The sequence below is a fragment of the Melitaea cinxia genome, chromosome 11 (assembly GCF_905220565.1).
Source record: "Melitaea cinxia chromosome 11, ilMelCinx1.1, whole genome shotgun sequence".
Taxonomy (NCBI): domain Eukaryota; kingdom Metazoa; phylum Arthropoda; class Insecta; order Lepidoptera; family Nymphalidae; genus Melitaea; species Melitaea cinxia.
In genome coordinates this window covers 6,210,545-6,354,723 of record NC_059404.1, presented here as the reverse complement: position 1 = coordinate 6,354,723, position 144,179 = coordinate 6,210,545, and the positions used below count along the sequence as shown (strand labels likewise).

General features: G+C 32.4%; 1 protein-coding gene across 1 annotated transcript; it reads left to right on the top strand.

Moving 5' to 3' along the window:
* The first annotated feature begins 35,161 nt into the window (after positions 1 to 35,161).
* Positions 35,162 to 136,116, top strand: LOC123657860 (homeotic protein ultrabithorax). The gene is made up of 2 exons (XM_045593361.1): positions 35,162 to 35,621; positions 135,815 to 136,116. Exons 1-2 carry the CDS (start codon positions 35,162 to 35,164, stop codon positions 136,114 to 136,116), a joined length of 762 nt encoding a protein of 253 aa, XP_045449317.1.
* Positions 136,117 to 144,179: the final 8,063 nt, after the last annotated feature.

Below are 144,179 nucleotides of genomic sequence, written 5' to 3'. Positions count from 1 at the left end.
GATTCCTGGTACTGCGAGGGTTAAGGGATTAAAGTTATGGAGATTAGTTCGCCGCCCGCGGCCACTCACTTCGTTTATGTTAAAAGGTCTATAGAGATGTGTGCGGATAAGAGATTGCTTATTGCCAATTGTGATAGCGAGGCAGCTTTTAATTTCGTTTCGCGCACGATCGTACGTATGTAAATAAAGGTCCGATTGGCTCCGAGCAATAATATAATAATTGCTTGTCCGCGGTATCGGACACTGCATCTTTTACAACTGCTGGTGTTTAAATCACAGCAAGCTGGGAACCTTACTGTCTTAATGAAAACACACCCAAGTACGTACTCATACTCATCCCTAGTATCATCTCAAAATCTCTTTAAATTTAAAAAATTAGCAGTATTTACAAATATGTGTTAAAAGTAATTCGACGTTGTGAACGATCTGTAGTTATGCCTATCTTATTTATAGGTAAATATTTGTTTATTAATAAGGTAGCAGTTAAGATATGTGTATGTGTACAATATTCAGAATACAACACTTAACGGTATTCTCAGCACCGTTTTGGAGTTCCAAAGGTCTTATAAATTATCGTAAATTATAATACAAGGGATCAATTTCTCTACTACGATCACATTGCATTTACAATAAGCAATTATGGTCATTGATGTGTATGAGATAGAGGCAATTTTCCAATGCATCGATTTCTTATAGTGAAAAATTACGTTTTCTCGGAAACAAAAGCTGTTAAAACGACTTTCAGTAAAAATTTATCTATTATGCCTGCATATGCTAGACGCTTTAACGCAAAGTAAGCGAAAAATTATATTCGATACATATGGTTATTTCTGTTTGTACCCGATACTTGTAAAAGGCTTATTTATTACAATCCCTCTCTCACTAAGAAAATAGATTGGAAACAATTGTAGTGAGTACCTTTTATAATAATTATACATATAAGTAATGGTGTTCTAGATTTTTAACCACTTTGACATCCTTCAAAACTATATTTTAACACTGACTATAGAACCCATAATAAATGAATCCTTGTTTTCCTTGTAATGGTGTGACACAATAACGATACGATATGATATCTAGTTTTTATTCAGTTCACAAATAAATTGTAGGTGATGCATTGTGCAGTCCTTGTAGGTCTCCCCACCGTGCCTCGGAGAGCACGTTAAGTTGTCGGTCCCGGTTGTTATCATTTACACCTGATAACGATCGTTACTCATAGTAGAGAATATATCCGCCAACCCGGATTGGAGGATGGCGGATTCAGCTCTGATCCTTCTCCTACATGGGGAAAGAGACCTATGCCCAGTAGTGGGATATTACAGGCTGAAGCGATACTTATGTAATGAAAAACGAAAAAAGAATCAGAAAACTTTAAACTTAAAAAAATCGAAGCTAACTAGGTATTATAACAATTAAAAACTAAAATTCCAACCATTAAAGATATTTATAATAAACATACTTAAATAAAAGCATATAGTAAATATTTAATAACAAGTTGAACCGTGTAAAGCTATTCCAGTCGGAAACCGGCCACCAGGGTCTAACATCGTCCGCGAATGGCCCTTCAATTAAGTGTAATGAGCCGGCTCGTCCTACCGCACTCTTACCTACCCATTTGTGTATACTTATACTATGAATTGTGTGACAGTATTGTACATTTACATCTTATATATTAAATAACACATGTTGTCAAAGTCCTTTATCTTTTGTTACCAATTTTGAAAGGTAATCATAAAAATAATTTCCACGTGCGAATAGCAATCAAAGATTCAAATTACGATACGTGCTCCGATAAAGACAACCCTCTATTGAATACATTATTGTAATCTCAAATATTCTACGCGGAAGTGTAGTCCTAACGCGTTTTCAAAGGATTCAAATTATATTTCACCGGAGGCACCCATTACACTTGATTAGTGGTCCCATAAAGGGTCCATTAAAAGTGACGCGTATCATAAGTTCAGGCGCATTTGGCAACAGTATTGTGATCCTGATACGTCGAACAAACGCGTAATAATGATGGTTGAGATCACTCTAGGTACGGTCGTCTCACTTGTCTCTATTGAGTTCAAATTTTACATATTGATAGGTCTTCGAATTTAACGGTTAACGATCCAGTGATAACAGCAAAAACTAATAGTTTTGGTTATTTTATTTCATTCTGCAGGATTTTCTGTATCATCTTGAATCAGTTTTAATATACAAATCAATAAAATATTATTTGTAATTTAATTTTCGTTAAAATTTATTAATTTAAATTTCATTACGTATCTGCTCATATATTTGTAAACATTTATGTAAATATATATTCATACTAAAAATTCCAATAATATTCAATCAGATAATAAGCTTTCCAAAAGATACGATGCAGAAATATTGTAATATTATTTAAAATATATCTTCGAGTATCCAATGCCAAGAGCGTAGTAGGAAATGGTATAGAGCTACCGATAGAGGCCAGTCAAAATAGGCGATAATTATGAAATGTGGCGCCGATTGTCGCTCCATTAGGCGGCTTTGTGGCCCTGGATACTACGTGCGCTTCTAGATATGCAAATGTATTTAATATTTATGAAAATAATTCACCTCCAATTTATGATATTACTCGACTGTTTATAACCTTTAGCTACTGAGGAGTTTACTGAGCAATATTGCCAGTAATACTCAATTAATAACGCATACACCAAATAGTTTGCATTATAAATACAATAAATAACTGAACTTACCGATTAAATGTACAAATTAAATTTAACACTTCTTAGTTAGCACAACTGTAGACTTAACTTCTCTGAGAAATGTGTAGGACTAATTTAAAAAACACAATATTTGACTTTCTTTGCAAAAATTTATTGCTATTTTTTGCCCATTATTCACCTGTAAAAATCTATGACAATAACATTCATAACGATTATGATACTATTGTGCGAGCTTCGGCCAAACAATAGGAGAAAGACTTTCTTTCATCGACGCCTAACGTGTAATTATACTTTTAACTTTGTTTTTTAACTCAGGTAATAGGCCGGAACACTTTTTTACTTTGTTACGTTTGGAGCGAGGTGCTTTTTAGTGGTTTATTGTGCAATAAAATTGCACAGACAAGGCCAAACATTGCGGGATTCTTGCAAATTTATACGTATGGCATTTGTAAAGGTGATTTTAGTATTTTTTAAACAAAATAACAGTTTCATTTCGCCTTTCAATGTTGCCTTTTCTATTGCACAAGTTAACCCATTAAAAACTTACTTCGATACCCCCAAATTCTTTGTTCGGATCCGTAAGGGTTATTTTATGTTTTCTGACAAAAAACTTTTGAGATTTTTTAGAAGACGGGACTTCTTCTGTGAACGCGGCGAGGAACAAAAAGATTGAACCGTTTTGTTTTCGTGTTTTCTTCGTTTTGTTTTATTGAAGATAAATATACGTTTAGGTCTATTGTGTTACAAGAAGCACGTTGAAAGCAATTTAGTTGCTAAAAAATCTTTCGAGTGGACACTCGGTTTTGTATCTGTGTCGAGAAGTGTTTTAAGAATAAGTTATTAATAAAATAGGTAGTTCTGAACTAATATATTTAATTCATTTTTTTACGGCCATTTAAAAGCGTAAATGTTACAGTGTGGATTCCTTTTCTAAGGTAAGTCAAATAAAATCGATATTTTATTTTAATGAAAATATGTGCGAAGATGACTGATATGTAAATTAATAATATGTTATACCCGAAATAATTGGATAAATTAAATTATTTCCCAAAATAAAATAAATTTTAATCTATATAAGCAGATATGCATAATTTTACATAGTCGCTAAAACTAAACTCCAAGCGCAATAAGAATTATAGGACAGAAAATAAATTAAGAAAATATCACCTAAGCTAACGTCATATGAGACAAGATGGCTGCATTCCAAAGCAACGTCTCCACATTACGATGAACCTTATGCCGCTACACACACAGGTCACAGCGAATCGGTATGGGATATCTGGAGTAGTAAGTCGTGTCCGAAGATATCGGCCCCCGCGCCCTCCCACCCAAACTTAATACCACATAACTCACAATTGAATAAATTATAGCTATCTTATTCTTTAAGTTATTGCCGTCTTATTCTTACTCGAGCTCCTTTTTCTAGTCACGGTGATACCTATTTATAGAGGTAATGGTCCGCATTAAGCGATCCGCGATAAATGATTTACAGAGCGTTGTAAGATGTAACATTATTGATTCAAAGATTGAACTGCGCAACAAAATGTTGTTATAATTTATGATATCGTAATGTTTATGGATATTCTTTATGGAGAGAGAAAGTGCAGGATCATTGATATCTTAACGTGTCATTATTTCGCTAAAAATATATCCATTACAAGCAAAAGCAGGCTAATGAAAATATTAAGGAAAAATCAAATATCATTTTTAATTTTGCATTGTATTGTTAATGTATTTGAAAGAAAAAAAATACACTTATTTCAGTAGTAGTAACAAGTTGATATCATTCAATCAGAATCATCCGCTAAGTGCTAAAGAGGCCCAAGTTTTTTTTTTTCGTCGAGTGTGAGTGGGACACGAAGACGACTACAGACGATACGAAGGAGTTTTTATCTCAACGTGATGTATACTCTGTCACGACTGTGGGATGAACGTGACTGAAATACAAGACGTTATTTCGTATTTAAAAGGTTATTTTCTCGATACATTGCTTATTTTTAACCGACTAAAAAAATTAAGGAGATTGTTAATTTTTTATAAATGTTTAGTTGTAAATATTTTAATTGCTATTTTTTTTATATATGACCTCGGGAAGTTTTTAGAGAGACCGATTTTGATGGTCTTTATTGGATGGATATGCTATGATTCGACGACGAATATTAAGTATTCTGATATATGCAGTGGTTTGGGCTAGATTATAAGATTCCGAATTTAATTCCTAATATTTTTAACACACCTACCTAATAGGTATTGTACCTAATATTATAATAATTTTACATGGTATGTATTAATATTCCCACTATAATGATAAATAACAAAAATAATTTAAATTATTACATGATTCCTTCTTTGCATAAATTTCTATAGAATTCAAAACTATAATAAGTATACGAAATGAACGTCAAATTAGTTAAAAATACTTTGTTGTGATTTTTGTTGATTGTTATTAACTTTTTAAATATTATTAAGACACTTACTTGGCAACATTAAAACAAAGGGATAGAGGTTACTCAACCACGTGTTAGTGTGCGCCTTGAAGAATAATATTTAATATTGAATAATATTTAACCAACAAAGCTTTTATATTTATGAGATAAATTAGAACAAAGTCAAACAAAATTTTATGTAACTAGTACAACAATACACATTATTGTTGCTAGATTTATACATACCTGTACATTCAAAGAGTGAAGATTTGAAAGAAAGTAAAATTATTACAAAAATAATTACAGATGTTAAATTTAGTTAGTACTTCTCGGCAGTAAATGGATTAAGGGATGTCACACTAAGACTAAGCTACTTAATTCTATTTTTTTAGGTTTGGCTTTTCTGTGTCAGATTCTATATTAAGTAGTTACAAATATACCTTGCGGCACTTTATTTAATACATAGGTATATGAGTAGAGTATACCTTGCAGTGAAATGTTTTAGAGGAAATAAAGTCAAAGTGTAAAAGGGTTGTCTTATACCGACACAACACGCTACACCGAGTAAATATAAAGTTAGTACATCGCCCAGCGGGATCGTTAGAAATAGTTGTGAGTTCGCGAGTTATGGACACCGTAAAAAGATGTATCTGCGGCGACAAGGGACGATAAAACAACAGGCCCTGCGAACTTTCAACACGGAAACTAGATTTGTTCGCGTGTAGATAGTTATCTTTGTTAGCAAAGTAAATACTGTCGGTGTGTTTGTGTGTCTGTCTACATGGAAATCACGAAGTACCTATGCGTGTTGCAGATACAATTACAGGAGATTTTTTTTACACGCACTTACTAATTACTGAGTAGATACTATTTTTTATTGATACTGGAAATAAATAGCATTATATTACACAGATATTTGATTCTTACAGCGATATAATAATCATTATATGTAATTCAAATTTGATGTAAATTAATTAAGTTAACAATACACGATGACTAAAAAGCTAACAATAGCTATTTACATATTATTAAAAACATTTTTTTGTAAAAATATTAGTCGTAGTTTATGAGAAATCTTTAATATCAATATATTTTTTTTAGAAAATGTAACTATTACACATACTTGATCGTTTGATCTCTTCAAGATTAAACAACGCGAATGCAATGCAATCACATGCGACGGGCAGTTAATTTAATTGCATTTAAACTTACGTTTAAATATCTCATCGCTGTTTCAAAGTAAATTGACATCTCTGCCAATCGAATACGATCTTTATTTGCGTAATAGTAAACGAATCATAAACTCTTTAGTAACAGAATAAAATGTACAAATTTATATGACTCAGAACTATGTGTAGAATATTGTTTTCGGTCCCGATGTTGACGTTTAATGTCTTTGTTGCGATGAGATTCCAGAGTGAAATTATTGAAACAATGAAGACTTCTACAGCGTCCATTTTAGGCCTAGACATGGATAATGTCTATCCTGAGACATTTATCGACGTACATTCTATAGACTAGTGGTTGACTACAACACTACTTGCAACGAAGATTGAATAAATGTGTGTATAAATATTATAGTAAAAAAAATTCAAAAGTCGTAGTTGTAATAAATTGTTGTTGCCTATTTCTGAACTTACACTGAAGTAATGTATCAAATACAAAGTAGGTGATATATCTACCTATATTAGTAGGCAAATTTTTGTACATTTTTTATTCCACAACGATTCAGCCTGTAACATTCTCATCATAATAATTTCTGACTTAAAACTTTACGATGAAAAATATATCTTCTCATTGAAAAACAAGCCATTATTTAGTCTCAGTATGGCGTTTGAAATTACCTCTATAGTACAACGTCCCTATGGACGACCTTGTATAATAAGTATTATAACATTTTAAATCACCGTCAGATACCCCACCGGCAAACATTTGAATCGTTTTTAACATGTTTTTAACACAATATAATACCACGCTAACGTATTACGTTACAAAAATATTAATTTTCCAGTTATGTTAATACAACGATATCAAAAAGAAATCTCTAACGAATATCTTGTTTATAAATTCGGGACGAAAGACAAGTCGTAAAACCTGTTGTATATGAACTTTAAGCGATAAATGATTAACTGTTAAATAATAAGCCACCGTACACTCGTAAAACAAAGATTAACATACAGTTACGGGTGTAAATAGCCTATTACTTTGATTTTTACGACTAAATAATCGTAAAGGAACCCAGACTACGCTACCGAGTTTAGAAGAAACGTGGTCACATATCGCTACGAGTAAGTTTATCCCTCCTAAATTCGGTCGGTTTTTAATCGCGGACAATGCAAACGGCAGGCCCGTTTTGATGCACTTTTATTTTACGACGCACTCGTAATATAAAACGCGAAACGTCTCAACAACGGTTACGAGCCCATCAGAGGGAAAAGGATAGAACTACGTTCGTGGAGTTGGAATTTTTCGTGTTTCGATAAAATAATTTTAAAAATAAACAGGCAGGTAGGTATAGGTATTCGTTTTATATCAATTAATACAATGATGCGATATGTGAACATACATTTAAAAGTAAATTAAAAACTCAATTAATTATGCACATTTATAAGTTTTATTTTGAAAGATAATAGTACAGAAATAGACAGATATCTTAAACATATTTCACATAGGTACATTTGTGCATACAGATACGTTAATGAATTGATAAATTTGGTATGTAAGGTATATTTATACATTCATTACTTTAGGTGGTAATAAGACGTATGTACGTTTTAAATACTATTTATTAGAGTTACTAAATATAGATACCTACAGTTTATTTTTATATACATAAGAGTATTTTAATATTACATAGGTTATGTTTCAAAACACGCGTGAACAAAATTATACAGGTTCACACATTATATTACTGACTTTGTTTTGGCTAGTTAGCTATAGGCAGCTATAGTTATACGATTGCGACTACTTTATTTGGCCGAGCCCGGAGCGGACTGCGGCAATTCGCGGTTACCCTAACCCAAAATTCCGAGCAATTAAACAACTGAAATTTAACTGTATCTAGTATAAATTTAATAAGGATGGGCAATTTAGAGCGCAAACGGGCTGCGCGGTTCGGTTTGGCTTAAAACCAAAATGAGGTCTGTGAAACTGTCTAGATAGTTAAAGGTAGGTTTAATAATATTATAGATATACATGTTAAATAATAGGTATAGGTATATATAGTTATACCTATAATTGTAATATCGAATTATATTTTGAAATTTATTAAGTAATGTATGTAACTTTTTTTTTAAATAGGTAGGTACAAATAGCTGATAAGGTATTGTAGTCATCTCTTAGTGTTTCATTCATTCGTGTGATTTATAAAATTCAAAGTTGGGAAATTTTGGTTTTAAGAAAAAAATATTATTGAAGGAAAATTAACCGACAAAGTAATTGTTGGTTTCAGATTATAACAGCAGGATAAACTTTTCTTTAACTTACGCTAGTTTCAACTACTGAGCTTAGTTCTCTAATGAGTTGTTTATCGATCGATAACTATAATTAAGCTTTATAATTAAATTTAGTGAATTAATTAATTTAATCATTTTACATTCGTTTTTAATGATAGTTATAACTATAATTAAACGATTAAACGCCTTTGAAAACATTCTAAAAATGTATATTCGTTGTAAATATTTAAAATTCGGTTTAATATTTTTTTTTAAATACGAAAAAAGGAGCCAGTAAAAATACGTGAAATAACAATCGACGAAATTTTAATTGAACAGTGAACTGAGATTCGAGCAAACGCCGGGTAAACGTCGTGAATCGCCCGATAATAATGAAAGTGATGGCAGTGACGCCATCAGTGTATGAAGCGGCCGTTTCGGCTACATAAACAGCCCGTATACTGCTAAGACCGAATTATAATGGCACCTATTCGCACTCTATTACAATAGTGGTAAGGGCGAATGTTGACTGTTATTCGTCCTGCTAAAACAGGACGTCCCTATAGCTCTCCCTCTACCGGAGACGGGAGGGGCACGCGCGCTCGGCTTACATAGCGAAACAAAATGGCCGACGATTTTGTCGCATATACATTGTAGCCTCTCCGCTGTGCGATTGTCTTGTGATTGCTGTTCTTTTGCTTAGATTACTTTGACTTTTTTTAATATTTTTAAAATGTGTTGTGTTAATTTACGCAGTAGGTAGACTATAGATATATTTATATTTTTTACTAGGTACCCACTAGACTAATAGGTATTTAGGTAGGTAGATTGGTACGAAAAAATATTATGCTAACTACATATCTTTTCATGAAAACAATTTATAAACCTATATAAAAACTATACCTACCTAATTGTTCTAATTGTTTTCCAAACCTCCCTGATTTAAACATAGATAGGAATTGATAATCAATTATTGAAATCAAGTGAAAGTATTTTATGCTTTTTCAATTGTATGAAATGTATTGGAAAAAAATTGATCTTTTATAATTATCTCGACCTAATTCAGTATAATTTACAACGATTAGTAATATTTAAGCTGTTTTCTTCTATATAAAATTTTTCATTGATTGGAAAATTGGCGACCAATAAAAAAAATTATTGGAATTTTATTTTTGACAGAAAATTCTCTTTGCTATCGTAAAGATTAAAATAAAAGAATTAATAAGCATTTTTTTCGGTAGGTTTTTTACTTAAAAAATGTTTGGTGCGACAAGAAATGCAAGGAGCGCCCTGCAACAAGTAGGCGCGACGCCTCAAGGGTCTCATATCCAATTTATTCAATCTTGTCATATTTTTCTAAACTTAGCTCCAGGGCTATAGTACCAACATATAAATGAGGCGAACTTTGTAAATTCTATCTAATCGGTACATAGATATACATATAGCTACCTATTACGCCAACGCGAAGGGAGGCTCTAACATGTGATATGTAAGAAATTGTAGTAAATTATACTTAAGAAAAAATTGTAAAATATGATGCACCAGCACTAAATTGATTCCGGATGCTGATGGGCATAGGATTTACAAAAGTTATCCTAATAAAACTACAAGTCTTCGGAGGATGCAAATCACACCGTTCACTCAGAACTTACCTACACTTACTTAGGTAGAGGTTTACAAAACCAACTTGACAAATATAAGTACGCATTATTAGGGATAAGTCAGAAACTAGTTGTTAAGTCTCACTGAAATATAAATGGAACCATATAATAAGCGGTACTATACCACATAAAAAGTTAAAATTAAAATGTAAAATTACATAGCTGGGTGTAGTAGGTACTATGAAGTTGGAATTTTCTCTCGATGGTAGTAGCTTTTGTTATAGATATCTATAGATTGCTCATTCTCAGCATCTCTTCTTATTTTCAGCCCACAACAACCCAATATACCCATAATATATATATTATTCTAAAGCGCCAAACATATATGCCCACGAACTAGGTACGGTTAGCGGACAGTATTAGTTTTCTGTTATCATTAGAAGAAAACTGTTGCAAAATTGCATTGAATGCTTTTTAAAGCTAATATTATTAAATATACATTTAGTAAAACAAAGTGTTCCGCGTTGTTTGAAATATTTTAAAGCAGGTCCTTTTCACAAGAAAAATAAAGAGCAGAGAAAGCCACTCGAAAAAGTTCGTAGACAACGATTTGCAAGCAATTGGGATTCATGCAATCGGTCCATTCGTTTGAAATCTATGGAAATATTTCTTGAAGTGAGAAAAAAAATTCGCATGAACTGAACGAAAGGTTTTATGTCTCATCATCGGCCTGTCATGCTTGGTAGATTATCAACAAAGTAATTTTAGATCAAATAAACATAGTAAGAAAACGACGCTCTGTGTTTGATGGAATTATAAGGATATAATTTATTTTGAGTTAAATAAATAAATATCTACAACACACACACAGTTGTCTGTTCGTACGGTAAGCAACTTAATGCTTGTGTTGTAGGTAACAGCCGACTGGTATAGCTACATATTATTATTTTTTTCGATAAATATACTTACACATAACACATATGTAAATAAATATACACATATATAGGTATATTAACCCAGACTCGAGGTGGGGCTCGAACATATAATCCCCGATGCAGAAAACAAGGGAAACTACAAACTCTGCCATTACTGAAATATGGTGAAACTATTAATCTTGATTGCTACGAACAATACCTAAGTGATCATTTCAAATCAATAAGTACTAAGATATGTAAAATGATGAAATATGGAAAAGGCAACACGCAATCGTTACGCTCCGTGATGATGTGACACAGCAAAATGAGACAGAAAAAAAGAGTTCAGTTGAGAAATACTATCGCATACAGCTTACTTTCCAGACTTGACTCTGTCCGAATATCATCTATTCGCATCATGGAGATATATGTTTAGCTGAACAACGCTTGTATAAATAATAATATAAGAAAATGTTTCAGTTACTGGTTTGTCTCAAAACAAAGAACTCCTTTTTCATCAGAAAATATTCTCATCTTTAAATTGCCGGACAAGTGGACAACATTTTGAAATAAATTACTTTGGATATAATATTTTTTATCGTTTTCAAACATAAAAATATTTTCCCAAATATTTTATTTGTACCTATTATGTATTCGAGCTGCATGTAAGCCTCTCACAAACGGTGAGGTGGGGGCGCTCGGATATTTTCAGCCGCTTCCCGCGTCGACCGGCGCCGACTGCGCTGTTTCTTTTTGCCTTTTTCGACATTTCACCTTTATACTGATAACTATGTAGCTTTATGGGCTTAGATAGAAAGTTTCCAAATGTTTTTCCTTCTATTTTAGTCTTTTGACGAAAATTAAATAACTATTTTTAAAGCCTTTGCTTAAAATCAAAGTAATAAAATTTAAAATTACGAAAATACGTTGCAGCAAATAAATATAAATGGAGGTGGAAAAAACTACACACTGATGTACACGTCAGTTTCAAGTCTTTATAAAAAAAAATCTGAACCACACATAAACATGGAACGCCTTCTATGTATCTTGATAAATATCATCATCATCATTTCGGCCTATTACAGTCCACTGGACATAGGCCTCCACAAGTTTACGCCAAAAATAACGTGAACTCATGTGTTTTGCCCATAGTCACCACGCTGGGCAGGCGGGTTGGTGACCGCAGGGATCTTGATAGATAACTTAATAAAAAATATCAAAGCATACAAATGCTTTAATTCAGCACCTATCTCTGTACCTTGAAAACGAGATAGAAATATCTCATGCGATACAATCTGCGCTCTTATCGCGCTCGTAGACAATATATTATTAGAAAAGCCATAGAAACAAATTCAAGATAGCAGAAGGAACCGAGAATAATATTAATTTTAATTCAATACAACGCGTAACCGTCGGCATACTAAGCCAGTAAACAATGGTGGTGGTCTACGAAATTATCACATACACCATTGTATCGACTCGATGGTATTTTATTGCAAGCTATAGATAATGGTGTATGTGGATACTATTTAAATGATCTCGGTTGTAGATCTTACTAACACCCACGATTGATGTGAATTTCTTTCTACATGATAATTCGTTTCAAATGTATGTTTCTACGTAGCAAATGAGCTCTGATGTAGTTGGAAACCATTTCTTTTTTGTGAAAAATATTTCAATTGTAAAAAAGTTTGTTGTTTTCATTAAACATTTATAAAGTCGGTGGGAAATCTTAGTATTATTGCATTGCATCTCGGCAATTAACAACACCCAATGATAGTAAAAAAACTAATTAACGTAAACGATAGATCCGGTATATGAACACGTGATATAAGTGTAATCGATAACCATTATATAATCGACATACCACTACTCAATAAAACAATCACGCGATTGGGCCTCCGATGGCGTGAAAACAAACAAGGAGCGAGAGTTGAATGCTAACACACAGCGGCGCCGGAGCACGCGCCGCACGATATCCGTCGAAACATTTATTTATATTTACGCTTTATGTCCGGGATGCACCGCGACGATGGAGAAACGATCCAAGAAACTGATGCTGAATGATTAGTGGTTCTTTTTGTTTTTTACTCGACATCGAATGTTTTTTTAACACCATTACTGACAATTTATTAAATCCATATAATACTTATAATTTATTAGAGGACGTCAGAGTTTAAACAGTAGTTATTATACGCTTAAAAATTCTGGTTTTAGATTTAAAGCTGTTGTTAAGTGATAGTTAAGAAAATTTTATTAATTACAATTGTACCTGAAAAATTAAACGAACAAACAAATATATGAAATACTTGTTACAAGTAAACTGAAAATTGTAGTCTCTTAGATTAAATATAAATACTTAAATAGCAGATTTGACAAGATTATTTTAACCAACGGCTAAAGCGAAGTGGAAAACCCTTTCTTTGCCTTTGTAAATAATGTAAATGATAATAAGCCATTTAAGCAGTGCTACCGTTATTAAGGTCTGTAGTGTCATGTAGGCGTGTTTGTTTAGGAACTTGTAGAATAAGCGGTTGGAACTTTATGAGTTTACTTGATTACCTAAATAAGGGTGAAACGGTCTATTCGGAACACCTTAGCGATTGGAATAAGTGAAAATGGCTTTGTAAGGAAACGGGTATTGCTTGAAGCTAGTAAGTGGTTGAGAACGACTATGTATTCAGTGTTAGGAATTTAAACGAAGTAAATATAACCAGATACGTTAAATTTTGGCGTGTTTTAGAAGTATAAAGTATTTCAAGCGTCTGTTATGATATGTAAAAGTAATTTTGAAGTATAAATAATAGGCAATGATAAATATTTCTACTTGATTGTGAAATAGATATCGGATTGTGAAATAGATAATAGTACCATTATTAAGTTATAATATTTACTCATTTTTATGAGCTCAATTTTTTTTGTACAATAATTAAAATAATAATCGAACCATGTAACAGCTACAACAAATAATCTTGTTTGTACTCATATATACGACAAGATGATTATTATTGTAACGGTGAATGTCCTCTGTACAGAACACATGCGTTCGCAATGCATATAACTATACATATAGCGCTGGCATTTATAAATATATCACACTAATTAAAATAATCTGAAATATATATTAAGAAAATTTAGGCTAACTTCGGTCTTCGTTTTAACGCATATAGTTTTATTTTTAATTTGCTAATTACTTATTACTAAAAAATTTTACTCCATTTATTAATAATTTTTCTTCTTAAAGAATGTATGAAATTTGTGTTATTATGAATGCTTAAACTTCATTACATTGGCAAAATATACAAGTTTTATAAGTTAACGTTGTTAAATCAAGAAAATCAAGTGCAATGACCAACCCTCAACCAAACGAAAGGTCAATAGGATAATTGCGGTTCAAGATACAAATCACAAAACGCATAAATCAATAATCCTTTCTTATGTATCTCTGACATTATCGGGTCGAGAAAAGACTGCACTCGGCCATACGATAACAAAACCGTCACCCACTTGTGTACGGAGAAAATTTACAGCCTCTGACACAGATGTTTGTTATCTCAGACGCTACATTATGAACAAAAAAATGTATATGTTTTCTTCTTATTTTAAATGCTATAATAATATGTAATATTTGTATGTATTATTTCCAACAATTACAATTGTCATTACATTAATTTGACTATAAATTTATATAGACTCTTTAAATGATAAAAATATGACCATTGTATTTTGTTTTTATATAGCTTATCTCGAAGACCATATCACATTCACACACACACGCACACACACACACACACACACACACACACGCGCACTCACACATTATATGTTTTAATAATACACATGATAGTATCTAATAGTAAGGTTTGCTATGTATGCTATCTTTAGTTGCAATAAAGTGGTTTATTATTATTATTTATTATTATGATAGATACAATATTAGAAAATATATTATTTGGTAAATACCTACTTAATTAATACCCTGTAATAGGTACTTCGTAATTGTATAAGAGAAAAGTGGGGCCTCCTACTACAGTTTTAACATACCTAGGTACTTAAATGGGGATACTCAACAATATGAGTAAGAATATACTAATTTTAAAGCAATAAATTATACTTATCTATTTTATTTATTTATTAAATAAAAGTTTTATAACCTTGAATTTGGATTCTTTTTTTGAATTTGGAATTTAAATAAAGTGCTGAAAAAAGTAGGTGTGTACTTATGAACGCACGTAAGAAGTTATTCTTTATTGACTAGCTAACTTCAGGGTGTGTGTTTTTTTCAGCGTGGCCAAAAGAACTAGGTATAACTTCAAAAAACCACCACAAACCATTAAACTCGTCTAACACGTAGTCGTCAAATTTTTCATGAAACAAGTCAAATGGTAAGTAGTTGCTTATGTTTTTTGACAATTAAGCAAAAACCGCATTGAAAGAACACGAAAGCTTTGACCGTATAGAGCCTTTATTAATATAGCATGGATTTTTTGATGTGTCTAAATTTAATAAGAGAGTAAGAATTAACTTAAAAAAGTTTCATTACTGACAAACAAGTGGATAAACTTTATCAAGATTACTATCAGACAATTTACTGGCACCCTCCAACGTAATTTGATTCCAGTGACTGGTCACAATTATGATAATCATACATCCAAGTAGTTAAATAATTTATTCTGTATGGTTTTTTCCTGTATCTAAGTATAATTAAATCTATCGAAAAGTTAGTAAAAGACCGTAAATATTGGCTCCGTGTAACGAGAACTGAATTTAGATATGGGGAATTTTACCATCCCGAACATGTCAAAATTCGAATAAGCTATCGCTGCTGACGAAATACAAATGCGTGAAAATATTTATTTCGTTTGGACACTATCCAGAAAAACAAAAACCCTCGTAGCCCGGACAGATGAGAGAGTCTTTTTAGAAGTGGGTTAGGTTAACAAGGATCCCGGTCCAAGTTACGGTGGATGGAGCGGCTTGCTCTGGTCTCACCGTCAGCAGGGAAACGTTGCACGTGATTCTGAATTTAAATTGCCCGATCAATTTTTAATTTCGTTGCAGTAACTGGCCGTTGTGGCATTTTGTTTATGTTTATTCAGCCACGCACAATAGGTGGAATTTTAAGTGAAGTTTTCAATATGAGCATAACATAAATATTAATTTACATATTATAATGTCGTACCAATCGTTTACCTACGCTAATAATACATGGGTCATTAATGTGTCCAAGGTTAACAATTAAATTGTATCAACTATCGGAATTACTTGTAATCACCCTACAAGAAGCACTTAATTTGCGATTGCGACAGAATTTTCTAAATATTTAGCATTGTGTTAGTAGTTATAAAAAAGATTATTTTACCTAGTTCTAAGTTATTATTGTAATTAACTAACAAAGTAGTAAAAAGGTTAGTTGCTAATCATATCCTCACTCTATGGTCTTAACGCATCAGTGTATTCTTTGATTTTAACATTTTCTTTAAACGTATATTGTTCTTGTATTCATGTTTTTATAATTTCTATATATAATTCGAAATGTTCTAAAAAGTTACATTTACTCACTGAAATTTTTGTGACATAAATAAGTGTGAATAAATGTTTATAAATAAATGATTATTTGCATAGTTTTGTGGGGTTTTGAAGCTTTTTCACGTAGATGTATACCTAAGTATACCTAAAGAAATCATTTAACGAAAAATTTACAATACAATACAAATATAGGTACCTACTTTATTCTACCTAAAACTGAAACACTACATGCAACATAAAATATGCAATAAAAAAAAAAGAAATGTGTATAAAAGGCGGTCTTATCGCTAAAGTGCGATATATACTTATAATAAGTGTGGATTATCAGAAATACCCTTAGAGGGTATTCATTAGTCTTCAGCAATGGTATTTGCATCATTGTCGAAACATAAGGAACTCCGAACATTACATAACACAACCAAAACATTGTAAATGTAGGTTTTTACAATTAGTTAAATATTAGTAGATAATCAGAACTTAACCAACTATTAATTTAAGAATAGAAAATTGTTTCATCTACTCCAAAACAAACTGTTTATTTTTTTTTTCTGAATAGGTAATGACAAATTAAACTAGCCAGCACCTATAGAGCAACTTTTTTTTTTCTATAAATAATTTAATGTCAATATTGACAGATATGTCAAAAAACTGGTTACTACTTGAAATTTCTATGAATATCTAGCAAGTATTCATTTATCACCTAAGTATAATGTGTTTTATAGAGGTGATAAAAATTATAGTTAGTAGGTAGGTAGTTAGGTGGAAAAATTTCATTTAAAATGCGGTAAAGTAGACCTATTAGAAAAACGAACATGTATTTATTACTGAATACTATCAGAATGAGTCAGCGCAAATCCCACAAATGTTTGAAAAAATTAGACAGGTTACTACACCGGGTTGCTTTTGTTGCTATCACACATACTTTGTTTCTCTTTATTATATTTATTTATACTCTATATTTCACCTCAAATAGATTTAACCAATTAATTAGTAGTGCAGAGAATAAAGGGCAGACGTATAACAAATTGGTTATAATTTCTTCCATATAGATTTTGTAATTTAGCTATGCCAGTAACTATTTCACAAGAAATACATTAAAGAAAGACTTTATTAGTATTTAGAAAGTTATAAAGCAGTATCAAAATCTTTGATCACGACACAGGTACTACATGTCTGTAGGTATGTGTACTCTACACATACCTACAGACATGTAGTACCTAGACTCAATTTGTATCTTTCTGTGTCCACTTGTATAGGTACAGTACTAAAACAGTTGTATATTAATACAAATAAATAAAATTGGAGTGTTTGTTTGTAATATTAAAAGAATCGCTTTTTACTAAATGTATACCTATATGGATGTATAATCTATTATTGAATTCATTTTTTATGAATCGGCTGTACCGATTTTCACGGAAGTTTCACTGGCACATAGCTGATGTAATAAGGAGTCACTTAGGCAACTTTTGTTTTAGAAATTTATTTAGATATATTATAAACTCTGCGAGCTGAACAATTCATTTTTAAGTTAAAACGAACGACACGCGGACGAAGTCGCGGGCACAGCTAGTCATAATTAAAATAAGAATTTTACTAACTGAACTATTTATGGTGTATCCTTTCGAACCTTAAGAAGATATAATCCACTAAAAGCAACTAGCAACTGGTAACCCTAGCTATGTCATCGATTTGACATTGTAGGTATACCTACCTAGCTACTACTTAGCTATATAAATAAAATAATTTATTAACTACTAATCCAATTCTGTTTTTGAGACTTTTAGAAAAAAACCATCCTTATATTTGAAAATTAAATAATAAATGTTATGAAAAAACATAGAAGCCTCTATCCTCACATGTGCCAAGTATCCCATGATATGAACACAAAAATAATAAGTTCACATCTTTGATAACAGAGCTGTTTTCGATTTTGATATATATATATATGTTCATGTGGAACCCATACGTATATCAAACTTCTTGTATAGCCAGCCTTTTTCAAATGGGTCAAAACTGTTTTATGGTAAATTCTCAGATATATCGTAACTACTTAAATGTTGATCTGGCTCCATTTTTTCAAAAATGTCGTCAAGTTTATCCGTAACTTGGTAACTTTTCACATTTTTCCGGTGGTTTCACCCTTTTAAGCGGATAGAAAAACAAATGATAAGTGACGGGAAACTGTTTTTTACTTTTAAATGTCATTTTTAAAATGTAGCCTTTGCATGGTATCAACACCAGCCAGTTACAAACAATATTTACAACTAAAAAGATTTTATTGCAACTTTTTACTAGAAAATATGAAAAGACTTTATCCCCGACTTTACCTAAGTATACATATATAAAGTAGATACCTAGCTAGTAATAGATAATAGTAGAAATAATTAGGAGGAAAAAATATAAACGGAATACACAGCATAGTACCTACACGTAGTAGCTAAATTATATGACTGTTTATTTCTAAGTAATATAAATCAATATTTTGTGTTTAAAGTAAGTATATAAATAATTTATAAGTAGGTTATAATATAGGTACCTATGTAGTTATATTTGTATGTCATTATATATGCATTCTATTTAAAAAAAGAAAAGAAAATATATATGTAGATATTTTCAAAGTTATAGGTAACGTTTAGTTTTCATTAATTAGAGCATTATAATGTACCTATGAGTTTAAACGATTGATCTTCTTATACATAAAATTATATTTAAATAAATATCCAAATCAAACTGTTACCTAAAGTTATGAAAATGTGTAGGTATCTAGGTAGTGGTACATACTGACAGCGGTCTATAGATATTAAACACGAAAAAGTTTATCCGTCGCAAAAGGACATATGTAAACGTGAAGAAAAAATTTAATTTTCCATTTTATTTATTTTAGCAGCTAGATTTTAGTAACTAAAACAGCAGTGTAAAAAAAAAGATCATACCTAAAACAATCCAACGTACAAAATCAACCACTACCTGAAGTTTGACGTTATATTCGTAATGATTTTGTATGAAAAATCTACAAAAATCTACCAAATACTTAATTTCTTTGAATAGCCAAACATTTGTTTTTGCATTTCACTCTCTTTTAATACGAGTGAGAGAGACAAACATATGTACATCTAGCGGCAGTTAAGGGAACGAGAGACAGTAATGGCGGACGTATACAAACACAATAACGCTCAAAAGTAATCTTTTAATCGTTACTTTCGTACAACACTCACTCACAAGACACTTTCTAAAACTAGATACTAAATAAAATAACTTCTGTAACTCTTTTTTTAGTAATTAATAGCTTAAAATATATTTATAAAGACACAAACTATTATCGGTCGTTCGTCACACACGGCAAGCGTCGCCATATCCAAATCCGGTTATCCAGGGTCGTACTTTGTAATGATTTTAAAACTAATATATGACAATCTTATTATTAAATATTTATAATATAACACTTGAGATTTGTTATATATGTATATATATTATTTTATGGGCACTTACTTTGACACTATGTATAGCTTAATAGATGTAGATGTGGACGATAATGATTTATTCATTAACGTGAACATAAACTTTCACTCGTGACTTCTTTCGCAATCGCAAATTTTTACCCCCTTTCATCAGGGAACCGTAGGTACTCAATTTCAGTTCAATGTGTATCTTAGCTTTAAGTACACACAAAGATTACGCCAACTTTTATTCTATTCCATTTTGTAGATTAAAACTTTCGAAAAATGAAAAAAATTCTCACATAAAAAACAAACAGATTGGAAATGTAAAAATAATAATACAAGTTTGACTTTAGTTATTAATTCTTATAAAAAAAAATCCAAATTATTATTGGGCATGTACCAACTACCTCCAGAAAATAAAAAATAATTTTTTTTTCAATATTATTTCATATAAACAAAATATTATTATGAGTCAGTTTTATTGGTGTTAAGTATTCAAAAGCAACTATTTATCTATTAAATTTTTTCACTATCTCGTTAAATGAAACTAGTTGACATACAATAATGCTAACATTTTGTATTTTGATCAAATATTAATCAACTATTATTACTTAATTGAGTTTTCTTGTTATCCCTTCCTTTTATATATTGTGTTAATAAACTATTGTATTATAGGTAAGTGGGTAAGTGTGTATGTGTATAGTGGACATGTTATTAATATATTTATTTTTATGAAGTAATTTTTTTACAAAGCTAGAAATTAATTGCATGATATTTAAATAAAAACCGCCGTAAGCATTTCCCGAATTTCTCAAATTATTGTCGTTTAAAACACTTAAACACTAAGAGGGTTTTTGTTTAAAATTACAAAGAATACTATCTACAAGCTGTTGTTAGTTAACTTTTTAAATGTTGTCGATCCTAATTACATAGGACGCTAAGTTTATAACGTCATTTGTCTTTGTATCTTTAGCCATTTATCTAAGTACCTACTAAGTGAGAAAAGAGAGAAAAAAACTTTTGTGCACTTAACAACATTTGTGGACAAACAATTCAAAACTTACATGGCTGTAACCACAATTTACTAACCGAAAACAAGGTTAATAGGGTAAACTATTTACGTTAAGTTAAATAATAATTTATTTCCTTGAATATTAAAATAATATGTGTAAATTATTTACAAAAAATATTTATTTATAAAATATAAATAGTCATAAAAAAAATTAAATAGCAACAGGCATAATAATTATATATATCATTTATTTTAACATGTCAATTTCGTCCCTGTATATGCACGCTCCGCCCATTAGAAGTAACAAAAGTCGACAGCGGCGTTCCTTCAAAACATCTCGTTTGGAGGCCATTTTGACGAAAGAGTGCGAAAGAGATAGCATAACTAAATGGTATCGTAAATGTACGTGCGTGAATGAGACAATTATGCAAAGTTAGTACCGTTTTAATATTACCGAGGAAGAAAGAGCGTGGGGACAGTTCACAGTTTATTTTGTTCGCGTCAGTGCGCATCGTGACATTAGACATCGACTTTGACAATATAAATAAATGAAAACTAAGTATATTTTGTGTTGAACAATAACCAATAAACCATTTTTTTTTTAATTTAGAATACTTATCTAAATATTAAAAATGTGTGGTTTTAATTTTTTGTATAGTAAAATTTGAATGGTAAATACTATTGTAAAAAAAATATCTCGATTTAACTTAGTTATCAGGTAAATTCGGATATATTTGTTATTTTTTTTTTTTAGTATTGAAGGAAGAATCATACGGTTTTTTGTTTTTTGTTTTAGAGAGATACCTATAATAAATTATAATAACCACGCACATTCCACAAACACAAGCATTCATATTACTAAAACAAAAAAACTATGAAATATTTGCTTATTTACCTCTATTGGTGTATAGGCATATTGAATTTAATTTTATACATCTTTCTTCAAATTCCCCTATTTCATTTTTGCTACCTGTTCTTATGTAAAACAAAGTCGGAACGCATATACAAACATTATAGAAACTAAAGTATAAAAGTGGGAGCAAGATAAATATTTAAATCGCCAAAATGTAAATAAAGTCCTCAAGCACCTCATATCAGGCTATAGCAAAGTTTGACTAAATCTTCAAATCCACGTTTACGACACCTCCATTCATTTGAGCACTGTAAACGACTCGTAAAACTCCAAGCGAATCGCCATCAAGTGACGTCAGCTACTACCGTGAAGTTGTGGTCCCGCATTGTACCGCTAGATGGCGCTCAACCGAGCCACTAAGCATGCTCATAAAAATAAATTTTATTGTTATGACGAAAATAAAACGCTTGTCGTCAATTTAAACATCATTTTACTATGTAATAAGATTTATTTAACGATTAACAAGTGTCTTGATGAATTTATATCGCCGAATGATGAATAAAGTAATAAAATCCGATTTTACGATCATGTTATCGTCTCTATTGGCGGTTACGCTACGTTTTCTTTGCGATACTACGTAACGAGCGATAAAAGTAATAAATGTGAATCATAGTGAATACAAAACGTTTTATGGTCTCATTATTTTTGATAGCCAATCCAATGGACAATTATTACTGTTGTTTTGCATTCATTATAATGTTTGTTTAGAATTTTATCAAATAATAACTGTAATGTTATTTTTTTTTCTCATAATACTTACAATTGCAATTACATCATCTTAATTATATTAAATATCAAAATATTATCATTTACTTATGTAGAGCCGTATAAACCATTATGTTAGCAATTTAAATTGCTTTAGAATTTTAAGCATATACCGCTAGATGGCGGTTAATTGTAATTAATTAAAAACCAGAAGAAACTTGTTTGTGATTTAAGAAGATCGCATTATTTTATATCTAAATTTAATATATCTCATTAAAAATATCCGGTATTAATAGATAATACATGAATATAACTCTTGATAAACATGCATCCGTTAATATATAATTAATTAGCGTGGCAGGTTGACCACTACAATTAAGAATAAGAGAAAACCTTGAGCCCTATAGGGGCTAGTCGAAAGACATTTTACATAATATCATGTTTTATCAAAATGTGTATTTAATTCGTAACATTAAAGTTTCAAATAATATCCGATAGATGGAGTAAGTTAAATGCAGTTGCATTGAAAGAAGAAATGCATTTGTACCCTTTTTCTATGAAACTTTTTCAGAATTTTTTTCTACAGTTTTTCATTTCAGACCAGATTTACACTGTAAAAAAAAACCCTCAAAAATCCGCCTATAGGTACTATGATATATGATGATATAACTACAGTAGGAGTAATATAACTATTGAAAATAAATAGTACGTAGTTAGTTTTCCTTTTCGAAATCACACTTTTTTACTTTAACATTCATTCGTTCACTCATTTGGATGAATGATTTAAAATGATGATAAAATAATACAGGTAATGCATGTAGTGTAAGTGAAACTATCAACCCAAATGAGTTGCCTAATGTAACTACAGTTCTTTTTAAAAAGGGGATTTTTGCTTTCAGTTTTGACTAAAAATAGGGTAAAATGCTGCACGGAGATATTATACTTTAGATGATTTATTCGATTTTAGACTAACGTATTGATAGATTCAGTCTCTACCTTATTTCTGGGCATAAGCATCTTTCTCCACGTAGGAGAGAGGGTTGAGTTTAATCCACCATACTGTTCCAATGCGATATGGTGAATGTGTTACAGCTTATTAATTTTCCATTAGAAACAACCTATTAAGTAAATTATTCAAATAGGTATATCAATGTTTGTTCCTCTAAGGTTGCATAAAAGCGTACGCTCCGGCCTTATGGTAAGCGGTTACGAAGGCTATAGATACCTGCAACACCAAGAAGCATCACTCTACCTTTGTTATCAACACAGGGCATCCTACAGAGCTCTGGCTACCGCACTCACCATAGGAAAGCAATAATAGTTAATAAAACAGATTAATATTACACATTTAGCCGTGATCATGTGAAATCTTGAGACGCTTCTCCATTCGGGTATAGGTACTTATTAATTTGGGTAAGATGTTTTCTGAAGATGTGTCCTACCTCAACAAAATAAATATTTTTTTAAAAATCAAAGTTCGAAATCCTACCATAAGCACGTTTGAAACAAACAAAATTGTTTTACATTACCTTGTACATTCATGCAGATACAACAGACAGTCTAAGCACATGCTAAATAATTTTTATTGAGATACTAGCGGACCCGGCAGACGTTGTCCTGCCCGCACCAAATTTGGTAGCTTACATACCAAATTACCGATAGCAGCGCCACCTACTGGGTCCAATTCAGATAAAAACTACCGTATCTCCCAAGTTGGGAGATATTACAGACGCTTACAAAATTTGATATAAATTGGTTCAGTAGTTTCGGAGTTTATCGCTAACATTGATCATGACAATAGACGTGTTTATAATTATGTAGGGTAAAACCGGGATGGATGCCTCACTTTTTGAAATAGCCACCTAATTTTAAAAATATAATTTTTATACGAATAATTTTTATTAATGTAGCTAGCTCAATCCTTTATGTTGAATTATGACTATTTTTTTTCAACCTAGCAAATGCAAATTAAGCAGAAATTAGCTTTTCATGAACCCTTTTTTTGAGGATAGATGCCTACTTATATGGATAGTTGCCCCACCATGAAAATAGTGAGTAGGATAGATGCCTTTTAAACCGTGTAAACGAAAAACCCAAACCAAATGTTAGGTTAGTTCTACTCCTAAGCATCGATTGTCTCTAAGAAACATGGGCCATAGCAATGAAAAAATTTTTGTGTTTTTTTATATCTTTTAATTGTTATAATTAGAATATAATTTTTCTATCACACAGATTACTATACCTAATTAAATTTTTAGAGCTTTTGTTTAACTAAAATATAAACTCTTAAGTTTCAACATGATATATATATATATATATATATATATATAAATTTAATTAAATTTTACAAGCATTTATTCAACAAAAGTATAAATTCTTAATTGTTGGTCTAAAATATTCATATCAAGTGTCAACATGCAAATTGCATAATCATAATTTCTCATCGAAAGCTGACTGTAGGTTTTCTATAGTCCAAGAAATACTCGAGCTCGCATTTCTTCCTTTCTTTTATATTTTCGTGGCATAGTTCTGCTAGAATCAGTAAAACATCCAAACATAAATATACGTAAATACATAAAAAATATAACAGACACAAAAAAAATTATACATATAAACTTACTCTGTATATGGTGAATGAAGGGATAGATGCCCAGGGCACCTATACCTCAAAAAATCAGGGCAACTATCCTTTGTGATTGGGATAGATGCCCACGTATTTTTTAAATAAATTATAAACAAAATAGCATCTATTTACAACTATATGCAGACTCAATGACCCAGTATATAGACGTGATAAAAAATATAACGGAATTTATTATTATTTATAAAATTATACAACCTTAAATATTAACCTTTAAAACTTTGACGTGTTTGTAAATTTCGCCACGGAGAAAATTACACACACGATCCAAACGCGTCCTTGCCACACGAATATCTGTGGATATCTGAGGTACGGGGTGACTTTGACTCCTACTTATGCGATTAATTTTTATTTGTGAGTTCGGGATGTTAGGTTTTTAGAACATGAGGCATCTATCCCACTGCGGCATCTCTCCCGGTTTTACCATAGATTATTGCAAGTAAAATTATGCACTAAGGAAACACGAGAGCGAGAGATTTATTAAGACCAATGGACTCATTGAACAAATGCCAAGGTTTAATGCCAAATCCTAAAATGTTTGTTGGCTATTAATAACGACTAATCCGTCTCGAAACGTCTGATAATCTCTAACAATAATAGATTAACATTCGAAGCTGACGGACATACATTATGCTGACATTACATGATACTTTTTAAATTATAGTATACAAAATAAAATTAAAGATGTCTTAACAAACGATAGTTTCTGTCTTCCGAGATAATGTAGCGTAGCGTAGAGCTACTCGTATATAAAAAGATTATACCTATGTAAAGGAAATTCAGTATACCTCTAGTATTATTGAAGCTAAGTGAATTTTGAGTTTTGTTAATAATTTTCATTAGATACACCTATAGCAATTTTGAGTTGTTTAAGAAATATGGCTAAATAGCCATAAGTCCGCCCATTGTGTTTCACAGTCTGTAACAGTATTTAAATATGTTTAATGCTTAAAATGTTTTTAATAAAAAAAATAGTTTTCATAGATAGGTAGTTATTTTTGAAAAAAAAAATGTCAATTCAATAAATTCCATAAGAAACGCTAAACATTTTAATCAATTTTCGAATACAAATTCTTTCAAAGAAGTTTTTAATTTAATAATAAAGTATATTCTGCACGATTCTAAGCATTGAATCTCAAATTTACTCTCGGATACACAAACAGCACTTTTCCTTCGGTCTCGCGTCTCAAGAGTCGTAACGGATACGTTTTTGTTCTGCAACATCAAAATCTGAGTCGTCAGCCTTGAAACCGACGTGAGCAGAATTAAAACTCTCCAACAATTAGAACCTATTAGTAATTTACCTACATTTGTTTAAATAGTGTTGTACTTGTTTGTACGAAAATACAGGTAAATTAAATTTCTAACATTTACATGTAGTACCTAAATAGTACTCATACAATCACTGTAGACTCAAATTCAAGACTTATTAATCATTAGTTTAGATGGTTTTGATGTTTACTTATAATCTTCTTGGCTTCTTGGTTCTTGGGTGGACTAGTATCGTTGAATTTTTAAATGATAAGTTTAATTGAGTATTTTATAAATTAGGTTGTGAAAATTAATTTATAAGAGTAGAAAGCTGAAGCGTAGATAAATATAATTATATAAGATAAATCAATATTATTTGTTGTAGTCAACCAGTTGTATAAAACTAAGTAAAATTTTCCCTCTTTTAGATTCCCCTCTATTTTAAGCCTGGCCACACCAACCTGGTTATAAAAATGTCACTTCCTGTAAACGATTGTAAGGCCATTTGAAAAAAGAACCTGACATTTTATCTATTTATCTTAATCTTTTATCTACATATAAAAAAATGGTAGAAAAGTCAAAACTGTACATTTAATCTATTTTTAAAAGAATACTTGGGTGTGATCTACAATCGATACCGAAGCCAAAAAGATAGTTTTTATAAGTTTTGTCTGTTTTTCTGTTTGTCTGTATGTATGTCCGGGAAAAACTTAAAAAGTACCGCATGGATTTACTTCAAATTTGGCACGAATATTATTAAGAAGTCGGGTCAACATATAGGCTACATATTATCATGCTATCACCTACCGGGAATGGGCAGTGAACCTTTATTTCTTCATCGCATTTTGTAACAACGTGTAATCTAACGACGCATACTTTAATGTTGTTATTATGTTAATATCCATGCTATAAGCTGCTTCACACTATAAATAAAGACATTCTGTAGTATATTTAGTATCAGCATTGCACCCGTGCGAAGCCGGGGCGGGTCGCTAGTATAAGATAAATCAATATTATTTGTTGTAGTTAACCAGTTGTATAAAACTAAGTAAAATTTATTTAAATTTTTTCTTTTAGATTCCCTCTATTTTAAGCCTGGTCACACCAACCTGGTTATAAGAATGTCACTCCTTGTAAACTATTGTGAGGCCATTTGAAAAAAGAATTGACATTTTATTAACTATAACGTCAAGAGTGCCAATGATGAACGGCTGAATTAATAGATAACAACAACTGTCAAAGGCAACCATTATGTATCCAAAAAAGCTACGTTTGTTACACTATAGGAACCTAATAGATAATTATAGAATCGCCCCCTAAGTTGTCCCGCTATTTTTGTCCTGTTTCACGTCATCAGTACCGATAAAGTATAATGTTTACCTTGAATACAATTATCAATATGCACTAAAACCGACGCTAGACTCTTGCACCAGGAGCACTACAGGCATGTTCTCGACCTAACCCTCGCTTGATTCGCTTGACTACCGAGCACTTTCAGTAGCTCTGGTTGTCTTAACCTTACTCAGCATAAGAACACATAACTACTTAAGAATAGTATGTATTATTTATCTGTGATATATTTGACATAATGTTTACATGTGCTTTGTATATGTATTATATACAAAATCAGAAGAAAAATAAAGTTACTTCAGACTTGGCTCCAGCCTTTTGATATATCAGAACGAAACTTACAAATTCAAACTAGGCTGTATGGATTATGTCCTTTGCCTTTCCCTATTGGGGATAAATTTAAAACAAAAACATGTATTATATACAAAACTTTGCTTTTAGCCTTTCGTTTCTTGATTTATTCTAAAATTAAATTTATACCTTCATAAACTAGACTACAAATTATAAAAACAAAATGATACTCATAATTTCATATTAATAAAAGGACTGAAATTAACATGGAATATAATATGTTAACAGACTGTGATACGTTTTTGTGAGTTTTATGTGTTAATGAAGTTAATCCAAACACGATAAATGTGTGCTGTATATTTTGAAGCGTCGAGTAAGTTGCGCGTCCAAAGTGAAATGCAGCATCCGGTCTATTACACCAGATAATTATAAAAGTATTGATGTGTGAGATTATGAAACGAAGTATAATCAAATTGGTCATTTTTAAGATAAATAGGAGATTGTACAAATGCCTTAATTGCATATAAAAATTCTGATAACATTCAAACGGTTGTGAAAATTTTCTGTACAGTAGACTTTCGACAAAAAAGTATCCATATGCATATATTGTTTTCTAATGTTTACGCGAATTTCACTCATTATTATGAAACAAATTTTTCGGAATTTATCGCAGTTTATTAAGTTTTTCAGATGCCCAACGTTTAGGATACTTTACAGAAACCATGTCACGAAAGGACTGTCTTCCCACAAAAGCTGTTTCATTATAAAATAGTATCTAACTATGTTAAATGCAATGACAGAAATATTGATATGAAAAGTAATTATTTTCATAAAAAAAACGTACTTCCCACAATAATTTGGTTCTGGAAAATGAAGAGAAATTTAAATTTTATAGACGTACCTTAAACTCTAGAATTTGATTAATTTTCGGGTTACTATAAAATCAAGTTTGTGACACCATAATACCTATGTATATGGTATTATGGTGTCACAAACTTGATTTTATATAAAATTATGTATAATTTTTATTATCACCACAATTAAAATTAAAAATAATGCAAGAGGCGTAAAATATTTATCTTTTTTTAATATTAAGTATTATACAGAAAATTTAAACAGTTTTACAGAATATTTGTTAAATAATTGAGACTAGAGTAAGGATCCTAATTCTTTTCATAAAGTCGGTTTTTTTGATAATAAAGATAAGGTATATATTAGTACCTATAACCTACTGCATTTACTAAATTTTTTCATAATTTACAAAAATGTAATCAAATTGTCCTTATTAGATGTATCTATTAGTACCTATAGGTATCTTTTAATGTTGCACATTGAAAAACCGACTTATTTTCATTTTTTTACTAAGACGTAATAATAAAAAAAAATCCTTGTACCTATATTTCGGCGAAGAGTTTTTGTAAAGAATTATTTGTAAACAAGCTTTTTCAAATGATTCGCTGTAGCTACCAATTCGAAGCGTTAAAGGTTGAAACTTAATAAAATATAAAATACATGTGCGAAGGCATTCGTCTGAGACTTGTATAAACGAAACGTGTTCGTAATAAATCGATTCAGTTCATAGACATACGTCATAATAATCCATTACGGGCGCACTGATTGATATCAATCATATGGCCAGCTATAAACCCATGAAGCTCGATAAAAAGGAAAATTACAGTCATAAAACCGCAGTAATCGAGCCGGGGCAGACAACTAGACGCTGCGTCGCGCGCCGCTTCTCTCGCATCCCCGTCCGATGAAGACATAAACTATCGAAGACTCCTTTATCTCTATTATGCGGGTGATACTTTAAACAAGTCAATAATGGTTCAATAAGCGTCCAAGGAACGGCATAATAACAAACCACGTGCGTTCGCCGGCCGCATTCATAAAGTTTCGAATTTATATCGATGTTTAGCCCCGGAGGCGTATACGAAATAATCTGAGCGGTGTTTACTGAGAGTTCTACAAACGGCGCAATTCACGTGACGTTTACGACCGTTCAAGTGGTAGTAAAAATCGTGTTTACGAGCCGCAGAGGGCACGCGCTGCGCGGGCGCCGGCCCGCCACGCGAATATCAACGCATCTGTCGCTTGAATGCGAATGTGTTCACTTAGGAGGTTTCTTTGCAGATAATGCGATAGATATTACTTTTAAAGATTTAATATAACGCTCATCGTGAGAACATTCGTAAGCTTAGTTTGTTATTTTTAAATCTTTATTGTAATCAGCTGTCAAATAAAATATGTTTTATAATTTTTATTAAAAGTTCATAAATATACATACCATACCTGTGTATTACTAAGTTAGTTTTTGAAAAATGATATATTTATTAATTATATACATAATGCGATTGTATTCCTCTAAAGATTAATTATGAGAAGTACTGAAATATTTTGGGTATTTTATTTTTTCGAATTTATTACCAATCATATGTATTTAAAACATAATTTATAATATCTAGTAATTTTATAAGTCTATTTAACACACTAAATTTTTATGTAAGCCACTATCAGTTCTTATTCGTCTAGTTCTAACTCGATTACAGTGTCCAATAAGAGGGTTATAAGAAATCAAAGCTCTACTGCTCGAAGTCTTATTAAAAGAAAAAATGTATTAAATATATGTTCCTTTTATTTTATACTATATAAAAAATTATCACATACAAAAATATTTATGATTTGTTAAAAGTTCAAACTAAGCAGCTGCTAAAAATACAACTCTTATAAAGTACTATATAATAAATATTATATAATATAAAATAGGTACTATATATTATATAATACTAAAGAATATCTTGTACATCCTATTACAGAATTTTTATATATATATTTTGGTTCATTTTGTTGTGTTATTTATACATATATAACATACTGAAGTCAGTTAAGATAAATAATAGACAAAATATTTCCAGAACAGATGAGCGGACAGCGACTTACTTTAACCTACGCAAGTGTACATTTACGCTTACGCTTCAGCCTGTAATATCCCACTGCTGGGAAAAGGCCTCTTTCCCCGTGTAGGAGAAAGATCAGAGCTTAGTCAAGAGACAGACGACGTGTTGGCGTAACGGTCACAGCATTGGTTTGTGGCTGTTGCGCTGGCGGTTGCGGGTTCGATCGCCGCAGATGACAAAAATTTGTATAGGCCATACAGATGTTTGCCGTGGTCTGAGTATTTGTGCAGTCATTGCTTGGTCCCGGTTGTTATCAAGTATACATTTATTACAAATATAATATGGGTATTCCAATAATAGCTATTTTGTCAACTTTTTTACGCGCGATAAATTGAAAAAACCTCTTAGTTTAATAGTAAATTTAAAACAGACATTCCGCGCTATTTTTTAGTTGAATACGGAATAGTTTCAGATTTTTTAATAAATAGTAACCACTATCTAATCCTTTGAGTCATAGTTCATACTGTACCTTTCGTTGTAGAATCCCATCGCAGTAGACAGATTGTCCTAACTGAAAAAAAATTTCAAGTCGATTTCATAATTCTAATATCAGAATTGTGTATTTCTGATAGGTACAATTGTTAAACAAAAATACTACTATAATACTATCTACTTACTCAGGACTATTATGCGCCTATCACCTATTATGCGTATTGAAAATTTTCATACCATCTCGTATGGGATCATGTTTAACTATCATAATTAATAAATTTTCCCTGTTATCGTATCCCCCGTATTATTTCATATTGTAGAATCATGACATTGTACAGCCTACAACTTTTCACGATAGGCTATCCAACACAGAATTTGTCATTTCGAAACATTACTCCTTGAATTAGCGCTTTCAGTCAAATTCTTCAGTTTTACAATATTAGTATAGATTAAAACACATTTACATTACTGATCAAATGCTGAGTATGTATTTATTATTCTTAGATTTGATAATGAAAAAATCACAAAGATATCGTTATCAATGGGGAACTCCAGAAACATTAATAACGTGCTTATCAGTAGTAAGAGCATCGTGGTGGTCAAAAATGTTTAATTAAGTAGGTATTGACCTAGATGTGGGACAGTTTACGTAATTACGTCACTGTATTTACTATGATTTGACCTGTGTATACCTCTAATTTGTTTCGTAGCTGTTTATATGTGTTTCTAACTAAGTATGTAAAGAAAAAGAAAATTAAAATAAATAATTTAAATGTATGTCAAAGTGAATATTTACCATGATTATTGATGGTGATTATAAGTTTGTTCTTGGACAGTATAGATAGATACTTACTCATAACCATGGTACATGCAATAATATCGAAATAGTAGAGGTTACGTAACACGTCGTAAATTTTTTTTGATATTCATTAGGTATGTATACGTTTCTTTTTTGCTGTTTCTGTTAATCACAAGTTCCTCGTACTAATGAGTTAAGTAAGTATAAACAGGATTCTTAAGACAAATTAGTTTTAAAAATTATACCAGTAGGTACATCTTTGGATTAGCGCTTTCAAACAAAAAAAAGTAATCATTAATGCTATGTACATTAACATAATACTTTGCTTAGATCGACTTGAAAAGGCTGCGTCAAGCTCTCCGATTACGAACATAAATAGCCTAAATTAGTCTGAAAAAGTTATATAACTTAAGATTAGCTAGCATGAATGAATTTCATCTCAAAAATCCACAAAAACCAAAAAAATATATACACAGGTTCATACATAAAACGATTATTGTTCGTTTCTCTTGCTAAAACTCGGGAATAGCTAGACCGATTTAGTTAATTTTGATCTTGAAATATTTGTGAAAGTCCAGGGAAGGTTTAAACGGTGAAAAACATAAATGATAAGTAACGTAAAATACTAAAAATGACAAATAAATTTGCCAATACAAAATATTGCGTAGCTGTGAAACATTTGATGTCTTTTGTCAAAAATACTGTCGATTAGTTGTTAAATATTTATCAGTGCGTTCAGAAAATCTTTTGCGCAAGTTTTCCCAAATATATTTAGGTGATACGAAGTTCACCGGGTTTTCAAAAAAAAAAAAAAAACTAGTAAGTAGGTATACTTATAAATTTACACGTAAGAAGTTCAATAGCATTTTATAAACAGATAATTAAATTTTAAAGTAATACAAAAAGTTTGTCGTTTTGAAATATTTCAGTATTAGGTTCTACGACCTTAACTCTCTATAGTATCTAATAAAATGTTTCGGAAATAAGTAAAGATAAATTTAAACAAAATCTACTGAGTCTTAGGGATAAAGGTGAGGTACTCAAATAAGGTAGTATCATAAGTATTTATTTATATTTTTATACGTAGTTACTGAGTTGAAGACACTACATTTTGCCAAGGAAGCCTTTACTGATATTAATTTATGGGTAATTTCAAATATTTATTTCTGTATAGTTTTAAAAAATATACCTCTTGTTGAAAAAAAAAAACCAAAAGTTATTTCATATGTTTTATTAACAATTCTGTAATAATATTTTAAAATAAATTGATAAATTTTACATTATTAGTAAGACTTACAAAATTAAAATTTTTATTCTTAATTAAAAATAACAAAAAATATGTAGGTACTCATTTTTAACTTTTTCCCGTATCCCTTCCAATTTTAAACCGAAACCGCACTTGCTACCCGCCCTTTCATACGTAAATATTTGTTCAAAGAGGTGACTAAATAAAAACACGAGCGTGTCGCTGGGTACTCCACCAGAGCCATTCATTCGTTTGATGACTTCATTTGGACGCGCGAACCGACTGCTCTTGTGATAATGCGCTATTGTTTACCCTTCGATAGTGCGTCTTCCACTGCACGCGCCACACTGCACCAGACAGGGACAGACATACATACCTCGGCGCCCGCTACACAATACGCGTTTCACGAATACGCTCTCTCTCCCTCCCACCTACCTATCCTATACGCGTGCGACAGCGACAGAAACATTACTCATATAAAACAGGTAGTAGAAGAAATAATAATCATCTTTACGACTTCTCACTCTATTCAGCACCTTGTTACGATACTGCGCGCTCATTGTGGCCCGGCCGAGGAGTGGTTGTAAAATCTTTTCTTTACGGGCCCGTTTCACTAATTGTACGTTTATGAGTTTACGACTTTGCGGCTTAACTTTTCAGTAGCCGCGTCATTATTGGGCTTTTGTGGACCTTTTTTGCTCGTCGATTGTTGCGAGCGGTGTAAAGGAACTATAAAGAATTAATAAGAACCACTTAAAGAGGCTTTCCGATTTATAAGTTTAATTGAATACTACGTACTTATATTTTTTTATCATCCGAAGTAATTGTACAAACGTATCTTGTAAATAAGTACTCTTTATTAAAGGAAAGTAGAGTCGAGCTTAGCGCATCGTATTTAGGCTTTCAGGCGATGACCAACGGCACGTGTTTCAGGAGGAGTGATAAGCTAGGGAAAAGAGAGCGTTACTGATAATATTTATAGTCATTAGCGAAAAGGGGACGGAACAATCGTCGGTGCGATCGCAGGCGGCGCGCGGGGCGGCGCGCGTGTCGGCTCTCAGTAGAGTAGTAGACTGCGTGAGCCGAGCCGCGCCGGTCGCTTCCGGACCTAGTCGCGCGCCCAACACACGCGCCCGCAAACTTCGCTCGCGCACACGCCTGCTACACATGACCACTGGCAACTAGCACTCCTCAGCCGACTTACTGCCCGACACGTGAAGACGTGACACGGCTTAGCCGCGACACCGCCTCGTACACCGAAACGTTTAAAAACTCGTAAAACCCGCGGCACGTGCTCCGGAGTCGTAAAATAATCGTAAAAGTAAACACACGTCGACCGGCCTTTATCGCCGATGAAACACATTATGACGCTCGAGTGACGTTTAATAGGCAATAAAATTAATAAAGTTAATATTCACTCATCTATTCGGAGTGACGGCGGAGGTCGCGTTATCACTGCGCGTGGGGCCGCGATGACATAAGTGTTTCCTAACTCAGTGACGTTAGTGTCGGTGACTGATCAGAATGAACTCTTATTTCGAGCAGGGTGGTTTCTACGGAGCCCATGGGGTGCACCAGGGCGGCGGTGGCGGTGACCAGTACCGCGGTTTTCCCCTGGGGTTGACGTATGCCCAGCCTCACGCCTTGCACCAGCCGAGGCCACAAGATTCGCCGTACGACGCATCGGTCGCGGCAGCTTGCAAACTTTACGCGGGAGAGCAGCAGTATGCTAAGGCAGATTGTTCTAAAGCTGGTGGTGAGCAACAGAATGGCTATGGAGGAAAGGAGGCCTGGGGCTCAGGACTTGGAGCGCTGGTGAGGCCAGCAGCGTGCACACCAGAAGCGCGGTACAGTGAATCGTCGAGTCCTGGTCGAGCCCTCCCTTGGGGAAACCAGTGCGCGTTACCAGGAGCCGCGGCCTCAGCACAGCCTGTCCAGCACCAGCCCACCAACCACACATTTTATCCTTGGATGGCCATTGCAGGTAAATCATCATTCTTATTAAAATACCATTAAAGAAAAAATTACTACTTCATTATCAATATACATTTGTGGTAGCAATGATATACAAATAACAAAAATTCAATATATTAAAACTAATTCAGTTGAAATAAAAATTCATATTTTCTACAGCAAAAGTAATTTATTAACGGTAAATCAAAATAACCGTAGAGTATCTGGGCTAAAAGTTCTAAAAAATGTAAAATGTAACGTTTTCGACTGTACCGTGTTCTAATAAGACTTATAAGAAAAGCTGGCACAAAAAAAATAAACATCAAGCAAAATTTAGAAAATCGGCAGTATTTAATCCTTTAAAACAAAAAATAAAATTAGTAGAAAAATATTAAATGAAATATAGATATCTAAAACAAATAATAATTTTGATAGATTTTTTATTAAGTTCGTCTTACTATAATATATAAGTAAATATATAAGTATATAGTATAGTATAGATGTATGTAGATATTTTAATTATTTTCAGTTCATTAGCATAACATGCAGGTTTTTCCATAACGTAAATTTGAAGTCAATGCTCATGTTTAGTATCATTTTAAACCATACGGTCCTTACTCTGACATATAAAATATTTTATAAAGTATGTATATTATTATCTTTAATAAATTTATCACACAACATTTTGCGATATCATTTCAATTAAAAAAAAAAGAAAATGTACAGAAAAGATAAAATAGTCGGACTATCACTAAGTGAATGACAAAAAAAAAAAACATATAAGAATCGTAATCATTAAAATTTTACACGTCGCGGTCAGGAGTAATGAATCTAGTTTAGTTTTGTTACGAGAGCTCTCGGCTGCGCGAGCGCAGACCGCCCGCCCGGGTCAATGGCCCTGTCTAGTTTGGGCGCATTATTATTAACTTGGGCGCATTATTATGTCAAACTTGACACTGACATTAAATATTGCAATTCCATTAAATTTTTTTTTATAATGAAATAAGGAATGTAAATAATGTAATAAAGTAATTGCATATTTCGTATGATGTGAGAATCTGATTTAAATTTCATTCTTATTGGAATGTTGTGATAATCTAATTTATAAAAATTAATAGTATTCTTTTTGTAAAAGAAATTTACAGATTACCATAAAATTAATTTAAAACTTATTTAAACCTTATAGATATAAAAATAACATTTTGTTCATGTTTAAATGACATTTAAAATTTATTATAAACTAACAACCAGCCTGATTTTATTCGCATTTGTGTAGTAAGCGTGACGTAATGTTTTATAATTGATAGTCTACTTAAGTTACGTAACATTCCTTTATAAATAGGTTTCCTAATAAAACAGATCGGCTGCCCAATTTCAAAACACAGTAAGTAACAAAAATAAAATTATTGGAATATATCAATCGAATCATGTTCACACGACTCCATTTCAACGTAAAATGCAAAAAAAAACCGATTTCGCAAAATTTGTCCCTTACTATGTTTTGAAATTGGACAGCCGAGATATTTTAAAATTTGATCAATAAAATTTGGTGCGTTCAAATAAACTCTTTCGTCTTTATTATGTTAATATAACAGGGGATGTTTTTTTTTAAATGTTACTCACAATATATCGACTAGGATTAGACTGATTATATTAAAATCAAGTGACATGCGAAGGTAAACGCATTACTAACATGTAATTAACACGGCGCGCGTGTGGTCCCGATTCTCATAACTCATGCGACTTGATAAAATTAAGTAACACGGCCAAAAAAATAAAAATAACTAAAATGAGTAGTCGAACTGTCGGCTATATTTCACTCGGGTTCACGCAACGCGGCCCGTGAAAACAATACAAGGCCGTGTCCATGTGGACGGTATGAGGCTGGGCCTGTCTGTTCTGCTTGTTCCCGTCCTTATAACGAATTACATCGAATTTTATTTATATGCGACAAATTCGTTTCTATAATTGAAGCGTCAGGTCGCGTCTTCATATCAAACTAACTCTAACTACGCATTAAAATTACCATTAAAGCAATCGTACAAATGTCTAGTATTTTATCGTGAGTAATCTTTGTTTTTGTTCAAGTTATTTCGCAAAGCTGATAGATTTAATATCATTTTATAAAAAGCGTAATTCAAAAGTTTTATATTTATGTGTCGCTCATTAAAGTTAATTGTAACAAAATGAACTTGAAGATTATTTGAAAAATTTAATTTTTACCATTTTATTATAACTTAATTAATGTTTCTATATTAACTAAATGATTTATCATACTAACGTGGAAAAAGATAACATAAATGTTGCCGTGTAATTAATTCTTGGAGAAAAAAGCAAAGTGTATTTCCTTATAAATCACTCGTCAGAAATTGTTTGCATACAAACACTGATTTAGGGTCCTCTTGTGAAACCGCGGCTGTGTGATATTTTTTTATTTAATAAGTGTTTTTAACATCAACAATTAAAACGAAATAAAAATTTAAGCAATTATATAAAATAATTGAATAAAAGATTGTAATGTAAGCTTTGTGTACTATTAAATGGTGTTCTAATTTTAAAAAGTCTTATTAGTTTATCTTTTATTGGAAAGTTCCAATACAGTTAGATTCAAAAGCAAAATACCTAAAATATGCATTAACTTTACTTACATAGTGTAAATTGTAGATAGTAATGCAACATTACTAATGCATAATATTTACATTATCCAAATAAACAATCAATCAAACGCCTTACTTGTAAAGGTAACAAAGATCGCACATAGTTAACAATTTTACCGACCGCTGTGGTTGGTGTAAAGGTGTGTGTGTCAGCGGCACCTAAAACACCGACGGTCGCGGGTTCAATTATCGTTCAGAGTGGATATTTTTATTTCTACAAATATTTATTTCTGATCTGGTTGTTAGTCTTTGTAGGTCTCCCCACCGTGCCTCGGATAACACGTTAAGCTGTCGGTCCTGATAGCGATCGTTACTCATATTGGAGCAGCGTGGTGGATTAAGCTCTGATCATTCTCCTACATAGGAAAAAGGCCTATTCCCAGCAGTGAGATATTACAGAATGTAACAATTTTTTAAAATCCAGTGGACACTAGATGGCGCTTTTATAAAAAAAAATCACGCCAAATGTTCATTTTAATAAGTGTGCGGAACTCTAGCTTATATTTAAAATATTTTATTTATTAAGAAATTTTGTTAATAATAATTAATTAACCGGACGGAAACAAACTGTAGATTAATTTGAGTTTAAAATGCAACGTCCTTAGCAAAATTTATACGAAACAAAAAAGTAGTGAAAGTACAATAATCGTAGTAATGCGATTATTCTGAATTTTAATTACATTTTAATGATATTTTAGATGAAGATATTTTAAATTTTTTTGTGGTTTTATCATACTTCTGTGGTACATATAAATCCGATATTTATGTACAAGTTTATATTATAAAAAGTGTTTTTCAATGCACGTAGACGTCCGCCTTGCGTTACAACCTGCATCTAACCTTAAGCCGAGTCCTGACCCTATAATTTCTAAACAGGTTCCAAAATTGGCGACTGAATTTCGCTCCAGGCAGAATATTTTAAATGCTCCTTTATTAAAGGGAAATGAGATATTGTAATCACTACCTAGTTGCTCCTTCGCGTCCTCGGTACATGACTCTCTTATTATTTCAAATTGTTTTTTTATTCGAATTCGAGAGCAATTGAATCCCGATTCTTTATCTTCAAGTATGATGATTTATTACGAATTGATCCATTCAACGAATTTAAAGATTGAAATACCTCTATCATGAAACAGCATGGCATTTCTTTAAAAAAAATGGTTTCGGAAATTTCATATAATATTTTTTGAACTCAAAAATGATAAGTCAAAACAATGTTTGAATTTGAAACTCCATAGATCTATAAACAGGGATTTATAAAAACAGGTTAAGAATAAAGATTCGGTAGCCAGAAGATAAGTACACCTACCACAATTATGAAGCTTTCAAGGTTACATTAAAACTGCCGGCGGTGCTCTAGTAATTTGTAAGTACAAGTGCCTATAGTCAATCTTTCTTATAATGGACGAACCTCAATTATTTAAAACGTGCGATAATGCGGTTTGATCCGAACAAAGTTGCCTCGACTGAAAGGAGTTATATACCAAATGTAGAGTTTGAAGCTTAATATTTTTTTCATCTCAACTATTATGGTTACACAACTACTAATCGTTGTTACGTTTATTAAAAGCGTTAGTAAATACTGACTAACACGTTTTTATTAACTATTAACGTAATAATAAAATTACGTACTTACGTATTAACATAAATAGGTATATGTAATATCCCACAAAATATTTAAACAATGTTAAATACATTTATTAAAATTGGAAAAATTAAATTATGAAGGTATTTAAAAAAATTAAATAAAGAATTAAAAAATATATTCGATGTTTAAAATGAAAACGTGCGGTTAGAACTGACTGGGAATACGTCATGAGTCATTCAGAAACCGCAGTGAACGCTGCTCTACATTACAACTGCAAGAGCGTGTAATATAAAACATACATTTTCGATCTTATCTAATCTTACAAATTTAGAATTAAATATTCCTCATGTTAATATAAGTTCTATTTTTACAATTCAAACAGGATATTGTTAACAAATTCAAAATTAATTTCCTGCTGATTGCAAATAAATAATGATTTACCTGTGTCTAAGTTGTAAACATTTTCTAGGTTATATTTAACATTTATTGTGTAGGACGTAATCGTTTTAAAGAATGATTATTTCATCGTGAGTAACTAAATTATGTCTACCAATATGTCATTGTACAAAATCGAATTTGTATTTAGTAAAACACGGAGATTAAACTACTTCGTAAATAAATAAATAAATAACGCTACACACTCAAGGCGCCCAGTAGGATTTTTTCCTGCGTCAGACATCCAGAATCATACACAATACACAAGCACAAACACCTTGATCACGACTAACATTTATATTACCAATACAAATATTCGTCGTGAGCGGGGATCAAACCCGCCACTGCAAGCGCAAGAGCCAGTGCTGTGGCCGGTGCGCTATCGGCTTAAATATGTACATAGTTTTTTTGTTATATTTTTTTATATACACTTATAAAAGTACATAGGTGTTCAAAACAAACGCTTCTTGTAATATATGATGAGTCCTGTAATATATAGTGATCCAATATTTCATTGACATTGTTTATATTGAACTTAAAGAGTTTATGCTATAAATTTTTAGTTTCTATAAAATGCAGAATAACGCATCCGTGACTCATGACACACGTCAAGAAGAGTGCTCTACTTTATGTTTTCGATGCGCATCGCATTTAAATGAGGTTTTATGTATGGTACATTTATTTACAAGTAGAACGATATTTTATCTAGTCCCTAAATTATATTTTTGTTTAGACATTAATACTTCAAAGGTACTTATAATGAATAAGATTCATGTTGTTTGAACGCCAAAAAAGGAACTTTTTAACAACTACTTAAGCTATTATGGCTAGATAAACGAAACGACCTTGACGAGCAGTTCCTAAAGAATGCTTGCTCTACGTACTCAATAGAAGCGTTTGTAATGGTACCCCAAATTGGCTCGTCCGTCCACCGCACACAATCAAAACAAACATCGAATACACACAAAAACAACGACATAATAGCACCGTAACAGTCGCAAGCCATAAACTAATAATGGGGGAGATGTGTTTTATGGCTTTCGAGTTTTTGAATACGTTAAAGTTTTTTGAAATTTTAGTGCAGCGAAAATCGTGTACGAGAGAGCACGCTCGTTTGTAACTAGTGTTGATAATGTAATTAATTAGCTAAGTGCATTAATAAAAGTGTAGCGGGTAAGATTGACGGGTGCGCGAGAGACGCGGGGGGAGGTGCGCATGCGCATGTATCCCGCCTGTTCGCGCCGCGCCGGCGGCCATCTTGGATAAGGATCGATCATAGGTGTGCAGCTGTGAAGTGATAAATATGAAACCCGGGTGCATCTTCGTGTGCGTACTTTCTTTTTGTGTGCGACGGTTAAGCTCGCCGTGATCTTCGGAAACTCGTGCGCTGATCTGCAAGAATAACATAGACATAATTTGATTATTATCTTATATTATTTAAATTTAAGATGTACATATCAGTATAATATATGTTATATTAATATCTTAAAATCTTAATGTCATCACCTTTAATTAAAAAATATTAAAATACCTCTGTACGTTTAATATTTTTAGTTAGGTATATATAGATTTGGTATGATATATTTATACAAATAGTTCTTTTGCAGTTTCCATTACACGAAAGCAGAAAATAACGTGAAAACATTAGGTTAAAAAATATATTAAATACATTTTTTATTGATGGAGGCTAATATAATAGTATAGACCCTGTTACTATTGTAATAATTTAATTGCACTCCTATACTTACGTACTAGGTATACGTAGGTACCTAACTGCTTAAAGAATAAAACTATTTGAATTATCTAGTGAATAGAAACTTCTTTATTACACGCAATTTTATTATGCGTATATATAGAGATGCTTAAAAACCAATGTCACACTAAGAACTTTGACTGCAAAGAGCATTTCTTATATTACAAAGATTTGTATACAATCCAACATTAACACTAAAATAATAATAATTACTGTTTAAATACCATTCCAAATATTTTTAATAACGTACAAAATCGATCTCATATCGAAGTGTGTCTAAGTAGATAATGTTGTATGAAGATAGTAAATGAAAACCAGCTCACTCTGGGAACCGCGGGGTCAGGTTATTACGCGTTGCATTGAAAATCATCGGTTACGTTCACCGTACGACCGAGCCGTGACTGTCTACAGTAATCTTACGATTGTTTCGATTCCACTCTTTGTTTGTTGAGAAATTGTATCGGTTACTTTTATTTTTCGGTTCCGTGACGGATTACGAAATATTAATTCATTTTTATCGTTTCAACTTCCCCTTTAGTTGCTATATTTTATGTATCTATGCTAAAAGGATACTAACTATTCATAGTTAGTATAGATAGGACATTGCAACAGCATTACAAGTAAAAACGGGTGAGATGTTTAGTATTATTAAAACACGAACAGAAATATTTATATAAATTTTTGCTGTGATAACTATCAAATGTACATAATATCGGCATAGTATATAAGGTTATGTATAAATACGTATTATTATAGGTGCATTCGGAGTTGGTCGGTTTTGTTGCCCCGGGGTGTTATTTTAGGGTATTTGTCCATACCTTGATTTTATTATTTTAAAGAACAAAAGTGTAATATTTCGTTCAAACTACAAAATATTGAAGAAAATAATATCTTTCGTAGTTTTTTTTATAGATACATAACATGTAGGATAGATAAATAGACAAGTATAAAAACAAACAATATGTTAGGTACCGTAGTCTCAAAACTTTATATTCATATTATGATTATTCGTGTATTAAATTTTACACGGAAATATATAAAACATAAAAAAAATGTAATTATCGAAGCTACAATTATAGGACAACGTTTTGAAATAAATTTTATTTACGGCTATTTAATTGATCGTCAAGCAAAGGCAAGTAACTCTTATGGAATTATATGAGAAACTCGACCAGTTCTGCGCTCACTAATTACACGTATACCTTGCAATCATATAAAAGGGCGCAGAACGTAATTATGAATAAATATAACACAGATTATTCTCATATGTAGCAGGAAACCGTAGACGGCTCATTTAAATACATTCGATTTTTCTCATTTGAATACAACTATGTAGCTTTTACACAACAATTATGCCAGACAATACACACGTGTTAGGATTTCCTCTGACCTGGTGTGAACTTTTGAAATTATTGTCTTTCTAAGAATAATACTTTAATATATAGAAAAATAAATGTATTCTATTTACATGCATTATAATGACTCATGTGTTAAAAATCGGTACAGATAATTGTACCGAGCGTTATCTTATACTATAAAGCTCGAATTAAAGAAGAATGTTTGTTAGATTCGAAACCATGTCAAAAGTTAAATTTGTTCCCGTCGTTTGCTACACATTATATCTCCGCTCAGTATGGCTAACAGGCTTTGCGTACGCCGCTTGAAGACTGCTTGGCAATTAATAATTTTGCACGATCCACGAATCCAATACAATCGACCGCACAAAACTCTATTTCGGGTATTATGTAGCGAAACCATTATTTTTATCATCTACGACATTGTATTATATTAAATTATAGAATAAATTATTGTATTATATAAAATTTAAAATACTATTTTTCAAAATCACCTACTCAGTTAAAGCCTCATTATTAAAATTAAACTAAAAGATTAATTTTTTTTTTGTTTTCAAAAAACAAAATTGTAATAAAATTCTTCAAGTATCTCGATAGACGTGTGTGCGAGGCAATAAAGTTAAATTGTTTGTACATTATTATAATAGCCTTAAACGGTTCTTTGCACAAAATAGTTAACGCTGTACGAAGTACGTCATGTTTTATAAAATTGCACTAACTCATTAAACCGAGCCCTAACCCGTTTCTAGTAAACTATTAAACCATATTTAATTTCACATAAACAGTGCATGGCAACATACACCTCGTATAAATAACCGCACCACCTTTTCATTCGATGCAAAAATCTCGAATATTGCAAACGATAATAAATTTTATTCCTTTCACACTTATGTTCATATTTCTAGGGCACGAAAATAACACCTTTTTCTGTTTCCCGAACATTAGGTGGACTCTATTCTGAAGGATATAGAGGCAGTTATTGTTCAAAGGTGTAAAATTTTGTGGCATTTTAGAATTGTTGTCTTGATATAGAGGGCTTCGTGCCGAAACCAGCGTTTAACAGAACAATGTGTCTTCTTTTTAAACTAAGTCGGTTAATAGTGTTGATTCTGCTGTAGGTTTTTCAGCTTAAAGTGCTTTTTACTAACTGTTTTATATTTACATTTACACAAACGATTAATATGATTACATCTCCAATTAAAACCTGTGATAAGTTAAAGTCAGCTTTGATTTGTAACTTGCTTATTAAACTATCTATTTAAAAATATATTGTTATTTCTTAATTGTTATTTACAATACGTAAGCAAGAATAATTGTGTTTACTCGAAAACGATAAAAAAAACTGAATTCAATTCCATGTAATAGTGATACACCGTAGGTAGACGAAAAAATTGTTAAGTCAATGCGCATTATTAGACATAACTCAAAAAGTACTTGGTGTTTTTCGTGTGGTATCATCCAAATTTTGATGAAATTTAAATGAGACCACACGAAAAACACCATATTTTGATTAAAAAAAAAAGAATTATCGAAATCGTTACACCCAGTAAAAAGTTCTGAGGTAATTTATATATAAAAAAAATACAGTCGAATTGCGAACCTCCTCTTTTTTGAAGTCGGGTAAAAATAGTCTTAATCAATATTTGTATGAAAATGAATAATGATGTTTATGAAACAAATGACTTTATTTACTTCGGTATATGATAAATGTGGATAAATACGATCGATGCACGCATGCAGTTCACTTACCTCACTTAGATACTTGCTACTTTTTAATTATTCTTAATCAATCACACGTCGTGTTATTGTCCGTGTCGAATCTCCTTGATCCGTCACGCCACTCTAAGATTCGTCTCGGATCTCGATATAACGATCAATAAAGTTTATCACACCATTTCGGTAGGAATCCGATAATTATCTAGCAATAAAATTTTATGGACGATTCGATTGTTAGCGTTTTATAGTCGACTATCGGTGAAAGTTCAGATAACAATTTTTTTAAATTATTGTTCTATGCGAAATTATTAATAAACTTTAATTTTGTACAACGAAACAATGGCCTCCGAAACTGAATAGATAAATCCGTTGATAGTGAATGATCAAAAAAATGTTATAATCGATACAAAAATTTAAATGATCACGGCGGTAAACGAACAGAAAGCTTGCGCCGGCGCCGATATTCATGATGTATGGGCCCCTCCACACACTTAACTCATAAACCTTTCTAAAAGACTCAAACACGGAAGTACGGAAATATACTTGTCCCTTTCTCACATTCTCCAAATGATGTAATAATTAGAAAAAAATGTTATATCTTCTTATATTTAGAACTAATCATAATTGTCTAAACTTGTAAGTTTTCCATAAAATCGTAATTAAGTAATGACATGAACGTTTTTTGTCAGTGTGTACGTTTAATGATAGTTTTTATAACATATTAAATAATGAGAGATTAAATATAATTACACATAATATTTAAACGGTATAATATACTATTAGAAGCACTTAATATTTGTGGTAACTCACTGCATATTGATTTCATTTTCGTAGTAATTGCTTTATAGAAAGAGACGACAATGCTAATCAAGGTTCTACGTTGTCTCATAAAAGTGAGCTTTAACTCTACAAAACGGTTGAAAGACCAAATGAACGTGAGCGATACATGCGGGTAAAAAAAGACGTATCTATTATAGAGTCGGTTTTTTCATAGCGGCCGATGTCCAGAAAAAGTCGTAAATTATAATTTATTAACCCACAGGATAACGAAATTAAGTTATACAACGTTCCCAATCAAGAGCGGTCTTCCTTTTATTTTTATACAGGCTGTAGTAGTGTTTGGATATTCGTATGTGGCGGACGTTTAAAAACAGTTCAGTTCTATTCGTTACCCGGTGCAAGTTGTGAGAGGAATTCTAGTGTTCGTTTTGCATGTGGCGTCAGAATTGTTAAGGCGTCGTGACCTACCACCGTTCAATTTGACGGCGGCGCGGCAAAGTGCTCCGATCATGCGATGCGACGCACGTATCGCCAATTTACGAGCTGTAATCAGCAATCTTTGGCAGCTGTCACCTTTTGAGAAAATTTTGATGTCTAATTCGGTATCTACACATAGACAATTCTAGAATTAACATCGATGTAATTACTGAGAAGAAACCTGCATGAAAATTTCCATTACATCAATGTGCATCTGTTAAGATGGATTTGCTTTTACTTTTCACACGCTCCACGGGAGATGTGCTTGACGGTCAGTGCACGAATGTTAGTATCAACGGCATCCGAGCAGAATTATAATGAGAATTTCCTTCTGAACTGCACTCACTATACATAAAACATGCCCGTCGTCATGTTTACAACGGAAAATACGATCCGTCTGTTAGGCTCAGTTCTATTATGTGTTTTAAATTAGCCATTAAATATAAAAATGAACTGTCGGAATTGCGAATCGAATTGTAGTGTTGAAGAATATGGGATACGTGATTTAGCGGAAATGTGGTGGGCTATTGTTAGATGTATATATGATGGTGCACATAGTTAAAAATGTGTCACTTATTGAGGGGTCAAAGTCCGCGTTGTTATGAATGCAAGTGCACGAAAGCGGCGCGCCGCGAAAAAACATGCATATATCTCGACAAACAAGCAACACCGAGCAATCTTTAGCGGTTTAAGTTATAAAAGCCTGAAATAACATAAATGTTAATAAGGCAATAAACAATTCTAATATAAAATTAATTTATTACTTGTAATATTTAATGAATTACATTTTTAATAATAAACAAAAGGTGACTCTGTAGATAAAGGTGATCATTATTTTTAATGTAAGTAGGTATGGTCCGACCGCAACGATTACGCGTGAACTTTACAAGACATTGCAGATAGTTATACTGTGTCGTAGTATTATTTTTTATTTTTGGAATATTTTTGCCATATATTTGGTCCAATAATAATATAGAATTCTTCTACTACTTGAACGTGTGTAAAAGTTAAGTAATACAACAATTTCCTACATTTTCTTCTGACATACACATAGTACATCTGAATTATAAAACCTTAAGAAATATAATATCCGAATTACGTAATTTATAGCGCTATGATTTGTCATTTCAACAGTTTATTTTGCACGCGTAATACGCGCATTCCGACAATGTCTCAAAACTAAAATTACAAATACGCAACTACTATAACAATATTCTAAAGAATTTCTAATGTGGGTGTTTCAAATTCTTGTCTTCGATGTTGAATGAATAAGCTTATAAAGTTATTAATATTTATTATTCTCTTGAATACGAAACATATGCTTTTTATGGAAACTCGCAGAATTATTCTCCTAAGTATTATCATGACGTCTACTTGCATTATGGAAATTTTATTTTTAACGATCTTGTAGCATATTTTTTACTTTAAAATTTAGGTGAACATAATAATAACTACATGTAACAACTTACGAACAAATACTACTTACTTATTTAAATTGTTTTCTTTCATTAACATTTATTGTTGATATGTCATTTTATATTAACCAATACGAATGGGTAAGTACAGGTATGTGCTACGTTATTCTTAACTTGCCTTTGTAACGTTCCAATAAAAATTCTACCGATAACAATTTCATATCCCTAATAAATACTTTTTAGCTATATACTTACTTACTTGTCGGCCGAGTAGAATAGCACCGCCCCCCTTCTTCCTGTGAGGGTCGTCAATGGCGACCGAGGGATAAACCTGGCTCAAAATCATCTGGGTCCTGGAGAAGGAAAACTTCATTTGAAACCCGGAATGGGGTCTCCATCAAGAATTCGTGGCATAGCTCTAAAATGCGAAAGACTCCTGCAGCCGAACTGGCTCCACACGTATCGACTCGTCGTTCTTGTGAGCCTAGCCAGTGAGGTCGAGAGGGTGGCGCAGAGCTTAGGCAACTCTGCGTTTTCCTGAAGAGTGTCTTAGGCGACACAGTGCCTGTCTAACACTGTCTAAATCGTCTGCAATAGACGGACCAAGGCCAATGATGATACCTACTTAATTTAATTTACAAGTATAAAATTCTTTTATAACCCTAACCATATATTCTTTTTGACCCTGCCATGCAGGAGAAATACCCGAAATCATTATTGCAATCTCGCGATTTTAGCTCTAAAAGATCCCGGGATCCCAAAATTAGTGGTGGCTTTAATCGAAATTGTTAAGCATTTCTAGAATTTTTAAATTGAATAGTTAATCACATTGATTTGTTTGCGCTCTGTCCGTTTCTTTAAAAACATGTCACTGCTAATGTAGGCTACTAAGCTTAAACAATAAATTCAAAAAATTTATGTAGTATAATATTGTAACTTTGATAATTTTAAGTATTTATTTCAGAAATATAGGCTTCCTTTATCAAAAGCTATAGTAATTTGAAAGAGTGGCAAGAAATTAGCGCAAGCGATGTAATGGGTACCTACAGCCAATATATTATTTTATATTTCAAATGTTTCGTTTATGCAATTTTATATTTTATAAAATAATATTAATTTGATTTTTATTTCCATGCAACAGCATGCAATTAATGAAATAGGTATCATTTATGTCACGTTCGTATGGCATCTTAATAAAATATAAACATGCAACTTGAAAATAAAAATACAAACTCTTAACTTCAATTTACTCTTAGTTACACTGTTACATGTTAAAATTAATATTAAAATTAAAATCTTTATTTTGAAAATTTAATTTTTAATTAAAATCCTTGTTTCAAAATTGAAAGATCGACGAGTATATAAAATCCGGATCCCGGGATTTCGACATCCCAGAGTCAAATTCAAAACCGTGTCTCAGCGGAGAGGCATATCATTATGTAACTTTTCTTCAGGATAATGTGTAATGTGTAAATAAAAGTGATGGTTATCAATTGCAAAAAAAAACATAACCATGTACATATTTTTTATTTTATTCGTATACATATTAATATTACTACCTACATATTTAACTGTTCTTTACATGCTTCTGCCTTTTCACGCATCAAAATTTAATTTGTAATTAAATTGATAGTTAATCTTGGAACTTTTGATCTTAAGTTTATATTTTTATTTCATTTTGACTAAATTTTATTGTACTATTGTTATTTATTTATTTTTTTCATTATTATTTTTTTCTTTGGTTTGTTTTTATGCTTATTATTATGATCAATTAATGTAACTTGTTATTTTATTTTAATTTTTTTTGAAATTTTAATTAATGTGACTTATTCGAAATCTTAATTAGTGTAAGTGGTGAATCCGTATTGATTAATTTTATGCAAATAAATCAATAAAATAAAATAAATTAAATATATTTAAAGTAAAAATACGGTGTAAGCCGATGTAAATCATAGCGAAAAAATGAAATTAATTTGTTATTAATACCCACATAGCTACGATTAAGTTTGTGAGTATGTAATCTATCGATGTATTAGGTACATTTCGCTGTAATGTTACAATGTTTTAACCATTCCACGTTTTTAATGGACACGGTAAATTATACGGCTGCTATACGAGTTATCATTTAAACAATGGCTATTTATCTGTTATTGATATATCGATTGAATTGTTTGTGAAATTCAGTGGAAAAACGTTGAATGTTGATGAATAACTTAGGTATATAATTTTCGTACCTAAATTTCAAAAAAATTAAATAAATGTTTTTTTTTTGTTTTTTTTTTTTATTGTACCGTATGTTAAATATATAGTCCGTTTTACGGTTACGGTTTCAATTTGGATCAGATTTTATTTTATTTACATAAAAATATTAAATTGTAATATTATAATTTATTAGCAATTAAATTGATTGTTAGAATGACGTATGTAGCTAAGTAAGTCAGAACGCGAAGGCTCGTGTTGGGTAGAGGGCGAGCGACTACGACCCCCGCCCTTCCGGCCCGCTGACCTCACTAAACAGAAACTACGATTTAGCGCAATTAATCCACTATAATATTTACCTTCGATTCAGAGCAAAAATATTTTCGTTGAAACTCTTTTATCTGCATATTTACATTTTAAAGTCATTAAACGCATATTATTGTATTAAGTGAATAAACGTCACGTTTATCTATAATTTATATATTCATATTACCTCCGTTTCATTTAATCTTAAACGTACGTTTGACTGAATCTCATAGATTTTGTTTATCATTATATTATAAAGGATTGCTCTAATTAGATATAGGTTTATAGTGAACGTTAAAATAAAGTACAGTAATGAATATTTCAAAGGAAAAATACTCCTTCACGAAGTCGTTTATCCAACTTTCACCTTTATCGTAACCGTTTTAAGTTTACAATCGTTAGTTGTAAATCTTATAGAGCAACATTAAATCACCGAGAGGTACTCTAGCCTCAATTTTCAATTTCAATAAATGAATGAAAACGGGTAATTTGAATAAATTAGTAATTGAATCCGATAAAAAACTCTTCTATTTGCACTCAATAAAGGATTGATGTCTAAACAGTATGTCTTGACGTTAATGGAGTTTGAATTGCCTAGTAAAATAGCAATTTAATAGCATGCGTAAAATAATAAATAAACGTCTAAAATTATAAACAAACAATTTATTTCTTCAAAAAGCAACTAAGAACTCTATAACGTATAAACTGTCACATTCAGCGCTATCATAAAGGTTTTAAATTAATTCAAAATGAGTCAAACCGCGTGTAGGATAAGCTTTATTTAATTTCTTTCATATTGAATATAATTCAATGGCAAATTAGTTTGAAATAATTGTCACTTAAGAGATACCGACGGCGGGTCTAAAGGTTCGGATACTGTATTTAAGTGTAAAGCTCTCCTCGATCGCAGTAGCGACTGAATTAAGATAATGTTCACACCTGCCCGTGTATAAACGTCACAATACGAGCTCGATGCAGTAAGACGGACACTTTACGACTTTACGCCGACGACTCGAATATTATTTATTAATTTTACGATCATTACCTAAAGTGTTATTGAGCTTATTAGACGGATAAATTGCGTTTATTCTTTTATAATTTATCATTTAATTTGCGGTATTTTATGGAACGTTTTGATACAGCGAATTATTCGAGGGAAAACATTTTTTATTGAGACAATTATCTGCCTTTTTATTGAACTATAATGTTGTACTTTTTTATCATAATACGAATTGTACAAAAAGGAAACATCTTTATCAGCTTTTTGCAAATAAATGTAAAAATATTTTGTTTTATAAAATTTAAATATTTGGAATTATGGAAATGAAGCAATTTGTCGGATGTTTACTCAGTTTTAAATTAGAAACAAGTCGTTTTGAAATTATAATCTAGAATAATTATTGTTGTTGGTATAATTTTCTTAATCAATATGTTAATATTAGTTATTATACATGCAGTTACTATGAGCTGAAAAAATGTTGTATGTTTTTGATATTCTAAAAAAAGGTTGTGCGCGTTTCTACAAACGGCCCGTCGCGGGTCGCGAGGCAACTAACGCTCCCTTTTTATTGCGGCTCTGTTTACAACATATTTTATAGGATCAGCTGCTTGATTGCGTCACCACAGATGTTAGAGCCAATATTTTAGGGAAATTCGTAATTTAAATTCATTAATAAAATCACATAAAAGTGTCAATAAAATTCTTAACATATAAAATACCAGTCTTCATGTTTATCTCTAATTAAAACAAAAATTTATCATTACAAATGAGTGCGTAATTTCGATATACAGATAACATTAAAATAATTCGTAACACAGGATGTATCTGTATCACGTTATCATAGTAAGACAAAAAGAAAAAACCAACGTCATAAACAACTTTTAAGCTATTTGTGCAATGAAATTGTAAAGATTTCATGCGGTCGGTGTAATAAAAATTCAGATGTCAGGTCGAAATCTATTGTTTACCTTGTGTTTTGTTGAAATTGTAACTGTTTTATTGTCCTGAATGAATGTCGAAATGGTTGCATAATTATTAACGGTCCCAGTTAATTGTCTCGTTCAAATAACAGTTTTAAACTTCTTCTAAAAATGTCTATACCCGAGAATTCGATGAATACACCTGTACCTTTTACAGTTTCTTGTTACAGAGAATATTAGTGACATAGAAATAATTTTACAAAGATACCCATACATGTTTGACTCGTGATAAATAATATTCGTATGCAAATGATTTGGTTTAGAGATGTGCTTTAATTAATATTAGGGCAGGTGGATATTATCGATAAAGTTAAAAATCACTTATCTTTAGTTTCTAGAAAACTCGAAGAAGTTTTATTGCAAAATACAAATTCGTCTCGGTAATCGAGTAAACGTTCTTATCTTTGTACATGCTTTTAATTATTTTGCTAGGAATGTTAAATAATGTTCTAACAATGTGGTAACAGGAAAGCTACTTTCGTAACTGCTTGTAAGCGTGTCTAGTCTTGCCCTTTGTGATTATTTTGTGAACGCGGCAACTTACAATAAATGAGTTAAGCTTAATAGTGACGATGGAAACGGAAACATTAAACCTCCGTGGAGGCCAATTATTATTTTTACGAGCACTAAAATCACGTCCTACTTAATTCTCTTTTAATTTTTCAAGCAATTAAAATATAAAATTGTGTTTTTATTTCTGTGTTTTGTAACGGAACCCGTTCCTGCTAATCCCGTTTCTCATCCGCGTCACGTGGTCGCCGGGTCGCTCCGACCGCGTATTATTGAAACCGCGACAGTCGCTGCACGTCATAAATCTCAAGTCGCGTCTCTCCATTGTTCCCGCTGATGTCAAAGATCAGCAATTTGCCATTGTTATGCTTGGGGTTTTATCACATAAGTACTACATTAGTATTCAGTCATAATTAAAAGTTTTGCGTTTTTGATTTAGTGTTTTGCTTATGTAAGCAAATTTCACTATGTTTTATTTACTTTATGTTATAAAATTATCTGAGTTGTCACTAAATTTTCTAATTCCTATTACGATGACGTGATGGTCACTTTGGCGTCTAGAATTTTTTCTTGAAACGGAAATTGTTTACACTGCGACAAGCGAAAGGGTTAAGTCTAGAGTATAGAATAACTTTTAAAAGCAAACATTTATTTTTGTTTACGAAGTTATTACTATAGGGTATAAAATAAAAAACAGTCGGCCTTTTGTGCACTCATAAATAATTTTAATATAAGCACTAGGTAGTTAAAGAGAGCGTCAATTTGCAAGATATTCGTAGTCCTTTAACTTGTTTTTCGAGCCCGCGGGCAAACATAGTGCTTTAGCGTTAGTACGAAGATCGATGCAATTATCGTTAACGAAGAAATATTTGTTGTACTAGTTCAATTGAAAAATAAATAAAATCAAAGCAGTTATAACTATAGGAAACAAACTTTGAATAAAAATTATTAGTTTTACGGGCAAAATAATTGCTAAGAATTTCCTTTGAATGATACGTTTTTATCGTTAATGTAGTCGGGGACGCATTCGCGGTTGAAATATCGACCGACTAAATTGTGAAGTTCAAGGACCCAATAAAACGTAAGTACCCACGTGGTTAGACGTACTATTATGGAACGTGACGAACTACATAGCGTCAACCATTGAGTTGAGATACTTTTATACACGAGATTAGATAAACAGAAATGAAATTTTCCACTCCTGTCCTTTATAGAATCTGTAAGATCCGTGGAAAGCCCTACGCCCCTACAAATAGGTTATAACATGAGATCCGTAACTGCTATAATAGTAATACAATTTTTCTATTGTTAAAATACTTGATACAGATATAACAAATTATTTATAAATATAATACTAAAAGTCATTGCTTTATGTTAATTTCAATAAGTGTCTTTATATAATTAAGAATAAAATTTACATTTTCATTAATTTATGAGTTTCCTTTTGAGATTTAAGTTCATTGTAGACGCAACGATGCGTGGTCGTTATGTGAAAAATTAATTGTTTAACTATTTCATTTTGTTTGGTATTTTTTTTTAATCTAGTGTCACTTCTACATCCATTTGTATCAAATAATGGCTGTTAAAATGTCAAACAGATAATCTTGTTTTGTTTTCATCTGATACGGCAGTTAACAAGAAAGTATTTGAGATACATGTTTCGACAATTGCAAAAACTATATCAGTATTTCTGTGTAACGAAATGTAACTTGATAACAATCAAAAATTCCAAAAGCAAGAAACTGTAATAAATAAATACAAGGTTTTAATTAAGTTGTAACCGACTCAGCCTATGAATACTTAAGATTACTTAAAGGCAGTAAAATTTTTTCTCTCTCCTAATTAGTACAGTGGTAGTAAAATCTATATCGTAACATCAGCATTAGTTTGCATTTTAATGCCATGTTTTGCTTGTTATTTCTCAGAAATTAAATTCGTAACTTTTGGAATTTGTAAAATATTGTAACATAATAAATAAAAATAATTATAATATATTTAGTCTTATGGAATAATAAAAAAAAAATGCTAACCCATTAAAATCTGTACTATGATTCTATTTATATATATAAAAAAAACTTATGAGTAATGGCGGTGGCTGGCTGAGTCCGGACGTAGTGGAAACGTTTATTGTGAGCATTGTCGTCTGGTTAACACATAATAAAAATAAGGAAGCGTGATAGGCGTTGTAATATAACTTTATAAAATTATATAAAAACTATTTTGTGATATCTTTTGTACGTTTCCTAATAAAAAGATGCCGTATGTAATAAAATAGGACTTTATTAATTTACGACCTTTAATTAAATTCCGTGAGTCATTAGTAATAAACTAGAGATGTAGTAAAGGTTTTAATTTCATGATTAATTACATAACTGTTAAAACAATGTGGCGTTATTATTACGGTCATATTTTAACGCAATTATCATCACTCTTTTTTGTGTTGAACGTTAACACGCAAACTGTTGTTTTTCAAAATATTAGCAAGTAATTGCACTGTCTTGTAGAAATCTTGTATCGCTAAATTCTTTGTTACCTAATACTTCTATTGTGGCTTTTCATGGGATGAAACGGAACTTATAGTACAAAGAAAATTTTTATGGAGCAATTTAACAGCTGTTTTGTCCCACGAAGCAATGTCGGTACGTCGTACGTAGCTTTGTACGTTTAATAGGTTGTTATGATGTATTGACCTTATAATTATGTTTGTGATGTGGTTTTAAATTTATTATTTTATATTACTTTTATAAAAAAATATTATTGTCTTAAATAATTGTATGTTAAACTGTTTTTGTTTGGTTATACAATATGAACGATGATGATGTCATTTTGCGATAATAAAATGTTTATTCCCCTTGTGTTTTATTTAAAAATAAACCTTAGGTTTTAGAACTTTTAAACCATTGATTAATCTAAGTACAATAAAGAATTCAAGCATCATTTAACCGACCTTATTAATAAGAGATAAAAATGTTTGCAAAAAGGACGCCACACACATTCCTTTAGAAAGTGAGTAATGATATTCTTTCAACTAACTTCCATAACAAATAATAAGCAATTATTTATTAATTATGTCACTAGTGGTGTATTAATATCGTCAGTGTAGATAAAGTGGGCCAAAATAATGTCTTTATAACTAGTTTGCGTGTGTGAAGGCAGTATATGATCACGCGTCCTATGAACTACCTATTTTCGTTTATAATCAATTACCTTCCCTGTTCCCATGTCGGAGAACAAGCTCGTAAGAAGTATATAATAAGAAATATTCATCAATAAATTCCTTTCTCTATGCTAATTTTTTTTTAAATTTCCGTTACGAATTTCAGTGTTTCGATTTTTAAAATATAAAATAACTTTAATTTACAGTGTTCTAATTTTATATTTATAAAAATAACGTTTTTTTTTAGCAACTAATAATGAGTATGTAACAATTTTGTATCAATTTTATTAAGTTTTTGGATACAATATTGAAGTTAGCATTTTTTTAATCAGAAACTAGTCGTTTGTTTGTTCACTTTCACCGCTATTTATTAGACGGATGTTTTGAGACGTAATCGAATGGAGACATGCTTTCCATCCGTAGGTACGTATCCGTAATATATGTACCTATAAATTGCAGAAGTTAGCAAAAGCTAGTACCTACAGAAGGTCGTCTTGTTATGTTATAATCAAATGCAATATGCATGTAATAGTAATTAAAATTCCGACTTTGTGTAAACAAACAACACTATAGGTATTATTTAGACATTCTAATTAAAATATTTTTGATAATTTTAATTGTATTATGTTTTCGAAGTTTCTGCACTTAAAAACACTATAAGTGGTTGGGAGAACTTATTTGAGGAAATGTTTTGCAAGAAATAGTCGCATTGCTATCATATTTTGTAAAGTGTTACATTCGAATGTTGCATTGTAACAAAAAATAACAATTTAAATTGTTTATACGCTAAAATCAAAATTTTACAGCCAATTTATAATGACGTCCTTAAGTTCTTAAGGTTAAGGTATATTTTCTAATTTATAACAATCCAAAATCATTATTTAATATATTAATCCATTACATTCTTTGGATACGCGGATGACAGCACAGTTACGGAGAGATACGTGTCCGGTCCGCGAGCTGGTGGGGCTAAAACTCATGAGCATAGAGAGGCCCTGGTTGAACGCATGAATTTGGCTTTGAAAGGGGTATCCGATTGGGGTGACGCCAACCTAGTCAAGTTTAATGCTTCCAAAACACAAGCGTGTCTTTTCACTGCTAAACGGAGTCCATTCCCATTAGCTCCGACTTTCCGGGGTGTATCTGTACCGATCACCGATAGTATTGATCTTCTAGGCATAAATATTTCGTCTAATATGAACTTCGGACAATGCATAGAATCCAAGGCAAAAATTGCTGGTAGGAAACTTGGTATCCTCAATAAAGTCAGGCAGTACTTCACACCGGAACAGCTTCTTACTCTCTACCAAGCACAAGTTCGATCGTGTATGGAGTACTGCAGCCACTTATGGGATGGCTCTGCCAAGTACCAGCTCGCTGCTTTGGATTCTGTGGATCGACGCGCCAGAAGACTCATCGGTGACAAATCGCTGGTTCGCTCTAGACTTCAAAGTCTCGAACATCGGCGCAAGGTTGCCTGTTTGTCGGTATTTTACAGATTATATTTCGGAGAGTGTGCTCTAGAACTATACAATTTGGTTCCACCATCACCTTTCTACCACCGAACCGCAAGGCATCGCATGTATCTGCACCGCTATGTGGTTGAAATCCCACGATCTCGCACTAAACGATTTGCTTTCTCGTTCCTAATACGCACCGCAAAAATTTGGAATGCCCTTCCGGCTTCCGTTTTTCCAACGAACAACGAACTTGGGTATCTTTAAATCAAGAGTGAATAGGCATCTTCTAGGCAAGCGCGCACCACCTTAGGCTACATCTTCACTTGCCTTCAGGTGAGATCGCAGTCAAGCGCTAGTCTATATATTAAAAAAAAAAAAAAAAAAAAACATTATTTCTCGGTTTGAATTTTAGTTCACTCAAGTTAAGCTTAGAATTTAAAAGATACTATGCGATAACCCAAAAAGCTTTGACGCTATTAGGTTTATGGATAGCTTTATTCAATACCTTAGAAATGATCTGGACCTATAAAAAAGTTCTTAAACCATAGGGTTTGTCTGTTTTGATGTAGGTAGGGTACTGGCCCGATTTTAAAAATTGTTTTTGCTAATGATTTTTTTATTAAGGAGGAGGGAGGTACGGTAGGAAATATCCTGCTCAAATCTGTAAGAGCCTGACTGGGGTAGTACCTCGACCTTACAGCAAATCACAGCTAAATAATACTACTTTAAAGCATTGTTGTGAGTAAGGTGACCAGAGCTTCTGGGGGGAATTGGGGGGTGGGTCGGCAACGTTAATTTAATTATTATTTGAAATTAGCAATAAAGAGGTTCCAGACTCTAGTAATATTTGTGAAGTTATCAAATAAATAAATTAAAACCTCACACTCAATGACCCAGTATACAAATACATTCATTTGGATCGAAGCCGTGACTGCAAGAGCAACATTCAGTTGCTCATTACTACTGCACCATCCTGTGTCCTAAATACCAAACCATAACCATGCAGTATTTTTATGGAACCACTGTGATTAAATTTAATACAAGACTACTATGTAGTCTGGCTAAGCTGAATTGTAAAGGAACAAAAGGAATATACGAATATGTAAGATTCTATACCAACGGAGTCATGAGTGTCTATTAGTAATACTTATGTATTGATTAAGATAATTAGAAAATTAAATCACAAATATATTTAAGTGTTTACACTTATATTATCTTTTAATTGGTATAAAAACACGTTTCTTGTAGCATATACCTTGATTATATATCTATACGTATTACATTTTAATTACTATAAAAAAAAACATGTTTTCATTTAATAGATTACATTAGGTACTTATTGAAAATTTTCCTTAGTAGTTATAATGAAAAGTTTAGCTTCGTATTTTACAGACAAAGAGGTAATATCATGCGGTATATGTTCTAAGGCCGACCTTGCTTCGGCCATAAATTTAACAGTTGTGACACGCAAATCTCTACTAACCGCGCATGATTTATCGTCAGCAACGAATACGAACAATTTGCTTGCAGTCATGTCTGATAGTGATAGTCGGGGATCAGTCACTGCATTCCGTAATAGATATGTTGCAATACTAAATTATTATACTTGTTTTCAATAGTGGAATTTCTCTCTGAACGCGGCTGTATTTCAATACTCACATGTTTTTCTAAGTGTTTTCCATGAAAACATCATAAAAAAACTAAACGCGGAAACTTCTATGTCGCAAAGTTACAAAGTAAACTTTAATAGCTCTAATGACCAATTACGTAATGAGTTGATTCAACGCATTGATTGTTCGTGGACTCAAAGATTAGTTCCTTCTAGTATTTCTTATTGTATTTGCACTGTAGAACTCAATGGGTGATCGTGCGCAGGCGCCACATTACAAGGTTCCTATTGGCCCTCGAGCGATAGGGCTGCCTGTCTAGAAATAACGAGCCCACACTGTTTGCCATTTTAATTTAATTGATACTTCGAATTAATTATTGAGTAATGTGAAGAAAATGGGTACAATATGTACGATTTTATTTTTGTGTTACCCACACATTAGGAATTCTAAACATTTTTTGAATATCATATCAAAAATTGACCGCTCCAGCGGGGTTCGAACCCGCGTCTCCGACTGACCGTGTCGGCGCTCTAGCCAATTAAGCTATGGAACGATGTACCCGCTAGAACGAAATTTGACGAGACGCGGGTTCGAACCCCGCTGGAGCGGTCAATTTTTGATATGATATTCAAAAAATGTTTAAAATGGGTACAAGTCAACATCATTAATTATACACCTTGTGAAAGCTGTGTAAACATTTCATAAGTATAGCTATTTAAACAACTACTTTTAAATCATAAAGTATAGTGTACAAACAGATGAAACGATAGTAAGGAAATAAGAAATTAAGGATATAGTAACAGGAAAACTACGCAAGAATGCATATAATGGTAGATGGCGGCATTCAAAATCGAGTATTTATCAGTATATCTAGCGCCAAGCGAGTAGTTTATTCGTATTAAATCATACTAGTCATAAATCGCGCAAACCCGTTCCGCAGCTTATCAAAACAATACACAGACACACTTCCACTTGTAAAGTAAAAAATATCTTCTACATGACCTCAGACTAACAATTACTTAACTTATTACGTTAAAAACAAGGTCTCACTTCCATTGTCAACGATATCACAGTTACTACCTTTTCGACAAGAGCACGAGATCATTTCAAAATTAAGCCTCAAGAGTATGATAAATTTTCATAAATCAGACGTTATTTATTGGAGTATAGACTTTAAGGTGTTGCCAATTGGTTTATTTCGGTTTTATAAGATTTGTTGATTTAAGACGTTTGTGTATTAGAAATTTATAAAATAAACCGAATATTGATTCCAGCTCGCTATTCCGTGTATTACAAACGATGGCAAAAATAATTATTATGGGCAGGTAAGAGGATTTTACGAAGAAATCTTATTGTGAAAAGTCTTGTAGCTATACTTTTATACCTCAAAGTAAATTAAACATGAGAATTCTCATAATTATTTATTTTTTTAGCGTCACCATTTGAATCATTTAAAATTTAAATAGTTGTCCATAGTTAATTTATTTATAGCATTTTAATCTCAACGTGCAGTATTAAGCAGGTTTTTATTCTAACTATATTGAAGATCAGAAAAATTAATTCTAAACAAAAAAAAACCTCCTTTGTGATCCTTTACCATTGTGAACACTACTTTACGTGTTCCTTGATAAGAGATATTGTATTTTCACACAGTTAATTTCCAATAAATTACGATACACGTAGAAAATAAGATGACTGTCGCCGCCCCGTGCGGTGCTCCCATCACGACCGCCATCAGACCACCTCGATACTTGATCCTTGACATGTCTGAAAAAAAAATCATACCTTTAATTTAACTCACATTTTTAAACCCCCTCTTATTCATTAACGCGCTCAATGTGCCAACGCAAATGCCAGACTACATGGCCATTAGCACGATTATCTACGAAACCCTTCTTTTTATACGTATAATTATTTAAGGAACGAAAATCTTCTAGATTTTAACTGTGTCCGTCTAGAGTTTAAATGCATACTTGAATTTAACATAATTATAACACGTTAATTATAAAAAGAGCGTAAGTCGTCGGGAAAAGGAATGAGGCATAGGGTTACCTACGTGTTCTATTTTAATTTGAATCTTATCGTTGATCTAATTGATTGATAATTATTAGAGGAAATACATTATGAAGTCTCAACTAAATAGTTGATTATGAGGCATTTTATTACTTAAGAAAAACTTAAAAGAGCAATTTGTTTTCTAATATTGAAATTGATCATTGTCGCATGTTTTAACGACTATCGATTACAGATTAATATTAATTTTCAGCTCGCGATTCTTAAGTAGCGTTCTATAAGCGAGTATGAGATGTTTTGCATTACGGTGAATTAAAAAGTCTGCTATATAATTACACGTGTAATCGTAATTCATAGCGGGAGTGACGGGATGCGGCTTATATCTGGCGTGGAGATTACGATCGTAATTGTGCAAAATATTGTTCGTCCATGTGTCCGCTTGCATGTAGATGTGAGATAGCCCTTTGTTATACGTTGTTGGTCTTGCTCGAGTCCGAGGATAATTTTCGGTAAACTTATAATTATTTTTTTTTAATATTTACTAACGACATTAAAAAAAAAATAGTACAAAGCACGTATACTTAAAAGCTTAGTAAGTAATTTCTTTAATTTGTAGAGGTACCTAGAAACATTATTAAGTAATAGTTAATAGATTAACATTTGCTGCTGTATACATTTTAGAATCTTCGTCATTAATTCGGTGCTTGTTTTCAAGTAATTCCTAAGACATTAAATATTTCTATAAATTATGAAACAAGAGTAATATCAAACGAATAAATAATAAGAAAACCGGTTCTTTGTTTGTTAATTTTTAATTAATTTAAATTCTTTGAAATGAATTGAGTTGTAATAAATTTAATATGTCTACGATACTCCTTTTCTAAATATTTTATACGGATAAAATTTGATTAATAACGTCATAAAAACAGTTGATACTGAACCGAAAAGCAAGATGGTGGATAATTTTACCTCATTAAGTTATTTATAACCTCCGCATATGGTTTGAGATCGAACGAATTGCCATAATTTACTTGCAATTTACCACAGAGGTCGTTCGAGGTACGAAAGAGGACTCTATTGTAACTATAAGACTTTTTTAATAAGTTATTATAACCACAATTTGAAGAAATCGAATGCGAAAATCTTGTAATAATTTGATTAGGTATACCTATATTAATTTTTTTCTATGTATTCTTCTATACGAAGTTACTGACGTAGATATTTTTTACGTGTTTTTCCTCGCAAAAAATGAATGAGTCTGATACAAATCATAACTGCTATATAATGTCTTGTTCAAGACTTATTTGAGAATACAAACTCGTTATAAATAACAAAAAATATACGTAAAACTTATAACGTATTTATTTTTAAAACAAAATAAGTAGTCAACATCGCTCAAATTGTTTATCACATAAGTTTGTTTCCTACTTCGATGCCCCAAAAACCTTATAAAATAATAAAAGGATACACACACATTCCAATTGATAAAGCGCTATTGATACCATATAAAAAAACGTGAATTAATATTTTTTACGGAACCTCTTTTGACAACATATCTAACTTAAAAAAATATGTTGATTTAATATGAAAAAAAAAATATCATTTATTATTTTCTAAATACTTACGTAACGTAACGTTTAAGAGTTTTTGTAACTTTTTTTACTCTATAAATAATTATAAGTGTACGTATAGAATAACCATATTTGGTATGAAATAATGAGACAAGAGTTCAACTTACATCCCATAGGTGTATGGAACCGGATTTCAAATTCGCAGTTTTTTTTTCTATTTGTACCATATTTTGCGCAATCATTTAACTGATTATAAACATTATATACATATGTATATTATTATTTAAAAAAAAATAATTAAAATTATTGTTATTAAGAACACATATCGTTGAAAATAAACTTTATTTTATTGCGGATATAAATTAATTAATACTGATTACACGGTTGGTTGTATCCTATAATTATAAATTACTATTTTATGTATAAAAATGTTCAATGTCTTATTTCTAATAATACCTACATATAATATAATATTTATGTGTTAGATTATTTCATTTAATGTTTAATTTATTTCATTAATTTGAAATAAAATTAAATTAGAATTTAAAGGTTTTATTTTTACATTTAAAATATCATATAAAATACTTTATTTCTAAATTGTCAATATTACTACACTTTACTTTAATAAAAAGTAATAAGCATTTAATAGTAATACATAACGATCTTTTCTACTCTATGTAGTCGGCTCGGCATTAGGAACATTTTTAGACAAATTCAAATGTCAAATAATTATCAACATTTAACGATTCAAATTATGGAATTGTGTCAACTTATTTTACAAGATAGTGATTTCGATTAAATTCCTTCTTCTTTTTAAACATACACTGATATAATTGTATATATGATGGACCTACAAAATATTCTTCTAATAGTTCTTACAGTATTTTTGTTTCTATATAGACAAAGTAGGCACAAGTAATTTATTAAAAATATAGGCATATCAACTTAAAGAAAACATTAGAGTTTTATATGTTGTATGTTATATATAACTAACATAGTTGGTATCTATTAGGAAGTTTAAAACATCCGATGTCTGTAGGTAAAAAAATACCTTAATACAATTACCAAAATACTCATACATTCGCTTTGTGAATTCTACCCAGAATATGTAAAAACGATATTAATTATTATTGAAAACACTAAAGAGTGGACTTATTTACATAATAGAATAGAAATTTATCTTAAGAATTTTATCTTACCGGTATCTGGAGTAAGCGCCGCGGTATCGCCACTAGACGATAAATTACTACCACTTAACATTTGAAGCAAATCGGTAGGTTGTTACCGAGTTACGATACTCTTGAATTATTACAAACACGGACATTTGAAAATATAAAGATAATTAGACCACCGTGTGATCTCTGCCGGATGTTAATTACCTACGAAAGAAATATTGCTTAATACTGTGCTAAGTTGTATTTTGGTACCACTATAACTTCCGTTTCCAAAAAGCTTGTAAACTTAACAAATTTAAATTTAAGTAAATAATAGTGTAATATAAGTGTTATTAAGATATTTAATGATAAAACAAAAATCCTTAACAATTAGGTTTATTCCAATACAAATTTTAATATAAAATCGCTCTACATTTTTCTTCAACTAAAGTAGAGCAAACTTCGGTTGTGCTAAAGTAAGTAAAGAAACGAAGTATACTTCTATCTCTTTCTTAAAACGTCTAAAGCACTAAAATGCTCCATAGATGGCACTAAAATCGCTGCTACGACTTGAATCGGCCACTAGCGTCGCCATCTAGCGGCGAATAACAGAACTTTTATGGCACGTTTATCGAAGAGGGCTCTTCGGCAGCTCGTAAACGATTTGATGAGCACGAGCTCCGGTCCCGTACTCGATATTACCCGACCGAGTATGGTTGGGAATGCAATATTCGGCGCTTCTGTTGAGCGGTATAGTATTCAATTCAACCGGTGTTCATGGGCTTTTATATGCGATTCAAGGTGCGATTGGATGGCGTGCTCGAACGTTTATTTGGCTTTATTGTTGGGATTTGTTTATGCGATTGCTGTTTAACCAAGTACGGGGTTTTGTACATGCTTTTGTTATGATTATTATGTTGTTAAGGATAATGAAGAGGATCTCGTGGGAACTGTTGATAATCGATCGAAAATATTTTCTTTTAACTAATCTCAATATTAATTTACTTTGACGTATATTTTTTTACAAAAGGTATTAAAAACCTAAATACCGATCTTGGATAAATTATTGCCGATCGTGACAAAGTTTAAATCTGAAATATCGAATCCGATGGCAATTTATCACGAATTTATATTTGAATTTTCCCCAAAATGTAACCGTGAAAAAGGCAAATCATAAATAAGATCCGATTCAAATTTGTAGAAGATGCTATCGGTATGATTTGTAGGCTCGCACCCAAAAGCGTTTGTCTAGTGATGCGCTAATTGCTGTTGCGTTTATCGATAAGCTGAATAAATGGGTTCTACATTGAAACTTACATAATAAATTACATTTGTAAGCCGACTCAATGGATAAGGCCGTAATATATATCACTGATATCTAGAATCTATCTACGTTTTCTATAAAACACATAATTTAGTTTTCTATAGGATTATTTTTTCGGTAAATAAACTGTTAGATAGGTATAAATTTGTTTACTTAGCTACGTTAAAAAAATTGTGTAAGCAATTAAATAAAAAAAAAATATTAATGTTATAAGGATTAAGAAATAAATAAATTGTAATTTTCACGGTTATATCGTATGTACGTTTACAGAAAGGCATGTTAGAAATATAAATGAAGGATAACAGTAACTACTTATAGAACATATAACAGGAAACTGCCGAAAATGGTTCTGACCGCGTCGAAACAAGCATCAGTGACCGAAACATGAACGATAAATAATCATTAATTTAAATTCGATATTCGCTTACGCAGTGACAAGTCGATGATTTAATATTAAATATTTGTTATGGTGATTTTGATGTGATCGCTTGTTACGCAATAGGCCACAGTATGTGATTAATATTTCTCCTTATTTACTTGCTACATCTATAATTATTTACTAATAATATAATGTTATTAAAAAAAGCTGCATATATTATTTTTAAACTAACACTGAAGCAGCATGGCATATTAAGCTCTACCTAAACTTTCTATTTACCTAATACCAAACTACATATGTAAACAGTCATTTTGAGTACCCACATAACATATCTTATGAAAATATTTAAATAATATTTAAAACATAAGTATGTATTAAGCTTATCTATAATTAAATTTAGAATAATTTTAAAAAATAAATAAATAGTGGTGTTCCTCTTTGTTATAGCAACTATGTGTACAGAGAAGATATATCAAATCGACCTTTGTGGCACATAATATATTAAATGCCCAATGAGATTCGAGCCACCCTGAAGGCTACAAATAACATCCGATTTGACCGACAAACATTTTTTTGTGTAGAATACACAACCCAAACAATGTGTTATCTGTCCTAAATGTGATTTAACAGGTAATTTTTAAAATATATTACCTTAAAGAGGACCAGATTTATCCTCGGACATACTTAATGTAAAATAGGTAGGTGAGCATTAGAATGAGGAACTACATTTATTTTCATTTACCTCCATTTGTATCGCGGCTCCACGTGGAGATTACGTGATTTAACAAAGGGAGTGCTATAAATCTGGGGGCGCTGTCTTAGTAGGCTTTGTGGGCATTTTTGATATGTGCCTTTAAAAGCTTTTTTCTGTATTTAGATGAGAGTTCATTGTGTAATTCATTAGAGCAAGGGTAGGTCGCCGCGTGGCAATGCGGCCCGCGGTCGATATCAAGAGATAACGCAGTATTTATTGTCGCCCAATGAGATGTCCAACAAGGGCGCGATATTTATAACGTCCCCGTATTAGTTAATACAAATAAGTGTTCGATGTAGTCATTGTCACTACCAATTACAAACAAAGACTCAGAAATCAAGGGAGTAGCAACGATAGTCAAAAAGATAACCGATACAAAACTACTCTAGAGCTTACTAGGAATTTAGGTAATTTAAAAATACAGCATACAAAGTTACAGTCAACACGTCGGCATATACATATATATCACTGGTAGGTATTTATAACGTAAGTCACAGTTTCGATTCATTAACATGCTGATCACGTGTAGGCCATCATTCGCTTTTACAAATGACTAGACAGCGCAATACTAATATCGAGGTGCGATTCTGATTGAGATTCTCGTAAATTAACATCATTTAATATTATATATATATAAATAAAATTATAGTTAACATAAAATAATATGAGGAATAAATAATATTTAAATTAGTTTCTATGCTAATTAACTACCGAACATGTTCTTCTGTTCTATAGAATATTTCCTTTTATTTTCCCATATGATAGTATCAAAATTGTGTGGGTGGTCCCATAAACTAGTGTTCGCATTGTCTATTCTCGAATCGAACTTGCGATTTGCATTGAGAACCTACTCGGCATACATTACGCTGGTGGCACGGCACGTAAGTAATTAGCGCGTATGTCGATATCGATATTCGCATCAGGCCCTTCATTACTACTTCCGTGTGTTTTTATCTCAGTCAATAAAACTACTAAAGCTATTGTCACAGTATTTTTTAATAAAGCAACGTTTCAGTTGGATTGGAGTTAATAAAGAAAACAGAGCGGTATTTCACTCTACAGAGCAAACTGACCTGACCGACCGCCAGTCGAGTAATACGTCACGACTAGACAGCTGCCCCCTCCCCCGATCCCGACGCTCCTGCTTAACGCTAGACGGAGATGACAATATAACAAATAATGGAAGAGCGATAGAGATCGCACGATCTCGTGAAACATGGCGCATAACGCCCCTTGATTTATGGTGCAGTGTGCCAAAGTTCGAACTTTATGTGTGCGTGACGCCACACATACGATATGATATTTTATAAAATAAATTTTATTTTGATAATACTATAAATATTTAAAATAGTTTTACGCAATATATTACATAGTCACAGTATCTTGCGTTCAAATTTATATTTTATCGAAACGAAAAGATCGATATTTGACCCCGCTCTACAACTCAGCTGTGGGACTGTCTTCGCTCGGCCATGGGGTCATCGCGTTAATTTGGACTGTCATAGGCAAAGACAATCTGTAGGTATGTTTAAATGAAACTTTGAAAGCAGTCTGTATTTTTTACTACTTCTCGTAAAGTTCAAATTATACTTTTTATTTAAATAATTACCTGCTGATTTTAAAAAATATTACACACGTGTGCTTGGATAGTTTGATTTATGTATTTTAATTAAAGATTTTAATTTTTATATGAAAATAGGCTATTATTTATTTAGATAACACGAACCTAACATTTTAATTAATTTAATAAATTAATGAAATAAATTATAATATTTGTATTCGTATTTATAGTTTATATAATCTAATAATACTGAAATATTCGTAATAATGGTTAATATTTTGTTACAGGTATGTAATTAAGCAGCAGATACACTATAAGCAGATACAGGTATTTAGTTTTAATGAAGTCTTAATATAATTGATGATAACTTATGATTAAAATTATAATTGTGTATTTTGATTTTCTAATTGTAGTTCTGTCACGTAGTGTCAGTTTACTCCGTAAAAATATTTTTTGGCTTGTATTAATAAATCTAATACAATAATTTATCGACAAGTAAACTATAGTATAAGTAAACTATAAATATAAGTATATTTGTATTCGATTCAAATTATTTTAACAGAGTATTTGGGTATGAGTGAAGAGTACAACTAAAATGGTTAAGTTACTGATCTACAAGCGATCATTTATGCAGGCGTTAACTCCGCCGCTGCGTAGTATTAAAATTTTAATATGGAAAAGTCCTGGCTTCATTAAGTGGTTATTAGACGCGCTGAGCAAACTGAGCAATTTGCTAAGTAAAATATATTGCGTAGGTGGGTACAATACTGCTCGGGTAGAGCCGTAAACATCTCCTGGTGCCGCGCTAGGTGGTCTTAACTCTCTCTCGTATTATTTATTAGGAAACCCGCCCGAGAACAGTAGCTCTACACGTATTCAAACGTAACATCTGTCAGAGAGAGCTCGGTTTTGGGAGCTGAGTACGAAACTGAAAACATATTTTCATGTCTTGTTATTCTAGCACCTCGTTGTGTGTTATCGAGATATGTTTGAAGTAATATGCTGAAAATTACTCTTGTAGAATGAGCTACAATATAATAAGCTGTTACTAGACATTTGTGTAGTTAAATGGTTTGATAGACAAGTATTTCTAAAGAGACGCAAACATGTTATTTATCAAAGTGTAGGTAATGTGTGTCATGTAAAAGTAATCATGAATGATAGCTTAATTTTCTTGCAAAAAATAGAAATAAAACATTTGTAGTTAAGATAGGAAATTTAATCGATTTTATAAGTTACATACAGAATGATATTTACTTCTTCTACACTGTATGTTTTACACAGACTTTCGTAGCACGAAATTTCCGCCAACCTCGGATAACATGAAATAAATTGCGCTTAAATTTTTTCAACCCGTAATTATATGAGGACAAATTGAGTAAGATAGTCGGTGTTACGAGGGTACGCATTGTTCATCCGATGACAAATAGGCAATGGTAGATAATACCACACTATCGGGTGTCCGAAGCAAATTTAGCACTGTTTCGAGCCAATATTCCGCTTGATAATAAACATGCGTCGGACCTTTAATACGTTATTACATACGCAATTATCATTGGCGTTTATTTAATATATGCCGTCATAATTTTATATGCTCTACATATCATGTACAAATTTTACACCGAATTCAACATACTGTCAGCAAACTAAATGTTAAATAATTAATAATTTTGTGGTGTTTTACTTTGAATTAAAAATAAAATACCACAAAGCTAGTAAATATTTAAATCAGCTATTTCACCCCATCTACCTATGCGTCGTAGTTTTACATTATAGCCTTTAGTTTGGAGCTCCATCCCTACAAAATTGTATCAAAATCTTTTTTCTTTTAGTAATCTGTAATCTCTTAATATTTTTATATCAATATTTATAAATTTTGCGTTGATAATGCTCAACAAACCTTTCAAAAAATTGAATCAGTAGTCATGCAGTAATAATAAATAGTACAAAGCTTAGTGTCGTACTTGTCTATGACACAAAGCCTACAAGATACAAACATGGTCAAAGTTTACCATTGTTGCAATGAACCTAAACGGTACAGCTATCTTAGAACTGACCATATATACTGGTGACAGTGGATTTGAGTTCTGAACGTTAGCAAGGTAATCCATGCTAAGTCGTGACCCTCGTGACTGAAGCTCTATCTGACAAACCTGAGGTATTTTAACGAGACCCCCTACACCGTTACTCGATGATATTTCGATATTAACCCTTATTGTAAAATATTAAAGCATGCTTTATTGGTTGTTATTGGTAAAGTCATTAAGTCTCTTAGTGTGTTATTTTAATCAGTATTATTATTTACTGAACTATTTTTAATAACCTTCATTTTACAATTTAAAAAAAAAAACAAAGTGATCATTAACATAACAAAAAATCCTGTTTGTACAATTTCATAATAAGCCTTGATGGTTTATTAAATTTAGTAAGGAATTATAAAAGTTCCTAATCAGAGTAACTTAGTGTTTTTTGCTAGATTTAAATATATATTTATAATGAGATGAGAGTTTGATTTATAATCAGAATAGAGGTTTAGATTTATGTCATTTTGAGATTCTCAGTTCCTCGGGGAGCAGGTAAAGCCGTCGGTCCCGGGAGTGATAATCAACTGATAATAATCATAACAATTTAGAGGGAGGCTATTTGTCAACAAGTTCTGGACTAGTGGGATGAATATAGCTTCAACCCTTTTCTAACATAGGACGTCCTTGGTGGGTATCAAGATATAATATGACAGTCTAAGGTGTTAAATCTATTTAAGTTGAGGTTAGTACAACTTAATAAACAAGTGAATATCTTCATAATGCTCATTGTTATCTCTTTGCCTCACCAATATATTTAAAAGGCTGAATAAAATAATAGCTACCCATCAATCTCTTATATTAGCCCGAAGAACGTTGGAACAACATAAAAACTTCCCAAACTTTCCTATACTCCATCATAAATCTCACGTTTTTTAATAGATAAATAGGGCTCGCACAAACGAGCAATATCGCATTATTTGGTCCTCCCTCAGGAAAGGCCTTTCTGATAAAGCCTCCATCCTCACACCCTTCATGTTAATGTACTACGGCAGACGGTGACAACCATTTTTTGGCCCACTTGGTTACATTATAGCCGCTATAAAGAGTATTTCAAATTATGTTTTCCGTGTCCATTAAAAGGAAATGTGACAGTCTCCGAGTTACAATGTAAAAGTAACTTTTGTTGTCGCCTTGGAATTCATAGACTAATTTATCTTTCTTCATTATTCTATTCACACTCGAACAACGGTAACGCGGGGTAAATTTATGCAATTTTTTAAATACAAATACAGGTAGCGGTGCTAATTTTAAAAAAGTAGTTTACAAAACAACAATTGTTTGCCGTTCACGGTCCTGACGTAACAAAAGTGCGAGCTCAAGGTACAAGGTAATAAAATGTTCAAAACTTCGAAAAAATATGCCGTCATAAACAAAGCGGTTCGGATGCAAAGTTAGATAAAGAACATCTCACACACCTGAGCTAGAAAATTGCTTTTTTCTAAGCGCCTCCAGTTTTTTACGCAACTTTCTCCGAGAATAAAAGAAGTTTCGTAGAAAAACTTTCTTTCGACGTTTTTTGCCGCTGGGCGTAAATCAAACGAATACCCGTATGATATGACGGGTTCAGCATACAAGGACGGAACAATAATGAAAGATGTTTTGACAGGCCCTTGTTTTAACAATGACCAACATTTTTTCCTTTTTGGTAATAAATAAAATTTATATCTTAAATTGATAACATCGGTTATCTCCTTCTCAAAGTTTTGGTATATTTACTTATGGAGTGCTCATAAAACAGCGGACCCTTATCACAACTAGTTAAAAACTAATTACTGGGGTGACACCACCTTTCTATAAATCTCGCGGCTCCGCGGAATTGCCTTGACAAAAGTTATTTTTAAGAAAAAAACCCCTCGAGGCTGCTCTTCCTCGCCCCGCTGCCTCAGCCCTCGCTTACCCGCTAGGAATTTATCACAATTTATATTCATGACATAACAACGCGAGCCAGTTTAGGACGATACTGCCTAAATTACAAATTCGAAAAAAAATATTTTAGGTAGGTACTTAATTCGAACAAATTTTAATGTTTATTTAATGAAATTATTTATTTTATTTCTATTTTATTTTATACTTTATTGTATACCACAAATATATTAAAAACAAAGCATAAAGATAGTTACAGACAGTGAAGTACAATGGGCGGACTTATGGCTAATTAGCCATTTCTTCCAGAAAACCCATGTTGACAACAAATTATCCTAATTTATATTTTATCTAATTGTTGTCCGCGATACCTATACAAATTTTCTTACTAACAATTTCACCAGCCTAAGGTTTTTTTTTAAAAGCTATAACATTCGTAGACACAGCTATTTAATTACCTAACTATTTAAACATAAAATGACAATAAGTTGAATCATGTACTCTTTATCTTTTAAAACCAAAACTTTTTTTTTATTTCACTAGTCCGGCAAACAAGCGTACGGCTCACCTGATGGTAAGAGATTACCGTAGTTTATAGACGCCTGCAACACCAGAAGCATCGCAAGCGCGTTGCCGACCCAATCCCCAATCCCCCCAGAAGCTCTGGTCATCTAACTCACCAACAGGAACACAACACTGCTTGAAAACAGTATTATTTAGCTGTGGTCTCCTGTAAGGTCGAGGTACTACCCCAGTCGGGCTGCTCCATATTTTGAGCAGGAAATTCCTGCTGTGCCCTACCTCAGTTATAAAGTTGAATCATGTACTCTTATCTTTTAAAATAAAAACTTAAAAATGAATGCTCATTCAAGATATTATATCCTATTTATTTCCTTAAGGAACAGAATTTCTAAAACCCTTTTTAAATTATTGGTGTACCCTACTGTAAAAAAAGATTAGTAGGTAATACATATACTTATATGTTATTACAAATTATCAAATATTAAAAGTTAAATATTAAGTAATAAATGTTAGCTGTTTTATGTTAGCTGTTTTGTTCTTTAAGTCCAAAGATGTGTGTATCTATTAATATAAGCCATAAAACGGGTAAATTGTACAGATCTTAATATAATGGCAGCTGTATGTCAGTGCAGTGCTCTTTATATTAACTTCGTATAATTTTCCTTATTACTGTACATAACTTCAAAGTTCGGCTCCGACTGTAAATTTGTTATTATAATCGCTTTAAAATTGTTGGTATTTTTTTAAAATACTTCTTATATATTTTTTTATTTTTCTTTTTCGTCCGTTTTCACATTTGTTGAAACTCCTTTAGTTTTTTTTTTTGTTTTGAATTTGATAACATTTTCATAAAATAATGAATTATTTTATTTTTAAATTTTTAAGAAATGTTGCCATATAGTATTATTAGTTAATAAGTACAATCAAGTTGGTGAACAATTATCTCGTTTCGTGAAACAAAGAATTAACTAAATTAAAAAAAAAAATCGTGGCGCAAAGTTAAAAGAAGTAATATTTAAATTTATTCAGTATTTGAACGAGCATATTATAACTAAGCTAGATATTTTTTTAGATTTCAATGATAACTCATAGCTATCAAAGTTTTAGTTAAGATTTTGTTATTAAAAAATAATCTTAAATATCGTTACAGTCAGACTATTATATAAAATGACCTGCGTTTTCATATTAGGGACACCAATCGAAAAAAATAATTGGTTTTTCGTTGGTTGAAATGAAGGAAAGTTGGTGATCAAACCTATATTTTGCGTCTTAAAAAAATATAAAGGGAATATCTATGGGTTCCGCAGCCAAAAGGTGGAAGGATAGGTTAACCGTCCATTTAAATGTTAAAGAGCTATTTTCAAAAGTTACTGTTAAAATTTATTTAGAGTATGTATGTATTGTAAAAGCTATAATAAAATAATATTTGAATTTTTTACAAACTACATAATGCTAGACACTTTACTGTAATGCAGAACCCTTTATATACAAATCTCGCTTGCTCTTCTCTTTGTTTATTTATTTATTTATTATTATTTTTTTGATACCGACTAGATCGCTAAAATATTGTTTTTATAAAGGAAACAATTTAGACGCTAATTTACTTGAGATTATCTTTATAAGTAAGACGTAGAAAAATGAATAAGTAAAAAAACGGTAAGTTACACAATGGGTTGATTGGTTTAAATTAAATTCAGAATAACAATATATCATTGTGGGACATTTATCGGCATACGTAAATCAGGTAGCATATGGTTAGAAATGTTTCGAACAGCCAGTAACTCTTGAACGGAACAACAAATCAGCTGTGGTTTGGGCGGAAACGTTTAGTGTCACTACAACAACTGCTTAAGGGCTATAACTTCTAGCAGTCGGTTCTGATTGGACATTACATTATCTATTTCTCTAAGCCTAATTAATACTGCCACAGAAAAGAGGTTTTATAGATAGATATTAAAAAATTTTTAAATATATTTTAAGTATGGAACTCTTTTTTATTATTTAAGAAACCGTAATTTTTGATGTCGAAAATTAACTTAAAAATGTTATCTTAGATTCTAAATAATAATTTATATTTGGTATAAAAAACTTAAAGAAGATAGTTTAGTCATTATCCTAAAGAACCAAGATTTATATGCTCTAAATAAATAAAACGTTGTAAATCTGATGCTTTATCTGTACATAGCCACTAGATTGTGACAAAGGGGTGTAGCCTTCAGGGCTCAGTCGGGGGGGTTCCACCATAATTGATGAGGATCTTAGCGCAGCAGGGCGGCGTGGAATTATCATCGCGCCACGACACTTCGGTACAAGTCCTCATTAATTTGTGATTAGCCCGCAGTTAGGAGACTTGGAGGCTTTCTTCTAATTGTATAATCAGTTTTTCTCCTGCAACCGGATTAAAAGAACATGCGAGAAAATTTTATGAGGGTAGAAGGAGTTGCTAATTATTGTTGTAGACTTTTACTGTACTAACAATCGAGGTGTTTTCACGGCTGTATCTATTTTGTAGGTAATCTTGAGCAGTTAAGTTTTAAATTATATAAAAGATACCTAAGTCTATTTTATCAAGTAAATTACCTACTTTGAACAAAAGCTTTTACAACTAGGAGTGTAAATTTTTAGTTGTTTGGAATACATTCTAATGTTATTTAAAGTAAATAAAAATATTCAATAAATATTTTTGATTTCAAAATAAACATCGAAATATATGAACACGACAAATATTCTTGAATGCTTTCTTAATTTCAATATGAGCAAAAAGAAGAAGGGGATGTAATATCTAAAACTCGATTCATCCCCCAATAAATATCTTAAGCATCGTTTACTGGGAATGAGGCAAAAACGTTATTCCCTGTATTGTTTATTTAAGGTGGATTTGTAGAATATTTATTTTTGTATACACATGCTTGGGGGTGAGTGTACGCTTGTCAAGGGGATTGCAAATAAAACAGTCTATTTCACTTTAAAATTTATTATTAGGTATTCATTGGACACTTGAACAAAAAAATGAACATACGCATCTGTCAACTTAACAATTAACTTATATAGGTAGGTACATGAATTCAATTCCGAGCGTGCCAAGAGCAACCGTCTGTATCCGTATTTGGTAAATTAGTAATTAAAATAATGAAGTCAATTACATATTTATTATCTTTCAAAAAACATCGGTAATTATAGTGCTGTTATATTTATTTTCATTTTGGTTGTAATTAAACAAGAGTTAAATATGCTTAATTAATGGGTTGTGTAGAAGAGATTTTTTTTATATCTAGGGTATGCAAGATACATTGGACAAAAAATAACTGCATAAAATTGGCTATTACATTACGTGAATAAACGAATAGGTAGATAGATATTTATGACTTTAAATATGATGAAATACATTTGGAATATTTAAAATAATAATAACTTGGTCGGTAGGTTTGATTGTCTGGTGCTATCCACGCAATTCTAAATAGCTTCCGAGTAGTTGTCGCTAAGAAAACCTACGAATCAGATTAATTTAGTTTGAGGGGTTCGGTCGGAGCCAATTTGTCTGATTGCTACCGCCAATGTAACCTGCCTATGTATCTTCAATAAATTCTGACCCCATCGCTGCCCTATCTATAAATATTTGCGCATGATTAATTCAATAAACTTCCCGAGCAGTTGAAATAATTTTTTTTAGTAGTTTACTTAACAAAATGCAATGGTTTGTAAAGGGCAGAACGTAGCTGTTTAGCTATGAATGTGAAATTGTAAATAAAAACACGAGACATTTATGCTGTAAGACTTATAGTCACATCTTTAATATATTGTTGAGTTTTATTCTTTTTATAGTTTTATAAAAAGGTTAAATACTATTACAAGTTTTGAATAAAAAGAAGTTCAATAAAAATAATGTGAAGAAAAAATTATGATAAAATGACACTGTTAGAGAAAAAATACACATTGAAGGAAATCTACAAGGAATGACAATTGATACGACAATTTTCTCGTAAGAAAAAAGGTAGAGGTCGTATAATAATCAAGTATCACCTCATAGATAGGGCAAATTGTTAATTAGGACTGTTACGGTACCGCGGCCATTACCGTCACCGGTACACGCCTCTTCCTCGTCCCGAAACTGAACGAGGGGAAAAAATCAAACGGTAAATATCGGAAAGTAATCCGGGTGATTCTATTAGATTGAGTAAACTTGCTTTGAGGTTAGGGTTTACGATAACGATCCATGATTTTTTTTGACTTTATTTTCTTTCAAAAATTTCAAAATTATTTGTATACTAACTGGAAGTACTGGAAGAATCTATTGTCATTTAATTTTTTCAATATTTTAGGCAGTACAGTATCATACTTTTGTTAGTTATCAGTAGGTATAATTTAATCATAAGGGTGAAAATTTGTGTGTTTTAACGTGCTAATCTCAGGACCGACTTTCTTTATTTAGAGATATGTACTACTATCTACTCTGATGTTCATTTGTTATATGTATTAAGTTAGACGATTTATAGATGGCAGAACAATTCTCTAAACAATAATTTTCTTGAAGGTTGTTAGGATTTCGTGTTTAAAGTTCGCGTGCGGTTAGAGATGGAAATATATTGCAATTCAGCTAAGTTCTAACTCTATCTCAATGGGATCACCAATTAGAGCTAACGCTTTCTGTTCATAATTGACATTATTTCACTTATTAACTTAAGTTAATGTACGTAAAATGTAGAGTATTTATTTTTCAAATATTTTAATATTTAAAAATCTTTATTTATGAGACAAGTCTTTAATAAAATACCATATTTTCTAGCCTTCTTTTTCTATTATAAATTACAACCCACGTAAACAGTACTTTTAATCGACTCTATTCAACGTAAACATTTAGCAAACGCAAAATATTCATCGCTTTTTCGATATCGGAATAAGAGTGCTCCAGTGTAGCCTAAATCCTTAGATCGAGATAAGCCGTCACATTCAAGATATTTAAATCGATTTCCCCAATTTTCCGACAGAGGGCGCCCGTGGCCCGACTCAATTTATCCGGTGTCGCTGCGGGGCGGCGGACTCAGGCTATTGTTCACCAAATGAACTACGTTCAATCTACGGCGTTTACACCACTAACTACATCGGGAAATTTGAATTCGATTCGGTACTACAGATGGCAGCTTCACATCTCTTATTTCACACTCGATTGCATATCTAGATGTAATTCGTACAACATATTTAGTATTAGAACTTTATTTTTTTGATTTATCAATTTATTTACACACTTGATTTCACGGTTTAAAAGTTAATACTTATATTACAATATAAATCTATGATTATTTTTTATAACCGTAACGTCACTACGTCAAGTCAAAGAGACCCCTTTAAATTTTACTTCATTAAGGAGTTTTGCTTATTTCTCCCAACCGGAACCTATTTGTTGGGTTGCTATTTAAAACATTCGCCCCGTCTGTTTACATAGATCAGATACGTTCAACAAAGGCTTTTGTAATTAAGAAAGATATTTTAAGTCGGCGGCAGCTTGGCTTTATACGCGAAATGAATTTACTGGATTAAGTGCGTTTCAACTTTTGTTAAATGGTGTTTTGTTTCTTTATTGCTAAACAAAATCTAACCTAATAAAATTTCACTGTAGTTAGAAATAACAAAATTAATTATATAATCGCGCCGTTGTTTTGCCGGAGCGAAAATTATACTAATAAATTTCATATTTTGTGTTGAACAATGGACAATTATTATTGCACATACCCTACATCGGGCCAATATCCAAAAGATAGGTAAAGCACGCAAGGCAATATTTCGAACTGCTCTTAAATATAAATTTCCCAGCTCCAACCCCAATTTAGGAGTGCATTATTTTCGCTTTCGCAGGCATCCGATACAATTAAAATCTTCTTTAATTAAGGGACGACTATGAATCATTCGCACGTGGTGCACTGAGTTTTCCACTTGTATACTTGCCTTATTTCAACATGCTTTAGGATCAAGGTGGGCTACGCTGAAATAGCTCATGTTGTAACCGCATATGGTTCATATTCGTTGCGATAACGGATTGTTTATAAAGCGTAAGTAGTTTGTCTTGTTTTCATGTATCTCTTTTCACATTGTCGCTGTGTCTACGATATTTATTCATACGTGAGGGATGCTAGTAATAAATAGGTGAACGCAAACATATTTGACGTTTACAAATACCTTCCAAATTGCGTTTGTTTGTGTAACTGCTTGTTATTACGATGTCTAATTCCTTATCTATTTATATCAAAATGGTTGATATAAATTAAATAATATTTATCATAAAATTAACTTTTTGTTCATCAAGCAACGTATTGAATCTATAGGTAATGAGATACATACACGATTCTATTGAAACGCAGAAATATTTACGGGGTCTTCCAATAGACATGCTTTAAATTCCAACTGAATACTGAAAGGCCAGCAATAAACTATCTAAAAAGTTTTATTGACGAGAAATTAAACTTAAAATCACACCCAAATAAATTATTCTATTACATAACGTATATTTAGTCATTGAAAGTTGTCAATGAAAACTGCACGTGTAACTGATTTTCGGTTTGAGTCAAACCGAAAATCGGTTAAAAAATAGATCACCCAAACGAGGTGCGAGTCCGGCCAGCTATCCGTCGGGAGTTGTAATTCAAGTGACAAATATCGAAAGCCACAATTCATATTTTTGCTATCTGTGCGCTTGTGTCGCCATCTGTGCCGCAGGGACGCTATTGGTTCTACATCAAGCGGGCGTATGATCTATTTTTGTTGGAAATAAAACATTGTTTTTTTTTCCTCCGGGAAATGTTTTATAAGTATTTTTAGGGTCGGTACGTGACATGCTATTTGGGAACTTTTTTCGACGCATCCATTCCAAGCTGATGAAAAATATTCAGGACGATAAAATAGATAGTTATTATTTAAACTTTCAATGAGAGAATTTAAATTTTTCGAATAGGTAAGTAATTAAGTGCGATATATTTTTGCGCAATAATTGTGCGAAATGCATTAATAATTTTGCTGTCAATGTAATTAAGGCAATTTAAAATTCGAACAATAAAAACAGTAACATCAGAAAATAGTGCGTCGCGATACAGAGCGCATACATTATTATCGAGATCGAAAATTTCACGTGCCCATATAATTTTAAGCTCGTAAAGCCAGAACAATAATTCACCGGGAGCATTTGCGGAAAATGCATTTTATTGTTAAAACGTGAATTTTATTTATCGTCGACAGTAGTGGAGGGCGTGGGGGGTGGGGGGTGATTTGCAGTAGCGGCGCATCGAACCCACCCTTTGGCACGGATTATTTATACTAAAGGTAATTTCCCCGGTTCATTATTGGGAAATGCAACATTTGTGCATTTCACGGACTGTCATTTGCAGTTCATTAAAAATAAGCTTCGACCGCATCGCCCTGCACATTTTGATTTTTATCTCGTTCAGAAAGTATTTATTCTGCTATATATATATCAATGGATACAACATCAGTCATAATTTTGAAAGCGAATCCACGGAAAATCTCTTCATTTTATTAAAATTGCGCCACAAAGTTCTGCTACAAGCTACTTGATGCGATCTTAGAATAAAAAGTTGGCTCTATTACCTGAGTCCTACAAATCAAATTACACGGCCAATTTAAAGCGCTCACTTAGCAGTGAATAACTCTAAGAGTTGAGCAACGATATTTCATCCAGCAGTCTAACACGCGTAGAGGCGGTCTTCCGTAGCGATATTAATCGCTGTACCCATGCATCTTACGAAGGTGTTTTAAACGCCCTTATTAATAACACGCTGATTGTACGCATTTGCTTATATTGTTTGTTTATATTGTGTCACGATTACTTTGACTAGTTACAAATATCTACAAAAAACCTGTAAGTATTATTTCAGTAAGTTATTCAATCGAGCGAATATTTTATAGGCTTATTTACTGAAAGAAAATAAACAAGATGCAAATACGAACTTTTCAGAATCACCTCGGCACAAAGAAGTCACAACTTCAAACACAATGAAACTCGATAGAGTTTTCTTTCTTCATCCTACGCTATTTAAGGTGAAAGAAAAGCAAACAAAAGCCCAACTCTTTTAAAAGCTATTTAGTTGCAATCCCTAGATAGCGTCTACCGCAGCTTCGTTTTTTCTCGCTGAAAAGCCAATTTGGAATGAATCACTGTAACAGTGGCGAGCAGCTGCGCTAATTTACCTACGGGCGGACAGTCTAATGCGACTCGTTGGCTCGTAAATATCGAATCGCGACCGAGCGCCGAATATCGAAAGCCGGCATTAGTCGGATACAGCTAATACACACGGGGGCACGTGTAATAAATTATCGCATGTTCATTTGACCCCCGATGTTTAATCTGACCAGCGCGGTCGTCGTACCGTTTTGAGTTTCAAACACGTATAATGTTAAATTTCACAAACCAAAATAAATAGGAAGTAGGTAGCTATTGAAGTCTGTGCCGTCAACTTATGGTGGCTTGGAACTTTCGTCGACTCCTCTTGATAAAGTGTTCCCATTCCGTCATGTTACCTACCAACTTATCATTTTCTTTGATGTTCGCATCAATTAAACATTTAAATTAAATTTTATTAGTCATTAATTATTTTTTGTATCTCGAAGCTTTTGAAAATTGATTATTTACTACGTTTTTGTGAATTCGTAATAAATAGGATTTTTAACCCAATTCTTGATTATTCATTTTCTCATTTCTAAAGCATATGTACTTTGTGAATTGGCTCATACGGATTATCAAAAATCGAACAAGGCAATCGCAAAGACAAGATGGTCTCGCATGCACTGAGACACACGCTGCTCGTTGCGGGCACGTGTTGTTTCATATAGCAGTAGTATAGATCTTTAGCCATCTAAACTAATACATTAGAAGCTACAGATAGAAATGAAAATATCTAAATATTCAGATAGAGTGAAACATACAATATAATACAAATAGAAATGAAATGACTAATTTGTTAGTGCTAGTGTTTTGGTGTTAAATGAAGTAAATCAAATTGATCGTATATACGCGTGGAATGATGTCGGTCGGTGGTATTACAAGCGCTGCCCCTGTCCGTAGTGCGTGATATAGTGGAGCACAATCCGCGTATAGGCTTATATCTCTGTCCAATTAAATTTATACCATTTAAGGCTTACGAGGCTTTATTGCTGCTCAATATATTAGGAGGTTATAGTTGTTTTTATTGACACCTTAAATTTTTTAATAAGATCAATTATATAATTAATTAAAAATAACGACACATAATTTTGGTAAAGGTTTAATTTTTATGTTTAAAAGATGTAAGAACAAATGCACGAAGCTTAGTGGTGAATAATAATAATCTGAGGCTCATTTTACGTGACTGAAACAAATATTTTCATAATTTTATTCCGTCAGCCTATAGATGTAAATAAGAAGTGTCATTTATCACCGGTACTTTATCAGGTATCTCTTGATATGCAATAATGGGGGCAATGTATCAAACTAGCTATCTAAGTTAAACGCAATTTGAAGTATGGCGGCTCTTAAAGCGCCTTCACCCCCAAAAAGAAGGTGGGGCGGGGGTGTTTTCTTATCGCGGAACTGCAGGCACTCCACCCGTTTACCTTAAGATCTTTAATATAAAATAATATACTACACTTAAAGCCGTCTTAAATGTACTGCCTGCCCATGGTTTATTGGTCTGACATCGGTTTTAATTCTATTCATTAACTCTTCTAATTAGTATTTAATAGTATTGAGTAAATAAATTTCTGATTATAAGATTAAGTTCTGAAGAATTTCTCAATGTTTGACTCTGATCTGGTTTCAAGTAGTCAAGAAATGTTTGTTATTATGGGAATCTTAATCATCTACTCTTCGCATTGTAATAGTAAAAAAGTGTCAATAACAGTAAATAGTCTACTGTATATATAGGCCATTGTGTCGTTTTGATGTAGTGCAGGTTCTATCCACCCTCGCTAAGTACGTCATAGACTCTGCCATTTTATACTTGCAAATGTTTATAGAATTATGTAGGAACTGGCAAAGCTCATGTATCTCTACATCCGCGTGCCTTCATGCGATGCGTGCACCGCGGGGAATGAAGATGTTAAATAATTTAGTTTGATGGCCGCATACTTTGTACACGCACGAGGTTGCTCTTTTAATTTAACCGTATAATGAATATTTATCATTTTTTGATTGAGTTTCAATGCCTTTTATTAATTGGTAAAGTTTGTTTAAAATTTAATGGTAAGGCAGACATGAGATATGTATTATTCATTAAAATTATTTAGAAATAGACATGACTACGAAATGTAAATACCTTTAACTTGATTACCGTTCTGTAGTGTTCTGATGACGGTTATTTTATTAACGCTAGCAGTAACGGGTTCGATTATGGAGCGTAGCCGGTACTTATGATTACATATTGTTTCGTCCATGTAGGTATAGGTACTAAATATGTCTCGTAGAGTTTGTAAAACTTTTGGCTCTGTTGTTAGCATACAAAGGATATCATTACTATTTTAGGGAAATTATCAGTGTATCTGTCAAATTATTTTCTTGTATAGGAGTCTTCATTGAGGAATGGAATATTTACGAGAGGTTTACTTCGTAGAGTTTACTTCAATACATAAGGGCCCATTCTTTTTCCCATGTCTACACCATACTTGTTTCAACAGGCTTCATAAATTAAAAGTAGAACATGACAGGTATGACATATCTACGACGCTCAGCGTTGTCTGAGGATATACAAGGATGAGATCATTTTACTATTGTAACTCACCGTTTTATATGTTTGTAAAACAAAGTGCTACCGCGTGGACAGGTTAAGTATTTGTTGATTATGAAATTGAGTTGACTATACTTTATTTGTTATTATTTACGCGTACATTTGCAAGTTGCGGATACCAAATATGCAGAGTCACAACATAGCAAAAAAATTTAACCAACTATCTAGCAATAAAATTAACCAACGTTTAACATGCAAGCGTCAGTAAGTTTCGCAGTTTATTACACGTTTTGTAAGCATAACATGTCTATTACATTCATTGTCTCGTGGCGAGTAGGGTCGCCATAAACTAAAGAGGCTCGTGGTGACGGCGCGTGGGTGCTGATCTACAGCGAGCTTTATATTGTTTTCTAATGACTCAATGCGATGTACCTTTATAAATACTAAATATAATTGGTAATGAAAACATTCATTCAATACGCCAGCTGACTAACGGTCAGGTACCAGGAAAACATAAACGAGTTGAAATACACGCTAATTTCGGCCTATTTAGTGTTTATAAAATATATTTACCAACCTAAATAATTATTGACAAAATTATTTGACCATTACCTAAAATCGCTGCTATTATAACTAAATTTAGTAAACAAGCGAAGCAGTAGGTACGTTAAATATTATCCCGTTATAATTATCAAAGTTATTGCCTATTTTATTGACCCCGGTTCACACTATTTTACACCGCACCGCACATTACCGAAATTAGAATTTATCGCTCACGCAATGAAGTGACTTAGCCACAGTTTGGCCCTAAGCAGCGCAAGGCAGTGCGTCCCTAAAGTAAGTATATGACAAATAACGGGAGATAGGGAGGCGAATCTTGACTAATTTAACTAATGGATTTATACGTGATATGCTATTTCCCCTAAGAAAATATAAGAACATAGATCTGACGTAATATAAAGGGCGGTCGCTATTTATTGAAAGCAAAGTCAAACATATAATCCCTTAATATTGGTTCGTATTGTGGTATAGATTTCTATTTATACCTCTTTTAAGGTTTAAGATTAGAATTTGAAATTGGAATGTTCTAAATTAACATGTGTACTTAAGTTAAATTTTTGGACTACGTTTACAAGTGTGAAATACTTATGTAACCTAATTCACGTATTGCGAATTTTTAAAATAAAGTTTGAGATTAATATTTAGCGAAATAGATGCAAAAAATATATACATACTATACCTAATCTAAACTAAAAATTTTGATAATGAAACCAAATTTCCCCCCCACTAATCGAACTATTTTTTCCAATAAAAAACATAAAATCCATTTTACAAATAATGACGCTAATTTCTATAGGTGCTCTGTTTGAAATTGTATAAATAATAGCGTAATATACTTAGTATCGGAGAACACGTGACCGCAGGAGATAGACGAGTCTCTTGTGTACCACTAATGAGATTTTACTGTGTAACACAGACACTTATATATTGATATCGTTCTATGTCGAAACTACGTATATAGTTATTTATATATACAACTCGAAGTCCCTTTCGGTTTCACTTGAGTCGAAATTTAAGGGTAACTTTAGTTAATAAGTGAATAAACTTCTAGATAATGCAACTTTTTGATAGTAAACGAATGATTTAAATCACTCATTCTAAGCCTAAAGGGTTATTTAATTAAAAAAAAAAAACATAGACAAGTAATTATATGTAGTAAAAATTATTATAGGTACCTATTATTTTAATATAAACCTTTTATGACGTGCGAAGTAGGTAAGCATAGCTTTGGTTTATGTTTATTTAATTGTTTTGTTTGTTATTTTTCTTTGCATTAAATTTCTATTTTGTATACAAAATATTAAAGTTCAAAGGCTTACGTTAGATATCATATCAATAGTTTGGTATAATCAAGAATGCTTTTCTGAATATCACTCTGTACAATATTAAAGCAAATCTAACCGCATTGAGATTACGTATACAACCACTTAATATTCTGCTGCAGATCAAAAGATTCATATTGTTAATTAAACTCAAGCTGTGGTGTTATTTTTGGAACGTTTATTTGTTTGCTCTGAATTATATCCTGCAAAACCAAGTAACGTTTTTAGCATTTAGGTGTATTGAAATAAAATGTATTTTTATCACAACATATAGGTATGTTAAATGAACTTTTTTACTTGTATTAAAAAAAAACTTATCAAAAAAATGCATTTTAAAATAATTCCGCACGATATGTTAAAGAATCAAATGAAGATATTTTTTTTTTATTTATTAAAGCAGTACCTTCCTATATTAATAACGTTAACTATAGGTTTGGTTTGTGTAATTTAACATTTAGAGTAAATTTACATGTAATTTACACTAAATGTTAAATGAATGAATGAATGCTCGTGTTTTTTTTTTTTTTTTATAGCAATAAAACAAAAAGATGACAATAGGGTACAATGCTTTACTATGAGTTAAATAATAAATGTATTATTTTTCACATACAAACTTTATGCTTATTATATGCCAATAAACAAACCATCGTATTGTAGAGATCGGACGTTTCGCTGGCGGGCGGGGGTGGGGGTGGTGCCACCCTCAACAAAATTATGTACGACGAACTGGGACTAATATATCAAGGGGAGGACGTGCCAGACTAAGGAGACTGGGTATTATGGGGTGGGCCGGTGGAATACTTAAGAACCCTGTGACACCCTATTAAAACACACGACCTGCATTTTTAGGTAGACGATTTAATTTGGTAACGACACAGTACTGGATGTTTCGGATGCCTGCATTTTCGATTTAAATTAAGACACTAGAACGGAATGTTTTTGTTTTGGGTTATTCTTACACCTAGTTCGTGTGTATATTTTGGTTCATAAATTGTTTGAATTACAATATTTTTGTTATAATTTCTAATACTAAATCCGTATTAGTATAAAAAAGCTGAGAAGTTTCGTTTAAATATTTTAATTAATAGCTCGCTAGTAGCTAGTTTAATGTTAAAAAACAAACGTATACGTGTAAGACAGGTCCATTTTTATCACTTGTAACATACTAATGTTGAGATAATTTAATAATTGTTTTTGCTCGCAAACGAAAAAGGGCGACTTACAATTACATCGACAAGTAATGCAACGTAAGTAGACGAAAAAATTTACAAATGCACTAGTCGTCACTAAGATTTTCGAGGATTCCTCTCGATTTCTCTGAGATTCCATTAACAGATCCTGGTTTCCTTATCATGGTACCACCCTTGGGATATCTCCTTTCCAACAAAAAACTATTATCAAAATTGGTTGATGAATGACGAATTTATCCCCGAACATACAAAAAAATATATATAGGTCGAATTGAGTAACCTCCTCCTTTTTTGAAGTCGGCTAAAAAGAGCTTAAATATTAATGCGTTAGGAACATCAATTGGGCAACAGGACATTGGTCATTTTATTTTCGATCTAAACCTCCTCCACAGTGCATAAATATTTCAACGCAAATATGATATCGTCGGTGCAGCTAAACGGTTGCAAGCGACCGATATTACAACGAAACGAGGCGTGAAACACACGGCGCCCGGAGAACGCATCCGGAATCATAATTCCAAAATAACTTCCAGCCGTACCCTCCTGCCGCATCAACCCCGTACTTTTTTGGATAAAATGGAATCCCCGTCCCACCGTTAATTCCCAAGATAGAAATAATTTGGAATTGGATCATCTATCCTGCCTGCAAACAAAAATAAGTTAAGCGCGATGTACCGATTTATGTTAGCGAAAAACATGAACAAATGCGAAGATACGAAACTTGTTACATAATATATTTTCATTCATAAGCCAATGAACTGAAATTTATTTACTACGTTTTAATGTTTGTTTATTGAGACATTGAATTAGATATTGAAATGATGAATGGACTATTTACAGACAAAAATCACCGTAAGGCATACAAATATTTTAAATTTATAAAACTTATAAAAGGTTAACCGCTGAGCAATTAATTTTACGAGCGATCCTTACGTTTACCAGGTCATAAAACGAGTCATAAACATGCTCGTCCATTCAAAAAACACTCCACTCTATGTTTACTTACCATTTTAAATGCAAATACGATTATAGCGGTGTATTCGTGTGACGTTTACTTAAATATATTTATATTTATTTTATTCTTCACGGTATTTTGAACTGTATGCTTCTTCGTCTTTGAATTTACCTACTCAAAAACAGAACTGAATTTTAGTAGGTAGCCCGCGATACTCGACATTTTGCAGACTTGGGGAAAATAAATAATATGCGCGTTTTTTATTGTAACTTTGACACTTTAATCCAATTTGTTTCCTTATATCCTACCCCGGGGATGGGGGGAATTTGTCTTTATAATTGCTTTTTTGAACGTCTCTTTTTGTATGTAATAAATTATTATTCAAGTCCCGAAAGACTTGTATGATAAACTTTTTGAATATTTATGTGGTTTTTGATATAGCGTTTGGTATTTTATTGAGAAATACATTTTTTTGACTATGTAGTTACGTGGTTAATTATAATAATGTCTATTAAATAAGAAGATGTTATACATAAAAAGGTCTTAAAACCTCAGTAGAGATTCGTGCCGTCTCGACCACCGAGGTCACTATGGCGATTCTTTTTATAGCCAACTAAGAAAATTGGCTCATTAATCTTTAAGATAAATGCCCAGGGCGTATTAGGCCCGTCTTATCAGCCAGAAACGAATGGAAGTGTGGATACCCCGCTATCGCTAACTCTATCCAATATCTTAAGAATCGTCGCGTATAATTTTTTACGTAATAAATTTTGGTATATGTACTTAGACAAATCGTATTTATAATGTTATTATTGCTAAATACTTTAAAATTACTGATTTTTTTTTATTTAATATAAATATTTATAGGACTTAAATATATATTATATATTTTAATACGAGTTTAAAAAATACTGTGAGTTATCAAGTTAATAAGTTTATTATTAGCATTTTGATTTTTTTAAAATATAAAGTGGTAAGAACCAGGTGTTACATGATTTACTGTTATGGAATAAGGATGTATACAGTTTTTTAAACACTAAATATTTATGTGCAAGTAATACACATAAATAATATGCAGTCATTATTATTTATAGATCACTTACATAAATACAATAAAATACCCATTGTCCGTGTTTGGAATCATGTATGTCCATAGAAATAGTTATCCATCACGATAGTCAAGGCTTATACCGACGAGAACTTCTAAGAATCCTGCCATATTGCCCTAAAACTAAGACTAAAAAAGAATACGCCAGTAGAAACCGAACTCGTGAGACTTTTAAATTCGTTTTTTAAAATGAACAAGCACTTTTCATCAACCTACAACATTTATTTCGAATAAGAACATTCATACATCCAATTAGTGTTAAAAATCAGCCGGGTAATTATGTACATAATGTTTAATTAATTATATTTGTCACACAAGCTCGTATTTTCTTTAAAATGGCAGCAAATATTTAATAAATATTCTTATTATTATTTACAATTTTCTATATTTTAGGTACGAGGAAGTACATTTTCTGTATGTAGTTCATTTTAATAATTTAAAAGCTTTAAGTACAGTGGTTGAGATCAAATAAAAAAAATAGTTACATTGTTGTTTCAAATGAGTTATTGTTTCAAATAAAACTTGGAGTTCACACCTTCTTTTGGTACTGGAAATCAATCAACAATAAATCGACAAGTCGATTAAGAAAAACGTAGTGATCAAATGTAATTAATTTTAATTGTTTGTTCTTGACAAAACCGTTGACAATTCCAGTAAAAGATGAAATATGCGGTCGGACACCTAATAGTACATAAATCACCTTAGACATCCGCGTTTCTCATGCGAGAAAAATGCAAGTGACAAATAAAATCACACCTGATCCTGAATCAACCGGTTAGACCGTTGCTTCAGGTCTGACATTTAAGTGGCGGTTCCGGACACAGATCATGCGATAATCGCCATCTCGATGTTGCATTCTATCATTTCGGTTGTTTATTCGAAATTTATTCCGTTGGGAAAATACAAATGAGTGGTGGACTAGTGAGGTGATAAATCTTGTCGATGTCTCGACGTGTCGCGCGTCGGGTTAAAAGCTCGATAACCGAGCCTCGCACACCTACCCGAGCCAACAATAACCTGTGCCTTGTTTTATTTGAGAGCGTTCCTTCGGTCCGGCCAGATATAAGCCAAGGATTTTATGCATAAAAATATCGATATATAATTGCTTCATTACGTCCCTGTGTTGGTGAGTAAAATATGTGGGAGTTACTTACAGGTAGCTCCATTCGAGATACAGAGAAATATACTAATTTAATTCTTATCGTTTGTCTCAAATTCTACGAAAGGCTTTCTACAAACTGACAATGTAATAGTGATGATATTACTTTTTCGAGTATGTTCAAAGGCTAAGGTTTATTTATGTTAAGTATGTAGACTAGATTGGTTCTTTAGAAAAAAATAGGCGAGTCATTCATTAGGTCTCTATTTTCTGATGATATGATTTTTCCTTATGGAAAAAATTCTTTGTATGAAGTTTTTAAATATAAGTGGTTACATAGTATTTCTGGTCCGATTTTGTCGATGTTATTAAATAGTTTTATATGCTTATCAATATTTAAATTTAAATTTTTGAATTCAAGTTCAGATTGTGATGACAGTCGATCTTTGATAATATTGTTTGTCAACATTATAAAATAATTTGTGAATTACTTAATAGCCAGATATGATTAATACAAACTGGTTTTTTAATTTTTTTATTTTAACAGAAGTGTACAAGAACGTAGAACTGGATAGCGAATATTGGGACTTCGAAGATAGAGATAAAATTATTTAAATATTATATTTAGAACAGCCTGTAAGTATCGTTCGGAAAGCAGTCGCGTTCTCTGGTGTCTGTCGGGTCTGTGTCGCTATCGTTGTATCGCCGTGTCACGCCGTTTGCTTTATGGTGCCAGCTCGGGTGTAATATTTCATGAGGATCGCACGCCATGATTCATTCCAACTCACTTTTTTACTTCTCGAATGTGCCTTTAATGAAGGTGAAACTGAGATAATAGAATTTAAAAATGACGAGCCCGTCTCGACAATTTATTTGCATGTAATTAACCTCACTAACGTTATCTCCGTAATAACTCGTGATTGTTTTGATGCGTGGACGTTTATTTAATTAGTTCTCGGTACCCACTAATTAAAATTAACAAAGTTTAAAGAAGTGAATTAAGAGAGAAGAATGTATTGTTGTAAAATACGTGAGTTTAAAATTACGACGATGCCTGCCGCTTGTCAATTATAATTGGCTGAACTTGTTGGCGGACTCGTTGCGATTTTTTTACTCTTCTCCCTACACCGACATCACTCTTCGTCTCCCACGAGAGACGTAAATTGCGGACATAGAGCCTGCGGAAACAAGCATTGATGTGACGTATGAATACAGGAACATGTTATGTTTTATTAAAATTCAAATTTCAAATGGAATTTCCTAACAGCGTCGGACCGTTTCAATTATGTTCGTATTCTGAGTAATATGCCTTTTTATAATGTTTATGACTTTACGCTATTTCAATAAAATGTGTACCAAAGCTTACTAAACTTTAGTTATAAATTGGTTTATAACATTTCTAAACAGATCGGTTACTAACCAATGAATATATAAATGTTTAAATAGTTTCCTCACCTCAATATTTGTTACAGAAAATATTAATTACAATTCTTTATACCACACGATTATTTTTCGTTTCATTGACATCATTCTGAATATTTAAATTGAAAGCCATATTAGCTACATTTAAGCTATACCGGTCGTTTTGAGACAAAAACTGTAACGCTTATACGCTATTCATTGTCCAGCTACCGCGAACCGGTGCGAATCCTTACATAATTCATAACCGTTTATGCATATCGGCACAATTGACACATGTAACACTTGTTTCGCCCGTGTTTTGTTTTGTCCGGATTTATCGCTCTGCTAGTTCAAGCTTTATACGGGGAGACATATTAGAACGATATATTTTACCTTTATCACTACCTACCTATATGCTAGTTTTAATACAATGTAAAAGGTCCGGTGAACTCTTGAATACTCTGAACTTTTAAAAAAGGTTTGTGGAAAAGAAATGCCAAAAAAAAAATCAATAATTCACGAAATAAATAAGTAATAAAAAAACATTAACGAACAATTTTTTTTTTCAATTTGAAGGAGTAATTCGGAAGTATGTTGTTTACCTATGTAATTTTATTTGTATATATGTGCCATAGGTTTCGGTTTCTTAATTAAAATAACTTCCAATAAACGCAATTTTATAAAATTTAAGGGTCGTCTTATTTATTTGACGTAATTTTTTCAGTTATTTAGCTTATTACTTTACAAGCAAGATATGTTCACGTTAGCCTTTATTTATTCACTTCTAGACCTCTGCTTTTTATTATTTAATACCTAATTAATTATAACAATTTATTTATGCAGCCTCTTGTTTTGTGTTGTTAAGTTATATTATCAATAACTAACAATTTTTTCCATGACAATGAAATTATACCAATAATATTTTTTTATACTGTTTTTAAAGCTTGCTATCGATTGTATCTTTATTTTTTAATTAAAATTTCAATATGATATTACAATTTTTAATTGTACCAAATGTTTCAAACAATTCTTTAGATATTTTTATTGTTTTAATTTTTATAACTGATTATTTAATTTTAGCTAAATCGACAGCACAATGCAGAAAATCATTCTTAGGTATCTAAACTTGAAATACCTTCTACTATTATGAAACTTAATAGTTATTTTTATTACATAGAAGTCAAGCTATTAATGTACATTTAAAAACGTCTCAACATTTTTCCACGCGAGCAGCATTAATTTAATAAAAGTGCAAGAGCTTAACTTAAGCCACAGTAAATAGTCCATTTTTTACTCGCGGGCTAAGCCAAAAAACTGCAACTGGCACAAAATAAATTATAACAAAGTGAATCTATTTATGAGGAGCTCATTAACTGCGCCCTGAAGTCTTTTAGTCCTTTATAAATTTCTTCAACATTCTTGTTATTTATATTTTAATATATTCGCGGTATTTATTATGAAATAAATCTACGCTAATGTATAAAGCTGGACTAACTCTTCAGAGTTACTTTAAAAAGTATTTTTTTGGATCTATTTATTTTAAAATAGTAACATTTCAAAATCTTTTGTGAATTTTTTTTTGTGACTATGATTTAAAAAGTTATAGCTGTAAACATATATGTCAACGCAAATATATGGCCTTTTGTTTTTCGCTTTATTTGTAAGAATTATTTAAAAATATATTTTATTTCTTTGTATAGCTTGAAAGACATCCAATTGCAAGGCTATACACCGAAAAATAAAATAATGTATGGCTTTATATTCAAACAAAAATATAGCGTTTGCAAATATTCTTTGACATTATATTAAGACTGATTTATGAGATATATCCTCGTTACTTTATAAAAGTATGAATTAATGAACGAGTTTTTTTCTACGTTGTTATGCGCGAGTCTCCTGTTAAGTTTATGAAGGTGTAAAGTTTAGTTTTCAGTTAGTTACTGTGCGTAATTAGTTACCCGCCGCGGTAGTTTTAATGGGAATTTTCTTTGTTTAAGTAATTGTTAAGTGGCTTTGTTTAATATAAGTTTTAACTGCTATTACATTTTCTGCTACTTTTATAAACTGATTAAATACCATTTGTTAAGGAATTAAAATAAAATAAAACTAGAGGGCACGTGCCGTTTAACCTACAATTAATTCTAAATTGTTGTCATTGACAATTATATTTTGATGACAAAATTTTTAAACTATTCCTGTGAATAGTTTTGTAACTTATAACGCCACTATAGGGTTCCTAACGAATTAAAATCTGACCCGTAGTTTCCAAACTAATATTTAAACAAATAAACTATTCGGCTTCATAATATTAAACCATGGAGATTTTATTAATCACAACAATAAATATTTTAAACTTGTATTTAAAAGTTGTTTTAAAGTAGGTATGGTTTATTTGTTACAAGAGATAAAATCTTATCGGCTTAGATACGATGATAATTACTGCATAAGTACAAAATCATGCTACTCGTTCTCCGCTATCGTCACACGTTTGAACTTTCGTCACCTTTGACCGTTATACAACATATTATATTATACAGTATTCGTTGAAACTGCTAACTTAGAATATTATCATTTATATGTTATAATTTAAAAGCGATTATAAATAGTTCTTGGATCAGGTTTAACTGGACGACAAATAATAAGAGCAACTGTGTATTTGATAGGAATGAACAGCTGATATATTATTATTAATAGATAATTAATTTTATGTAAGTAGGTAAATATATACTGGGTTATTTTATTGTAATTTTAAATAAACCTGTGGTCGTGTAAAGTGCTTAAATACTGAATAAATAAATTTGATATCAAAGACAGTTCAATAGAAAAGTAAATAGGTACGCTCGCAGTGCAAGAACGCTAAAAACGCTAGATAAAGTGCCTATTTAAGAAACGCTTAACCAAAAGCAAGAGGGTAGGTAATAGGGGCGATGTTTAATTACCAAACGCATATCTAGTAAAATCCCTGGTCCGTCACACTCCCGCTGCTAAGTCTAGATACCCACCCTACCAGCATAAATAAAGCGGATCTCGTTAAAAGTTGCGGTAAAAAACCGTACATTTCCCGGTATTTTTAAACCAAGACGCTCCCCTTAAGACGGCTTCCGGTTTCATAAATATGTAGATATCCTTCACCTGGGCTAAAGCAGCTAAGCGACCAAATTTAGTGTACCAATTTATTGTAATAGATACATTGTAAATATAGGGCACGTCTTTGCGTGCGTCTGAAAAGATTTGTGGCTAAACGTGTTTTCGCATAAGTAGCGTTATACTGTTTTAACGTTCACGGTTCTGTTTACATAGGGCTTTTAAATTAATCGTAATTACCCGTAATGGAATCTTGTTTAAGTATTCATAAATAGAAATATTGGTAGACAAACAACTTTACAGGTTCATATATTATATAACTACCATTAATGTTTCATGACAAAGCTTTATAGATGTCCGTCACACCGAGCCGTAGCACCAATTATGCCTCTTTGACAACCATACGTAACAGCGATCTAATTAAATGCGTAACAGATACAATTATTTCATTACTCATTAATTACTCAAACAAACACTGATAATAATTGTCAAGCATCGCTTTTCGTCCTTATCGTAAATTATTACGACTATTAATAATGTTAAAATTTATAGCATGTAATAACATGTTATGATAATAATAAAAATATTTTAATTATAATAACAAAATAAAAAATAAATATAAATAATAATAAGCAAACATTAATAACTTCTACTTTTTTAAATTTCACTTTCTTTTTAGTATGATATCTAATACCTACAATATAACTATTAATTTCTCTCATAAAATATGGCTTCTTAATTATCGTTCAATTAATGCTTATTGCCATTTTAAAAATGGAAAGTAACGTATCCATATTTTTATAGCTATACGATCAATACGTAACATTAAAAAGTATTTTACATATATGTGGGTATAGAAACTCTTTGCGCGTGTTTATTTATTTTGTATTATTTATCTTTCAATCTATACTTGTAACAAAAATGTTTTGAATCTAAATAGCGATCATCAATCAGCCATCCAATTAAATCTATTTGCGGTACCAACGCATTACGCTCATTCTTGGCTCAATCATGCCCGATATTTTACTCAACGCTCCATACAATATCAACATTATCTCATTCGCACATTACATAAGTTTGAAACACAGGTGTTAAAAGCGTATTACAGCTAACAAACAGGCGTTAAGCTTCGGGCTTCGGCAGACCATGGCTTGGTAAAATAGCCGAAGATTAGCTCGCGGACTTGCGGATAATATTCATATTTTATTTCTAACTGTGGGTAAGCCTTAATTATGCTTTAATAGGCCTTCTCATACCTGGCTAAGTTCAGATATATATGACAACTGTTTGATAAAGTTTAGTTATATGGTTTATAATATATATTCTTGTTGTACCATTAGAGTTGTTTAATTAAAAAAAAAGAAACCTTGAACCGTAATTATAAAAGGAGTGAACAAAGTCACCAACGATTATATAAATAAAAGAATGTGACTATTATTATCACATGTAAAATCTCGTTCTGAACATGGTAAAGCAACATTCACGTGATCGCTCCATAGGTACGCATCACGAGCCTCACATGTGAGCGTACAGGCGTGCCAAGTTTTTCTCAGAACTTAATCAATAATGTGAAGAGGTATTGAAAAGCGCGCAAGTGCTAACTGCATTTACGCACGCTATGTTTTGTTTTCTCGATACATTTTAAAAAATTATTATGCACGACACATCAGGTTATATATATATTTATTAGGTACGACTCCTCCGAGCGTAGAACGTTTTCTTAAGAAGCTAGCTTAACAATATCTTGTATGTTTAAATATTTCGGGCGAGTGAGATTATGTCGTTTATCCTTTAATAATGTTACGCGAAGTTTGACAATTTTCACGAGGCACGATACCCACCCGGTCCGTTTTGCGTTTTCGTTAATTCTGCGTAGTACCGGGTCCGCTCGAATTTGCATTTTGCACGCGTGATAAGTGGGAAGGATTACACAGGATTCCCACCTACAGCCTCTGTTTGTTCTGAAATAAAGGGCTGGTAAACTTTTTTCATGGTAATTTGGGTCACCTTCAGGAGAAAATATCGTTGTAAATTTGGTTTAGGAGGCCTAAGCCCGTCCCGTTCATATATAAAGTATTCATGCTTAACTAATTACCCAACTGCGACGAGACTAGAGCTTGAACATTATTTTCAACCTTTCTTCGCCAAAAATAGCGATTATAAACTATTTTTGGGACATAATAATAAATGTTAATCGTCTTAATAGTCATAAAAGTTAAAATTATGACGTCCAGTAAGAAAAGTCTTCGGAAGTGGAGGATATTTTTCTATCGTGATTAATGCGACCACCACAAATGCAGCCCGGCTGACTTCCAAAATTTCCACACTAAATCTCGCCTTTCGTTTCACTTCTTTTGCCCGAGGAAGACTTGGCAGCGCACATTATCTCTGTAATGCAAGCTTTACACAGTAAATAGCAAATATATATTTCACTCCTGTAGGAGACCATAGCGCCGACGATGATTTAACAATGCAAATTTAATGTGTTAAATTACTTTAACGTTTGCTGTGTTATATTGTTTGATAAATATTTATTACCGTAAAACATTCTCTATCTATTAAAACATAATTGCATATTGTAAAAAAAACTTTTTATATCCTAAAACTACACTATTGTATAATTAATATAGACGGTATATAATCTCGATTTATATTATTTATTCTAAAAGCTAATCATTGTTTTTTAAAACAGTAATCATAAAATGTTTGTGGATCGCCGTTTTTTATAGATCAAAATTAATAAATAAAATATAAATAGCGTTATAAACAAACAATAATACATATCCCGCGCTAAAGCTACTCAGTAGGTACCTATTGAAAATTCTTCAGCGACGTCCAACTTTCACAATATCGCACTATTGCACTCCGAGTTTTATCTCCAACTTAAACTACCTAAGGAATATTCAACGACTTGAAATGTGCTGAGAAGAATTGTTTTACTTATAGCAAATAAAATGTTTTCGTTTTGTAGATGTTTGTTTAGTTGCTTATTTTTCAAAGTTTTATTTATTTACCTAGCTATAAATGGACTTATCTCCCTTTTCCTTTTATACCAAAGATTTTTTTAAATATATATTACATAATAATATAATTATAATATAATAGTGTAAAAGAATAAAGATTTTGTTATAATATAAAACCTGCTTATAAAATAATAATGTATAATCTAAACGCTTCACACTCAACGGTCTCCAGTAGGATTTTCTTGTCTTTTCGGGGGTCCAGAAACACACACAATACACAAGCATAAACACCCAGATCACGACAAACATGTATGTATATGGCCAATACAAATGTTCGTTATGTGCGGGAATCAAACCCGCGACCGCGCAACCGCTAGCGGAACACAGAACAACATTTGATTTAATAGTATGCGATGCTTTACGTATAATATTTGTCCACTACACAAAACATGAAATAATTAATTTTAATATCGTTTTCTTACTAAAAATCAGGTAAACTTCTTATTATTAAGAACATAAGGCTTATGAGTGGGTACTTACCTATCCACTTAAGATAAAATCATAATCAAATAGTAATATTAATAAAAAAGTCTTTGTGTAAAAATACGCCTCTAAAAATAATACCTGTGTTAAAAATTATTGAAAAAAAATATGTTATCATTTATACCTATGACATTTATGCATCGCGCATGCGCGGATTGTCCGTCGGTGCTTTGGAAAAATTTTTCCGTCGGGTTTTGATTTACGCATAATAATAATAAATGTAGACGTTTATTTATTTTATTTAATAGCTTAAAATGATATAAATTTTAACAGTCATAAAAATAATAGTTTTTCTTTTCAACCCTAGAAATTATTGTATGTATTATGTAGAAAAGGGTTAGGAAACTATACTTGTCATGTTACTAATATAAAAATATTTTAAAACATTTCAAAATTATGCTGTCATTATTAAAATATAATGCAAATTTTATAAAAGGTTTGTTTACGTAGTAAATTATATTTTATATGCTTACAACACTAGTTAATTTTCTATTGTGTAGACATGAGTTGACCGATTGAATTTTAATTGACTCTATAATGTCTTCATGAACTATTACGTTATCCATCGAATAAAATTATACTACGCTATAATTAACGAGGGTTAATTGTATTAATAAATAAGTACCCATTATATTTAAATTTAAAATGATATGTCATTATTTTTTTTAATGTAGGTACTTAAACTTATTTGAACCGAATTAGTAAATTCATTGAATATTGTTTCGATAATAAGAAGGTATAACTTTAGTAATTCTAAAAATACAAAAATGTCTACATTTTTCCATAATATAAACAAAGCTTTGCCTGAATATAGCTTTAAGTAGTTGTAGCTAGTTTCTCGCCTAGTAACACTCATAACTTCACGAATATTTGTTAAATTTTATACTTGCCTGTAATATTAAATAACACACATCTAAAACCACTGATTTCACTAAAAAAATACTAGGAAAACTGTTTAAATATAGGAAAAACTTAGATAAACAATACGGAAAGCGTCGTCACGCGCCTTCGCATAAGTTCGGATAGGTGGCGGGTCTGTCGCTTCATTCAATATGGCGATAGCTCAGCGCGCCGCTATTGGTCGGCTTGAGGAGCAGCGTGAAGTTAGTTCAGATGAGCGAGCGAGGCAGATTTATGTGAAGCTATAGCGTCGATGAAAGACGGAAAATACGTTGGAAGGACAGTACATTCGTATGCCAGCGGTGTCCCAAACGGGTTTTGACAGAGGCGTTTACGAAGTGTGCGTATGTGCGCTCGGCTATGTGTCGAGGGCAGGTAGATCGCTACCTATTTATAATGACGAATTGGACCGTCGAGCGCGCTCTGTATGAATTAAAAACTGAATTTTTAATTTCAATTTCTTTGTTTTCAGGTAAATACTTTATGACGTAGCCGAGTTATAACTATACACACCCGATAAGTAAATTTGAACAAAATTTATTTTATTTTATGACGAGAATAATGAAGCATTGGGACTATAATAAAAATGATTAGGAATTCATTTACGGAGTATAATTATAGTAATAAGTATCTACTAATAAGATAAAATTTTTAGATTATATGTTTTGGAAATACTATAAATACACTTTTCTCTAAAAATCCGAACAAATATATTTTTGAAGGTCAATTGACTTACCAATATTTGCAAACTTAGAAGTATCGAATTTTTTCGCCAAGCGTCGCGTAACAATTAAAAGGAAGCAGGAATATGTTGCGCAAAAAAGTGTAAGTATGTATATCCAAGCCGGTTGACTAAGATAAATTTATTTTGTCGTGTAACTAGCAATAAATATGCTAATTCAACACTATAACGTCCGTATGTCGCCTAGAGCCTCCGCCATTGAAAGAGTGAAAAAGATATCACAAAATTGCACTGCGCATTCTTCTTTTCAGTCATACAGCCTTCGAGTAGTATTGTACGAAAGTTTACTCTGTTTCTTTCAGTCGATGGTCGTTTATTTTTCTCCCAGATTTATTGAGATACGTCGTTCTGGAATCGGTTTGTAGTTTTATCGACCTATGGCAACTACTAACCTAATAAATTTTGGTGTTTCGCTCGGTGAATCCATTGCTGAACGAATGCATCGTCCCAGATACGACGAGTGTGCGGGATTTGACTATATCGATTTAAGGCGCTTCCCTGACCAAAACGCCGCGCTAGCCGTTTTTTGTGCACTTTTTTGGAGCTATCTACTTGTTAATGGAAAAAAGAATCAAACTAATAAAAACACAGTTAAATTCTGCATAATTTTGACTATACAATGGTAGATTTAGTTTTTTTTTTTTTTAAGGAATAGATGTTAAATAATCTCCTTACAACGATACCACAAAAATGAGAAATAGTGATTGATAATATGCATCTCCTCGTAAAGTAAACATTATTTTATTTTGCAACCGACACCAATTGATCGACAATTGAATACTGAACAATACGTAAGAATTTTTTTTTTCAAAAGACCCAAATTTGAATTTTTATAGATTTTTTTCTAAAATCTGGGCGTATTCACTACTGTAACTCAAGCACAGGGTATCGGAATTCAGTCTGCCGCAAGGTTTGTAGGGAGAAGCTTGTGTTGTTTGTCACCGTGTCGGGTAGCGCACGCTCAATTCACAATATCAATTAACAATAATAAATTTATTAGCATCTTGTTAGCATTTATTGTTGAAGTTTATTTTAATTAGTTTTTATCTATGATATCTTGATGATTATCTATGATAATAAAATTTACTTTGTTTTTTTTTTTATTTCTCTACTTACACTGTCTGAATAATAAAGATAGATTGCTTTTTAACCGACTTCTAAAAAAGGAGGAGGTTCTCAATTCGACTGTATTTTGTTTTAACCGACTTCCAAAAAAGGAGGAGGTTCTCAATTCGACTGTATTTTGTTTTAACCGACTTCCAAAAAAGGAGGAGGTTCTCAATTCGACTGTATTTTTTATGTATGTGGATATCAGAACTTTTAACTGGGTGGACCGATTTCGACAAAAAAATTTTAATCGAAAAGTGGTGTGTGTCATTTGGTCCCATTTAAATTTATTTGAGATCTAACAATTACTTTTCGAGTTATATCTAATAATGCGTTTTTACTTGACGCTTTTTTGTCTACCTACGTATACCACATAACTTTTTACTGGATGTACCGATTTTGATAATTCTTTTTTTTTGGAAAGGAGATATCCCTAGTTTGGTACCGTGATAAGGAAACCAGGGTCTGATGATGGGATCCCAAGGAAATCGAGGGAACTTCTCGAAAATCCGCATAACTTTTTACTGGGTGTACCGATTTTGATAATTTTTTATTTAATCGAAAGCTGATGTTTATTATGACATTTGATATCATTACATTTAAATTTTATCGAGATCTTATAACTACTTTTTGAGTAATCTTTGATAACGCGTAGTTACTTGACTGTTTTTTCGTCGATCTACGTTGTATTACTTGTTGATGTAATTGAATTTTCGTTTGCGAGCAAATACAATTATTAGCAATAAGATCGCCTGGTTGAACAATTTGTTACTATAATTGCTTGTTATGTAAATTTTGTTCTTTATTTACATGCGCAATAAAGTATATTATTATTATTATTATAGATAACTCGCCTTCAATCCAAAAAGTCAACACCAAACGAGTATCATGAATACTTATACTTCACTACATAGTATAAAACAAAGTCGCTTTCCGCAGTCTGTATGCTAAGATCTTTAAACCTACGCAACGGTAATATAATAATGTACTATTATATAATATATACATAATAATGTAATACAATATAGGTATCTAATATATAAAATTCTCGTGTCACAGTTTTCGTTGCCATACTCCTCCGAAACGGCTTGACCGATTTTGATGAAATTTTTTGTGCTTATGCGGTATCTATGAGAATCGGCCAACATCTATTTTTCATCCCCCCAAATGTTAGGGGTAGTCCACCCCTAAATTTATTTTTTATTTTTTAGACAAAATGTTTAATTTCTATTTTTTTATGATACAACATTAAAAAATACATACAACCCTAAATTTTCACCCTTCTACCACCAACCCCTATTTTAAAATAGCGTTTAGCGGCAAGACAACGTTTGCCGGGTCAGCTAGTTTTTTATATATTAGTATCTTTTCATCTATATATATTTTATATTTAGTATCAGCATTGCACCCGTGCGACGCCGGGACGAGTCGCTAGTATTAGAATAAAAGTTGAAAGTATTCATTATGAACGTAAGTGTAGTGACTGAATTCATTACCAAAAATTATTTACGCACCAAAAAAATAAATTTAATTTACTTTTTATTGTACACAGCAAATATATTATACTAATATTAAATTTAAAATATATATATATATTAAAAAAAATATATTATATATATATTATATATTAAAATTTTTTTTTAATGAATGCCATGTCTACGGATTCCAAGATCTATATTTTTTACGCATATTCGTAAGTTGTTTACCAAATGGCGCTAGTAGTGTTTTACGAAGTATTGTAGAGGTGGGGTGCGGCAAAGAGGGAACAAATGCTCAAGGTTATTTGGTCAGGGTAGCGCCTTAATTCGTGGATTAGGATTTACATGCTAGTTTTGTAAAAAAATGAGTAGAAACGGCACTGAATAATTCAATTTCAAACTTATCAGTTTTATAGCCTTGAATATGTAACGAGCCGTGTTATGTATTCATTTATGATTGCTTTAATTATATAATTACCGAATTCAAACGTCTTAATCTAACGAGTTTTTATTTATTAACACACTGCGCAACTTAATTAAGAAAGAGTTATTTAAATAAATCACTGAACTGAGCGGCAAAATTAAAACAATGAAAACCAATATTTAATTGATGGGCAAACCTTAATTAACTTGTAGTTTGCCGGCGTGCCCAAAAGCTCCACAGATAAAAGAAGCCATCTGCATTTGGGTATTCAAATTATTTTTCAAACATGCTCACCGTTCTATCTGAGCGGCTATCGACGAAATCGTTTTATCACTCTCACTCCTGCGCAGCCGAAGCACGTGCGAACAGTTTAACCCTTTGCTTCAGGACGCTTCGTATCACAAAGGGTAATTTACCATACAAACTCATATGGACCCAAATAAAACATAATAAAAGGATGGCCATCACAAGAGTTTGCCTAAACTAACCTCGTTAAAAGATTTCTGGATAAAAGAATACCGTTTTTCAGTATCGTCACGATTGTCCGGCCGATCGGATAGCTCGATCGTCGTGTTATAACTACAGTCATATTTAACATTTGAGTCCTTTAGAGAGTTGGTTCATTGTGCAAGTGTCCAGAGAAAGTTCGCTTTATGTTCGGCAAACAAAGGGCCACACTTTTTTGAGCCATTGAGCAAGAGAAAGTCGCGATTGTTAGATAAAAAGCTTTTGTATTGAAAAGTACGGGAGACTCAACGGCTTAAAGTTTTTTAGTTTTCGAATAGCCAGTCGGTAGAACACTTGTGTTGTGTGCAAAAAGTTAACTAGTGCTGCGAACGGCATTAGAAACATGTCCTATTTCATCACAATCACCCCCAGGTAAATAATATTCTCTTATGATAATTTTAGTCTAATAATGAACACATTGTTTGAAAGAAAAGATAGTATACCAGTAGTTACATAAGTATCTGTGAAAAACCAAACCAATAGCGAATTTTAATAACTACATTTCATGTCCTGTAACAGTAGAGACTACTCACAATATGAAAGTAGCTTTATAATTCAACTAGCAGTTGCCCGCGGATTTGTTCGCGCATAAATTAACAATATTTACACGGAGAAGCTAAAGTAAAGTATAATAATTGTATTACAATAATTCTTGACCTCTTTGTAGGTACCACGTTTATGGTTCACCTTTCGTGCGCTCTCGATGACGCTTCATGGTAGAGTCGAGCGAAAAACAGTCTTTCCTTAGGTGTCTCAAGCCATTTTTGGGTCGTTTCAGTAATACGAACTAATCTCCTATTTTACCATACGGAATTTTCGAAACGTTTGGATTCTTATTTATGTTATATGCAATTGAAACCCTGAAACAATTTTATGCTTCTAAAATTTCTACTTCCGATATGAAAGAAAAACTTTTAAGAAATATTGAGGCGTAAACGTTACATCAAAACTAAAAAAATGACTTGATTATTTATTTATTTATTTTTAATGACTACCTGATTGGGTCTAAAAATAAACGGTAAAATAATATTAATTAATTAAATAAGACGCACTTGAATACAAAACGTTCATGACTTTGATGTGAGTAAAAAAGTTTAGAGCGTCTAACTCCAAAAATAACGGATTTTCATACAAATTTTATCCTAAATTTCACCCGTTTAAAGTTACAATTTTCACAATAACTGAAACACGAGATCTATAGTCTAGAACTTAAATTTGATGTTTTAATCTTCAAAGATGACGAATTTTTCATTAAAACTTTCAATCCATATATCATCCCTTTAAGGGTAGATTAGAATAGTGCAACAGTTAAGTTTCATACCCCTAACTGAATATAAAAAAACGGACGGACGTATTGTATGACAAATACAAACTTTCAACCCATATTATTTTGATAGCCTTAGAGGTATAGTTTTTAAAAATCCGTTCTTATTGAACGATCGTGGAATAAATTTGTAGCACTTATTTGGACCACGAAAATTAAAGACCTTCACACAAACTTGTTCGAGTCCTTAGACCACTTTAATCCAGGCCTCAAAATCCGTTCTTAGCGAATATTTATTAACTATTAACTATGTCCCTGCCAAATTTCAAACTTATAACCCAAAAAATTAAGGACTATCATACAAACTTTCTTGAGTCCTTAACTCCTTAGCCATGCGGTCCAGTCACAAAATCCATTTTTAGCTGACTTTTACTAACTTTAGACTACATCTATGAAACTTGTAGAATAAAAAAAATGAAGGACTTTCATACTAAATTGTAAGAGCCCTTAGACCCCTTTTGTCTAGCCCCATAGAAAAATCCTTTCTTAGCGGACGTTTACTAACTATTAACTACCTCCCTGCAAAATTCTATCTTTATGCTTCCAGCGGGTTTTTGAGATTTCGTAATACGTCAATGGCCTAACGATATATATACGTATGCACATAAACATATAGATATATAAATAATAAGATGATGAGATAATATCTATTTTAATAAAATACAAAAATTATAAATGATGGACTTGTAGGTCAATATGGTGGACAGACATATAAAAATGAATAAATATAGTATAATAGATATTATAGCTTGAAAACTTTTTTACTTTTTAGAAGAAATGAACCGCACTTATATGTGTAAAAAGATACAAAAACATAAAACAATTTTAGTATCCAAACCATAAATAGTGACGAAACTATTGATTTCAATTAATTTAATTTTTTCTATTGCCAATATAAGCCAAGTTATTAAGATATGCAAAAATGTGTAATGACCATGTAAAGTCCATATGGGTTAGTTTATTACATTCTCACACTATGTCCCGGGCCAGGAGGGTACATGCTAAACATTACGCACAGACAGACAAAGGAGATGCTTAATTAAACTAGCGGAGCGGGGCAAACGTAAGCATTTAATTTATATCCCTGCAGTAACTCCGCGAGCTTCTCGGGCCGGACGAGGCGAGAGCCGCGGCTTTTGCTTGTAAAATTATTTCAATAATCAATCTGATTTTTAACCATTTTTTTATGAAATATATCAAACTAGCGGTCCTTCTCGGTTTCTCCCGAGAATTTCAACAATTATAAGAAAATGTTCTGTTTGATTTTGACCTAACACATTATACTTACCGGATATAACACAAACTAATCCTCGTATTCGTATTCACCCGTATTTTTTAATTTATTTCAATAATTATTTGATTTTGTTTATTGATCCGGTAGGTAGCGCTGCTATCGGTATGTAACTCCGAAACTACTGAACTAATTTTTATCAAATTTTGTAAGCTTCTGTAACTTGGTCCAACTTGGGAGATAGGGTAATTTTTTTATCTCACTTGGACCCGGTAGGTGGCGCTGCTATCGATATGTAAACAATCAAATTTGGTAGCTGTTTTACAAAGTCTGCCGGGTCCGCTAGTTTTTTATAAATTCATACCCAAAACCTATCATGAAACGTATTTAATTTTCTTTTCTGTAGATACTTACCTATTACAGAACATACAGATATAGTAACTACTGATTTTGTTCAGTTTTATAGAACCCATCATACTCAAGTTTAAATAGCATTTGGTTAGTTTTTATTCGTTATGTTTAAATTTCTTTTATTTATGCATATTAAAAAGTAAACTACAAAATTTCTGAGCACTTACCTAATAAATTATGTTTTATTTGTTAGTTTCTCAGGATACAAATAATAAATTAAAAAAGGAATTCTTTCAAGATGTCGCTAGCAGTTAATTCCTTGAAAGGCATCATTTTTGCTTTAATGTATTGAACAACGGTCACAGAACAGCGAACAAACTATTTTAATTACAACTAACGTTTACTATTTTATTAGTTAACAATAAAATGTACGTAATTGTAGGTTTTAAGGACGCCCGGCGGTACAATTAAGAGTTCTGCGTCATTTTTTGTATCGTAATAATTTATTTATTAATTACACTTCTAAAGGGCACTTTTTTCTTTTTTATTGCCTCTTTTTTGTATTATTTAAATGGTCCAATTATAGGACCTAAATGATAAGTTTTTTTGCGATCGCACCATGTAGAGTTTATCCAGCAACCCGGTATAGGTTAATTCCAAAAAAATACATGTATGTATTTCATGTTTTCTTGAGTTGTAGTTAGTGAGTATTGAACACAACAATTAATGATACACTAAGTAAACGTAGTAGTTTAGTGTTTTTAGTATATTAGTAGTTAAAACTAACACAAAAGATTGTGATGTCACAAATTATTTACTTTACCTGTTAGTCAACTGTTGAATGACAAAATATTTTTGACAATTTTCTAAAGAGTATAGGACTTTTTTTAAATAACAGCATAGTCTTTATAAGAAACAAAGGCTAAATAGGTATAGCTGAAGGCTGACTTTAAAAAAATAATCATACAAAATTATATTAAATTTGAAAAAGTAATGTATGAATAATAGGTATTTCAACCTATTTAATTTACTCAAATTTTAGCTCAACTGTATTTAATTGTATTTTCTGAAAAATAAAAACAAATAATTAGGAATTACAGTCATCGTATAGGAGAAAAGCCGGATAGTTACGTCACTTTCCAAAACAGCTCTGTTATCGAAGATGTGTACTTATTATTTTTGCATTCATAGTGCATGATTAATATAAGTCCTTGAACGTCTATAATAGCCCGTTATTTAGTACAAATAATATTGACTTGAGTAAATCCTTATCGTCTCTCTCTATTTGAACTCAAAAAAGAGGGATACTTGCCACATGTGAGGATAGACGACTCTCTATGTGTTTTCATATCATTGTTATTTGATTTTAAAAGTTGAGGTCAGGGTATTTTATTTAAAGTGTCAAATTTTTAATATTTTTTTTTATAGGTATACCTAAGTATACAATGTTTAATCGATGACATAGCTAGGGTAGAACCCTACCGTAACCGTACCTTCGTACAATCTTGTTAAAGTTCCAGAGCATACACCATAATTAGGCATTTTGCTACTTAGTTCTTATTTTATATAAAAAAAAATATAGTGAAAAAGGTGACGAAAATCAGAAATCCGTTTGTCTTTGCTCGTTAAAGAATTTATAATTGTGTATTGTTGCCACACTAGGAGCAACTTTCCCTAAAAAAGAATTGGGTAACGATCCTATTTTTGATATGGATTCTTGCCCTATCTATTTGTGACATAAATAAAAACTATATAACAACAAAACGTTATAAACATTATAATTCAAGTCTTAATGTATGCAAAAAAAATCTCAAATAGTAATATAAATACCATCCCACCTCCGGGCCTCGTTCTCCATGTAGGAGTCGAATAGGAGTTTAATCCACTACGTTGATCCACTGCGAGTTGGCGAATATATTTTATATTACGAGTAACGATCACTATCAGGTTTATATGGTAACAACCGGGACCGACTACTTAACGTGCTCTGCGAGGCTCTGGAGAGCCCCACAAGGATCCGGAAAGAAATATTTATACAAATAAAAATATCTATCCTGAACGGGAATCGAACCCGAAATCTACCAGTGCTTTAAACTCGTATAGTACGCGCACGCAACTACACCACAGCGGTTGTAGTCGTCATATAACAGTCATCATATAATAAAGTTATAATGAAAATAAATTAATATTCATAAATAGTGTGATATTTTATTTTTTTATTTATTTATTAAACTTTATTGCACACACAAAAAAGAAGATACATTTTAGAACGATTTGATACAAAAACAAATAATGTATGCAAAGGCGGCCTTATCGCTTAAAGCGATCTCTTCCAGGCAACCTTTAATAAAAGTAGTCTAAGAAAAATATGTCGGTAGTAGTGCGCAATCGACAACGCAAGTTTAGCACATATAATTAAATTAATTACAATACATTTAAACGGTATATATCTACATAAACATATAAACACATATGTAAACACATACATACTATATTTATACAAACATACAAATAAAAACAATATACCAATAGAAACATATACATAATTAAAACTATGTAAGAGTTAAGTAGTATTTGTGCAAACGATTCTTAAAAATATTTATAGACTCTGCTTGACGGATGTTATTGGGTAGGGAATTCCAAAGTTTGATCACTTTAGTAGTGAAGGAGTTACCATAAGCATTAGAGCGACAAAGAGGTACCACAAGCAAGTTATTACTACGGGAACGCAAGTGACATTCAGTGTCATGTCCTAAAAAACTAAACCTTTCCTTAAGATAAGGGGGTGTGTGAGGGTGATAAAGGATATTGAACAATAAAGAGAGGGCATGCACATTTCGTCGCTGTCTAATTGGTAGCCAACCCAACTGTTGTCGATATTGAGATATATGTTCAAATTTGCGCAACCCGAATATAAAGCGAATACATATGTTTTGTAATCGTTCCAATTTGTTTAACAGTTGTTCAGATAAATCGATATAAACAATGTCAGCGTAATCTAATAAGGGTAGCAGTAAGGAAGTAGTCAAGGCAACTTTGGTTTTAAAGGGGAGAAAGTTCTTCCAACGTTTTAGCGAACCTATTGTTGCAAAGACCTTTCGACTCACCTCGGCAACTTGAGGCGCCCAGGTAAGAGTGTTGTCAATTAATAACCCCAGATCTTTAACAACAGGAAGAGGTGAAAGAGCGACGGAATCGAATAGGATGGTAGGTAAGTCGAGTGAATTAATTTTGGAAAGCTGATATGAGTTGCCAATAATAGTCACTTGAGATTTATTTGGGTTAATCAGTAAACCGTATGAATGACACCATGTAACGATTTTATTTAATTCAATATTTAGAGTAGTGATGGCGTTAGCGATGTCAACAATAGGTGTAGTAACATATAGTTGCAAATCGTCAGCGTAAAAGTGATGTTTTATAGTGAGGAGTGAAGACAAAGAATTGATAAATATAGAAAAGAGCATGGGTGACAGAACTCCTCCCTGAGGGACCCCGCAGGAAAGAGTACAATAAGCAGAACGTTTATTGCCAAAGCTAACGCACTGTTGCCGTTCATATAAGTAGGCCTGAAACCATTTGGCAGCACATGGAGCAATATTTAGAGTCCGTAGAATTGCAATAAGTAAATCATGGTCAACGTTGTTGAAGGCATTGCTAAAGTCAAGAAGTGCAACAATCGCCACCTGTTTACTGTCCATTGCAAATCGGATATCATCGCAAATTTTTATAAGAGCCGTGACTGTGCTGTGTCCAGTCCGAAACCCAGATTGAAAAGGGCTTAATAAATTATTAGTACGCAAGTATAGATTAAGCTGAGAATAGACAATACGTTCAAGAACTTTTGACAGAAAAGGTAATATAGAAATTGGAATTGGAAGAAGTGATATGTTTTTTAGATCAATAAATAACCTCGTTAAGTTTTCATTAAAATATCAAAATCTTAACATCTAAAAAGCTTGTTATTAATCATACATTTTTTGGTAAGAAAGGTAAACTTAAATGTAATTTTAAATATAAATTATATAATAAATAAAATAACTGAATGTAAATCGTTCTTAAATATGCGTTTTAATTAATTTTACTCCAATAAATATCCTTTATGCATAGTTTTCATTTTGAAATATTAATACGATAGTAATCCCAGGGGTTGCACTAGTAACCGCCAGATAACCTTTACTAGTTTAGACGTCTTGATTTCCCTGCAGCCGCATTTGAGTACTATCTTAACACTATTAAATTGGTATATTTTCATAATTGTTGGTTTTTATTGTTGTTTCATTGCTATAATATATTTTAGTTTAACGTTAAGTAAAAGTTAACAGATGTAGAATTTCATTAAATTCAAAGTTTTTTAATTTAAGTATTACTTACATTATTCAAAAAATAAATAAATTAGAGACATATATTTCAGATAAATAAATAAGCTGAAAAAATACACAGAAAATTTTCAAGTCATCGTAACAACATTTATCGAACCAATTTAAACAAGGCAAATATTTAAGAGCCATTATAGAGCACTCGAGCACCTAACACGCGCTCGACTTAGCCTGCCATGCCTGAATGCCTGTAGCTCTTCCCACCTATTCCTTTCTTAATTAAGTCCATACTCGGAGGTAACAATGGCGAACCTCCGATGCGCTGGGAGATATTCAAATATGTCTAAGGCCGCTATTATATTGCGGCCATTTATAGTCATGTGACTTCTGAATTGAATTTGAGTGTCTTACACACTGTTAATTGGAAAACAATATATGAATATGTATGAGGTTTGTTGATTTAGGTTTGAACGTAGAAGGTTGAGTAGTGTGTGAGCATTACCAATTTTGTTTTGGACGTAGGACTTTAAATGGCTCTAAAAAGTTAAAGAAATAAATTACATTAAATATATAATAATTTATTAAGATACATTGTAAAATATTTCGTCTAAGTACATATTTTTAGTTTATTTTATGTTAATAAAAGACTAAGTTAATAAAAGACTAGTTTAATAAAAGATTTTATTGTTGTTCAATGGATATTACCAACTGAAATTTGTACCTATTGGAGATAATCTGACCCTAAAAATAGTGATAAGGATCAGTAAAGAATTTTTAACGCACCGGAACGTATTTAATTATAACAATGATAATTTCACTGTTATGTAGAGTTCATTTATCTTGATGGCGCTATAGGTTTTAATCACGTCGCGATAACAATCAGAATACTTAACTTAAAAAAAAGATATCATTTTTGTTTCATATAAAAAAAACCTAGGCGGTGTTTGTATCAAAGCATCGACACATGCCGTAATTTCTAAATTAAACAAATTATCATAAAAACCCTATTCACTCTCTAATTGCCTTTTGTAACTTATGTTGTGCCGTACTTAATAAGTAAATATAATAGAAAAAGATAAATTAATTTACGTTAAATAAAAATACATGAGACTGCATTTGCTCGGTACTATTGTAAGCTCAAAATATTTTTATTATTCAACGCAATATAAATTTTTATATTGCGTTAAATATTTGAAACTTCAAAGGATTCTAAAAATAACATAAACTTTAATTGATTGTAATAAAATATATTTTATTATTTATATAAGTAGAATTATCTAGAGAAATTATTTTGAAAAATCCTACGTAATTACCAAATTTCTATTTAATTAGTGTTTTCTTTAGGAGAAATAAAACTATATGATGGAATTTTGACAACTTAAAAAAAAAACTTCTGAAAAAAAAAAACTAGAAAATTGATGAACGAAGAAATGTACGGGGATATGTGTGACTAGTAACAGCTGTCTGTGTCCATGTCCCATGTCCCACAAATATTGGGGAGGAAGTCGCTAAGTGTATTGTACCAAAATAAACAATTGAAAATACGTTAAATAATTGTGTTTGCAGACAAACGAAAAAAAACCGACTTCAATTACATCGACAAGTAATACAACGTAGATCGACGAAAAAATAGTCAAGTAACTACGCGTTATCAAAGAATACTCAAAAAGTAGTTATCAGATCTCGATAAAATTTAAATGTGACCACATGATGAACATCAGCTTTTCATTAAATTAAAAATTATCAAAATCGAAACACCCAGTAAAAAGTTATTGCGGATTTTCGAGAGTTTCCCTCGATTTATCTGGGATCCCATCATCAGATCCTGGTTTCCTTATCATGGTACTAAACTAGGGATATCCCCTTTCTAACAAAAAAAGAATTATCCAAATCGGTATATCCAGTAGAAAGTTATGCGGTATAATACAACGTAGGTCGACGAAAAAAGCGTCAAGTAAAAACGCATTATTAGATATAACTCGAAAAGTAGTTGTTAGATCTCAAATAAATTTAAATGGGACCAATTGACACACACCACCTTTCGATTAAAAAAAAATTGTCGAAATCGGTCCACCCGGTCAAAAGTTCTGATGTAACATACAAAAAAAAAAAAAATACAGTCGAATTGAGAACCTCCTCCTTTTTTGGAGTGTTGCCCGTAGTCACCACGCTGGGCAGGCGGGTTGGTGAGCAAGGGCTGGCTTTGTCGCACCGAAGACGCTGCTGCCCGTCTTCGGTCTTTGTATTTCAAAGCCACCAGTTGGATGGTTATCCTTCTCCTAGTTGGATGGTCTTTATAAGTTCCAAGTTGGTAGTGGAACTGTGTTATCCCTTAGTCGCCTTTTACGACACCCACGGAAAGAGAGGGGGTGGCTATATTCTTTATTGCCGTAGCCTTACAGTCAGAAAAAACGTTACTAGCTAAAATTGCTCAAAGAATACAATGAAAAAAAGAATATTATTCGGAAATAGCTAACTTATACGTTGATTCCTCTTCCATAAGTGTTCACAAACTCGATTCCCGCAATGGAAGTTAACGGGTATCTTCGTTTAACTGTTTTTATTTTACATTCTTAACACTCAGTGTGCAAGAGAAAAGGAAAATACAAATTCTGACTGGGTAACTCATTAATGCTCATACCATGTCCATATACTTATATGTAAGTACATACTATTTTACAGAAAAAACAACCAAAGCCTTTATTTTAAAGTTAAACAAATATTTAATCTATAAATCATTAAGAAACGTAGTTATTATATACTATATTTAATCTTTAATAAGTACGTTATGGAATGAACCATGTGAAAAAACTTCTTTACAAACTTTAAGTATCTATATTCTTCTCAAGTCGGTTCCCGTTGGGACGTTGATCTCGCCGTCTGCTTCCAATTGTATTTTTACTCGCACTTTGATATACTCAATATAAACTACGTAATTTGTGAATGCGTTCGAGTTGTCTGCTGATACTTTAATTGTTATGTGGTTATGACAAGTGAATTACACTGATACAAATCGGAGTGCATTAATAAATTAACTTTTCAGGTCTTTTTATAGAGTTCTAGTCACTATTTTAATCAAGATTTATGACTAATATTAAGTATTTTAAGTTCCAAAAACCTAAAAATTAAATTAAAACTAGCTATGTGGTTATCATTTAACATTAGATCAATAGACAATAATAATATTAAACGAGCAAAATAAAAATCAAAACTTGAGTATAAAATTACTAAAGTTTTAAGTTAAAATAGATTGTACAATTGTTCGAGATTTTTCTTTATATTTTCTTCAGTAAATCGTAGGAGTCTGAACCGACACAGAAAGACATGAGATCTTTCTTGATGAATGATTTAAAGAAAACTTGTCTCCAGAGAATTGCACGTTGGTACCTATTGAGATATTCACTAACAAAAAATAACAATAAATCGTTTATATACTGAATTTCTAATATACCTATTTGATTAATTGGTTAAAAATGAAAAAAAAAAAAACGAAAAAGACCTTCAGACACCTGAAATAAATGAAAGAATTTAATAACTATCGTTTAGATCGTTGTACGTGCAAACTATTTTCGAATAGTTCACGTTTTCGAAGCAACAATGTAACGAGGTCCTGAAATCGAAAGAAATAAATAGTGTTTCTCAGTTTACAGGTGACAATCTGATCGGCAAAAGAAACAGTCCAGTTTTACATATGGCCGCGGTAAAAGTACGATACACCGAGGATTTGCCGCATAAATTGGCTCGTTCGTGATACAGTGCCTCGTTGAATATGTATAGGTACTCCCTTCCGTGCTTCTCATTTTACTAATAGATTTCTCTTTGATTAAATTTGTATACGTTTTATTCATACGGCCGAAGCAACTATTGTTGGTTGGTGGCCGCTTAAATCACCGGTTACGGCCTTCGCTACGTTTTGTTTCGTTCCAGCTTCGCGTGTTGAAATATTTGTTTTCGTTTACAATATATTTGTTTATTTACGTAAATGCCTATCGAACTTAACAAAAACCTAAATTTGATTAGAATCACTTATTTTATAAACGTCATGCATTGTAAAAACTATTAAAAAATAATAAAACGGTCACACGTTCGTATTCGTTGATATTACAGTTCAGTTAAATGTAAATATATTACCTCTTTGGTATGTAATGCCAACTCTTAGCCACACGTCGAATCTAAGATATTTATAATGTCTTTATTAAGATGCCATCGAATGAGCTCACGCCCGCTTATTATTATAATTTAAACGATTGCCCAAAGCTCTTCTAATCGAATGAAGTCATCATATTGGAAATAACCAGTTTGCGGTAGTAATATATAATTGTTCCTTTATTAAATTATAAAACACGGCTAAAGTTTGTGTACATCCACATTGATAACTATTAAGTTTTTAAAATAGATTGTTTATGTATTAGGTTTTTGTTAAAAATTTATAGTTCCCTTCAAACGTGAGGGGTCACAAATCAAAACAACATTACATATGCAAGAATGTAAGCGTAGATTTCGTGACGCCAGGTCATGGCGTTTGCCTGTACATTTATGGAACTTCTGTTTTTTTAACATGTAAGATTAACATGTAATCTTACCGATATATAGTTACTGAATTCGTAATTAATAAAAAAGTGCATTTTCGAATGTCAAGTATCTTTTTATCATTAAAATATTAAGTGCCTATGTGAAATTATAAATTAATAGTTAATTAACCGCAGGTAAATGGCAGGTAAAGTGGCGTTATACGTTGCTCGACTTCCGTAAAGAGCCACTAATCTTATGAATGGAAATATTTATGAGCGCCTTACCTCATTAGAGGCATTAAAAGTTTTCAAGTCGTAACGGTAACCCTTACCTACGGAGCTTCATTGTTCATTCAACGTCCGTACATAATATTGTTCGAGTTCAAATTTGTACGCTACTCAGAAAAAATGTCAATTCATCATAGTAAAGCCTCGGGACCGAGCCAAAGTCCCCCGAATAAATCTCACTTCCATACTTTCGCGTGGGGAACGACTGCTTTATGAGATCCTTAAGGCTGTATGGATTTGGGAAAATATTTCCTCTGCGTGCTAGCCCTCGACAAATGAAGGAGCGCTGAGCACATTAGAATGTGTGAAAGGGCCCATAGGCGTTTTTATTGTTATACCGACCAATTCGTTTAAAAGCGAGAGCTAGTACGGCTTGTAACGTTCATGCGAAGTGCCTACTTCCTAATATTTATTGTACCACTTTGGTTTTTGGGTTGGCGAAAATTTTCATGCTCTAAAGCCTAACATTATTATTACAAAAGGTGTTAATCGTATTTCTTATAATTTTTAGAATATCACTAACTTAAAAAATTAAACCAAGTAGGGAAAATTAAAAATCACATTAAAAAGTACTAAAATTAATAATATATACATAAGCAGAAATTATCATTTGTCGTTTATTGTCTATCTCCAAGAATAAGTTATCAACTAATACATCAATATCTATTATATATACGTAGGTATATAGAGAAAAATACTGAAACAGTAGCGTAATTGTAATTGCGGTAGGTATTCATTAAGATTCATACCTAAGCACATAAACTGCAGTATGTTAGGGCAGCGGCCTAGGCGCGCCTCGTTAGAACATGCACCTCCCTCCACTCTTCCTTGCGTTCGCGCATCCGTTTGTTTTAACCTCCACGACATTTCCATTGCTAGTGCGGAAAATGGACATTTAAGGAGTCCGACAGTTTAAGATAATCTTTATTGTGTGTTAATAAGTTACCATTTGTTATTTTAGGTTTGTACATAAGGCTCTACCTAAGCAGCAAAATGCCATATTGGTGTGTTACAATGTCATGTGATAACTCTGTGTTAATTGTTAATTAAATTTATTCTTCACGAAAACCAGGTTAACTGAGAGCTTAACTTGTTATAATAAACAAGATTTATTCCTGATAATATTAAATAGATACTGTGCGAGAATACGCCAAGCAAACACAATCGTTTTACCATACAAGTCACTGCACCAGTTACAAATAAATTGGAGGGCTCGTGGGCGATGTGATTTGAATTGAATTAATTATGAGACGCGGAGCACTCGCTCACGAGCTCCTGCAGGAAATGCAAACGAGCGGGGAAAAATTGCAAGAATATATGATATTTTCACTGCTATTCCATATAATACGCGCCTTATCTCGATACTGAGTTCAATAAACCATAGGACGCGGCTGCCGCGGGTCTGAATCGCGGACAGTGAATTTATGCGACACAATACGTATACAGGTGTCGTCGAGCTCAGCACCCCTTCAATAAGCCGCCGATGGGAACTAAATGGAATAGGAACGTCGAGGAATAAAATATTCAAGCAGTACCTACAGAAAATTAGTGTGCTGTTTAACAATTCATAGAAATAATTCCTTGTTATTAAACCCGAATAGGGTTTTTATTAATAAAAGACCGGCGTAAACGTTGACAGTGTAATGAAAATCCAATTACTCCAGAAAAGTTCGTCGTTAACAAGATTCGATCAGCGAACAAAACAGAGTCACTCATAAATCAGTGCTGAATATTTGCAGCGCGTTCGGAATATGAATTATTCTCGGTGATTGTTCTTGCGACCACGTCATGGTTCATACATGAAGCGCGCACTAGTTTTTCGTAACTTTTCAGTCGTAAATAAAAGCCATTTCGTAAAATTTTCAAATTTAAGTTCCTTGGACCGAATCAGTTTTTCAATCAATTTCAGAATTCCTTTCTTAAATTCGTTCGTCATGTGGCTGTTTTCGTACTCATTTTGTTTATAATTAATTTTATCGTCAGTTGGTACGCTGACCAAAATTGGTCCTCCAGGAAAGCGGAGGCTCGTAGCGCCCGAGGTTCTCTTCGGAAGATAACCTGAATATGTTTGCGCGAATTTTTCGAGACTTTTTATCAATCGGTAGCCTGGTCGGTAATTGGCAACCGGGCGAGGCGGTCAGGCATAATTGACGGTGCTATCATTCTGAACTACTCTGTTCGGACATTCGGGGAAACTCTTAATTGGTCCACCTTTGTTGACGTTCAATATCACCGCTTCGATAATAACGCAACAATTATTAACAGATCGTTGCTTTTAATTAGTCGTTGAGCTTAAACTTACTTGGTCCAATATCTGGTCGAATCAACGATTTGGCCAAAAGCTTTCTTAACTCTCACAAGATTTATTTTAAAATATTGCACAACAATTTTTATTTATCAATTTTTCAACTAAATAAAGAAATTAATGTTACTAAGGAGAAATAATTCCTAAGAAATAATTCTTTTACAAATTTTGTACAAGTACAAGCATTGTTTGATTAAGCTCTTCTTTAAGCTGTAATAAATTTCAGACGCTTCAAACTTTTTGGGTGCTTAGGTTACGATGATTTCCTTAGGAATTATTCTAAAGCAATTTCCACTAATAAGGTATTGTCAAGAACTCCCCCTAAGTCAGAAGAAGAAGTAGATTTCTTATTGGTTCATAATTAAAGCGTCCTGAAGGTGACCGTCTATCCTAAAGACGAATAAAAAGCAGCAAAGCATTCGTTGAATACTAACGAAAGCAGCTTCACTGAATTTCTCCTAAGAAAAAGTTCCCGAGCGATACTTATCAAGTGTTTGAAATGACACAACCGGATTCCATCCCTCTCGACATGTACTTTTTTTCAAATGGGAAATAAAACTGACGAATTTCTCAATAAAAGAGAGATGACCGGCGAGTTGTCACGTACTAGGGGCAGAGTGGGTATTTGGAGCGGTGCAGCAAAAACTATTCAGGGGCCATTATTATGGCATTTTTGTCGTCTGACAGGGCTGCGTGGTCGCGGCCATTACGGCACTGTAGAGGGAGAGGTGGAGTGGCGGGGAAAGTATTCGCGGTCCCCTTCCCGCCCCGGCCGCCACCCCGCGCTCCGCACCCGTCATCCATCTTCGATATGCACATAAAGCGAACCGGACTCGTAACGGCAGACCCACATTCCCACTGCTCTTAAATTTATTTATCTCTTTATTAATTCTCGACTTGAATTTTAATGTTTGTGAAATTCGTCTTTGAATATTTTCGATTTTGTCCGACAATTTTATTGAATGTTTATTCATGTCCGAGATAAGAGCTTCATTAAATTGGCGGTTCTCAAAATTGTAAATGAAGTTTTAGAAAATCGATAAAAATGTCGTTATTTACGCCTTTGAATAACCTAGACCTGAAAAAGTACCTATTAATTTAAATGTAATGGTCGAATCACCTCATTACTATGGTGCAAATATGGGCAATTTGGTTTATACAATTTTTTATTTATTTATTAATATGCATTAGTACACATGAAGTGAGAATTTAAATTTTCACACTTAAGCGAACGTCAAAGATTTTTTTTATCTTTAAATGTAAAATGTGGAAACTTGATGCTTAACATTGATAAAAAAAAATTATATATAATTAAACTGTTGATTTTCTAAATAAATAAATCGTTTTATCACTAAATAATTAAGAATAAGCCCATGGAAATTTTGATCTTATTTTCACTAAAAAGAAATGAAATATTGTTGAAAAAAGGAAATAAAAATAATAAAACTCACCTGTTTACAAGAGAATCGATAGGGTTGTCTCATAAAGCATGGTGAAGGCTTGCGTGGAACCCTTAACGAAGGAAGCTCTCGATATCGGAGTGGACATGTTGCCTTCAAGGGACGCTTTAATTAATGTAACTCTGTTTACTTGTCCGTCGTTTTAGACGTTTTAGATGTGTTAATAAACTTTAATATTTTGTATAGGTACTGTTGAAAATTGCAGTTAAGTCGAAAAGGTTATCGAACTCCTATTAACTTTTTCAAAATTAGTCAAAATTAGTTTTAGCTATAAGTTGTTGGTAAGCATAAAATTAACTATAAAAGTAAAATACAAACTTTTAGTAAATTTATCCAACCTATTTTTTAAATTTTACTAACCTAATCTTTAAGTAAATTAAAATTTAATTTTTTTTTTCGTGCGTTTCTTAGTAATGGCTTCGGAAGTAATCAGTGAACTTTGTTGAAACTAAATTTAAATCCCATAAATAACTGCATAATAAATCGATAATGTACACCAAAAATTTTTAAATTCTCAAAATAAAAAAAGTCTTTACTTATTGATTATACCTGTTAGAAAACATAAATTAATATCGTAAATATATTTTATTGAAGTAGTAATTTCATGTCTAACTTACGTAGTTTGTTAGTGGCCGCAAGGGAGTTTAAGCGATGACTGGCTGCCGTCTCGACACTTGCAACTAATGTGCAAATGTTGCAATATTGTGTCTGTCCCTCTTTGATATAAAGAATTAATTATATTTTTTATATAACTTTGTTTGTATTTACTCGTCGTTGTTTATTAAGTCGGGATTTTTGGGCATAATTTTTATGTTTTATAATATAAAATTTTAGATATAAATAAAATCAGTAAAATATTTTAGTATACTTGTAAGTAATTGTATTTATTTATTTAAATAGCGTGTATTTTTTCTTTAACTACTAATTACAAAAATAAAACAATACAATAAACTATGAACAAAAACTAATGTAATGTATTAATTTAATTCTGTAATGTGTTGTATAATGATGTAATAAATTAAATATTTTGTCGTTTAGCCTCCTGTTAATCTCAAAAAGGAGAAATGTATAAGCCTCATGCATGCACGATCCGAACTTCGAACTGTAACCCTCAGAGTCAAGACGTAAGTCTGAACGACAATCACTGAATACTGACATTTGTGTATCGTTTAAATTCAAACTCTATTCAACTGTTTCTACATTTTTCGACAATGTTACGATTGAAAACTTTTTGATTTCAATTTGAAAAATTAATTTTTAGTCTTTATTAAATTAAAATTGTCACGGTCAGAAGCATACATTTTCATACAAATTACTACAATTGCATTTCATCGATAAATTATGATTCTGCTACCGACACAATCACGGGTATCTAACATCTATAGGCGGAGCCCTATCACGATCAGGTTAGTGTAATTTGCAGTTGCGTCTTTGTGTTAATTGATCCCGCTGCATTGGTTACGATAATTGACAATAAATTGTTACGCACATTAATCTGTACATCAAATTACCCCTTCGTAACGGCTTATAAAGGCCAATACTCCACGGTATTATAACTTCCCTTGTCGCATGAACTTAATGCATATACGGAGCGCTCTCATTACAAAAAAAAAAAACAAAAAACAAGTATGTTTAAATGACAACTTAAACGATCATTATTACACATTCGTCAAAACACGACGTGTACTTGTTTCGAGATATAGTACCTACACTTCTCGAGACAGTCATCGTGCAAACACACATATAAACACGCTTAAGAACGTGAGGCACGCACTAATTAACGTTCAACGTGAAACTTTGTCGCGTAGCTTCACCAAACCAACTTGATCTGCTACATCTTATACATATTCTCCTTTTTATCCCGTTCGTTACGGGGAAAGAAAAGACGGGGGGTCACATTACACTGGAGGACTCGTAATTGCGTGTCTAACGTTCCCTACACGTAACATAGCCTTTTATTAGGTGGAAATTCTGTATATGGTACTAAATTCAGGCTTCGGGTGCGAGTTATGAAGTAGGAAACGACGAAGCTAATGTGGTCTTCAAAATATTTTTTTACGAAGTAAAATACCATGCCAGTTTCCATGAATGTTGTTTATGTACACTAAAAATAAAATATTGAAATAGTCATTCTAAATTGTTTGTAATTCTGTTATTCGAAATCGGTCGTTTTTAATTCAGTTTTTATTTGGCCGACAAAATTTATGTTCAGCCCGAATCGTAGATTTATGCACCGCGTATCTAGCTCAATGAGGCTTGATATAGTTGATGCATTATTGTCATGTTACTAGACAATCGTAAATGTCTGCATTACATGGGGCCATTGTTTACGATCGTTTAGCGCCTTACTCGTACATTATAAATTCTAAAGAGCTGTGAATTGATCGATCGATATTTTTTATTTTTTTTATTTATAAAGTTAGCGTGTGGAATCTTAATAACGTTTTGCTTCTTCCAATATTGAATTTTACGTCTTCGTTTCTGATACGATTAAGACAGTAAATAAATTATTGTTCTCGATAACATGAAGAAAACATCGCGATGTTTAAGGAGGAAAGTGGTTTATTTAATGAATTTGAAAATGTCTAAATACGTTACAGTATCTTAGAAAGAGATTTTATTAGAAGTGTGAACATTATAACAATGGTTAAGGAAGAAACATTGTAATTGAAATTTAATTACGGCGATAATCATCAATAATATCAGTTGGAAAAACCTAGTCATTGTTAGTGTTGCCGTATTAGCGTAATTGTCACGAATACTAATAATTCTGACGAGATCTATAAAAAAGTTTAAGTTGAATATTTTCATAAAACTAGATTTCTATGCATTATTTATATATATGCGTAGTGGTTTCTTTGACATTGTTCACTAACAAGGTAAACTAACCGTGCTTAAACACGACATTGCAGCTAGCATCTCGTATAAATACTTGCTCTAAGGCGTCCACAGATTATTATATATAGTCATTTATTCGAAATTATTTCTTAAACATATTTTTTACACAAACTCTCAACATATTATGTTGTTATCATTGTCATCATAAAATGACACAAAAAGTTAGTTTTAGAAAAAAGGGCCTTTCTTTTAACAGTGTTAAAAGAAACATCAAACCTCTCATAAAAAAAACGACAAAGGTTGTGGTAATTAAACACATTTCTCTTAACTCTTTTAAAGACAAACTATCCCGTTACTAGTTTTGCGTAAAGGACCGACCTCACGCTGAGCCGTTTTAAAAACAGCTAACTCCACGCAGGATACAGTTTTATTTCTGACAATAGACAATATCAAAAATTAGAAAGCTGACCGTTGCGCAACTTTCTCCCTTTATCTTCAACACAAAGGTAAGCAAAACTTTAAATGTACCGTTGTTAGTTTTTGTATTATTATTATTGTTCCTAAAAAAGTCTAACGCAAACCATTTTTTACTATTAAAATCTTTACAATGAGTCTTTTCTCTTAAAGCATTCGATTGTTTACAATTTCTTTAAAAATAAGACACAATTAATTAAATAGATTACACCGTCAACATAAAGATCTATAAAATGATTTATGGAAATAAATATTCTTTGTTACAAAATCGATAACAATCATCATACCTAATGCATTAGCTTTGATATGTTTATAACTTATTGGCATCATCTCTCAATAGATATCTAACAAAGTTTCATTCATATAGAGACAATTTATTTGTTATTCCGAACAGAAATATTTTATCAGTAAAAATATAAAACAACACAATACACGGTTTTGTTTTTAGTGTAGATACGATTATCAAGTAAATTAACATAATTAATCGAACTGATTTATAGCCCAATATTTATATGAGTTTCATTAATTAGCACAATAGAATATAGATCGAACAGATACGCATCTAGGCGCATAGTTAGGTATTAAATTGTGCCGGAACGACGTTTACGAGCATATTGGCGCCATACAGGGTGCAACATGCTAAGGCTATCAGTTACCCCGTCGGCTAATTCACTGTGACAAATTAACAGCTAAATTTAACCCTCGAGTTAAATACCTACTTACCTATCTGTGTATTAACACATAATTCCTATCTCAGCGTTATAATCTATACATCTATACAAATAAATAAAATTGGAGTATCTGTTTGTAATATTAAAATAACCTCTTTGCAATAAATGCATATGGATATATACATGGTACATATACCAGTATAACATTTTTTACAATTTTTGTCTGTGTGTCTGTCTGTCTGTCGGTCTGTCTGTCTGTTCGTTCTGGCTAATCTCTGAAGCGACTGGACCAATTTTAACATAAGCTACTTTTAGTTTAGAAATTTATTTATTTTATAACTCTGCGAACTGAACTAACTTTTTTGTTAAATTCCACACGGACGAAGTCGCGGGCACAGATAGTCTATTATAAATATGTTAATGTACATAGATACGTTCAATAAATAGCGTATTTTATTTTATAAGCAGTTTCTGTTTTATTGATGCGACAAATTGCTTAATCTTTATATTTAATACTTACTTATCTGTGATTTTAAATTTTACTCACACAGGATTAGTTTATACAAATAAAAAAGGTTATAGGATTGCTCTGACTGGTTTATTCGGCTTCTGCCAGTTGAAATATAATTTTAAATTGTATAACAAATATATATCTGTACTTTCGTAGATCAGCTAAGCCCAAAATCCAATCCAACATTTATTTCTTTATTAAAATCCACAATGCAACTACTTTAGAAAACGGTTGGCAATAAAATTAAGTCGTCGACGAAGTATCAGAAGGGCTTAAAGTTCGCTGCAATGCTATTGTTCTTACCTCGATTCCATATAGAGAAGCCCTATATGTCTCTTTATACATATGTATAAGACTTACGGGAATAGAACAGATATTGCGACAGAGCGAGATGTAGTGGGGAAGCATGTTTTGTATTCCGACTAAACTGGATGCAGAATACGAGATCTATTTGTAGGTAGATATGCAAGTTGCCTTACTAGTGATGTATGGGGAGTTAAGATCAAGATGGAAATACCTAGTCTCGAGGAAATTCTTATTGTTGTTGTATTTATTTTTCCATCAACGCTAGAATAAATAGTACAGTTGTCTTACGACATTTTTTTTCTCATTTAATCTAATTTAATCGTAGTTTGAATAATTTTATATAAAAAAATTAAGGTCGAAAATTGAATTTTCAGTGAACTGATTAATAAATTAAGTTTATTTGTGATTTGTTGAATTATGATTACTTTACTTTATCTTTAAAACATAACATTTAAAATGTTCTACAACTGAAAAAAAATCATGACGATATTTCATCACTGACAACGTAAAACGACGCTAACAAAACCTCTCTGCTAACGAACTCTCATTACATCTAAAGATCGTTTGCATATCGAGCATCGAGGCTTGTAGACGAGACATTGAAAATGAGTTACAGTCCTCACTTGCGCCATTTATCTCTGCCTGGTCCAATGTAGCCCAGATACTTAGCCATGTCGGGGTATGGTATACAACGTACAAGACATCTGTTGTCGATGACATATACTTAGGTATATCTATCATAAAACTAACGGAGTTGCCTCTATATTACTTAGTAAATATTAGTTGTACGAGACGTTATTGGTGCTAATGCTATTTATTTTTAATATTTTTTGTAGGTATGTTGGAGTCTTAAAGCCTAATTAATCACAAACTTATGTTACTTAATGAGAAAGACGATTTGTGTTAAGTTTTCCATGTTTTGTATCGTTTTAAAGTAAGCAATAAATAACATTCCAAATTATATAATCTTCTCTATCAACTATCACACTTATTTAATTACGCTTAACGGTTTTGTTATTATTTTCAAAACGTCATAACAAACATATTGAGACAATTATTAACATAAAACCTGTCATGTACTTGTAGATAATAAGGTAATAAACTAAGATCTGAACTCGTAGTGGTCCTGGCAATGTGCTGTTATGATAACAATTAAGTCTAAGATAATTTGATTTTTAACAACACCACCCATTTCTAATTAATGTCGCTCTCGGGTAATTTGGCGCCGTAACGTTGTTTAAATTACTTTATTTTGCCTACCTTTTGTAATAGCAAAAAGTAATATTCTTTTAAAAAATAAGGAATTATTCTACAAGTTCAACTTTTAGTCTTAGCTTCTGTTAGTCTAAATAAAACTTCTAAATATTAAAAAAATAAATAAATACAAAAGTTAAGGACCTACTATTAGTTTGTTAAAAGTAACAGAAATTTAAATAAAATAAACTCTGTTGGTTTATCATAGTAAAACCTGACAATTACTCCACATAAATTATTTTAATAAATATTTAATAAATTCTTACTTTTAATTAACAATTGCTTGCTCTACCGGTATCCACAGCTAAAAAATTATTACTGATATTTTTTTTGTAATTTAATTAACTATTAAAGTTATATCAAAGGTGACTTTAATTTTGAAACAACGTCAACATGATTTACGGTCGGTAATTTTTTTACTTTATTCGCACGGGTATTGCTAGTTTATGCATAATCTACAGATTGCGTCATCTATGTCATGACGGATGTTTTAAATTGAGTGCTTAGAGGTTTTATTGGTCCATCAAAGTGATAGTTTTTGAAATATTTCGAAATAATGTTTCATGACTCGATCGTCTAATAAGATTACTTATGTTATAACAATAACTCATGGTTATAAAACTATGAGTCATACGCTCTCATATCAACATCCATCAAAGTAGATAACTTGTAACTTAGGTTTATGTTGTAGATCGAGGACAAATTTAAATGATCATGGAGGCTATTGTTACATTTTATTTTACATTTAAAACGTATTTTTAAATTTATTATTGTTATTATAACTCATTATTCATGTTACACATCATTAAAAGTTAAGTAAAGTGTTTTTTCGCACATCGTTAACATGATTTATTTGTTACTTGCGTATAAATGACGTCATTGTATACTTTTTAATATTACAACTTTGTGACTTTAAAAAACATTTTTAAAATAATGAATTACATATCATATATGGCCGGTAATAAATAAGCCAAGTGGTTTTTATTTATCAAAAACAATCATGTTACACATAGATTGTATGATTTTTAATAATCTGAGAGCTCAATGGAAGCGTAATTCTGTTTGATTGGTATAAGTAAAGATAGCATTAGCCAGTTAGGCCCTCTACCCTAGATTCTCCAAAACTATATATCTAACTCTACAAGTAATATATGTATTGTTAGAGTTTAAAATAGGTGTATAATTGTCATTGTTATAAAAGCCCAAGATAACATTCAAAATCACATCATCATCATCATCATCATCAACATCAGAGTGTCCCAGATAATCTGAACATCTTTTGTGTACTAAAAGGACATTAGTGATATTTTGTTTTTGTCGTGGTTTTAAAGATCTCCATGATTTACTATCATGTCCATATGAGAATGAAAGACAATGAAGCAAACTTTGTATGTCGAAGGGCTTGCGCTGCGCATAATCGATACAGCGATGTAAAATAATAACATACGCATGTTTCATGTCATTCAAGAGTTGAACGCCAACGTAAACAAATCATTCAACTACGCAATCCAACGGTTAGACATCTGACTGATATAAAGAGTCGCAAAACTAAAAAATAGCTTTGTTTGCCAACAAATTTCGCTTGTTTGCCCGCTTTCCGCGGAGCGGTGTTATTCGCATAAATCGAGCGAAAAAGCCAAATTGCAGCGATAGCTCACTGGCCTTAACAAAAAACGCGATGTACCAAAAACAAATATTGGATGTGCACGTGTTGTTTAGTTTTATTTTATAGCTTTATTCTTTTGACGCGATGAAACGTTGCCTACGCATACACGATTACGTAAATGTGTAACGTCGATGTTAGCAAATAAGGCGATTTATCCGGAGGTTGGTTTGACAGATTTCTCTATTAGGTTTCTTTTGTTCGCTCACAAATAATGCAATAAGGAATTTAATTTTTATGTTAAAAAAATAATCTTTAGAAGTGTGTGTTTATTTCGCTTTAGGGGTACAATTTTGTTCAGCGCTGGAGCGTAATCCCTCAAAGCTATGCGGCAGAGAACGCGCTGATAAACTGCAAAACTAATGCCGCACGATTGCATTACGATGCAAACTTTTTCAGTAACAGCGCTCGGAAATCGAATAAAAAAATGGGAATATATCGGCTAGTTTTTTACGCCGCGACGCGACATACTATCTGATAATGATTCCGGATTTTCGTTTAGCAAAAAACATCTCTATTCACATAACTAGAGACATGAATAAGTAATTCGATATTGCGATAGTTTATGGTGTTCATAACATATTGTATGTGGGCGAATGAACAGATTCTTATTTTATATTTCGGCAATATTACTGGGGAACTTGAGCGAGATGTGTTGTAGGTAACGTACCTCTAGATACACATATAGAACGGGATTCTCTTATGATGATTTAGTGTTGCGCGCGACACTGCTGGATGGATTTACCGCCGTATGAACGGATTATGTGGGCGAGTGCAAACACGGGGCAGTGGACGCCATATTGTGATTTATTGCGGACTTTTGATTCGCAGCTTTATTGCCGCTTACAACGAGGAACGAATTTAAAAGAGCAGCGGTGCATTGCTTTTTTTCGTTTGTATTTTAGTCACGGTTTTCGTCTTACTATATTTAAAAAAAAAGAATGTATTATCAATTTGAATACATATTATAATATTTATGGATAATCAGTTAAAGACTACGGTCTTTCCTTCATTCCTACGATTTATTTTGTAACATGCTTACGTAAATCAAAATGTGTACCATATCAATTTGTGTATATTACGAGAAGGACGTTACAGTATAAATCGCAATAACTCCTCCGCAGCAACCTCGGCAGCATATTTGTTAATAAACCTGGGAAAACTTCCAATGCTTCCCTTCCAACAATTTTTCTCTCGGAGATAAATAAGATAAGCAATAAATCATAAGCGCCCATTTCCTCGCTACAAAACAACGGACAGCGAAGGGAGGCCGGAAAATTATGACAAATCATGCATTAAACATAGGGAATAAATGTTTTCTTATCACGTATCTATTCCTGTTTGTATTAGTTTTCCTTTATCTTTATTGACACAGGTTTCTGAGGGAACGTTTTATTGGTTGTTTTAGCGCGACTGTCGATTGCGTACGATCGTTCTGGCATAAAGAACCATATTTACTTCACCTTTTGTTCAGAGGTGCAGTCGGTAAGATCTGTATATCGTTTATATTATTTGACTGATTGTGTATTAATAACACTTACATTAAGTATACATGATCAATTAAGCTTTGTTTATAATTATTTTACGGTTGTATCGGTGTTGGTAAGTTTTAATAACGTTATTGTCAAAATATAAACAGTACAAGCTCTACGACCTTCATAGTATAAAAAATAAAGTAATTTCGGAAGAATGACCGTTATGTCGGTTCTAGTGATAAACAATATTTTATTATATTTCTAATTAAGATAATATAATGAAGATAAGAAAACCTTGGTAAGTACTTTCAACAGACTCCTTTTGTATTCGGCTGGAATAAATCTCAGATGAAACTGTGACGTCTCAACGTAGTATTCAGACTGCAAATCTAGAATATTTATTTCGAATGCAGACAAAATCTCCGCGCAGTCCCCGTTTCTGCGAAACTCGCATTTAGGCATTATGCACATCGTACTTAAGCAAATTTATCTTGCGTACTTACTGAGACTATACTTTTGTATATAATATCCATTTAATACGCTTTCCGATTTTATATACTTCGTCGAGTTAAAAATTTTGATAATATGTATTTTTAAAAGAAAAACTTTTGTTGCATTTTATTTGCTCATAATAATTACAACTGAACCATTTTATTTTATTTGCTAATAAAATATACTCAAAAACGTCTTATATACAGTAATTTTGAAGTCAAACATAAAGGCTCAAATCTACAATATCTTTACAAAACTTTAAAACTTTCTTTAAACGACGATAACCAAAACTCTAAATATTCCTTCCTTCCAACACACATGAAGTTTAAAAATTTCAAGAGATTTTGAGATTCTAAGTTTGTGAATACCAAAAGCGATACCCGCAACGTTTAAATCTATTAAATATTAAGCTTCTGTGGAAGTAACCAAAATTCTGAAATAACTTTTTCTTAAAAATAATTTAAACAATTTTCATTATAATTACTAAGTAAAAAAATTACCTTTCAATTAATATAACTATTTATATGAACAATCATCAAGATGTTCATAAAAAGTAGTCGCAACGTACATATATCATAATGGGAACATATTTTTCACTTACATACAACTGAGAAAATTGCACAATCGAGCCGCAGTGCTAATATAATTGGCTTGTGTCAACAGTCTTTTTACAGCAAATTTTATATAACTGGCTATCAATATAATGAGCCACGAAGAACTGCAAGTTGCGGGTCGGTATTATTTCTACTGACATTTTATTATATTCGAGCGCGTACGGTTAGCAGGAACAGTCACGATGTACTAAGTTCACATTGAAAACTTTATAGCACCCATATAATAATATTATATTAACAAGTGCTTATCGAAAAGTTATATGATTTCAGTTTTTAGTTTTATTTGTGATTTATTACCGCTTAAATCTAAATTGTAGATTATACAAACTTTTTAATCAGTTCTTGAATAAATTATTTTATTTCCAAGGAACCTTAATATAAAATATTGTTCAATCTTCCAAATCGGAAGTATGTTTTCGTATTACAAATAAATAAATAAATAATATGGTATGTTATCTGCGAGAATCTTTATTAGTAAATCGATCCTTTCATTTCTGCTGCCACTACTGTAATAACATAAAATCAAGTAAGATTAATATCGGAATGTTATGATTCCCTTTCATGTACCTACATAGGTTAAATCGCAAATTGTTGGTTCAGTTAATCGGACACTTTAGTAGTACGGACGTCTCACGCACCGTTCCGTTTATGGAAAATTATGTTCCTTAATGTCTTAACATAAGGGTGAAATTGCAGCTCGTGACATTTTATGATTTGTATCGACGATGGGTACGTGGATGTAGGCAGAGTCGCCCGCCTACTTCGCGGTCTGCAATCAAAGTTGTTACCGCACCGATAAAGTTAAGCGGTTCGAGCGGACTACGTAAAGACAATGTTTTTCATCTAAGAATCGAAGATATTACACGCTCGATTTGTGAAATATTGTTAAGCGAAGCTATACTAAATCTTTTGATCTTAAATAAAACCTTTTATTGTGTTCTATTTTATACATAAATTTTGTATGAAATGAAACAAAGTGGACATAAATCCGAATAGAGAAAAATTCCACAATAAATCATGCAATCGTTCAAATCTGTCGTTTTTATTGTCATTATAAATTTTTAAATTGCAAAAGAATAGAATGTTATGGCTTTTGAAGTAAATATTAACTAAAAAAATATATTAATTCTTCGCGTTCAGTGTAGCGCTATAATTTTACACCTCCAGAACAAAATATCAATTTATCAAAAAGCCGTGAAGTCCAGGCATGTTTTACGATAAACATCACTTGATCTTTTTTGTACACAATAGGACCATTGGTATTGTCACTTTGGATTGTGATTTTGTTCAATACCATGATTCGCATGAGCTCGTTATTTTAAGACAAGACGAAGACTAATCCGAACGAAGAAAAGCGGGCTGCGATATATCAAAGTTTGACAGCTACAAGCTCAGTGCAATATGGCGACCGCGCCACCCAATGAGGTACTGCTCCGTCACACGAAGCGCTTCGTACGTTAATCATGGCTGATTTATTAGGGAAGGAGTGACACATTTTATATTCTATTTTCGAAAACGTAACGAGTTTTTCAAAATGGTCTCCGTTTGAAAGATCGTAACAGCTGCGTCTTGTTAGTGGCGATGTCACATACTAAATTTTTGTAAAAATTATTTACGTGGATGAATATAAGTGTATAGACTACAAATAAAATTATATTGCGCCCCCTCAGCAATTTTGAAATGAATTTAGATATCAGTTTCTGTTATTGGAGCGTTATTCAATTTATACGTTATACGACCTCGTAAATCAAATATCTGCATGCATTATAGATTTATTGACTCATTCATTGTGAGTAACGAATACATACATCATATTTATTGACATAGAAAGTCCTTTAAGCGTTGTGCTCTGAACGCGCTTAACGAAATCGATGCTGTGAATACACCTTGAAATTGATTTTTAAATTACCCGCAATGCTTTCCCCGTACAAAAGAAAAAGCCTAAGGCTTTTCCGTGCCACATACGTCAAGGTTTAGCCTAATCCCGGAGGGACGTTCAATTTTTATTGCATTCGACCCCGACGTATGGGCTAATACGGAACCAATATACTGAAAAACGATGTCAAAAGGGTTTACATATTGTTTTGGGGTGCACATTTGATGCGCTGAGTCATTTTATAAGAGATAATATAGAAACCATCTTTTCGACTAAAAATTTGATAATGATATAAAATTTTATAAGACAGTGGTTATTTTAACTAAGTTAACTGGCTTACGATGCTTTGTAAATTTTTAATTTTATATAAAAAGTAAAATGATGATTTTCACAACCAATAATAAATTTGCATTTAGAATGTCAGCGTCGTTTATGGTCTATGGGTTAAAAACGAGAAAAAAGGGCGAGGTTACATTCGATGTTTTCGCGTGCGAAAATGTTAATCGTTTTTATAAAATATTGTGGCATGTCATCCATCCATCGTAATTATTTTAATAACATTTCGCTTATATGACTTCAGGGTCTTCTTCCATTGCGTAAAAAGACACATATTTTATTTTCTTGTTCGCTGCATTTTACTATGTTTTTTATAACAGTCGGGTGTTGCGCGTATATCTTTTGGTAAATAAATTAAATACATTATTATCTTTATTGGTATTTTACGTATGTACGTAATATGTCTCTCGAACCCTGCATCTATCGATTAAAATAACTTTAAACCGATACAGTTTATGAATAAATTTATTTGTATCATGTTTATTGTTAGTAGTATCTTGAAATATATGTAAGTTGTTTATCTATATAGCATTAAATGAATTAGTAATTACATTAAATTATTGCCTTTTCAATTAGTCTTATGTTCGATCACAAACATTTACATATTATTGAATTAACTTTGAATTGTTGATACTCACGTTTTATCTTCACTTAATTTTACATCACAATCTTACTCTCAATGTACACAGTTCAATGTAACCAATTTAAATCGAGCCCGTTATTCGATTTCAGTACAGACTACAAAAAAAAAAAAAACGATTTCTCATTACGAAAGTTCCTTCATTTTCAACCGTTGAATCAATTATACTTCGCCAATTTAAGTGTACGCTGGTATACCGCATCGGACACTTATGTATTATTCATATTGTGTTTTTGAGATAACAAGCAGCCTCTTAAGTCGATACACATCTAGTGGACTGATTGGAACTCTGCTGAGTAGATAACGACAATGTTTTACTGGTCTCTGGAAAACCTATTATAATTAAAATGTGAACACGTTTGTTGCACATACTTATGTATCGACTTGTTATGTTCAGAACTGTCTCGTATGTGCTGCCTTAAAAAACAGTGTGAAGCAATTTAAGAATTGCATTGCAATTCTTATATAGTTTTTATAGGAATATGGCTAGCCTTACTGGATACAAACAGTGTTGAATAAATTAATCCGAGAGTTTTCTGCTAGCCGTACTAAATGGTTCTTTAATTACACATTACACGTATCGGTACCGTAAATTCAAGTGAGGTTTTATTTAAAAATTAGTTACATTTTGTATACGGGTCGATTTTGTGTATTAAATGTATACGATGTCATTGAAAATCTGTCTATTTTCACAATAGTCGTGGAGTTATTGATTACGCGAAGTAGGTAATACAAATTAAATAGGCGTAATGTTTACATGTCACAAGGCAGTTGCAAATCTTAATTAAGATTTTTGTAAGGATCTCGGATTATCACTTTAAATGAATAAGCTTGTTTTATTCGAAATAAGGTCTTAAGAGCCGACTAATAACATGTCCGACCTGTGTAACGCATGTAGATTCCGAAAGAGGCGCGGCGGTTATATACTTTATAATCGTCGAGGTCGATTGCGGACCACCCAGGAGGTAGCTCCGGCAACACGCGTACACATGCTTAGCTTAATATGTAAAGTTTACATAAATACACAAGACACCGGGAAAACTGAAAATATAGTAATGTAGGTACATCGCTACCTACTAATTTTCATTATTGGGTATGAAACCAAGTCGCTTAGAATGCATAATAAGAGAGATATAGGTTAATAAGTTATAAGACATGTATTTTGGGTTGGCGATTCTTGATTAAGTAGGTATTATATGTGTTTTCACCCAAGACATTATAACTAAACCTAGTAAGACGTATTTCACGGTTAAGAAATTATCGAAGGTTGTTAAATTAAATGAATCAGATTGCCGCAACTGATCCAGTGAATACAAGGTCCAGTTACAATTATAACCTGAAAGCGCATGTTCGGCGCAATCGGACGAACTATTTTATCTTAATTCGTCTCATTAAGACTTGCCGGGCAAATATCTACTTTACATAATTTTATCAAAGAAAATTGTGTGCGTGGGTATATTGTCGATTCTATCAGATTTAATGCGGCCATTCTAGTAAGATATACGCGCGATAGAGCCACGCCTCTGTTGAAATACAATTATCTAACTGACTACTGTATAACAATTGCGGTTTCGATAAGCTCGATTGCTTTTTGTTTTCTATATTCTAATGATTTTACAAGTGTGAATAACAGCTTCCCGGGGCTTTCGGCCACATGTTTTACTTAAAAAAAGAACTCACACTCGAAAGCCAGCGATCCAGTAACACAACAGTCGTAAATCACACAGAAAAGTTTTACGAATTAGGAACAATTAAAACATTGAAGCAAACAACAGTTGTTGCGAATGTCCCCAGCGATTGCGGGAACATTGAGAATTACGGGCGGTTTACAGGCTATAGATCTTAGTCCAAAATTCTTTACGACTAATATAACTTGCGCAATCCTTTTGTCGCCCGGCCGTGGTAGGTGGGAAGGGGAGGTTGGACAAGTTTCTTTTGTTTGCGACACGTGTTGCAAAACGGGTTGGGCCTGACACTTGTTTGGAGAGAATCTTGGGAACGACTTGCGTCGATTTCCGTAGAATTGTTGTCGTCCATCTTATGTCTGATGTTTATTAAAACTTAGAAACAAACTTTCATTATTACTGTCTTTCATGTTTGTATTTGAATGAACATTTATTTAACTAACTTTTGACTTTCTGATATTGAGTTATTAGACATTTTCTTCTAATGCTTTCAAAACAGTCGTTATGTGGTACACACATTTAAGATTATTAGATTTGAAAACATCAACTCGAAGGGTGGTTCCCTTGCAACTCGACTCCGGAAACCGATACACAGATGATGTTAAAGATTTGAAGCTTACGGAAATATTCAACGTCATTATATACCTATTAGGGTCTATCACGCATCTTTTTTGCTAGCCACGAGACCCGCCTCTTAATGAAGTCATTTCTGTCAAGTTTATTGCTGTTGTGGCATACGCAGGATTTTGAGAAAAATTTACAAGGCGCAAATTGACACTGAAGTAATATGAGCTTTAATTAGTCGCACATGCGTGAAAAGGATTTTTCAGTTCTGTTAATGGCCTCAAAAATATTTTTTGCGTTCCCGTATATAAGAACAGGTTATATTTTGTATAAGCAAGTGTATCGTTAAGCGTGACCGCATGAGAATTCTTGGTTTTCTCTAATTAATCCGACGCCATAGACTTTTAATTGCTCACAGTTGGAAGCGAAGGCTTGTTGCTTAGACTGTAGCTTTGATATAATTTACGTCTCGTTTTAATACTTAAATTTAAATGTTTATAAATTACTGGAATTGCTTTACGTAATAAAAAGCAAAAGAAGAATGATTAAAGATTAATGGTCAAATTAAATAATATTAGAAGTGTTATTTTTAACCACGTAATACCTTATGGCTGTAAAACGAGTACGAAACAGGCAGCGTAATGAAGAAAAGAAAAAGCCCCTATTTACGTTCCGCCCTCAAGTTTCTACGGCTTGGTCAATTAGCGTCACTCAATTAAGCACTACTCCCGTGCAGAGAGATTACCTTATTTATTAAAAAGGTGGCGGTACTTTAAGTATGGAATAAAGAATCCAAAATCAATGCAACAATGTAGCGTAGATAATTGAAAGCACAAAATGCTTATGAGTCTTTCTGTTTTAAAAATATATTTTTGATGCGTTTATACATTGCCAAGAGAGGAAAAATAACATTGAAAGAAAATACAGATACATTTGATGTTTAAGTCGGATTATTGATGAAGTTGATACATTAAACACTTCTAAGTCTACTTGAGCTGTTATTCAATAAAGTGTACAGATAAAGCCGTACATGCACTGTGGCTTTAAAAGCAGCCTCGATCAGAGTACTTGAGATAATTAAGCCATTAAATCGGTTGGCAACCCTTTTACACTGTGAGAAGCGCTCTTCGGGTTCGTTCTAAAATGTTTTTATTTTTGAATCAATTTTAAAAGCAATATGTTATATGAGACCACTCTCTTAAGACGCTTTGACACGTTTTAACATACGTCAAATTTATTCATATATTTTGACATAATCTTATAAAGCACATTAATTTAGCATGCTATACCTACGTAAGTAAAGATGTACGCATTTTAAAATTATATGGTTATCCAATTTGTTTTACGAATCAATAAGTAAATTGCTCGGACATGGGACAGTAACCGATTACAACTTTCATATACTTTTAAAGGAAAAGGTAATTATAAATCATTATTTACAAAGCCCTTCCTTATTGGCTCCCAACCAGTTACGCAAGTTGCAAAGTATTTTCGAAGAGAAATAAAATTGAGCTCAGCATGCGTGCAATCCTATACATTAAGAGTTCAACATGCAATGAAGACTTTATATATATAAGCTCAACGCTACAGGTAATGTGGTTAGGGCTGCGAATTAAATGTTCCAAAAAAAAACTGAGCGATATTTTTGATTTATATACTTAAGAGTAACTGTGCTGTGGTTATGGTTCACTGAAATGTTCCTGTTTTAAGGTAGTTATTTTTATAATTGGCAGCCCTAAAGCACGTGATCGAATTTTCACGACTCGCGGCTGTTGGCCTCGTATTCGGCTGTCCCGCGAATCGATTTCTTGGTAACCGATTCGGAGATTTCAAGTAAGGAGGAGATTTGATGTACATTAATTATGTCCGAATCTGACCTTTTCGTGAAAGTAGTGGTATGAAACTACAGGCTCGCTGTAATTTGAGTGACTTTTATATAACTCGTTTTTTAATATCTACGTATTGATATGATAGTCAGAATTTACAGGTATAAATTTGCATACACGAATTGTTTTTGCATTCGACTTATAATTAACTTTGTAACTGATACTAATTCCCTTCGGCGAATGAAAGGTGTAGAACGCCATTACATTTATCAATATTGGCAGTTGAACGAAATGAAGCTGTCGTCACAGGCAATTGTACGTCGCTTCAACTAAGCTGCGTAAGACAACCACTCCCATTCAACGATCAAACCCTAAGCGAGTTACTGAAACTTTTTTTTCTCTATTAAGTTGAAGTGGGCGCTTTAACAAGTGACATCTGTAAGGGAGCAATGAACTGTAACATTTAAGCATTTATCTTATAATATTTATTTTTGTTCCAGGAGCGAATGGCTTGAGAAGACGAGGGAGACAAACCTACACTAGATATCAAACGCTAGAGTTAGAGAAAGAGTTCCACACGAATCACTACCTCACGCGGAGGAGACGCATCGAAATGGCCCATGCGCTCTGTCTCACGGAGCGACAAATTAAAATTTGGTTCCAAAACCGAAGGATGAAATTAAAGAAAGAGATCCAAGCGATAAAGGAATTAAACGAACAAGAGAAACAGGCGCAAGCTCAGAAAGCGGCGGCAGCGGCGGCAGCAGCCGCGGCGGCCGCGCAGGGACACCCCGAGCACTAGAGTACGCCACTAGCGAGCGATATGATCGCGGTCCGCCGAACACTCTTTAGCTTGTGTTTGTAAATTGTTTGTAATTATTTTCGTTATTTAAGTGTTGTTCGGTTGTTGTGATTTTTTTTAAATTAATTATATTGAATTAGACTCATGTTTTTCTAAGAACAAAGGAACAATAAACTGTTTAATGTTAGAATAGAAACGGGTCCTATTATTTTGTGTTTCGGTTTTTGTTTTTTGTTGATTTATTGAATTTTACATATTTTAATTCGCGCTTTCGTGGTAAATGTTCGCGTTTGGAAACCAGTGCAATTTTTAGAAATCTCTTCCGTGTAACATAGTGTAGGTCTATTGTAGTTGGTTTTTCATGATGTGCTACCGTAACGCCTCAACTGGCAGCGTCGGCGATGGACTTTGTTACATTGTACAAATTTAATATTCCTACCAAAGAGACCCGGTCTCGTACCCTTAACGCTAAGTAAACAGTCATAAGTTAAATCGTCTACCTGCAATATCATCGGACTCGTGAAACCTACTAACCGCGCCATCAAATCTTTCAATACTCTCGCATAAGTATAGTGTACGTATACGTGGTCGTGTTCCTGCAGTTTTAATAGTCGGTGAAGTTTAACAAATTGCCATAATTATAAGTAGGTATTACTTTAGCGATTGGCCGTGTAAATAGTTAGGTTTATGACGATGATAATGGAAGTGAGCGGTTCGCGATTGCGCCGGCGCCGTGGAATGAGCAGAAAAAGTTCCGAGGGAGTGCGGGGCGGGTCGCAAGGGAGCGGGCGCCGCCGGCCACCGGACAGGACTAGGTAAGTTTTTGTCAAAGTCCGCGGCATTATTTATCGAGTGGAGACGGTTGCGAAAAACTGACTCGTCGTCACCAGTCGATGTGCGACGCCATTTTTGAAATCGCCCAAGCGAGACTTCTACGGTATTGCTATTTTGCAATGTTTTAATTTACTAAGTCAATTCGAATGCGCCTTTGATCTTTCCGACCGTCTCCGCTGTTGAAATTGGACTGTGCTTCACTGTTTTCGGCAACCTTTTTTTGTGAAAATGTAAACTAAATAAAAGCAGTCGCTGAATTATATAAAAAATTTTGAAACACCGTCCAAGTATCAAATTTTAGTTATATTATTATTGAGAGATTTAAAAGCAGCACGACTAACCGTTAGGCGTTAAACAAAAACAAATAAAAATACGCACGCCTCGAAAAGGTCTTCATTATTTCATAAGCATAATGACTTTATCGAATTATCGTTGCGTGGAAACGTCAATGAATTGGAGTAGACACTGTTATCAGACATTAAAAGTGTCAAAAGTATCAAAAAACATTTTTTTTAATGAATCGATGAAGGAAACATGCGTAGGTTCTTTTCACAGATTTTATCTCGCTGTTGGTCTTGAGATATTAAGAAATGTTGAATAATTTAGCATATTTAGCTAGCGACATTTTGGTATAGAATTTAAAACATTTGAACAAACCCGAAAAAAGTAATATCAACAGCAAGCATCGTTTCGATTTTTATGCTGTATATAAGGACTTCATAAAAGTAATATTTAAAATGAAGTCATAGATTATAAAGATAAAATTCGATTACAGGCGGGCATGAATTATACATCGAGAATTTCAAATTTGTTTTTTGACGCAATTTATAAGACTAACACGTGCAAGAAGTGAAAAATGCATGGTGTGCAATATTTTTGCCGTCTGCGATCGGTCGCCATCTTTTTGGTCCTCGACCGAAATCAATTCCACGATAACAGATAATTATTTGGCTCGATACGAAAAATTATTGGTTGCTGCTATGGGGACGTATCGCGTAAGACGAATTTTTAAACAACTCAATTTTAAGGGAATTCACCGTGGTGTTGCTGTTTAGTTTAATTTAAATATTAAAAATAACACAAGAGTTTATTATTTTATTTAATAACCGTAATCCCTCAATGTTATAGTTTCACTCGATAAGGCTTCGAGTTAATTATGTCAGTATTTTACTTGAATAAAACATTAACGAGCTCGGTAGTCAATGAGCGATTAAGAATAATGACTAGTTCCGCGCAATGTTTCTCACTTAATTAAAACATACCAAAACATTAACGTTGGAAAGACAGATGCAAGAGCAAAAACACAATATATTTCTCGATAATTTGATCATTTGAGGTCGCGATGCAACGACTATGGTTACCATAACGAAGTGCCGGCCTTAATTTTTTTTTTCTAACCATCCCGGAGCCCTCCTCTTCTTTTTCAGCAATAATTATGATCATATTTTAACATAATCATCTTATATTCTCTGCTCGATAGACACATTTTGAACTTTTTTTTATTGATTAGGTCCAGAGCGTAGAACCGGTCGTGTTCCATTAAACATTGCTTTTATTGCGTTCTTTCAACCAGTTTCAGACACCTGCAGTTACGCATTGAAAATAATAAAACTTTCGAAAGCGTTGATGATTGTCTCCTTCATATAAGGTTGAGAAAATTTTCATATAATCGCTACCATTATAATATTGTACCCAGGGGTTTCCAAGTTAATTAGACGAAAACTTGAATAATGCATGACTGATTAATCAGTACCGGGCCAGGCAGTTTTTTATTTGGCAAATTAATTGATATTCAGCGGCGGTTTCTTATTAAAATATCGCAATTTTATAAGGCTCCCGTGGACCTGTTTCTTGGAAATAAAAGGAGTGTTGCCGATAGTGCGGCGCGGGCGGGGGTCTGCCCATCGACCGCCCGTCGATACTGCATATATCATTATGTACACGAGGGCCGGCCCGGCAGCTGAGCAAGATGAGAGATCTTTCTTATGTGAAGTCACCACGACGCGAGCCAACTCTCTCAGCTCTTTATTTATTGTCTGAGATATTCGTGAGGTTGATCGACCTCAAACTAAAGGAATCTCACTACGATTTATAAATGAAATAATATATTATTCATGAAACTATAAATATAATTTCGAAAATTACTTCCGCTTTTGATTTCACTTCCTTTTGACTACGTATAATATTTTTTTTTTTTTTTTTTTAAATAAAGTTATGTCCACAGGCTTAAAGTGCCCATGCTTTTGTTATTCCGATTTTAAGTTTTATTACTGATCGTTTACTTGTTACACTACTGCAGCTTACACTAAGAGACCTAATTATTCTATCTTAGTATCCCTAATGCAGACGTGAGTCCACCGACCAAAATTATGCTAAACTTAATTGATATCTTACATGCAAAAAGACATAGAATCATATTGCGCCTTACTTTAATTATTGTTGTCACTATTATAATAATTATTATTATCTATGTTTATATATACACTTACTTGCTATCTATAATATATGTACACTTATTGTCTAGCTAACGTATATGTACACTTATGGCCTACTTGGCCTACTTACAATATACACTTAACCTATGTTATTATTATTATTATTTTTTTTTTTTTTTTTTTTTTTTTTTTTTTTTTTTTTTTTTTTTTTTTTTTTTCTTACTCCTAAGTTTTTTCCTTATACAATTTATTCCTACAAGTAAGGTGTGCTACAATTTTAACATTTCGAGCACACCCTCAATGACGGCGGCATCCCTGTGGTGAATCGCCATCCTGAGGCTGTGCTCGAGGATATCTTTTTCAGAAGTTTCCGCTGCCTTCGTCACAAAGCGACCAATTGCGTCGTCACGGTCGTCGGTGTAATAGACACAGGTGTTGGTATGCCTAGTCACCGCGACTACAGCGTGCGAGACGCTGTCGTGAATCTTGAGCCTCCTTGTCTTCGTCTGGAGGACAACGACGTCCTCATAGGTCTGGCCCTGCGCCTCATGGATGGTTAAGACGCGCGATCCCTCACCAGACCCGTATCCCTGGTCAGTCAGCAATCTCTTCTCCTCTTGCGTAAAGACCAGGTACAAGGTCCGGTCCCTTCCTACAGGAATGCGCGCGCCCGTGAGGCTCTCCACTCGCAAAGATCGGATCTTTGTGCTTGAGCTGTACACGGTCTTGTAAACCTCACTGATGGCAAAGGCGACGTCTTTGGGGTTACGATGCGTGCATGACAACTCACATGAGATGGTTGTTAACAGGTTTGGTCTGCGGTACCGCATTTCGAACAGGTTGTCCCTGTCGATGTACGGCAGCTGATTTATATCTCCAATGAGGACTACCTTCTCTGCTCCCGATAGTCGGGCGGCCATTACTATGGCTCCGAAATGGTTCATGAGGGCTTCGTCCACCGTTAGGCGTTTGATTTTTGAGCCCTCACGGAAACCATTTACCAGCACGGATGCCATAGTGCGCACCTTTTGCTTGGCCTTGTTGCCATAGCGGTGCGCCAGTTTTTCCTTTAGGTCTTTGGCCGCCTCGACTGTGGTCGTAATCACGACCTCCGTGTCCTCATCGAAGTCCCTGACTATGCGAGTTGTCTTACCGCATCCCGGTACACCGTTTATCCACTCCAGCGATGGTAGCCCCCAGGTCACGGACGGTAAACCGGCTTCCCGGTCGCCCGAGATGGTTTTCGCCATCCGCAGCATCCGGTCGCCCAGCATTACTTTCGTGCATCTGGCCACTACCACCACCGGGTCCCCTTCAGGTGTGTCGAAGGTTTGAGACTCCTCGTCACTCCCCTCAGACTCGACCGCGCTCACAAAACCTGCTGTGGTGTTATATGCAGCCATATACCTACCCGACATCTTGCCCTTGAGTATTTGTCGGGTTTTGCTGTTGTATATGGCTGCTTCGGCTTCCTCGAGTTCCACCTCCAGTAGCCTTTGGTGATCGTACTGGTAGGCCTGCATGATCTTTTTGCAGGTGGCCAGGCTTACCTAACGTATAATATTAGAAACGTAACGTATAATATTAGAAATATTTTATTTAATTTCAAGTCTGTATGATTGATAAAATCATAAATTATTAAATTACATTCTTAACAATGGTCATGTTTATATTTCCTTATGCGACATTTATCGTGCTCTTTTAATTGTAAGTATATAATTTATCTAGTCCGTTATTGAAGCTGCGAGAGTACATTCCTCATAGCACATATTTACTAAGACCAATACAGGAACTCCTCGCCGTATAAAGCAGTGGGCTCGGTACACTCGTGTCGATAGTATCTCGTCACCCGGCCTGCTCCGCGCACGACTAACATGTCCCATAGGTTACTCACCCGCATCTGAAGTCTTTAATCGATAACGATTTATTTAATTAACTGTACACGAGCACAATTCTACCTTCTAAGGTAATAGAATAATACTTAATGGAAAACTGCCCTTATGAGCCTTGTGCACTTTTGCACTTTTCACTGAATAGGGTCATTCGTTAAATCGTTTTTAAATTGAACGCCAGCAGCGCGTTGAAACGTGAACGAGTTTTATTATTGATCGTTTATTTTTTAAATGTATATTGTTTATGTGAAATAATCAGAGCAGTTCCCATGCATGTTGCATCTTACCTATAAACCTTTCATTTACAAGTCAGGCGTCTGGTTCACGTTTTGAAGGCAACTTTGATTACTATAATAGGTATTAAAATTCTGAAAGATTTATTAGGAAAAATGCAAAATATATGCTTTAAAAAAAATTAAAATAAAATGTATATATAAAATAATCAATTAAAAAACAAACTTTTAGGTATACCAATACTTAATGTTTCTGTTACAGTAATATTATTATTTTGTGCGTATTCAAAGGTTTTTTCGTTTATCATAATTATACTAGGCGACACACGCCATTTCACCCACGATTGTAGTTACTACTTGAAGTTAAGTTGCAGCAGAATCTTTAATAATACTTTGTTTTTTGTTGAATCGGTCGTTAGTTGATGTAACCTTGATAGCGCAATACGTTAAATGTAAATATGAAACATTCTTTTAGTTCAACAGACAACACAAATACCGAAGAGATACACTCCCTTAGAGTTGATAAACTATGTGATTTTTTTCTAAAAAATAAATGCTAAACATTCCTTCTTCATATTGTTTTCTATTATATCTGTTTCCTTCATTTATATTTGTTTCTATTATTTATTAATATGAAATATAAAACTTACAATTTATTTAAACTAAACTATTTAATCTTATTACTTCTTTTTTTAACACTTTTCAAAATCAGTACCAAAGTGTACACACGAGTAGAGATAACATACCTGTTAGGTAAATGCAGACATTTTATGAGCCTTAGACGTCGTGGAAGCAAGATTTACGTTCATCATGATTTTGGCTAATATATAATTTTCATAAGTGATCCCTAAGGGCTTGTTCTGTATAAAGTTAAAAATTTGCAATTAGGTACATGTATAACTTACGTTTAAATTATATTACCATTAAATCATAATACCTATACAAAATTATATAAAATTAAGTCCAAGTAAAATAAATGTAAAGTGTTTTGTACATACAATTCTCTTTTATTTATTTTACATAGATAAGCAGCAATCATAATTTAACATTTAATTGAAACCAGGGTATTTTTCCCTACAAATCAAATGTTGCATACACATATTTACAGAGCATTCGTCCTATTTTACTATCAACAAAGATCATAAAACAAAAGTGCTTAAGCGCTCCATAGAGTGTAATCGAGTTAACCCCTACAAAATCACGCAATAACCGATACGAAATATCGTTTTCCATGACAGCTATTAATTGTTAGCGGCAATGAGGCTTCGCATACTTGAGGCTATAAACAAACGCTATCTAACCCAACTGCCTACTTAATAGTCCTTTAGTATAATTGCCGCAATCAATAAGTTCGCTACATACTGCAGACATTGTACTTCACACTAATACGTGAAAGGGTACTTTACTCTGTTGTTCGTTGAAAATTGTGGTCAATTCGTATTTATTCAAAATTCGACTTTAAAAATTTATTCGGCTTAATATAATATTATAATAATGTATTGATATTTTTTTAAGTTTTCTAATACTTTGTCGTACGATCTTAAGAAATCTAACATTTAGAAAATTACAAAGAAAATAAAAAAAAAAATTCAGAAAACGTAACGACTATTTAAACTTCACACGTTTGACAGATCATAGGACAGGACAAACTCTGTCGGGCTATCTAGTACCTACGTACCTATTGAATAAGATTCAATGATAATAAACTGGTATTTATCGAAGTTTTTTTCTAACGAGAAGACCGGTGAATTTCGTATCACCTACATAATTATATTTGTGAAAAATATGGACAAAATACTTTCAGATCGCATATTTGACAACGAATGTTTGACAACCATGTGACATTTTTTTTGACAAAAGACACTAAATTTCATCGGTAGGGACATTTTGTATTGGAAAATTTAATTGTCGTTTTTAGTATTTTCCCTTGCTTATTATTTATGTTTCTCGTCGTTTAAGCCTTCCCTGAACTTCTACCAATATTTCAAGATCAAAATTAGCTAAATACTTCTAGCCATTCTCGAGTTTTAACGAGACAAACGAACAGCGATTGATTTTTATATATATAAATAATAAAGATTCAGAATATCATTAATATTTATTTAATTCGATATAAATAATCGAATTTTTAGTATGCATATAATATAGATATTGAAGATCTATGAATAATGGCGTCGTGTGCACACTTAAAAAAATTGTCACAAAATAAAAAATTTAAATATCTGTTCCGCAGTAGTAATAATTTAAAGAGGCCTTTCATTATGCTAGCTGTCCGCCCGCGGCTTCGCCCACGTAACTTGTAACCTAGTTAGAACCAGTTAATCAGAACCGAAACATCTTTGATAATATTATTGATATCAGACATAATATTAGTCTGATCGTTACTTGAGTCTGAGTAAAAACAATGTAGGTAGGTACCTACCATACCTACTAGGTTAAGCCTTATATTATTTAAGCCCTTGTGTTGTATTTAAGCCCTTAAATAATACATAAAGATATTTTATAATCAGTTGATTTTATTTGTGTAAATTAAATACTAGACGCCCATTAAGGCTTTCCCGCCACAACATTTATGGCGACTGCTTTCCAAACGTAAGTCGGAACGTGAGCTTTTATAGCCTATATTAGGTAGTTACACAACATAGTCTAAACGAAATTTGATTTAGAGT

What these genes read in the sequence shown, in the direction of transcription:
- LOC123657860 (XM_045593361.1), top strand. Translation starts at nt 35,162, where the DNA reads ATGAACTCTTATTTCGAGCAGGGTGGTTTCTACGGAGCCCATGGGGTG. An exon ending in TCCTTGGATGGCCATTGCAG is followed by an intron (nt 35,622 to 135,814) that starts GTAAATCATCAT and finishes TTTTTGTTCCAG; the next exon opens with GAGCGAATGGCTTGAGAAGA.